The sequence below is a fragment of the Odocoileus virginianus genome, chromosome 30, assembly GCF_023699985.2.
Source record: "Odocoileus virginianus isolate 20LAN1187 ecotype Illinois chromosome 30, Ovbor_1.2, whole genome shotgun sequence".
Lineage (NCBI taxonomy): Eukaryota > Metazoa > Chordata > Mammalia > Artiodactyla > Cervidae > Odocoileus > Odocoileus virginianus.
Genome location: NC_069703.1, coordinates 30,515,140 through 30,654,989, shown reverse-complemented (window position 1 = coordinate 30,654,989; position 139,850 = coordinate 30,515,140). Strand labels below are relative to the sequence as shown.

Genomic DNA, 139,850 nt, shown 5'->3' with positions numbered 1-139,850 from the left:
ATTTAACCGTTCATTCATTTCTTCCTTCATTCCTCCCTTTGTTCATTCATTCTTTCACTGAGTGATTCACGCAGTGATTGATAGCGTGGATTCTGAAACCGATCTACCTGGATTCAAATTCAAGCTCTGCCAATTATTATGTGAACTCAGCAAGTTACTTAACTTTTCGGTGCCTCTGTTTCCTCATCTGTAATATGGACACAAGAGAAGTACCTGGCTCTTGTGGGTGGGTTTCATGTTAAAGGTCTTAAACCAGTGGCTGGCACTGACAAAGTGCATCTCACGTGTGTGCTGTTACTGTCTGTTCCGTCGCCGTTCACCAGGAGAGGACTCTGTGGCAGGCGCTGGGCTGGCAGCCACTCGGGTTTCAGATCTGGAGGGCAGTCCCCTACCTCGAGAAAGTCATAAAGGGATAAGCGGGCAGCTGCAGAGTCACACGGTGGGTGTTGCAGTGTTGTGTAGGCAAGCCCAGGCTGCTATGGGAACAGGGGAGGGGCAGCCCATCTGGGTGGGTCGGGCTCGCGAGGGGGTGTGTACCCAGGAAGGCTTCCTGGCAGAGATGTCACTTGATCTGAGTCTTGAGATACAGGTATATGTTAGTCAGGAAGTGAAGAGGGTGGGGTGGTGGGAAATTCTGCCGGAGGAAACAGCTGGTGCAAAGACTTGGAGGGGAGAATATGGATATTTAGGGAACAGACGTGATTTGCTGTGACTTGCTGGGCTGTGGGTAGGTGGTCTATGAAGCCAGAGGAACAATAAAGCTTTGACTACACTGGATATTCCAGAACTGCTAAAAAGTTAATATTTTATCAGCTAGGCCAGTGTCCCCAACTTTTAAGATCATGCTCTAAAATACACACACACAAAAGGTCCATTATATGGAGATTTATTTATGAATAAATCATATACATATACACACAAATGTACCATGTATATTATAAGACACAAAAATACAAGCAATTAATTTTTTTTTTTTGCTACTGAATTGTGTGAATCCTTCATACGTTTTGGATATCAGCCTCTTATCAGGTATATGATTTGCAAAAATTTTCTTGCATTTGGCAGGTTTCCTTCTCATTTTGTGGATGATTTCATTTGCTAAGCAAAAGCTTGTTAGTTTGAAGTAGCCCCAACATGTTTATTTTTGCTTTTGTGGTCTTTGCTTTCAGGGCCAAATCGTCACCAAGACTGATGCCAAGACGCTCACCCCCATATGTTCTTCTAGCAGTTTTATGGCTTTAGGTCTTACAGTCAAGTCTTTTTTTCGCCTTGTGAATAATTATTTAATACAGTTTAATTGGTCATGGTATTTTGAAAAGAACTGCGAGCAAAGATCATCTTAAAACCTCTGTTTTATCTTTGGCTGTGCTGGGGCCCCGTGGCTGCGTGTGCGCTTTCTCCGCTCGTGGCTCACAGGGGCTGCTCCTTGAGCTGCGCGGGCCCCCCCTGTTGCGGAGCGCGGGCTCCAGCCTGTGGGCTCGGTAGCTGTGGCTCACGGGCTCAGCTGCCCTATAGCATGTGCGATCTTCCCAGACCGGGGATCGAACCCATGTCTCCTGCATTGGCCGGTGGATTCTTAGCCACTGGACCACCTAGGAAGTCCAAAGGTCACTTTTTAAGGTAGCTAACTTAAAAAAAATCTAAGCAACCTGAGGATCATGTAGTAAAACACGTGAAGTGAAAACCAGAACTTGGAACCGTTCATTCTGTGTTGGAATCTATAATCCAGTTTGAATTAATTTTTGTGTAAGACGGTGGTCCTGTTCCATTCGTTTGTATGTGGTTATTCAGTTTCCCCAACAGAAATAAAATTAATACATATAAACAGAAATCCTGGTACTCTCTCTCCTTTGCACTCCATGGCTTTTCTTGTGTCTCTCCTGAAACGCATCTCCCTTCTCCCACTTTCAAGCTCACTACTCTATACCGTCAGAGAAGGCAATGGCACCCCACTCCAGTCCTCTCGCCTGGAGAATCCCATGGACGGAGGAGCCTGGTGGGCTGCAGTCCATGGGGTCGTGAAGAGTCGAACACAACTGAGCGACTTCCCTTTCACTTTTCACTTTCATGCATTGGAGAAGGAAATGGCAACCCACTCCAGTGTTCTTGCCTGGAGAATCCCAGGGACGGGGGAGCCTGGTGGGCTGCCATCTATGGGGTTGCACAGAGTCGGACACGACTGAAGCGACTCAGCAGCAGCAGCAGGACTCTATACTGTGGGGTGCATCAAAAGCTGGTACATGGAAGAGATGTGGATTCTTACCTTTAAAAGCTCCTTTTGACATCGACACATGCTGGAATCCTTGCAGTCATTAAAATGAAGATGAAGTTGTATATTACTAACATTGCAAGCTGTTACTATATTAAAATAATTTATTAAAGAAAAGAAAGTGAATTCGCTCAGTTTTGTCCAACTCTTTGGGGCTCCATGGACTCTAGCCTGCCAGGTTCCTCCGTCCGTGGGATTTTCCGGGCAAGGATACTGGAGTGGGGAGCCGTTTCCTTCTCCAGGGGATTTTCCCAACCCAGGGATCAAACCGAGGTGAATTGCACTGCAGGCAGGCCCTTCACCATCTGAACCACCGGGGAAGTCTTAAAATAATACATTGCAGAGCTGCAGTCCCACTGTGCCCAGGACTGAGTCTCTCCCCAGGCCTGAGTCTTTCCCCAGGACTGAGTCTCTCCCCAGGACTGAGTCTTTCCCCAGGACTGAGTCTCTCCCCAGGCCTGAGTCTCTCCCCAGGACTGAGTCTCTCCCCAGGACTGAGTCTTTCCCCAGGACTGAGTCTCTCCCCAGGACTGAGTCTTTCCCCAGGACTGAGTCTTTCCCCAGGCCTGAGTCTCTCCCCAGGACTGAGTCTCTCCCCAGGACTGAGTCTCTCCCCAGGACTGAGTCTCTCCCCAGGCCTGAGTCTTTCCCCAGGCCTGAGTCTTTCCCCAGGACTGAGTCTTTCCCCAGGACTGAGTCTCTCCCCAGGCCTGAGTCTTTCCCCAGGACTGAGTCTTTCCCCAGGACTGAGTCTTTCTTTCCCCAGGACTGAGTCTTTCCCTGGGTGCAGGACCTTCAGTGCGAGAAGGGAGACTGTCCTGAGCAAACCGGCTTACCCTGATAGCACACCTAGTACCATCCTACTGTGGAAGGAATATAAACAAATGTTTAGAAAACAGTTGGAAGGTAGCTCATCCAAAATATTTGCAATGCTTAGTATTGAGTGGTAGTGCTGGGAAATTACAATTTGCCTTTACTTCTTTTTATTAAGTGATGTATTTTGAGTTTTGCTTACCTGTATTAGATATTTTCTGTTGAGAAATATGCATTATTATGTGACTTAAAGAAAGAAATTGGCTGCACTGGGTCTTTTTTGTGGTCCACAGGTTGAGTTGATCCACAGCATGTGGGATCTTAGTTCTCTGACCATGATCCAACCCACATTCCCTGCGTTGGAGGATGAATTCTCAACCACTGGATCACCAGGGAAGTCCCCTCTTGTGTGACTTTTAAAACTTGAAGCACACGAAAGTTAAGATTCCACTGGCAAGCAGGGCAGAGCAGAATAAGGCAGAAGGCCTGGGACGAGTTAGAGGCAGTGAGAGAGTAAGGCGAGAAGTGAGACGGCTTGGACTTGGCATTGGCGATGAGGGGGAGAAAAAATACAGTTCAAGTGATTAACGGGAGAAAAAGACTCAGGAGGACTCTGACTAATTAACTGTGGGGACTGAAGAAAAGGCCGGAGTTTCGACTACCCGCGGATTTCTGAGTGGTCCATTGACTAAACGGGTAATTCAAGAGAAACAGAAGGAGGGATGAAGATGGGAGCTCAGGCGGCCAGTGCTGCTCTGTTGGCTGATAGTGGACATACTGACAAGCTACGGACACCCAGGAGGAAGTGTAGGATGGGGCTCATCCCAGGAGCTCAGGGCACTAGCTAGTTACAGGCCTGTTTCTTGACTCGTCATTATCACCAGCAACCTCCCTTTGAAAAGTTGTCCAGACCTTCAGCGACATGCTTTACTGGCCTGGAAGTCTCTTCCGACACATGGCCTGACTTGAAAGGAGTTAAGTTTTAAAATACACTGCAGTAATCCACTGCTATCACTTGTAAGCAGCCAAAGATGACTCATTTGCATTATATGGAAAGTTTCTCTTCTCTTTTAGTAAAAGAGCAAAACCAAGAAAAACCTTGTGCGTCCCTTTATCTTTATTCCCCCTCCAGCCTCAGTGTAGTGATTTCATCTCTTAAATGTATCGATATTTACCGTAGGGCCTGGTATTGGTGTATCTTGGATTTGCTCTTGAAACCAATGTGTATTCCATTGTTGGGTGGAGTGTTGTACAAATGTAAATTAGGTCACATCGTTTGACAGTGCCGTTCAGGTCTCCTGTAGCCTTGCTGACTTTCTGTCTACTTGTTCTGTCCATTATAAGAGCATTGAGATTCCCAGCTCTCACTGTGGGTTTGTCTGTCTCTCCTTCTGGTTTTCGTTTCATGTATTTTTGAAGCTCTGTTATGAGGCACGTGTATATTTAGGAGTAATATATTCTCTTGATAGTTGACCCACTTCTCATTCATTAATCTCTGGTAAAACTCCTGTTCTGAAGGCATCTTTGTCTGAGTTTAGGTGACTTACGTTTAATGTGAGTGTCAGTATAATTGAGTTTAAATCTACTGTTCTGCTATGTGCTTTCTATTTTTCCCATCTCTTTTTTGTCCCTTAATTTCCTTCCCCTTGCCTGGTTTCTTTGGATTATGTATCTTTTATAATCCATTTTATTTTCATTCTTTCTTTTCCTTTTTTTGGTTACACTGCACAGCTTATGGATCTCAGCTCCCCAGCCAGGGAGAGAACCAGGGCCATGGCAGTGAAAGCCTGGAATCCTAAGCACTAGGCCACCAGGGAAATCCCTATTTTCTTTTTCAGTGGCTGCTTTGGGGTTAATTATATGCATCTTTAACTAATCACATAACACTTGAGTACTTTGCATATTTATTAGTCAGCGTTCAAACAGAGAAACAAAACCACTGGGAGTGATATATAGCAAGGGGTTTATTGTAGAAATTTGATCTTATGCAATGATAGGGAGCTGGCTAAACAGTTTCTAAAAGGCTGGTTTCTTTGTGTCTGGTGCTGGTGTATAACTGAATGTGAAGGGAAAGAAATTGGGAGCGGGAGACGGACTTGAAGTGGGGGTAGGGTGGGGGAGCAGGAACGAAGCAGCACCCACACGTCCTCTGTCACTGTTTCCAAGAGGCCATCTCCCGTGATGTGTATGACCTAGAGGAGAAACGGGTTTCTCATCTTGAAGCTGCAGCACACCCGGGCCAGCGGTCGGAGAAACTGCAGGATGATCCAGCAGGAGCTGGAGGGGCTGTGGGCTCAGCTGCCGTCTCGTGATGACAAGGTGACCCAGCAGTTCAGTTACAGTGTGTGCGATCTGCACCTGGTGTCTCTGCGCCAATGTTTAGAGTGACAAAAAAAAGAAAAAAAAGCGAGTGGTTACAGCTTCACTGTACCTACCAGATGTTGTCTAAAATGTCTCTAGTGACCCATGCTGACTTGAAACTACAGGGAAAGAAACTCTGGGAATACAGTTCCAGCTTAGCTGAGTTGACACAATGCACATCCACTAAAGCAGAGAAAGTAAGACGTTGTCTTTAACAGTACATTTCCACTCCCGTTCTGTCCCTTGGGTGCTACTGTTGCCATACATTTCACTTTTATGTATTGCAAACCCCACTGTACACTGTTATTATTTTGTCTACCTTTCAAAGAAGTCAGCAGATGAGAAGTCACATGTGGATCGTCTCTCTGGTCCTTACCCCTTAGTCTAGTTCAGGTCTCCATCCAGAATAACTGCCTGCCACTCGAAGGGCTTCCTTTACTATTTCTTGTAGGGCAGGTCTGCTGGTGACACATTCTCTCCGCTTTTGTTTTTCTTTTGTGAAGAAGTTATTTCCCTTTCATTGTTTATGGGTATTGTTGCTGGCCATAAAATTTTAGGTTGACAGGTTTTTTTCTTTTTCTTTCAGTGCTTTGGAGAGTTTCCATTGTCTCCTGCTTACACAGTTTCTGATGAGAATTCTTTAAATTCTCATCATTGCTTCTCTGTATGTGACCTGTCCTTTTTTCTTTGTTTACTTTTAAAATTGTCTTGTTATCACTTGTTTTCAGCAATTTGACTATGATGTATCTTGGTGTGGGGTTTTTATGTTAATCCTGACTGGAGTTTGTTGACATTCTTGAATCTCTGGGTTTATAATTTTTCTCAAATTTATAAAGTTTCCAGCCATCATTCCTTCAAATGTATTCTTTCTGTCTGTTTTTTTCTCTCTTTCTCTGTCTTTCTCTCTCCTCTCCTTTCCTTCTTGGACTTCAATTACACTTATGTTAAATCATTTGATGTCAGATCACAGATCACTAAGCTCTGTTAATTTTTTTCACATCTATTTTTCTCCCTGGTCTTCAGTTTAGGTAGATTATATTGCTGTATTGAACATTTGGGTTAATTATCTTTTCTTCTGCAGTGGTGATCTCATTTGATAAAATTCTCATTTTACATAGCTTATTTTTCATTTTAGAAGTTCTACTTGATTCTTTTTTGTATCTTCCATCCCTCTACTTGTTATGATTATATTTTTCTTTAAATATTTGTAATTATAATAACTGTTTAACATCTTTGTGTCTAGTTCCATCATCTCCATCATTTCTGTGCCCATTTTTATTGATTGATTTTTCTTCTATCTATGGGTCACAGTTTCCTGCTTTGGGGCATATCCAGCAGTTTCTGACTGGATGCTGGACATTATGACTGTTACATAGCTGAGTGTCTCAATTTTGTTGTCTCCTTTTAAATAAAGTTGGGCTTTGTCGTAACTTGCAGCTAGGTTACTTGCGCACTATCTTTACCCCTTTGAAGCCTGTTTTCAGACTTCGCTGTGGCTGGTCTGGACTGGCCTTCCCTCCAGGGATGGCTTAGCCCGTGGCTAACGCGTGACTTCTGCAAAGTTTCCACTGAATGTTTGAAGTCTTTACTGAGTTTTCACCACTCTGGCTGGTCGCAACTCAAATGTTTTCTGACCTCTGTGAGCTCTGGGAGTTGTTCCACTTGCGAATTCCAGTTTGTCTTTGCTCTGTCTCAGAGAATCTTACTCCAGTACTCAACAACAACTCTAGAAGGTCCCATGCAGATTTCGGGAGCTCATCTTTTGCACAGCTTCCTCCTTTCTGGGACTTTGCCATACAACTTCTAGCTGTGTCCCTGGACACCAACCCCCAAACGCTCAGTTCAGCAAGATTAGCATATTCTTCCTGGGATCCCTCTCCTTGGACTATGCATGGTCTGGAGTACGACTCCAGGCAGAAAACCAGGAGAGTCAGCCGCCTCCCCCCACCCCCATTAGAGTTATCTCTCTGATCTCATGGATCACACTCTGCCACACTTGCTTTCCATTGCTTGAAAGCAATTGTTTCATATATTTTGATCGGTTCTCTAGCCATTTAGGGTGGCAAGGCAAGCATAATATTTGTTAGTGTATCATAGTCAGATGCAGAAGTCAGGAACTGACATAAGGAAAAGCTCTCTAAAAGGCCCCTGTTAGATGTTACCCCTCTCTCATAAAGCCTTCCTAGGTTTCTGCCTCTTCTGTGTTTATTGCTATCACATTCTGCCTTGACTTGTAATCAAAAATACATGTGACTGTCTCAGTGGACTATGAGGGCCTCAAAGGTGGGCACAGGGTCTTTATTATCTTAGCAACTTCTCTGAGCCTAGCATGTGATGGGGAAGTGAGACAGGATTACCTTGTGTGGCTTGACAATGAACTGAGGTGACTCTGATGAGGCAATGGGCACCCCAGTCTGAAAACCTAGGAGGACCGGCTCTCTCCCCTGCGTGATCACCACTAGGCATCCTCCCAGGTAAAATCATGAGGGTGCACAATTCTCCCTTATTAGGCAGGGGACTGAGAGATTGGTTAAGAGAGTCCAAGCCTGCCCAGACTTGCCAAACACATCATCCTGACCTTGGAGCTCACAAAGCCTCAGATCTTGACACAACAAAAGGGCTTGACCATAGGTGTCCTGACAGCGTCGGATGATCCCCCAGAATGAGGCCAGACCAATTCCCAGGGAGGCAAGTCCAGGCCGAGTGTCCAGGAGCTCAGGCTGCGGCTGCGCTTGCCCACCTTTCCTGGGCAAGGAGCCGGGATGGGAAGCAGCAAGGTCTGGGTCCTAGATCTGTGACTGTGATCAGTGAACTCAGTTTCCACATCTGCAGAATGAAGCCTCAGAGCGCACGGCCTTTTCCTGCCCTGAAGAGTGGATGCTGGGTCTTCCCTGGTGCCTCAGTGGTGGAGTCCGCCGGACAATGCAGGAGACATGGGTTCGATTCTTGGGCTGAGAAGATCTCATAAGCCATGGATCAACTTAGCCCATGTATCACGATTACTGAGCCTGCGCTCAAGAACGCAGGGGCTGCAACTACCGAGCCCGCCTCCCACAGCTGCTGCGGCCCTAGTGCCCAGAGTGCGTGCTCCTCAGTAAGAGAAGCCCCAGCAACCAGGAAGCCCTGCACTGCGGCTAGAGAGGAGCCCTCTCCCCCAACCCCACTGCCTGCCACAACTAGACAAAAAGCCCGTGCAACCATGAAGACCCAGCACAGCCTAAGTAAATAAATTTTAAAAAAATGTTTTCTTTTTTAAAGAACTGGGTTCTGGCAACTGATGGGTTGAGGTCCTAGAAGTCTCTGGTTCCCCAAGGTGGTGATTCTGGGCTTCCAATAATCGATGACTCTGGGACATTGGCTTTTGGTGGTTCTGTGATCAGAACAACTTGTAGCTCTAGAATAATCTGTGATGCTCCGGCCCTACCCTTCCACGGTGTCGATTCTATGACTCTCTGTTTTGTGGCTCTGTGACCCTGGGGCCTCCCCGGCATGGATCTTCATCGGCAGACGCGGCCCTGGTGCGCTAGGACCCAGCTTTCTGTCTGCTTGAGAACTCGAACCTGCTCCTCACTCATTGTTCCCAGAGTCACTAACTAACTCCTAGTGATTCACTCACAGGAGCTAGGGAGAAACAGAGGTGCAGGGAACGCCACCCGGCTGCCCTGGGACCGAAAGGGCTGATTGTCTGCCCGCCTGAGAGGGGCCTTGTGCTTGGCTGTCTGGTGAGGGCCTGGCAGGGCCGGGCAGGGCACCTCCGCACCGTGCCCAGACCAGAGAGAGGTCTGCCCTCCCAGCCCATCACCTGGCACCGGCGTCCCCACTGGTGCGCCTGTGTCCCAGCAGAAGGGGTGAGCAGGAGGGCAGGCGGGGGTCCACTGCTGGTTCCTGGGGGCACCTGAGCCTGCGCTTGAGTCTGTCTGGCCGTCCCTGGGTGGGGCCCCTGGGTCTCTGCCTGATTTCCCGTCCAAGCCCGTCTGGGGCTGCCGTGCAGCTCTCAGAAGTCCTCTGGCCTGGTTATCTGGCCAAGACCTCTGAGGACATCTGGTGGAATGTCTGTTTCCATTTCACGTCCCTCTAAATGAGGGTCCACATGCTGCTCCCTGACCATCGACCTGTGGATGGGGGACACACCCTCGATAACCCTTCATCTCATCCCTGACCCGTGGCTGCTCTAAGGTCAGATCCTGACCCACGGGCACAGGCTGGAGAAGGACTGAGGTGTCTGACGTGACCCCCGCGCTGTTCCTTGTTCCCGGGTGAAGCCTCACGTGCCGTCTCTGGGCTTCGAGCGAGCTCCTTAACCTTTAAAACGGGAGTGTGATGCCGCCCTCATGGTGGCTGTGGAGAGAAAGCCATGGGCATGCGCGGGCCAAGTGCTCTGGGGACCAAGTCCTGGTTACTGTTGTGCTTCCCTGGAGCCTTAGCTGGTGAAGAATCCACCCTCAAATGCAGGAGACCCGGGTTCAATCCCTGGGTTGGGAAGATCCCCTGGAGGAGGGCATCGCTACCCGCTCCAGTGTTCTTGCCTGGAGAATCCCATGGACAGAGGAGCCTGGTGGGCTACCGTCCACGGGGTCGCAAAGAGTCAGACACGACTGAGTGACTAAGCGCATTGCTTGCAGACAGCAGGGTTAGTTCTCCAGCCTCTGGGGAGAGCGTCCTGTGGGCCTGACGCTCACGGAGGGAGCACAGACGCACACACACACGTGGATGGAGGTAGGACAGACTGAGGCCCGGGAGGTGACTGCCGCTGCAGGATTTACTTACAAAGGTGCTCTTAAATTTTCTGGCTAGAAAGCTCTCATGTTTCCCTTTCCTGAGAGGCCAGTCAGAGGCAAATCCAGCGGGGATGAGCCTGAGAGCATGTCTTCCGTTCCACCGATGACCTGGGGCCTGCTCACGCCCTCGCTTGCTGGCCCGCAGGGTCTGGCAGGAAAGGGTGGGCTTCTGCGCAGCTGCCATTCTGGCTTGAGTCCTTGTTTGACCTCTAGGGTCAAATACTCACTGTTAGTTGCCAAAAATGGTTCTCTTTTTACATGTTATTATGTGGGGTTACACACACACACACACACACACCCCTTGTCTCCCTCTCCCTGAAACTGATGAGCAGGGTGAAGGCCAGTTCTGCAGGGGCCTCCCAGAACCCCCTGTTTCGCTGACACTCCTGGCGGTCTTGCTGGTTCCCTTGACAGCACGTACATTGCTTTTTTGACCTTTATCATACAGTCAGGACTACACATTTTCTGTTTTAGAGTTTTGTAACTTTGTGGCATTTTAGATAATGTGTTTGTACTCTGTTATGGAGAGTGAAAGGACTGTGTTGAATAAACCTAGGATTAGAGTGCAAAAATGAAATAACAATGCCATTTGGAGCAACATGAATGGACCTAGAGATTATCGTATTAAGTGAAGCGAGTCAGACAAAGACAAATATCATACATATGATGTCACTGATATATGTGGAATCTAAAGAAAATGATAGGAATGAACTTATTTACAAAACAGAAACCGACTCACAGAGTTTGAAGCCAGACATACGGTTACCAAAAGGGAAACGTTGGGGGAAGGGATAAGTTAGGAGTTTGGCATTAACAGATACACTTCTGTATATAAAATCCGCCATCAACACTGACTTACTGTACTCAGCCCTCTATAACCACCTACATGGGCAGAATCTGAAAAGAACGGATGTGTGTATATGTAAGACTGAATCACAGCCATACTCCTGAAACCAACACGTTATAAACCGGCCATTGCTGTTTGATCGTTCAGTCATGTCCAGCTCTTCTGAGACCCCATGCACACAGGCTCCTCTGTCCATGGGATTTCCCAGGCAAGGATACTGGAGGGGGTTGCCATTTCCTCCTCCAGAGGATCTTTCTGACCCAGGGATTGAACCTGTGTCTCCTACATTGCAGGCAGATTCTCTACCACTGAGCCACCAGGGAAGCCAAAATCAATAATACTCCAAAACAAAATAAAAATTAATTTTTAAAAATAGAATAAAATAAGGGAAGTGATGGTGATTCCCCTGGCCAGGGTTGCTGGGAGGCCTGAGTGTAATCAGGTGTAGCCCCAAGTGAGCTGCTTTATAGACGGCAGCTCTAGGGCTCAGCTGAAGGTCACGGGCTTCACATGATCTGTTTAAATCTCACCTTAGCCACTCGTTGGCTGAGAGGCCTTGGGCCAACCACTTGGCCTTTTCTGCCTCAGTTTCCTCTTCTGTCAAATGGGGCTGACACGGACACAGTGAGGATTAAATTTTTCAAAACATAGGTCATGTCGCACAAGGCCTGGCACACGGTTGGCCTCAGTCAATGGAGCCAGCAGCATTATTAAATATTGCTCCTAATAACCTGAGGACCCAGCCTGCCTGGACTTCATTCATGAACGTCTCAGGGAAACACGTGTACCTGGGGCGCGTGCAACATGGCCTTGGGGAAAGACCCTGGCCCCAGAGCAGACTGCACGCACGGCGGAGCTTGGGATTTCTTTTAAGGATGGAGCGAGCCTCCCGCACCCCTTGCCCAGTTGGCCCCACCGGAATGTCTGGATTCCTAAGTCATTGGTGGAGAGGCACCCCTCCTCGCCCCTGGAGTCTTCTGGGACGGGTTTGGTCTCTGTTTTGGTGCCTTGTTGTGGGGTTTCCATGGGGCTGTCTGAGCTTGGCGATTGCCTTGGTCTTGGCTGCAACACCCCTGGTACCAAAGCTGGTTCATCTTGCGGGGTGAGGAGGAGAGAGAAGGAGGGTGCAGCCAGCTCTGGGTCAAGGATGGAAAAACCTGTAACGGATCAGCGTGGCTGGCCCAGGTGAGCAAGAGGAGAGGCCAGGCCAGGACACTGTCCTGAGAGCCTCACCTGCCTGGCTCTGAGGCCAGCTTTCTGCTTCTGCTCTGTCCTAGAACCAAGGTCCAGCTTCCCAAAGGGACTGGGAGGGAATACGGACCCGGTACCAATCAACAACCTCAGATTTGCAGATGATACCGCTGCAATGGCAGGACTAAAGAGCCTCTTGATGAGGGTGACAGAGAAGAGTGAAAAAGTTGGGTTAAAACTCAATATTAAAAAAACCAAGATCCTGGCACCCAGTCCCATCACTTCATGGCAAATAGAAGCAGAAAATGTGGAAGCAGTGAGAGATTTTCTTTTCTTGGACTCCAAAATCACTGTGGATTGTAACTACAGTCATAAAATTAAAAGAGACTTGCTCCTTGGAAGGAAAGCTCTGACAAACCTAGACAGCATATTAAAAAGCAGAGATATCATTTTGAAGACAGAGATCCATATAGTCAAAGCTAACATTTTTCCAGAAGTCATGTATAAATATGAGAGTTGGACTGTAAAGAAGGCTGAGCACTGAAGAACTGATGCTTTTGAATTGTGATGCTGGAGAAAGCTCTTGAGAGTCCCTTGGACTGCAAGGAGATCTAACCAGTCCATCCTAAAGAAAATCAACCCTGAATATTCATTGGAAGGACTGACACTGAAGCTGAAACTCCAATACTTTGGCCACCTGATGCAAAGAACTGACTCATTGGAAAAGACCCTGATGCTGGGAAAGATTGAAGGCAAAAGAAGAAGGGAGTGCAAGAGGATGAGATGGTTAGATAACATCACTGACTCAATGAACATGAATTTGAGCAAACTCTGGGAGATGGTGGTGGACAGAGGAGTTTGGCTGCTGCAGTCCGCGGGGTTGCAAAGGGTAGGACACGACTTAGCAACTGAACAACCACCATCTAGACTCCAAAAACATGCATTTATTCCTTTATTCATTCACTCAAGGTTTCATTGAAATTCATCTATTACACATCAGGCCCTTCTCTGGCATTTGGGAAAACAGTGGTTGACGTGCCCTCAAGCAGCCAACAATCTGGAGGACCTGGTCAAATGACAATGCAAGTGAAACACCAGTGTTGTGAAAACTTCTGTGTGTTTGTGGCATAGACCCTTTAAAGAATCTGATGCAAAGAACCTTCTCTCAGAAGATGTAATAAGCACACGCGTATGAAATTTGATCTAGAGTTTAGGATGTTCACAGGTTCCCCTGACACCCAATCTAGAACCTAAATCAAGAGATTCTGAGTCATAATGGGAAAGAGCTGAGCGGACCAAGAAGGAAGCTGTTGAAGGGCAAAGCGAAGGAATGTTTCTTGGTCTAGGAATGCAGGAAAGACTTCCTGAAGGAATTCACAATGACTGACTCAACAAGCATTTATTGAACACCTACAAAATGCCATCCATTCATGATATAACAATGAACAACAGAAGCAAGATTCTTACTCTTTTGGAGATCCCGGTCTAGTGGGGACAGACAAAGATATAAACAAATAGGTAAACACAATGTCTGGAGGTGATGGGGAGCCTGCTTTAAGGGCAAGTGCCAGTGAGAAGGAACAGTTTATGGAAGGGCTCTAAGGTGGGCATGAAAATGCAGTGCTTGAAGAATGCTTGAAAAAAGCATTCTTTTTGGACATATCCCTTGTCCATGCTGAAGCTAAGCAAGTGGGATGAGATAGAGAGACAGGCAAGAGACAGATGACACAGGCCTTGTGGTCCTGGGTAGGAATTAGAATTTTACTGTGAGGGGAACGGGAAACCATTTTTCTCTTGAAGTTTAAAATTTTAAATCTTCGTAAATGGAAGCAGGCAGTCTCTTTATGCCTTCCCTGATGGCTCAGTGGTAAAGAATCCACCTGCCAGTGCAGGAGATGTGGGTTCAGTCCCTGGGTTGGGGAAGATCCCCTGGCTGAGGAAATGGCAACCCACTCCAGTATTCTTGCCTGGAGAATCCCAAGGATGGAGGAGTCTGGCGGGTTACAGTCCATGGGGTCACAAAGAGTTGGATACAACTGAGCGACTGAGCAAATGGAAACACACAAAGTCGTTTTATGGCTGGCTTTTTTCATCCAACAATGCTTGAGAGATGTTGAATGAACTTAGCTAATTTGTTTTCAGTGCTATATAGAATTATTTGGGCACATGAATATCATATTTTATTTATTCATTCTCTTATTGATAGACATTTAGGTTTCATCCTGTTTTTTTACTATTTCAATTGATTCTGAAATGTGGGAATTAATGGGTTTGTGCATTTCCAACATTATAAGAAGTTGCCAGATGGCTCTTTAAAGTTGGCATCCTAATTTATATTCCCATAAACAGCATCTGAAAGTTCCCACATCTTTATATCCTTGCCAACTGTTGATATTTTCAGCCTTTTAAAATTTTGACAGTGTTTTGGGTGTAAAATGGTAACTCACTTTAATTTGTGTTTCCAGGATTACTAGTGAGGTTAAACATGTAATTTTGTATTTATTAGCTCTTGGAGTTTCTTGTGAATTGTCTTTTCATATCCCTTGTCCATTTTTTGGACAAGGCTCTCTTTTTAAAATTTCTTTGTTTATATATTCGAGTTATTAATCCATTGTCTTTCATAAATGTTGCAAATGTCTTTTCCCATGCTGCTTGATGGAGGGTTTTAAGAAGAGGAGTGATGTGATCTGATTTACATTTTTAAAAGATCGCTCCGGCTACGGGGTGAAGAAGGGGAAATGAGGGTGATGGGTATGAGCGGATACAGGAAAACTGGTGAAGAGGTCATCACAATACTGGTCCAGGGACGGAGGAGGGTGACCTGGACGAGGGTGGTAGGAGAGGAAATGCAGAAAAGTGGGCAGTTCCAGAGTACATTTTGGGGGTAGAGCTGACAGGACTTGGTGCTAGATGGGGTGCAGGATGAGAAGAAAGATAGGAATCAGAATGATTCTTAGGTTTTTTTAGCAACAGAGTAGGTGATGGTGCCATTGACGGTGGTGGAGAATGGCAGGTGGAAAAACAGGTTTAGGCTGAGAGCTGGGGAATAAACGTTTCTGTTTTCAACACATTAATCTTGAGGCAATCTGTAGATATCTAAGTGTAAATCAGGTAGGTAGTTGGATTTATTAGTCTAGACTTCAGGGCAAATAGCCAGGGCTAGGGATAAATATTTGGGAGTCAGCAACACATTGATGAAATTTAAAGCCACAAGACTGGATAAGATGGAAATGACAAGAGATCCCTGGTGGTTCAGATGGTAAAGAATCTGCCTACAATGAGACAGGGGTTAGATCCCTGGGTCAGGAAGATCCCCTGAAGAAGGCAATGGCAAACGACTCCAGTACTCTTGCCTGGGAAATCCCATGGACAGAGGAGCCTGGTGGTAGGCTATAGTCTAAGGGTCACAAAGAATCAGACATGACTGACCAATTAATACTCACACACATGGCCAACATTTGGAGGTTGAGCAGAAGTGGAGAATCAATAAAGGAGAGTTGCCCAGAATATAAACTCCGTGGGGCAGGGCTTTGTTCTGTTGACTGCCTAGTACCTAGCATAGGGCTTAGCAAGAAGTAGGTTCTGAGTAAATATTTGTTGAAGGAGCACATGAAAGAATAAAGGAACGAATGAAGAGACTGAGAAGGAGTGGTCAGTGACATAGGAGGAGGAGGAGAATAAGATATCACAGAAGCCAAGAGAAAAGTTTCAAGAAGATGGGAACAGTCAGCTGTGTGGAATGTGGTCAAAGTTGCATAAGAGGTAGACAGAGAAGTGACTACTGGGTTTGGCAACACAGAGGTCATCAGTGACCTTGATAAGAGCAGCTGAGACTCGAAAGATGAGGGGTTTGCCAGAGCCCAGGAGGTAGGGGGTGGAGTGGGGTGGAGACAGAGAGAGGAGCGCTCCCAAGCAGTGGGAAAGGCAGGGATGTGAAGATGCAGGAAGACAAGTGGGACTGGTTCATGTCACTACAAGTTATTCCAGCTGATGAAAGGGTGAGAGAGTGGCCAGCAGAGAAGAGGCTGAAAGTATGAGAAGGCAGGGTTTGGGAAAAGGTTGAGGACAGACTCAACTAAAGAGCCTCCTGATGAAAGTGAAAGAGGAGAGTGAAAGAGTTGGCTTAAAGCTCTACATTCAGAAAACTAAGATCTTGTCATCCAGTCCCATCACTTCATGGCAAATAGATGGGGAAACAGTGGAAACAGTCGCTGACTTTATTTTCTTGGGCTCCAAAATCACTGCAGATGGTGACTGCAGCCATGAAATTAAAAGACACTTATTCCTTGGCAGGAAAGCTATGACCAACCTAGACAGCATATTAAAAAGCAGAGACATTACTTTACCAACAAATGTCCATCTAATCAGGGCTATGGTTTTTCCAGTAGTCATGTATGGATGGAGAGTTGGACTATAAAGAAAGTTAAGCACCAAAGGGTTGATCCTTTTGAACTATGGTGTTGGAGAAGACTCTTGAGAGTCCCTTGAACTCCAAGGAGATCCAACCAGTCCATCCTAAAGGAGACCAGTCCTGGGTGTTCATTGGAAGGACTGATGTTGAAGCTGAAATTCCAATTCTTTGGCCACCTGATGTGAAGAGTTAACTCACTGGAAAAGACTCTGATGCTGGGAAAGAATGAGGGCAGGATGAGACGGGGAGGACAGAGGATGAGATGGTTGGATGGCATCACTGACTCAATGGACAAGAGTTTGAGTAAGCTCCAGGAGTTGGCGATGGACAGGGAGGCCTGGCATGCTGCAGTCCAAGGGGTCGCAAAGAGTTGGACACGACTGAGTGACTGAACTTAACTGAACTGAGGACACCATCCCGTGGTTTTATTTTATTTTTTAAACTTTATTATTTACTTATTTTATTTCATTTCATTTTGGGCTGCATAGAGTCTTCCTTATGCATGGGCTACTCTAGCTGTGGTGTGTGGGCTTCTCATTGCGGTGGGGTATCTTGTCCTGGAGCACTGGCTCTGAGAGGCTGGGTCTCAGTAGTTGGGGCTGGCAGCTCTAGAGCCTGGGTTCAATAGATGCAGTGCAAGGGTTCAGTAGACCCACAGCAAGTGGAATCTTCCCCGACTGAACCCATGTACCCTTCTCTGGTAGGCAGACGCCCAACCAGGGGACCACCAGGGGAGTCCCTAGCCCAGCGGTTTTAGAAGACAGTCACTTGAGCCTGAGTTAAAGGGAATCATCAATTGTCTAGGTGGTATTCATGATTCCAGGGTCAGAATTACAATTCAAAATGCTTTAAGCAAAAAGGAATTGTTTTTTCCCAGGGATAGATCCTGATTTGCGATGTAAGACTTGGCCTCTCTCCGGTCCTCCTTTCTTTGTGCCGGCTTCCTTGTCAGGCAGGCTGGTCTCTCCTGAGGGACAGGAGGGCTGCCTTCAGGCCTAGGCTTCCATCTTCCTCCCTCTGCAATCCCAGGGAGGATGCCAGACTTGCTGTTAGTCTTGCAATCAAACAGGCGTCTCATTGGTGCTGCCTGGTGGTCATGTGTCACATCTGAGCCAATCACTGTAGTCAAAGGGAGGGTGCTCTTTTCTGATTGGCTAGGCCTGGTCATATGCCCATCCCTATAAGCGGAGGATGGAGATGAGTCTGGAGGAGGCAGTTTTGTTTTGGAAAGTCGAGATACCAACCCAAGAAGCGATAAGGACTACGATGCTGAAGCAGCAAACCTAAAATTCAGTAATTACCCAGCCCGGAAGTGTGTTGCGTTGTCGAATGTCAGAATATTTTTAAAAAGGAAGTACTTTTAGAGATTGCCTAATCCAGTGTTGTCCAGTAAAAGGAGGCTCTGAGCCGCAGATACATCTTTAAAGTTTTCTAGTGCCCACATTAAAAATGGAACCGAGGATCAGGTGAAATTAACTTCAGTCATGTCTTTTACTTAAGTCATTAGCTCATCCTGTTATATTATCAATGCAAAAAGTGTTAATGAGATACTTTGCGTTATTCATACTAAGTCTTCAAAATCTGTATTTTACACTTATAACACCTCTTCGAATGCTAAAATTTCTTCAGAAACATTTCACCTGTGTTTAGATTTTTATCGAACTTACAATGAAGGTGGGACTTTAGCTTCAACTCTAGATGTGAACCTGACTAGAGACATTATTTATAATTCGTCCACTTAAGATAACATCTGTACTCAAAAAGCCTGATGAATTTTTTTAAAGTTTTATTTTTCGGGTAAACAAAAATTCTAAAAACTGTATGTGAGAAACAAAACCTGAAATTCTTTTGTTCCAAATGGTTCTAATTCTCCAATGACTGATTGTGTATCAGTTTTAAAATTCATGTTAATTAAAAACAAATAAAATCTTAAATTCGGTGTCTCAGTATCACTAGCCATATTTCAAGCGATCAGCTGCCATGTTGGACAGCCAGCCACCCTAATCCGATAAGCTCGCCTGATGGAGGGGACATGAGGTCCAGGGAGGGAGTCGTTTGGCCAAGGGTACTGAGCTGAGTGGGATCAGGGCCATGGTCTGCTGACGCTGTCAGGGGCGTCTCACTCCTCTTCACCAAATGCCCTCTTTGGAGCAGGCCTTGAACACTGAAGCAACAACTTAGAAGTGGGTTTAGAAAGAGAAGCTCTTCCTTGTTCCCACTTCTCAGCAGTGAGAGTCCCAGACTGCAGAAGGCACAGCCTCCGCTAGTAAGAGTTCAAATACTTGCTCAGACTGTAACTTTTTTTTTCTAATTAAAAAAAAATTATTTATTTAGGCCGTGCCAGGTCTTAGTTGCGACACACAGGATCTTTAGCTGTGGCGGGTGACCTCTTAACTGTGGCATGTGGGATCTAGTTCCCTGACCAGGGGTCACCCCAAGCCCCCTGCATTGGGAGTGAGGAGTCTCAGCCTCCGGACCACCAGGGATGTCCTCAGACTGCAAACTTCTAAGTGTTCCTTTAGCTTATGTTCACCTTGTCTGTGGCCACCACCACCATCAAATGTAAGTGTCTGTGGAATGCCATACATGATGCTAGCATGTGTTTACTGAGCACCCACTGTGTTCCAAGCGCAGCGCCCAGCCTCAGGAACACCGAGATGATGCTGGCCCAGCTCCTGCCCTCAGGGAGCTCACCCTCTCGTCCCGGGAGGACAGAGTGGTAAACTCATCATTTTGGCTGCCCACAGGGTAGTCCAGGCAGCACTTGTGGGAATAGGCACGTTGCCTGCCTCTTGTACAGAAACACCAGCAAACAGCCTCCGGCACTGGTTGAGTCCTCGGGAAAATTCGCAGGGAGATTGCACCTGGCACCGCTGGGTGTTGGGCCTCAGCCTGCGGGTGTGGGGGTGTTTGGGGACCAGCCCAAAGTCTAGGAGGGGTTGTTTTGGTTGTTAACGATTAGAACTGAGAGGGGCTATTGTTAGGTGGTGTCTCAGCTTGCTGGTGTGTGGTGTTGGCTCGGTCCCATAGGGTGGGTGTTACCATCAATTAGCATCGCTTCATTGATGAGAACATCACTTCATCTCTCTGCTGATCACTCACAGCAGCATCCTTCTCTCTTTGTCTCTCTCTCTCTCAGACACACACACACATGCTACATAATTTAATTTGCAGAGCCCAGTGCACAATGAAAGTGCAGGGTCCCTTGTTCAAAAATGATGAATTTCAAGCTGTCGAGATTAAAGCAGAGCATTAACCCAGAAGTGAGTTTCCACAGGGGGAGGGTTGGCTGCCGGGGCTTGTGACCTGTGCAGTCACCTGGGCTTCACACCCACAGGGTCCCTGCTCTTGGCATTGGGCTTGTGCCTTCCCTTCCCCTCACCTGCTGTGAATGAAATCAAAAGTGCATCAATCAGAGCCAAGATTTGAGGTCTGCTATCTCCTGTCATCTGCCGACACCTGGATGAAGACAGTGATGTCCTGTCTGCCTTATAGATGAGAGGAGGGTCTGGTACTGAAACCCAGAACTCAGCTGAGCCCAAGGCTTGGGCTCACTTTCCCTGAAGACCCACCTCTGAGAGGAATAAGCCATCTCATTCGTGGTGTCCTTCCTGGTTTTTTCCTTAATATTCTTTTCCTCTGAAGGAAATGGGGAACCTGGTAGAATAATGGAATCACCAAATTCCTCTAGCCGTGTGTGTGTGTGTGGGGGGTCACTCTTCCCTTCATTGAGTCCCCACCATGGGGACCCATGGTGTCCCCACCTGGACTGAATCGCTAAGGATTCCCAGGGGTGTGTGTCTCTGATTCGCCTCCTGCAGCTGTCTCTGTCTCTCTAGCCCCACCTGGACTCAGAAGCAACTCATCTTCCTTTAACTTCTTCCCAAGGTGCCACTCATCTGAGCAGCACAGGCTTTTACTGAGATTAGGGGTCACAGAAGAGTGGACAGCCAGAAGGTACCATCAGATGCTCATCCTCTTAGCCATCTCCAGGCCCCCTTCACCTCCCAGGGCTCCTTCCTGATCAAGGTTTCCCTTGAGCACCTCCTGACTTCTCCCTTTTCCTCCCCAGCTCCTAGGATGCCTCCCCTTCCCCTTTCTTGCGTATCCATCCATCCATGCATTCTATCCTCATCAAGCCATCTATTAACAGTATGTGCCAGGCACCGTATTTGGTGCTGAGATTCAGGACAAAAACGGTGGACAAGACTCTGCCCCCACGGACTCCCAGTCTGGTGGGGAGATGGACCTGAAATACCGGAAACAAGGACACGGATGAGCTTCTGCATTCTGGTGGGGATGGGTCCCGTGAAAGCAAAAGGTGGAAAATGAGAACAAGATGGGGAAGACCCATTTTAGACCACATGGCATTTCAGCTGAAGTCTGTAAGGTGAATGGGGGGTCAGCATGGGAAGAGTGTCCCTGATAGAGGGAGCAAGGTGGACAGGGGCCCTGGAGTCCCTGGGGGAAGTTGGGGGTTTTGTGGAGAAGAAGGGCACCCCGGGAGTCTGATCAGTAGTGAGCAAGGGGGAGAGCCGAGAAGGAGTCGGCGGGGGGAGGCAGAGGGTGCAGGGTTCTGCAGCCCTGGAAAAGGCCTGGGGTGTAACTCCCAGTTCAGCGTGAAGCGATCGGAAGCCGCTGAGCCTGAGAGTGACGGGATCTGAGTTACGTTTCAGGAAAGCTTCATCCGGCTGTTGGGTGGAAAATGAACAGGATTGAAAGGACAAGAGTGGAAGGGGGGACAACGGCAGGCAGCTTCAGGGTTTATGTGAAGGATGAGGATGCCTGGGTCTCGAATGGTGGTGGTGGTGACAAAGTCAGAAGAGGCAGACAGAGCTGACATTTATTCTGGAGGTAGACCAACAGTCCATGTGTGGTGCTTGGTGATGGGAAATGATTCCTGCATTTCTGGGACCTCCCCTCTCATCTACAGCCCACTCGCACTCCTTGTCCAGCCTTCAGACATGTGACTCCAGCCACTCCGGGTACTGAGTGCAGAGCTCTGTTCCTGGGTGTTTGAGGTGAGGGAAACTGGCTGCTGGAGCCTTTGGCGGACAGTAAAGAGCCAGTCAAGTATCAGATGGTGGAGGTTAAACAGGATGACCTTGGATAATCCTATTTTCTTCCTTATTATTGAAAGAAGACACAAAAAATTAAAAAGATTGGTGATGAGGTCATGTATTGGCAAGGAGCAGGTATCTTAAATACCTCTAGAGGGAAAATCCACAGGCAAATCTTATTTTTGGAGTGTACTTTAGGGTTACCTATTTAAATTTAAAATGTGCATGACTATAGCTTTGGTTCCTTAGAAATCTCCTCTAGAGAGATGAGTATGTACCTGCACATACGTCAGCTTGGGTGAGGATTTTCAAGGCACCAGTGTTTGTATATCAGAGACTGTAAACAGCCTATATATCCATCAGTTATGGATAGGTAGACAAACTGTGATCCACCCACGGAGATGCTATGCAGCGGTTAAAATAACTGAGATAGAGCTCCTTATATCAACGTGAAAAAATCTCCTAGGTCTGTGAGTAAGTGAAAAAACAAAGCAAGTTACAAGTCAGTACAGTGCATATATTATAACATCAAATATGTGAAAGTAAAGACCTGAAAGAATGCTGCCTATTTCTAAATGTGTTGAATACACATACGCCTGTGCAAAATGCATAGGAAAAGGATTCAAAGGAAGGATACTAAGCTCCTCACGTGGTCACTGATGGAAGAGGGCGGTCCCTGGGGCAGGTGGTGGTTAGAGATCTGCTGACTTTACATGTTTCGTTTGAAGATGTCACCCTGAATTCCATATTTGCGCATTACTAGTATAATTAAAAGGTTAAAACTAATCTATATTCATTGCAAACTCTCTGAAAGTACAGCTATGCAAATGCAGGATAAAATACCTATATTACCTCCCAAAGATAGCCATTATTAAGATCTTAACTACACATGCTTCTCATCTTTTCTATATTTTCCTATGCTTCAAAAATAAAAATATTAGCTATTAAACAGACTGTTTTATGACATGTTTTTTAATACTATATTTTGAGTGTCTCTCCATGTCATGAAATATTCTCTCAAGCCAAATTTCTTTTTTTACTTTTTACATATTTTTATTTTCACTAATTAATACCAAAGTATAGCTGATTTACAATGTTGTGTTAGTTTCAGGTATTAAGTGATTTAGTATACATACATATATACCTATTTTTTTAGATTCTTTTCCCTTATAGGTTATTACAAAATGTTGATGATCATTTCCTGTTCTCTACAGTAGGTCCTTGCTGGTTATCTATTTTATGTGCAGTAGTGTGTATATGTTAACCTCAAACTCCTGATTTATCCCTCCCCCACTTTTCCCTTGTGAGTTGTTTTCCCTCCATGAGTTGCTTTTCAATGTTTGTGGGTCTGTTACTATTTTCTATAAAAATTTATTTGTATCCCTTTTTTTAGATTCTATACGTAAATGATATCATATGATATTTGTCTTTCTCTGTCAAACCAAGTTTTTTTTTAATGGGTGTATTTAATGGTCTGTGCTGTTTGTATTTACCACCATGTGTTTAAATCCCTACATAGCTCATTTATATTCTTTCTTTGTTATCTACAACCTTGTAAGTGCATCTTAATTCAGCTGTCCAGTTGTTTATTTAGGATCATTTTATTCGGAAACTATGTGGGATGAAGCTATTTTAAAGCCTTAGATTCACAGTGCCCAGTCGCCTTCCATAAATGGGAACCCACTGCAGGCTGCCCAAGGCAGGGTGTTCCCGACAGGTCCCCTTTGCCTCGAGGCTTTTCAAGAGCAGCTTCTTATCCAGAGAGCATCAGCGGCGTTTCCCTCATGGGAACCTCCAGGGACAGAGGAGATGCGTCTGACCCAGGTTGGTCTTCAGAGGAAGAGCTGCCCAGATGACCTTCTGAAGTCCCTTCCGGAACTGATCTGTGGCTCCAGGAACAAGAAGACAAAGCCTAAGCAGAAGACTACACTTCAGGCATCGCGTCTGTAGTTGGTTCCTGGAGAAGTTTCTCTGAACGTGTAGACCACCCGAAGCCACGAGGAGGAGACGCAGCGTCCTCTCCCGGGCGTGGAGCGGCTCTTGGTGTTGCCTCTACGGTGGCCCCTGGCCTCTGATGATCGTCCTTCTCTTCCTTTGGGAGAGTAAGAGGGAGGGAATGCTGTCTGAGCGGGGGTGGGCGAGGGGAGGGACAGACCGTGCAGCCTGCGTCAAGGTTAGCTCTGACGTGTGGCTGGGAGGGCCCAGGCCCCTGGGAGCATCTTCAAAGACCCTGCCCTCGGAGAGCCCGGTTCAGGAGTCGGGTTCCCCTGAGGCCCACAGAGACAGGCTTCCGGCACGAATGCGCTTCACTTCCAAGGGTAGCCCCCGCTAAAGGCATGCTGTTGTTTAGTCGCTAAGTTGTGTCCGACTCTGCAACCACGTGGACTGTGCCCGCCCGGCTCCTCTGTCCGTGAAATTCTCCAGGCAAGCATGCTGGACTGGGCTGTCATTTCCTTCTCCAGGGGCTCTTCCCGGACCAGGGATTGAACCCTCATCTCCTGCATTGGCAGGTGGGTTCTTTACCACTGAGTGACCTGGGAAGCCCCAGAAGCTGTGTATGCCTCCCCAAATAAGATGCTTGGCATTTTGAAGGGGCGAGGAGGAAGGGCTCTCCAGTGAGCCCCAAAGAGGACCAGTTAGACTCTGAGTTTTCCCGAGGGCTGGTGCAGCCTTGACCATGAGCTATGGCGTCTGCCCTTGGCTCCAAGGACAGGCTTGGGGAAGGTGCCTCAGCAAATCCTTGATTTTCCATCCTTTATACGACCTTTGCAATTCACTTTTCTCAGGGCGGTGCGCACACACAGTATAGGAAATAAGCATCAGACTTCCCTGGTGGTCCAGTGGTTGAGAACCTGCCTGCCGATGCAGGGGACGCCGGTTCAATCACTAGACTGGGAAGATTTCACATGTTGTGCATCAACTGACCTGAGCACCACAACTACCGGTACACACACACCCCAGAATCCACGCTCGGCAGAGGGAGCAGCCCCGGATCAGTGTAACGAGAGAAAGTCCTCACGCAGCAGTGAAGACCCAGTGCAGCCGTAAAGAAAGGATCATCCACGTGGCCCAGTCCTGGCATGAGCAACAACCACCAGGTCTGCAAGCCCCTACTGCTTCTCTCTTGGTCCCTGCTTGGTTTTCCGCAAACACTAAGTGTATTAAGAAATGCAGCAAGGGGATTCCCTGGCAGTCCAGTGGTTAGGACTCAGAGCGTTCACTGCCATAAAATACACACAATGAAATGATAGTGTCATTACTGACTCTCTCACCCCTCCCCCGATTCTATCACCCTGAGCCGCACAGATCTCTCAAATACACTCCTTTCCTCCTGTTCCCATGACCACTGTCCCCCACCAAACCCTCATTACTGCAATAAGAGTGAACACTTACACAGACCTTACTATCACGGGCTAGGCATCGTTCTTCAGCATTTTAACACTTGTGATTTTGCTTGATACTCACAAGGCCCCAGAGAGGCAAAACCTCGTGGCCAGGCTCCCCTCTCCAGTCTCTCTCTCTGGATTCCACCCCATCCTCATGGTTACCAGAGATTATGGGTGCCTGTGTGCGGTAGTTGCATTTCCTGTTTTATTTTTTTACATTTTTGTTTGTTTGTTTTGGTTGTGTTGTTTGGCATGCAGCATCTCAGTTGCGTGATCAAACCCATGTTCCCTGCAGTAGAAGCGAGGAGCCCTAACCAATGGACTTCCAGGGAATGCCCTGCACTCCCTTTTTAAAATTAAGGACATTCAGCCATGTAAATCGAATCCCTTATGTTTATACAGTGGAAGTGACAAATAGATTCAAGGGATTAGATCTGATAGACAGAGTGCCTGAAGAACTATGGACAGAGGTTGGTGACACTGTACAGGAGGCAGTGATTAAGACCATCCCCAAGAAAAAGAAATGCAAAAAGGCAAAATGGTTGTCTGAGGAGACCTCATAAATAGCTGAGAAAAGATGAGAAGCTAAAGGCAAAGGAGAAAAGGAAAGATATACCCATTTGGATGCAGAGTTCCAAAGAATAGCAAGGAGAGATAAGAAAGCCTTCCTCAGTGATCAATGCAAAGAAATAGAGGAAAACAATAGAATGGGAAAGACTAGAGATCTCTTCAAGAAAATTAGAGATACCAAGGGAACATTTCATACAGAGATGGGTACAATAAAGGACAGAAACATTATGGATCTAAGAGAAGCAAAAGATACTAAGAAGAGGTGGCAAGAATACACAGAATAAAGAAGATCTTCATGACCCAGATAACCACGATGGTGTGACCACTCACCTAGAGCCAAACATCCTGGAATGTGAAGTCAAGTGGGCCTTAGGAAGCATCACTACGAACAAAGCTAGTGGAGGTGATGCAATTCCAGTTGAGCTATTTTCAAATCCTGAAAGATGATGCTGTGAAAGTGCTGCACTCAATATGCCAGCAAATTTGGAAAACTCAGCAGTGGCCACAGGACTGGGAAAGCTCAGTTTTCATTCCAATCCCAAAGAAAGGCAATGCCAAAGAATGTTCAAACTACTGCACAATTGCACTCATCTCACACGCTAGTAAAGTAATGCTCAAAATTCTCCAAGCCAGGCTTCAGCAATACGTGAACCTTGAACTTCCAGATGTTCAAGCTGGTTTAGAAAAGACAGAGGAACCAGAGATCAAATTGCCAACATCTGTTAGATCACTGAAAAAGCAAGAGAGTTCCAGAAAAACATCTACTTCTGCTTTATTGATTATGCCAAAGACTTTGACTGTGTGGATCACAATAAACTGTGGAAAATTCTGAAAGAGATGGGAATACCAGGCCACCTTTTACCTGCCTCCTGAGAAATCTGTATGCAGGTTAAGAAGCAACAGTTAGAACCAGACATGGAACAACAGCCTGGTTCCATATAGGGAAAGGAATATGTCAAGGCTGTATATTGTCACCCTGCTCATTTAACTTATATGCAGAGAACATAATGCGAAACGCTGGGCTGGAGGAAGCACAGCTGGAATCAAGATTGCTGGGAGAAATATCAATAACCTCAGATACGCAGATGACACCACCCTTAGGGCAGAAAGTGAAGAGGAATTAAAGAGCCTGTTGATGAAAATGAAAGAAGAGAGTGAAAAAGTTGGCTTAAAGCTCAACATTCAGAAAACTAAGATTATGGCATCTGGTCCCATCACTTCATGGCAAATAGGTGGGGAAACAATGGAAACAGTGAGAGACTGTTTTTGGGCTCAAAAATCATTGCAGATGGTGACTGCAGGCTTGAAATTAAAAGACGTTTGCTTCTTGGAAGCAAACCCAGATAGCATATTAGAAAGCAGAGACATTATTTTGCCAACAAAGGTCCGTCTAGTCAAAGCTATGGTTTTTCCAGTAGTCATGTATGGATGTGAGAGTTGGACTGTAAAGAAAGCTGAGCACCGAAGAATTGATGCTTTTGAACTGTGGTGTTGGAGAAGACTCTTGAGAGCCCTTTGGACTGCAAGGAGATCCAACCAGTCCATCCTAAAGGAAATCAGTCCTGAATATTCATTGGAAGGACTGATGCTGAAGCTGAAACTCCAATACTTTGGCCACCTCATGCAATTTGAAAAGACCCTGATGCTGGGAGGGATTGGGGGCAGGAGGAGAGGGAGACAACAGAGCATGAGATGGTTGGATGGCATCACCGACTCAATGGACGTGAGTTTGGGTAAACTCTGGGAGTTAATGTTGGACAGGGAGGCCTGGCGTGCTGCAGTCCATGGTGTCGCAAAGAGTCGGACGTGACTGAGCAACTGAATTGAACTGAGCCATGTAACATATATAAATTAAATAATAATAATAAATGCATATATACCCACCATCCAACTTAGGAGAGCTGACATTATTAACTCCTGAAGCTTCTCCATGTCTCTCCTTGATCTCTGCCTCTTCCTCTCATCCGGAGGCAATAACTAACCTGAGTTTTGGATTTATCATTTCTTTGCTCCTTTCTTTATAGTTTTCTCACAGATGGTTGCAGTCCTAAGAAACATATTGTCTAATTCTGCATGCCTTTGAACTTTGGAGAAATAGAATTGGACTGTCTGCATTTTCCTGCAGCACGCATGTTTTTGATCTACATTTTGTTTATGAAACTCATTTGTATGGTTGAGTAGAGCTGTCGTGCATGCATTTTCACTCCCGTAATGCGCTCTACTGTAGAAATAAACCACAGGTCACGTCTCCATTCTTCTTTTGGTGGACATAGGGCTGCTGCCATTAATATTTATTGCTCCCCCTGATGCACATGTGTAAGAGTTTCTAGGTGAGGCACACGGAATAGAAATGCTGGGTTGGAAGATACGCACATCTGAACTTGACCAGACAACGCCAAGTTTCTCTATAAAGTGGTTGCATGATTTAACACTCCCAAAGCAGTGTACAGAGCTTGCATTGTTCCACAACCCTGACAACACTTGGTGGTGTCAGACTTGGATGTAGGTGCCAACCGGGTGGGTGTAAATCAGCATATTATGGAGGCTTTAGGTTTGCATTTCCCTGATTCATAATGAGATTGAATTGGCAACACTTGTCTCCTTGTCTGTGTGATGCTAGGTTACACTTCTAGTCTTTTTCTGCTGTGTCATCTTTTTCTTATTGATTCTTTAGGAGCTTTTCATATATTCTGATCTTGATCTTTTGTAAAGTATATGCATTTCAACTAGTCATTTCCCAATCTGTGGCTTACCTTTTCGCTTTCTAAATGGTGTGTCTTGGTCAACAGAAATTCTTGTTCTTAACATAGTGGAACTTACTGTTGTGGTCTGTGCTTTTTGTGAGCTTTTAAAGAAGTCCTTTCCTCCCCTGAGAACACAGTATCCTCTACTTTCTTCTAAAATTTTGCCTTGCATGTTTAGGTCTTTAGCCAAAGGAATTGATTTTATATAAATAGGGATCTGATTTCAGTTTTTTCCTTTCGGATAAGCAACCGTTCTAGCTCTATGTTTTGAACAGTTCATCTTCTGCATTATTTTTGAAAACCATGTCTTCTCGAGATCACATTTCCATTATGCTTGAGTCTGTTTCTGACTCGATAGTCTGATCCATGGCCTATGTGTCTGTCTCTGAGCCAAAGCCACCTACTGCAGTGACTAGGGCTTTCAAACGAGTCTTAAAGATCACCCTATCCCGTGTGCACTGATGCCTGGGAGGCCACGCCCAGTCCTGCTAATTCTTCAGGAATGTCTCAGCGCCTTTCGGCCCTTTGTCCTTCTCTATAAATTATAGAAAGAGATTGTCCTGTGTCATGAGCACCTGGTTGGGAGTTCATTTGAAACTGCATTGAATGATAAATTAATTTCTGCAGCTGTTATATTTTATTTAATTAACATTGGTTTATACTTCCCTGCATGGTTGTCCTTTTTCCCATTGTTCTATTTTACATTTCCAACCTTACGTCTGGAATCATTTTCCTTCAACCTGCTGTACATTTTTTAAAGTTCCCTCGGTGAAAGTTCTTTAAAATTTTTAATTGGTGTATAGTTGAGTTACTATGTTGTGTTAGTTTCAGATATACAGAAAAGTGAATCAGTTATACATATATATTTTCAGATTCTTTTCCCATATAAATTATTAGAGTATTGAGTAGAGTTCCCTGTGCTGTACAGTGCATCCGTGTTAGTTATTTATTTTATATATAGTAGTATATGTGCTGGGGCTTCCCAGGTAGCGCTAGTGGTAAAGAACCTGCCTGCCAATGCGGGAGATGCAGGTTTGACCCCTGGGTCAGAAAGATCTCCTGGACGTAGGATACCACAGCCTACCCCGATATGCCTGCATGGGGGATCCCGTGAACAGAGGAGCCTGGCAGGCTACAGTCCAGAGGACTGCAGAGTCGGCCGTGACTGAAGTGACTTAGCACGGCATAGCCCAGGACAGCTCATTGTGTATGTTAATCTCAGTCTTCTAATTTATCACGTCCCCTGACTTTTCCCTTTTGGTAACCATGAATTTGATTTTGAGATCTGTGAGTCTATTTCTGTTTTGTAAATAAGTTCATTTGTATCATTTTTTATTAGATTCCACAAGTGATATGATATTTGTCTTTCTCTGTCTGACTTACTCTTGATGAAAGTTGATTGGTGGTCAAGACACCCAATTTATTTGCTTGAAGATTTTGTCTTTGTTCTTGAAAGATAGTTTTGCTGGGTATACAATCTCAGGGACAGTTATTTTCACTATAGGACAATTATTTGACCCTTTGAAAACTTTATTTCACTGTCTTCTGGCTATAGTTGTTAATACTGAAAAGTTAGTTGTTCAAGCATCCGTGTTTCTTGGTTTATCATCTGTTGTTTCCCCTTCTGACTGTATTTTCTCTTTGATCATGTTATTCTGCAGGTGCATTATATTATACGTACATGTGGATTTAAACTTTGATCTTTCTTTAAGTTTACTGTGTTTCATGTATTACAATACATATGATTCACGTATTTCATCAATTGTAAAAACTTCATAGCTGTTATCTTTTCAGCTAAGTTTCTCTCCCCTTGTATGAGTGTTCTCTGGCTGCTGTTAACAAATGACCACAAACTTGGTGACTTAAAACAACAGGCATTTATTCTTTCACAGTTCTGGAGACCAAAAGTCCTAACTAATGTGATGGGGCTGAAACCAGGGTGTCAGCGGGGCCTTGCTTTCTCTGGAGGCTGTGGGTAGGGGGGTACCTTCCTTGTCTCTTACAGGTTCTGGTGGCTGCCAACCCTCTTGGCTTGTAGCAGCATCACTCCAGTCTTCAAGGGCGGTGTCTTCAAACCTCTCTCTGTTTTGTCTTCCTGTAGACTTCTCTGTGTGTTGTCAAATCTCCCTCTGCCTCCCTCTCATAAGAATACAAGTGACTGCATTTAGGGACTCAGGATAATCTATGCTAATCCCCCTGTCCTCTGACTCTTTATCACATCTGCAAAGACCACCCCCCCAACCTTTTTCATGTATGGTAACCTTTACAAGTTCCAGGCATCAGGACGTGGGCATCTTTTGCAGAGCTGTTTTTCAGCCTTCTTCATTGAACTGCAAAGAGATGGGTGTTACACCCTCTCGTTTTGTCCTCCTTCTTTAGTTTTCTTTTTCCTGTAGTTTATAATTTTATCTCTCTGTTCCACATTCTAGATAAGTTTCTTCAAATATATCTTTAGTTTTCCCAATTATCTGTTCAGTTCTATATGATCTTCTATTTCATCCAGCCATTGATTTTTAAATTTCACTTGATATATTTTTCATTCCTAGAAGTTCTTTTTGGTTCTTTTTCAAATGTCCATGGTCATTTTTATAATCTCCCACTCCATGTTCAGTTTGATTCTTCTTTGAATTGATTCAGTTCTTTAAACAGAATGTGGCTAGAGAAACATCCAAAACTCTTTTGAGAAATTGTACCATGAAAATGATCAGAGAAATGGGCCTGTTGCTGGAAGGGATGCAGGGTCAAAAAAAAGAAAGAAAACTGTAGAGAAATTACTTTATGGTGAGATAGAGATTCGTATGGTGATGAGAACGACCCAGCAGACAGGGGCCAGCTGATGGGGTGATGTCCTTGTATGGGGGAGAACAGACAGGTCCCTTGCACGGAAGGAAGAGAGGGACTCAGGTGCAGACTGGAGCGTTCACTTAACACCACAGTGGGAGTGCGGAGCAGCGTCACCTAGACTGGAATGAAGCGATGGACGGATGTGAGCTATCTCTTCTGGTTGCTTCTGCTTCCTTAGTGTATCAGAAGGAAGGCCATTAGCTGAGGAGGAGGATGGGGGAGAGGTGTCTGAGCTTTGAGAGAGAGGAGGTGTGAAATGCTCTTCTAGGAGAGCAGGAGAGTGAACGGGCTGGGAAGTGGGATGGGATGGGCCGGCAGCCACAGAATGCCCCGTGGAGAGTCGCGGGCTGAACTTGGTGACACCGATCACCAGCTGGTATTTTCCTAAAGCGCAGATTTGACCAAGGCCATCCCCATCTTAAAACCCTTATTCACTCCGACTGGTCTAAATTCCCCTGTATGGGAAGGTCCTCCGTGACCCCAGCTTCACCAGATCCCGGTTATGAACTTCACACCAGCAAGCTGAGCTGCCTGCAGTTCCGCAGATTTCGCGCCTCTCTGTCACGGCTGTTACTGTTCCTGCCGCCCGGAACCCCCTTCCTGCCTCGGCCCTCCGGCGGGGAGCCTGTCCGTCTGTTTCCCTCTGCCTCCCGGCCCTCACCCCGCAATTCCTCATGCGGACTTTTCTCATCTGTTACGGCTCCTATAAAATGTCACTGGCGGCACTTGCCCGGTGGTCCAGGGGTTAAGAATCTGCCCGCCGACGCAGGGGACCTGGGTTCAGTCCCTGCTCTGGGAAGATCCTACATGCTGTGGGGCAGCTAAGCCCGCGTGCCATAGAGCCTCTGCCCACAGCAAGAGAAGCCGCCGTGATGAGGAGCTTGAGCGCTGCGACGAGAGAGGAGCAGGCCCTGCTCACCGCAGCTAGACGGGAGCCCTCAGGCAGCAATGCAGACCCAGCGCAGCCAGAAATGAATTAAAAAACCTTCACTGGCTCTCAATCATGATTCTGCCTCATCCACCCTATCAAGGGCACAGACCATACCCTGTCTTCTCTGGGCCCCTGGTGGCCTGCTCTGAGCAGGGCCCAGACGCTGTCTGCTGAGAGGACTGACTGAGGCGGCTTCTGGAGGAGAGCTGGGTCAGGCCGGCGGGGCTGGGAACCAGCGCGCCATCAGTGGGGTCACTGGACCGTGGAGAAAAAACCAGATCAGGGGCCAGGAGGCTGAGCCAAGGCCTGAGGTCAGGAGAAAGCAGGCCAGGCTCCCAAGTGCAGGGCGGAGAGGGAGGCGGATGGAGAGGCTGCGGGAGTTGGGGGGAGAGGGCGGGGTGCAGCCGCGTGGCCCGGGACACGCGTCCTCCAACACTGAGGGTCTGCAGGAGTGACGCTGCTGGTACCCGCTCCTGGTGCTGCGGAGGGGCGCAGGCTGCTGGGGAGGCGCATCACAGACTTTTCTTTCTGGGCATCACAGACTTCTAAAGGTAGAGAGATGCCCCCCGTCCCCCCCAGTCCCCCATTCAAAAGAGCCATTCAACTCCTCAGAAGCTCCAAACATGCCCACAGGGAATAAGGTCGAATGGGAATCTGCAGGTGGCCCGCGGTGGTTCCAAGGGCAGCACTTAGGGGTCAGGCTCCCAGGCCCCCCACAAGCTGTGGCGCTACGGGCTAGCTGCTCTGCCTCTTTGAGCCTCCCTCCTTCAATGTGTAAAAGGGGAATGATGAAGAAGACACATAACCCAATTAAAAAGTGGCAAAGGAATTTGAATAGATATATGTCCAAAGAAGATAGGCAAATGGCCAATAAGCAAATGAAAAAAGCTGGTCTACATCCTTAGTCGTTAAGGAAATGCAGGTCACAACCACAGTGAGACACGATTTACACCCACTAGACAATATGAGTGTCAACAAGGGTGTGCGGAGATGGAATCTGCATGTACGGCTGGTGGGAAAGTGAGCCGGTGCAGTTGCTTTGGAAAAGCAATTTCTCAAAATGGGAAACATAGAGTTAGCATATGACCTAGTGATTCCACCCTTAGTTATCCACTTCAGAAAAATGAAAACCTGTATCCACCCAAAACTCACACGTGAATGTTCATAGCAGTGTTATTCATAATGGTCCCAAATGGAAACAATTCAAATGTCCATCATCTGGTGGATGGAGAAACAAAACCTGATATTTCCATTCCATAGAATACAAAAAAGATTGAAATAGTGAAACCTCTACTAAATGAATGAACTCAAAAGCATGCTAAATGAAAGAAGCCAGCCTCAAACGACTGCATGTTGTATGATTCCATTTACATGAAATGTCCAGAATAGACAAATCTATGCAGACATAAAATAGTTTCAAGAATGCCTGGGGCTGGTGGGGGTACTGGCTGTAGGGAAATGGAGAGTGACTGTAAATGGACAGCATTCTAACGTGAGATTGTGGTGATGGTGGCCTGACTCTGTAAAATATTGAATTACATTGAATTACTCCCTATGGATGGGTGAATCTTGTGGTATGTAAATTACATCTCAGTTCAGTTCAGTTGCTCAGTTGTGGCCAACTCTTTGTGACCCCATGGACTGCAGCACGCCAGGCCTCCCTGTCCATCATCAGCTCCCAGAGTTTATTCAAACTCAAGTCCATTGAGTCGGTGATGCCATCCAACAATCTCATCCTCTGTCATCCCCTTTTCCGCCCGCCTTCAATCTTTCCCAGCATCAGGGTCTTTTCCAATGAGTCAGTTCTTCGCATTAGGTGGCCAAAGTATTGGAATTTCAGCTTCAACATCAGTCCTTCCAGTGAATATTCAGGACTGATCTCCTTTAGGATGGACTGGTTGGATCTCCTTGCAGTCCAAGAGACTCTCAAGAGTCTTCTCCAACACCACAGTTCAAAAGCATCAATTCTTTGCCGCTCAGCTTTCTTTATAGTCCAACTCTCATGTCCATACATGACTACTGGAAAAACTATAGCTTTGACTAGACGGACATTTGTTGGCAAAGTAATGTCTCTGCTTTTTAATATGCTGTCTAGGTTGGTCATAACTTTTCTTCCAAGGAGCAAGCGTCTTTTAATTTCATGGTTGCAGTCACCATCTGCAGTGATATTTGAGCCCCCCCAAGAAAAGTCTCTTACTGTTTCCATTGTTTCCCCATCTATTTGCTATGAAGTGATGGGACCGGATGCCACGATCTTAGTTTTTTTGAATGTTGAGTTTTAAGCCAACATTTTCACTGTCCTCTTTCACTTTCATCAAGAGGCTCTTTAGTGCCTCTTCACTTTCTGCTCTAAGGGTGGTGTCATCTGCATATCGGAGGTTATTGATATTTCTCCTGGCAATCTTGATTGCAGCTTGTGTTTCATCCAGCCCAGCGTTTCTCACGAGGTACTCTGCATAAAAGTTAAATAAGCAGGTTGACAATATACAGCCTTGACATATTCCTTTCCCAATTTGGAACCAGTCTGTTGTTCCATGTCCAGTTCTAACTGTTGCTTCCTGACCTGCATACAGGTTTCTCAAGAGGCAGGTCAGGTGATCTGGTATTCCCATCTCTTTCAGAATTTTCCACAGTTTATTGTGATCCACACAGTCAAAGGCTTTGGCATAATCAATAAAGCAGAAGTAGATGCTTTTCTGGAACTCTCTCGCTTTTTCAATGATCCAACAGATGTTGGTAATTTGATATCTGGTTCCTCTGCGTTTTCTAAATCCAGCTTGAACATCTGGAATTTCATGGTTCACATACTGTTGAAGCCTTGCTTGGAGAACTTAGAGCATTACTTTGCTAGCGTGTGAATGAGTGCAATTGTGCGGTAGTTTGAACATTCTTTGGCATTGCCTTTCTTTGGGATTGGAATGAAAACGGACCTTTTCCAGTCATGTGGCCACTGCTGAGTTTTCCAAATTTGCTGGCATATTGAGTGCAGCACTTTCACAGCATCATCTTTCAGGATTTGAAAATAGCTCAACTGGAATTCCATCACCTCCACTAGCTTTGTTCATAGTGATACTTCCTAAAGCCCACTTGACTTCACATTCCAGGATATCTGGCTCTAGGTGAGTAATCACACCATCATGGTTTTCTGGGTCATTAAGATCAGTCAAGCAGCTGACCCACCTCCTTTGCATTTAGATTTATGGGACTCTGGTTTGGGGAAGGCTTTGGTTTGCTCTGCCTGCTGCCATCTTGGCCCTGAGCCCAGCTGTTAAGGGGAGCATCTAGGTGTGTCTTTGGCAAGGCAGTTTTTTTTTTTAACTGATTTATGGGGTTGGGGGTCCACTCTTGGGAGAGGGCCTGAGGGCTGGACTGGGAACAAGGACGCTGGTGTGGCCTTCTTTGAGGTCTTAGTGACTCAGGAACAAGGCAGGCGTCTTGCTCTTTTTCCCGGCTCATAAACCAAGTTTATGGGGTATTCTCTTCGGATTTGCAATGGGCTGGAAGGGTGGCTGTGGGGACAGCTCTCGGGGTGGCCCTGGGGAGCCTGGGACCTGCAGCCCTGGACTTGTGCTGGGGACCCCCATGAGAAAGTAGGCTTGTACTTGGGCAGGCTGAGTGCCACCGTGGGGCCTGTTTGCTTTGTTCGGAGGGCAGTAGGGGTGGGGGTGGGGCTGAGGAGGAGGGAGGAGGAGGGAAATTATGTTTCCTGAGTATCTCACCCCAATCTGCTGAACTGGGCACAGGGGAGTCACGGAGACAAGAGCCATTTCCCAGCTCTTGCAGAACCCCCAGCACTTGGAGGGCAGAGGAACAAAGAAAGTGACCATCAGAATCACGGTGCAGTAATAACAGGAGAGGTTGGGACTTCCCTGGTGGTCCAGGGGTTAAGACTCTGTGCTCCCAATTCCGGGGCCCGGGTTCAATCCCTGCTCAGGGAACTAGATCCCACATGCCATGGTGAAGACTGAAAATCCTGTGTGCCTCAACTGAGACCTGGTGAGCCAAATTAAAAAAAAAAGAAGTTAGGAAAAGAAATCTAACAACAGAATGGAGCCTCTCTGTAGGTAAGGGCTTCCCAGGTCTTATCTCATTCAAGCCTCACAGTGATACCAGGTGCAACCTTCTGTTACTGCCCGCATTTCATAGGCAAAGCAGCTGAGGCAGAGCCAGGCTCAGTCACTGGGGCAATGACAGAGAACTAGAGCTGAGAAGAGCCAGACTGGACCCCAGACTGTCCAGAGCCAACAGGCTAAACTTCCCCTCCTACTGCCTCACGAGGGCTTGGGGGCATGGAGGAGCCCAGGGGAGGGCAGGGTCTGCTTTGTTGGGGAGGGAGTGGGGTATGCCGCAGTCTCCATACTGATGCCTGGTTGGGACTTTGAAGGATGCGTAGGAGTTTGGTGCGGAAGGGGCAGGGAGGACATTCCAGCAGAAGGAACAGCCGGTGCATAGGCAGGGAGGTTTGGGGAGTTACAGGTGGCTCAGTCCTGTAGGAGCATAAAGCGGAAGTGGGGGGAGGTGAGGCGGCCACAGACAAGGCGCAAGGAGAGGAAGGCCTGTCTTGCTCTGCTAAATTATTAGGGCTCTGTACATGACACCGTCCCCGCCCTCCAGGGCGTTTCCTGAGCTGTGGAGATGAGCCATGTCATCAAGAAATGATGATGGGAACTTCTCTGGCAGTCCAGTGATTAAGAATCTGTGCGTCCAATGCCGGAGGTACAGATTCGACCCCTGGTTGGGGAACTAAGATCCCATATGCTGTGCAATGAGGCAAAAAAGAAAAAAATGATGAAAAATCCACCGACATGCAGGTACCAGTGTGGGGAGGGCAGGGGAGGGAGGTCTGCCCTGGGTCCAGGAGGGATGGGCCATAGCAGAGACTTCCTGGAGAAGGGGCTATCTTGCTGGAGTTAATAGGAAGAAGTGGTGTTTGAACAAAGGTGTAGAGGTTTAAAAGAAAGTACTAGGTGTATTTGAGGGACATGAAGAAAATGAAGGGGTGGCAAGAAAGATCAGCAAAGCATACGTGATATTCAACCCTACCCACCAAATGCCTTTGGAGTCCGACCTTGGTTCACATTCTGACTTTCTGCTGACTGGCTGCGTGACCTTGTGCAAGTCACTAAACCTCTCTGAGCCACAGTTTCCTTCTTACCTGTAAACTGGGTGGAAACAAGTGATGATAACCTCCTAGAGTTCTGATGAGGGATTGACTCACTCTGGTATCATTACAAGATCTTGGCCATGTCAGCCAACCGCCTTAACCAGGGGTCAGAAAACTTTTTCTGTAAAGGATCAAATAATAAATATTTTAAACATTGTGGGCTATTTCGTCTCTGTTACATATACTTAACTCTGCCACTGTGGAAGCAGAGCGGCCGTCGGCAAAACGTAAATCGATAAACGTGGATGTGAGCCAATCCAGCTTTGTTTCTGGACCCCGAAATCTGAATGGCGCATATTTGCCAGGTATCACAAAATATTCTTCACGCTTTTATTCTCCACTCCCTTCCCCCAGACTGGGCTCCCTGTGCTATAGAGCAGCTTCTACATTTATTAAAAACATTTTTAGTTCATGAACCATACAAAGACAGGCAGTGCAACAGATTTGGCATGCAGGCCACAGTTTGCTGACCTCTGACCCGGATTATTATTTCTTTAATATTTTCTTTAGTATCATTGACATATATACACTAATAGATAGCTGGTGGGTGGCTGCTAAATAAGACAGGGAGCCCAGTCTGGGGCTCTGTGATGACCTAGAGGGGTGGAGTTGGGAGGGGGGAAGGGAAGGGATATATATATATATTTATATATTTATATAATTATGACTGATTTAGAGTTGTTGTGTGGCATAAAACAACACAGCATTGTAAAGCAATTCTCCTCTAACTAAAAAAATATTTTCTTGGGATTCACCTAGTATTACTTAAATAAATTTATTTGAAAAGGAAAATTTACATCCCTTAATAGAAGATGACAGTGAAAATAACCTAGAAAAGCAAACTGGCATCATTAAATTTTCACCAGGTCCAGCCCAAGGGTTCAAGCCTGGGGTCTGTTCTGTCTGTATTAAAGAGACATGGAGAGGTCCCAGGGACAAATGGAACAAGACAGACTTTCTCTCCGTCAAATTCAAAGAAAAAAATGTGGAAAAAGAATGAATAAGAGGTTATCTCACTGTTTAATGCTGCATCCTGTACGGCCTAACATCCTCTTGTGGGAGGCGGCATTGGAAGTCCCATCACTGCGCCTGGCCCTGGTCACGGAGCCCACTCATGGCGTGTGCTGAGTTCTAATCACGGGAAGCAAAACGCTGCCTCTGACCTGCTGTGAGCCAACCTCTACAAGGGTTTTGAAATCACCTAATGACAAGTTGATGGCCTGTGCAGGGAATTATTACTGTTAATAAAATACTAATCACAGTAATGGGGATGCATTTGGGCTGATGAGACCTAAGTGCCCGAAGGCCGCCAAGCATCTTTGAAAAGCATCATTAAAATAATAATTAAAATTGCAGCAAGAGTGAGTCAAGGCCACGAAGGCAACTGAGGCCCCGTGGAAGAGGCCGCAGAGAAAGTCTTGGGATCCCACCTGCCCTGCTCCAGGCAGAGGCTTGCAGGAGGCTCATGAAGCCGAGATAAACAGTTGGAAATTTGTTGGAGGTGCTGAGGCCCCTGATGAGATGATGACTTTTAAAGATTAATTAATTAGTTGTGGCGCTCGATCTTTGCTGCTGTGCTCGGGCTTTCTCCAGTTACGGCGAGCAGGGGCTGCTCTTTGTTGCCACGCGTGGGCTGCTCATTTTGGGGGCTTCCCTTGTTGCAGAGAACAGGCTCTAGGGCGCCTGGGCTCCCGTCATTGTGGCACGTGGCCCACAATGCGGGCTCAGCAGCCGTGGTGCCCCATGGCATGTAGGATCTTCCTGGACCAGGGACTGAACTCATTGTCCACGGCACTGGCAGGCGGATTCCTAACCGCTGGACCACCGGGGAAGTCCCAGGATGATGACTTCTGACGCGGGGCCTCTCGTCGGGGGTTCCTGGACCTTGCTGGCCTCATCTGAGTAATGCAGATAATGACACCTTATGTATAGGAGGAGGGGGCTGGACAGTAGGAGCCCTGGCGGTCCTCGTCCGTCCCCTGCGGCCAGCTCCTCTCTGCTGGAGACAGATCCTGGGGCCCTGGTCATTTCACCGGCCAGGTGCGCTCCAGCTGGGAGGAAACACGTAACTCAGGGGTTGCAAACTTGCTCCCTGGGGGCCAAATCCGGCGCTTAGATGTGTTTTTTCTCACCGGTAAAGTTAAAAGTTAGAGAACAACCTTTGGCACTTATTACATATTATGAGGTAACAATAGCAGACAGAAGCATATAAAGTACATACCTTTACAGTTCAGTGAGCTGTCACACGGCAAACAACTCAAGCGCTGGCCAGACCCAGAGCAAGAACACGGCAGGGGCCCTGGACGCCCTTGGGTTTAAAAAATTAAAAAATTTTTTAAATGACTATGTGATACTGTTTTTTTCTGACACCAAATTGTGTCTCCCATACCAACTGTACAATTCTTCAACACCAACTAAGCATCCCCCAATTCAATTCAGTACTGACACTAGAATTAGCACAGACTCCACAAGTTCAGGGTACAGACCGCACAAGACTGCCCGCATTTCAGAGAACAATCACAAGTTCCAGGGGCCACCTGTACTTCTCCCCAACCAGGTATAAGTCCGGGTTTAAATCCATAGCCTCCTCCTTAGGGTGGAAGTCACACGTCTGTGGGGTGGGATCGTGAGGGGAGTGGGACCCGCTCGAATCCTGGGGCAGAAGCTTTGTATTGTGGGAGCATCATGGATCTGGGGGTCAGATAAGCCTGAGTTTCAACCTTTAGGCCACCACTCTGGACAAGTGCAGTCTTCCGGGCCTTAGGTTCCCGCTCGATAACTTGGGCACAATGACTGCCACCTCACAGGGTCACTGTTAGGACTGAGCTAGTGCTGAGTAGAAGCTCCATGAATGGTTCGTCACTGCATCCAGCCTAAGCAGAGGGGTTGCAAGAAACCAGGGGTGTCCTGTCTCTGCCTCCTTCAAAACCGAGTTCAAGGCCACCTCCTTCAGGAAGCCTCCCCAGGTTCCCAGCGGCCCCACTGTCCTTGTCTTTGCTATCGAATTCCCCAGGACTTTGGTTTATGGACAACATCCCCTCCTGCCTCTGCGGCTCCTGCCAGCCTCCGGGAGCACTCTGCACCTTGTCATTCATCACTTCTGGCGTTCTGTGGGCATCGCTGGTCCGCGGAGCCTTCTTGGGGGCAGGGTTCTGGGAGAGAGTAGACAGTAGGGTCTACGGGGTCCTGCAGACCTGCTCCCACCCCACGCCTGCTCCGGGGCTCCGCAGAGGGCATGCCTTGCTAGTGGCGGACTTTGGTCTGTCTCTTGTCCCTTCTTGGCAAGGAAATATATGGGGATGACTTTTCTTTTGCCACAGAATATAACTGAGGGTTGCATACCTGTCTCGTTTAACAGCCCCCAAGGTTTTTTTTTCCCCTGATGGTAAAAAAAAAAAGCAAAACTATGTATAGTTTTATTTTGGTAAACTATACATAACATAAGATTTACCATTTGAACCATTTTAAGTGTACAGTTCAGTGGTATTTAATTCATTCACAGTACTGTGCACCTATTACCACTAACCGTTTCCAGACTTTGTCATCATCCCAAACCGATACCCTGGCCCCGTTAAATACTAACTCCCTGCCCCCCTCACTCTAGTTCCTGGTGATCGCCCTTCCACTTTCTGTCTCTGTAGCCTGTTCTAGATGCCTTACATAAGTGGAATCATGCAATGTTTATCCTTTCGTGTCTGGCTTATTTCACTTGGCATAGTGTCTTCTAGATTCATCCATGTGATAGCATGTGTCAGAATTTCCCTTCTTTTTATGGCTGAGTAATAGCCCATTGGATGTCTTTACCACATTTTGTTTATTCATTCATCCGTAGACACACACTTTGGTTGTTTCCAGGTTTTGGCTACTGTGAATAACATTGCTCTGAGCGCTGGTGGACAGGATGTCTTTTAGTCCCTGCTTTCAATTCCTGAGTACATGTTCCTAGGAACGGAACTGCTGGTAGTTCTGTTTAACTTCTTGAGAAGATGCTAAACTGTTTTCCATCATGTCTGCACCTTTTACATTCTCAAGAGCGGTGCACGAGGGTTCCAAATTCTCTACATTCTGGTCAACACTTGTTATTTCCAGCCCCCCCCCCTTTTGGGTGATAGCCATCCTCGTGAGTATGAAGTGGTTTCTCATGTGGTGGTAACACTATAATTTTAAGGGTAGCTCTTATAGCCCCACTTTTACAGTGAGGGAAACTGAGGCTCAGAGAAAAATAACTTGACGTCACACACTTGTGTAATAGGGAAGGCCCTTCGGATTCTATTACAAGTTAATCACTAAACGGATGTTACCCATAAGCTTAAATTATACATAATGACCCATCTCTGGGAACCCTGCCTCCCAGGTAATGACATTAAGCTAAAATACCTTTGTTTAGCTCGCAGAGAGCGTTTGACCAGGCCCATCTGTGAAAGACTCTGGCAGCTGACCGGGACCAGGAAATCTTTGACTTTACTCCCATCCCTTTTATGTAAAGTAGGCCTGAATTCTAACTCGGGCAAGATGGTTCTTTGGGGCCGAGTCTACCGCCTTCGCGGTCTGCTGGCTTCCTGAATGAAGCCGCTATTCCTTGCCCCAGTAACTCGTCTCTCGGTTTATTGGTTTGTCTTGTGGTGGGCAGTGCCAGCTTGGACTTGGCAACACGTGGCGCTGGGATTCAAACGGGGCTGGGAGGTGACTATCCCCAGCACCCCACTCGAATTCCTTGAGGGTAAGGACTGTGTCTTCCTGTTCCTTTGGAAACACCAAGAAGGAAGAGAACTCTAGCCTAGAACTACCGAATCTGGGAGCAGCTGAGCGGTCCCGCGAGACTGTCTCCTCCGAGCCCCCCACCACCATTTTTTAGCTGTGAAGCCTGAGGCTCTGAGAGGGGTGACTGACGCTTGAGTGAGCAGCAGGACGCAGACAGGGGTCACCGGCCCTGGACCCCACAGCTCTGCCACTCGAGGTTACCTCTCCAGCTGCTCGCCACCCTCTCATCTGAGCCGTGGCATGGCTGGGCCCCGGGGGCAGGCCTGGACTCCAGGTCAGGGGACCAAAGTCCAGGTCACAGGGGGTGAACTCTGCCTCCCCAAAGCCTCCTCCAAACTAGACGTCAACCCTGCCTGTGAGCCGGGGGGGCCTGACTTTCCCCTGACAGGTGAGGATGGTGGCTAACTTCGAATGGGACCCCCGGAGGAGGGCTGAGGTCTGGGGACTGCTGACCACCGGCCAGACAAGCTCTTTCCCCCAGACAACCTCGGTGGTCGTCTCCAAAGGAGGCCAGAAGGTCCTGAGGATGGATTCCAACCCAGTGGCAGAGGCTTTTCTCGGCTGCATGGGAGGTGGGCAACCAGGGAGTACAGGGAGGGGTCTGTCCATCCACTGAATCAGGGGGCGTGCAAGTCACAGGGACAGTCCTGGCTGGACCACACATTTGTTGTGTGATGTTCGCAAGTCAGTTGAGATTCCTGGGCCTCTGTTTCCTCATCTGTGAAATGGGGGTGTGAGCATGTGCTCATAGCATCACATGAGGGTCAGATGATCGGCTGTGTGAATAAAGCAGAGGCGGTAAGCGCCTGATCCATAACAATCGCTCAGCAAGGCGAGCTACAGCTAATCACCACTTTCTGCCTCATCTTGAGCTACTAGCACTGGGCTGGGTGAGGAGCTAAGTGTCAGGGTTATGTCCGAAGTGACCTTTCCTCCAGTTTAGGCTCTTCTGGAAGAGGCTCTTTCCCTTCCCTCTGAGGCCCCTCTGACCCCTGGGTCTCCATCTCTCATTGTTACTTATGACACCGTCACCTTCATCTTTCCAAAGGTTGGCAGACAGAAACCAGTGGCGTTACTGTTCCTCCCAGGGATGTTTACATTTCAAGGCGGGGGCGGGGAGGGGGGCTCCCTCACCAGCAAGGATCAGGCTCTGTTGGCTTCAGAAGTCTTTGCAGTGCAAAATAATATGAATAACCATACTGACCATTCATTAAGCACCTACCATGTGCCAGACATTGGTCTGAATCCCTTATACACCTTCCCTTCCTTAATTGTCCTAACAAAAGCCTGAGGTTGGGACCCCATTTTATAAATGAAGAAAGTAAGGCACAGAGACCATTAGTAACTTGCCCAACTATCACACGGTAAGTGGCAGAGAAGGGACGCAAACCCAGGCAACCTGACTCCAGAGTCCACTGCGGCCTCTCTTTCACCAAGCACTCAGTATGCATCAGGCATGTGTTCCAGACGCTTTATATGCATGACTGTCTCTGGTGTCTCCACGTGGCAATATGCTGGGTTTCTCTTTTGACCCTCACACCAGCCCTATGAAGTATATTACCCCACAGTTTAAAGGTGAGACAGCGGAGACCTGGAGAGAGAATTGCTTTCTGTCACCTCTTCTGCTGTATCTGCTCTGTCCTGATCATCCCCGCCCCAGTGCCCTGGGGATGGTGGGGGTGTGAGGAGAGGGAGAGCAGGCCTTAGCTTTGGGAACAGAATTTCAGGTTCCCACCTGCCCTACTGCTAGCTTCACAGTTCTGGGAAAATCCCAGAGCCTTGTAAGCCTGGATATTCTCATGAGTACAATGGCGAAGTTGCGCCCATCTAAAGGGCTGTTGTGAGCCTGAAATAGAAGATGCTCTGGGCAGAAGGCACATAGTAGGTGCTCAGTAAATTGTTTCATTGCCCCTAAAGCTACATGTTTTCCTTTGTGTCCTTATAACACTATGCCAGCTGCCTCTCTTAGTCCCACTTACTAGAGGTAAACTCATGTCTAGTTATTCAAGGACCTGGGGCTGGAAAGTTCTTGAAGTCAAAGGCCACATCCCATGCATCTTTAGATCTCCCACTTCGCCCAGTGCTTTTTATTTTACACAACAGTGTTGTGTTTTTTTCCCCAAAGTGAAAATAGCTTTTCTGTTTTTCTCCTTTTAAAAGCATGTGCTGTGCTAAGTCATGGTCGACTCTTTGTGACCCTATTGCCTGTAGCCTGCCAGGCTCCTCTGTCCAGGCGATTTTTCAGGCCAGGATATTGCAGTGGGTTGCCATTTCCTCCTCCGAGGGATCTTCCCGACCTAGGGATCAAACCCCTGTCTCTTATGTCTCCTGCATTGGCAAGCAATTTCTTTACCACTTTGCACCACCCGAGACACCCCCTTTTAAATGTAATAAGGGCTCATTTTAAAATGCAGGTAGAATTTGACTGGCTTTGTCAAATGACATGAGGTTTAAATGAGATAATGGTGTTGTATGTTGTTTTTACCACTGTGACTTGCAACTGTTCTTATATGTGTTACATGTGTGTGTGTGTGTGTGTGTGTGTGTGTGTGTGTGTGTGTATATCTCAGTTTAGTTCAGTTCAGTCACTCAGTCGTGTCCAACTCTTGGTGATCCCATGGACTGCAGCACGCCAAGCTTCCCTGACCATCACTAACTCCCAGCGTTTACTCAAACTCATGTTCATTGAGTCGGTGATGCCATCCAACCATCTCATCCTCTGTCCTCCCCTTCTCCTGCCTTCAATCTTTCCCAGCATCAGGGTCTTTTCAAATGAGTTCTTCGCATCAGGTGGCCAAAATACTGGAGTTTCAGCTACAGCATCAGTCCTTCCAATGAATATTCAGGACTGATTTCCTTTAGGATGGATTGGTTGGATCTCCTTGCTGTCCAAGGGATTCTCAAGAGTCTTTTCCAACACCACAGTTCAAAAGCATCAATTCTTCAGCCCTCAGCTTTCTTTATAGTCCAACTCTCACATCTACACATCTCACATCTATACTACTGGAAAAACCATAGCTTTGACTAGACAGAAAAGTAATGTCTCTGGTTTTTAATATGCTGTCTAAGTTGGTCATAACTTTTCTTCCAAGGAGCAAGTGTCTTTTCATTTCATGGTTGCAGTCACCATCTGCAGTGATTTTGGAGCCCTCCAAAAATAAAGTCTGTCACTATTTCTATTGTTTCCCCATCTATTTGCAATGAAGTGATCAGACCAGATGTCATGATCTTAGTTTTCTGAATGTTGAATTTTAAGCCAACTTTTTCACTCTCCTCTTTCACTTTCATCAAGAGGCTCTTTAGTTCTTTATATATACATACATGCTATTATTCAGAAAACATTGAAAGGCATATAAAAAACAAAAACCCTCAGCTGACCTCTGGGATGTCCTTACAGATTTTTTTTCTAGGTATATACATACAGACAGAGCCACAAACCAAAGATGAATATTTTAAAAGTGGGATTTTATAGTTTTATTCATTTTTAATTGAAGTATAGTTGATGTACAGTATTACATAAGTTACAGATGTACAACATAGTGATTCACAATTTTTAAAGTTTATCATTCCTACACAATATTGGCTATGTTCCCTGGCTGTACAATGTATCCTTATAACATAATAGTCTGTACCTACGGCTCCCCCACCTGCGTCTTGTCTCTCCTCTCTTCTTTCTCCCACTGGTAACCACTACTTTGTTCTCTGTATCTGTGAATCTGTTTATTTTTTGTTACATTCCCTAGTTTGTTTTAGTTTTTAGATCCCATGTATAAATGATATGGTTTTACAGTGGTGCCTTTTCCCTTCAGTGATAACTGGAGGACCTCCTTCGTGCCAATAAAGATGTGTGTGTTATCCCCAGGATTGCTTGAGTATGACTGCTTATGGACATGTCATGACTTAAGCATTCGATCCCCAGTTGCTGGACATGGAGGTGACGCCTCTCATCTGAGCTATGCTGGAAGGTGCCGGGCAGGTTTGGACCAAGGAATCCTCTGGCTGGCTGAAGTCTCTGCAGTTACAAAATAGCCATCGGGGAAGTCACCAAGGCTGACGTGGTGACTTCTGCGGCGAGTCATTTCAAACTTGCGTTCAGGACAATTAGGGAGCCGGTCCTGCCATCAGGGTCTGGGATGGGTTCAGACGCATTCCTCCTTTTCATGGCCCTGGAAGGGGCAGGCCTCCGGGAAGAAGGGCTTTGACTCACTCCTTGCTGGCAGTCGCCTCCCGCGAGGCGGCCCCACGACTGGGACGTCTGTTTCAGCACAAACAGGACCACAAGGCCACAGAGGACCTGCCTGCCTTCCTCTGAGTGCTTTCCCTGGCAAGTGAAAAGCTGTTTGCAAACCAGAAATCGGAGGTGGGTTATGTGGGAATTTACCCAGCTCATCTCCGAATGGGAGCAAAGCAAGCCAGTGGAGGAGACAGGAGGGTCCCCACCGGGTGAAGACACCCCTGTCCTGCCCCACCTTGCTTCTGGGACTCCCAGGGCCTCCCTGGGAACAACCCACACACCCTGCAGCTGCAGGGTCCTTGCTCATCCTGAGCTTGGTGTGGACATTGCAGTATCTGGGCAGGATCCAGTTTAAGGTTTCAGACCTAAGATCGCCACGCTATGGAATGGGGGAAAGAATCTAGCTTCTCCTCTCCAAGCCTCAGTTTCTCCATCTATTAAAGGGGAATGAGAGTCTTTCCCCAGATTGATGAGGTTTGGAGAGAATGAGGTGATCCACGTGAAATGATGCCTGGCCCATAGACTATTTCTACTGGGACAGATCTGAGAAGGACAATATGAGGAATGAGCGAAATGCCGGGCATGGAGCAGAGAGAAGTACCTGTTGGTTCTTGGGGTCAGAGGCCTATCTCTTCAGGCAGAGATGGGAGTGTTGCATCGTGAAACCAGACACTTTGTAGAGCTTTCTGACAATGAGGACAAGGAAGCCTCGGAGGTCATCTCTGAGAGAGGGCTACAGGCTTTCGAGTGACTGCAAAGAACCACCCACCTCTGTCAGGCTCCCTTCCAGGAACGTTATTACGTGTTTCATTTAGCCCCGACCACAACCTCATGGGGCTCCCCCAAATGGCTCGGTGGGTAAAGAATCTACCTGCAATGCAGGAGCTGCAGGAGATGGGGGTTTGATCCCTGGATTCAAAAGATCCCCTGGAGGAGGAAATGGCAACCCAGTTCAATAGCCTCGCTTGGAAAATTCCCGTGGATGGAGGAGCCTGGTGGGTTACAGTCCGTAGCGTTGCAGAGTCGGACAGGCTGAGGGCGCGACTCGCAGCACAGCCTGAGGGGCAGAGGCCTCTGAGCTGTTTTACAGACAGAGACACTGCGGCTCAGAGGGTCCCGCGGCACACGCCCAGCAAGGAGCCATCTCACTAAGCTCGGGGCTTGAAACTGATTAGGGCCCCTCAAAGAGAGGGGCCCTGCCTCCCCGGGGCTGGACTTCCAGCTGTGCTGGCAGAGGGCGAGAGGCCTGGGGCTGGGGTGACAGGGCCTGGCGTCTCCCTTCCAAGGAGGCAGATGGTCTCCTTCCCTCCCTTGGGGAGCCCTCACTTCCTGACATGCGGGAGACAAGGAATTAGTGCAGATGCTCTGGACAAATGGATCTACAATGGGGAAGAGCAACAAGCGGTCCCTGCCCACCCTGGTTTCGAGGGTGCAGAGTGGTTCTAGGGGAAGTGTTACCCTTCAAATAAAAAAGCACCGGTTATGCTAAATAGGATTATGGAAGTGGAGTTGATTTACAAGGTTGTGTTAGTCTCAGGTATACAGAAAAGTGATTTTTTGATATATTTTTTCAGATTATTTTCTATTATAGGTTATTACAAGATATTGAATATAGTTCCCTATGTTCTACAGTAAATCTTAGTTGTTTATCTCTGACTATACTAAATATTGGACTTCCCTGGTCAACCCTGATTATCCATTGGAAGGACTGGTGCTGAAGCTGAAGTGCCAATGACTCATTGGAAAAGACCCTGATGCTGGGAAAGATTGAGGGGAGGAGGAGGGGGTGACGGAGGATGAGATGGTTGGATGGCATGATCAACACAATGGATATGAGTTTGAGCAAACCCTGGGAGATAGCGAAGGACAGGGAAGCCTGGTGTGCTGCAGTTCATGGGGTCACAAAGAGGCAGACACGACTTAGCGACTGAATAATGGCAACTGGCGGCTCAGCATAGAGAACCCACCTGCCAATGCAGAAGACTCGAGAGATGGGGTTCAATCTCTGTGTCGGGAAGATCCCTTGGAGAAGGAAATGGCAACCCACTCCAGTATCCCTGTCTGGGAAATCCCATGGATGGAGGAGCCTGGCGAGCTACAGTCCATGGGGTTGCAAAGATTTGGACACGGCTTAGTGACCAAACAACAACAATAAAATCAGCTGGGATCTGGAGCAATCTGAACTCTCATAGATGTTGGGAAAGATTGAAGGCCGGAGGAGAAGGGGACGACAGAGGATGAGACGGTTGGATGGCATCACCAACTCAATAGACATGAGTTTGAGTAAGCTCAGGGAGTTGGTGATGGACAAGGAGGCCTGGCATGCTGCAGTTCATGGGGTCGCAAAGAGTCGGACATGACTGAGCGACTGAACTGAACTGAACTGAACTGAATTCTTGTATGCTGTTGGGGGTATACATTTATATGGCCAACTTGGAAAACTGTCTGACTATATCTACTAACTTTAAAACATACACAAACACAGCAATCCTATCCCTCAGTTTCTACTCAAGAAGAACAAATGCTTATGTTCGCCTAGAGACAGAGATGAGAAGGCTATTAGCAGCTTTACTTCAAATAGCCCCAAACTAGAAAACACCCAAATGTCCATCTGTGGTAGAATGGACAAATACATTGTGACATGTTCATTGCACGTAATATGACCCAGCAAAGAAGAACAAAGTGCTGCCGCACTCAACTACGCGGATGGATCTCCTACAGATAAGATTGAGCGAAAGAAGTAAAAAAACATGCTGTCCGATTCTGTTGTCCATGAGGCTAGAAAGGAATCCACGGCGAGAAACATCAGAGCCCAGTCGCCTTTGGGAGGTGTCACTGGAAGGGGTCACCAGGGAGATTTCTGTTTGTGGGAAACGAGCTGGGTGTGGAGCACTCTGGGGTGAGCATGTGTAGACGTTCACCGAGCTGCACACATATTTGTTGAATGTACATCATCCCTTAATGCAAAGTCAAAACAAGACAGCAAACGAAGAAGTACTGCCAAAGCCAGGATCTGGAGGATAAGTGAGAGCTAACCAGCGAGAAGGGGACCGGTGTCCCTGGAGGTGGGACCAGCATGTGTAAAGACCCAGAGAGGGGAGGGCACGGTGTTGCTTCTCATGGCAGCTCTGGGCTCAACTGACAATGCCCTTGCCCGTCACTTCTCCATGCCCGGCTCTACTCACTTGAAGGCCAACACTGTGGAACAGGATGGTAGAAATCACTTCAAGGGCTCACTTCTCAGATCTCAGATCAATGTTTGAATGTTCCATCTTTGGGTGGTCGAGGAAGAGGCTCGAGCTGGAGCAGAATGGATGGGACTTGGAGTTCAAAGTTGGGTTCAGAGTTCAACTGTGCTGTGAATTGTGTGTTTTGGGACAGGCTGTTCACCCTCTAAGCCTCAGGCTCCCTGTAAGAAGGGTCTTTAACATGCAGAGGTTTAGTGACCGAGTCGGGGTAAAGAAGATATTGGGCTTCCCAGGTCGTAAAGAATCCACCTGCCAACACAGGAGACATAGAGATATGAGCTCGACCCCTGGGTCAGGAAGATCCCATGGAGGAGGGCACGGCAGCCCACTCCAGTACTGCTTGCCTGGAGGAGCCTGGCAGGCTACAGTCCACGTGGTTGTAAAGAATAGGAAACAAATGAAGCAGCTTGGCACGCATGCAAAGAAGATGTTTAACAGATGTAGTCATTTGGAAATGACGGAAGAAGGCCTAAAAGCAAGGGCCTGTCCAAATTTGTGGCCCCCCCCTAGAATGACCCAGCATGGCCCTGGTTAGGCTTCTGCAACTCTCAGCCTTTACTTCCTGTCCCAAGACTCCCCCCACCAAAACGGTGCCTGGCAGGGGGTTGAGGAATGTTGATTCATGATAACTGGCACTTAAAACATGCCAGGCACTTCTCTCAGCTCTGTGGACTTGTTTCATCCTCGCGGTAACCCCATAAACTACTACCATCTCATTTTACAGAGGGAGAAACTGAGGCACAGAGCAGGTGAGTAACTTGTCCACAGCCACACAGTAAATTGATAGAGCCTGGCCCTGCATCCCCTGCTCGTAACCACACTGCCATACCGCCCGGCCTGCATGAGAGAGGCCCCGAGAAGGTACTAGAAGCAGCCGGGGTTCTGCTGACCAAGAAGAAGACTGTCTGGGCAGCCAGTGGGACACTCTGGCGCCCTGACGTCAGTGAAACCCACGCCCTTTTCGAGGAAGGCAAACCCACCCAGAATAATTGTTGAGCCAACAGGTAGCTTAAGCCGCCTATAAGCCTGGAAGTGCCCAGGAGGGACGAGGCTGGGCAGCGTGCCGTCGCTGCTGGGATGGGTGAGAGTCACCGTTTCTGCCAGCTCTTTTTTTCTGGCTGTTGTTATTGTCATTATTATTTGTGGGGAGGAGAGATGGGCCTTCTCAAGAATCTGCCTGTGCCTTTTAAGGGATTAATTTTCACCTGGAGCATCATGTCGGACTAATAACCACTCCCTTTCCTCTGTGCCGTCATGTTTTAATGCTGTCTTTCATTTCGCCATGAAGACACCTGATGGGAATGTTCTAGAAACTTCAGCCTGGGGGTGGGAATGGGGGACGCAAGGGAGAGGGCAGTTCATTCTTCCTGGCAGCAGAACTGGGCTCCGATGATGGGGAGGGCCACTGGGTGTGGGATGATGGGAGAGGCTTATTTTTTGCCCTGCTTCTTGAGACATTTATGGGCTTTTCACACTGGCATAAGCAAAAAGAATGAAAAAGAAATAATGGTGATAATAGCTAACATTTTACTGAGCATTTACTACATGCTGACTTTATATGCATTAAATCATTTAACCCTTAACCACCCTCCCAGGTAGATATTCTTTTTTTTTTTTTTAAGTCTTTATTGAATTTCTGTTATAATATTGTTCACTTGATGTTTTGTTTTTGTGGCTCAAGGCATGTGGGATCTTAACTCCCTTACCAGGGATTGAACCTGCACCCCCTGCATTGGAAGGCAAAGTCTTAACCTCTGGACCACCAGGAAAGTTCCCGGGGTAGATATTTTTATTAGTACCATTTCCAGATGAGGAACTGATGTGCAGAAAAGTAAATAAGGTAATGCAAAATTCAAACTACCAAATTTTAGAAGAGGTTGGCAATAGAAAGGAAGGTCCTACAGATGCTATAATGTGAATTTGAAAAACATGATACTTGGTGAAAGAAGCCAGGCACGAGGGATCACATATTGTATGATTCCATTTATAGGAAATGTCCATAAAAGGTAAATCTATAGAAACGGAAAGACAATTAGTGGTTGCCTGGGGCAGGAGTTGGAAACAGTAACAGTAAACTGCATGAGAGATCTTACTGGGAGAGATGACATCTAAAACTGATTTACAGTGGTAGTTGTGCAATTTGGCTAATGTACTAAAAACCATTGAAATAGGTAGATTACATGATATGTTAAAAAATGCCTCAATAAAGTTATCAGACAAAGAAATGTAATTAAAACGTGAAAACTTGATATTTATTGAATACCTCTTAGGTACTTCACAAGGATTTTTTCCAGTGCCAACAGCTCATTCAGTTGTTTACCTAAACTCATCTTTGTTGAGCACCTATTATGTGCCAAGCATCATGTTGGGATATGGAGGTACAGTGCTGAATTTGACCTACTATTGGCGTAAGATCCTTGACCTGATGGAAGGTATGGACTTGCAACTGTTGGGAGTGAGGCGCTTGTCTGTCTCCACAAGCTCCCCAGGGTTTCTGGAGCTCTTGCATTGTTCACGGCTCTTTCCCCAGAATTTGCGCAAAGTCTGTGTTGAAGCAGGAGGTCAGTAAATGACCTTGGAATGTTTGGGTCTCTCCAGGCCCAGAACAGAGTTAGGTGCCCCCACTCTACCCAGCCCCTCCAGGAGGGCTTCACATCCTGATTCCAGGGCAATGCAGTTAGCAGGACAGATCTGTCTGAGAAAAGATGGCAGGGAACTACTCCTCAGGTGTGGCTTCTTGACCCTTTCTGTGAGTTAAGGCCCTTTGGGCATCTGCGGAAGCCTGTGAATCTATCTCATAATAATTTTAAAAATATTGCATTCAGACACCAGTGACAATTTTACTAAAATATAACTATCAAAATACTAAAAAAAATTTGTGATATAGTAACATGTTTATTAATACATTAAGTAAGATTTAGTGGTGAGTTGAATATGATCTTAAGAGTGTGGTAGCTTAAATGATATTTGAGATATATAAAAACTGAAGGTGATGTGAAAATACCTGTGATTTCTATTAGTAATAATATCACAGGGACTTCTTGTTGCCTGCATTCATGACCAAGGGAAATACTAAATACCATTCACGGAAAGAGTTGGCCATGACTGAGACTGAACTGAACTGATTCAGGTACTAGTGAAAATAAAAATGTACATTTTGTCTATGTCATGGACTCTGCAGAATTCTCTCCTTAGCAATCCCCACCCCACCCTGGGGAATCCGTGAACTCCTGCTGTAAGGCAAAGGGCTTTGATTCTTTAGGTTAGACAAACAAGAAAATCACCAAGAGAGGAGAGAACAAATACTGAAGAGCGGTGATCACATCTGGTTGGGTGAGGCAGAGAAAGATTTTAAGACAGGTGAGTTTCTGCTGGGGGTGTTGAAAAGGTGAGCCTATTTTTGGAAGGGAGCAAGGAACTGGGGTTGAGGGAAGGAAACCTGGGGAGGGTTTGCTCTTGTGACTGAATCAAAAATAGCCAACTAACATCACAGCCACGACCTCACCCCAGAGCATTCCCGGGTCTCCTTTATGTCTCTTCTGTCTCTGAGAACACAAAGCCTTTGTCCCTCTGAGAAAGGGTACCTGCCCTCAAGCTTACACACAAAGAGAGGGAACACACACACTAAGTTAATCAGACAAAAATTTAATTGCAATTCAAAAAATGGAGCCAAAAGAATGTGGCACATGCCACATATCTGGTTAAATGCACACAGTGCCAGCCGCAGGCGGATGTGGAGGTCACCTCCCCCTGAGGTTTGTGGTGAGAAGCGACTGGGGAAATGGACAAGAGGCCAGAAGCACTGGGTAGGCAGGTTAGAGTATGTGTTTAGGGGTGGGTCACTGCTCCTCTGGTCTCAGTGACCTCTGTAATATCGGGATAACAAGTATGCACCTGATATACACTTAGCATTCAATAATGGGAACTATTATCAGTATTCAAAAAATAATCAGAGATGTTTGCAAACTGGTTTAAGAGACACCAGGTTTCCCTGGTGGCTCAGTGGTAAAGCATCTGCCTGCAATGCAGGAGACCAGGTTTGATCCCTGGGACGGGAAGATCCCCTGGAGAAGGGAAGGGCAACCCATTCCAGTATCCTTGCCTGCAGAACCCCATGGACAGAGGAGCCTGGCAGGCTACAGTCCATGGGGTCGCAAAGAGTCGGACACTACTGAGCGACCAACACCTTAAGAGACACCAGGAGACTGGAAAACTTGTCTTTCTAGGGTGGTAAATCTGAAAACAGATTTGAATGAATGAATGAATGCATCTTTGGGTCTGCGCCGCACCCTAGATCTGTTCTGCACTCAAGTTGCCCCCCCACGCGGTTGATGAAATGGACGCCCACTCTGGGGCCAGCTGCATCTCAGCCTGTGCGATGGTGTGGAGGTGATCATTCTGGGCTGGGGAGTGGTAGCAGCCCAAGCTGAGCTTGCAGGTGTCACATGCCGGAGGATCTCAGCTCAGTTTTCCTACGCAGAACCCCAGCATCCGCGGGCGCACCTTTGGGCCCGAGGACCAGCCGGCTCGGCATAGCCCAGGCCGATCTCAGGACGAGAGGCTGGGGCAAGCGGTGGAGGAGCCCTCCTGGGTCCACTGCGTGGGCGACGTGCCGGCGCAAGAGCGGCCTCATCCGGGGAAGGTCGATCGAGGCCGCGCCACGCTGGACTGGGGGGGGGGGAGGGGGTGCGGATGCTCTGGTCCCCAGCCCTTCCAGACTAAAGTCCCCCTCACTCCGCGGGAATCGGGGACCGCAGGAGCTGGGGTGGCTGGAAGAAAAGGGTAGCCTCCTTGGCAAAGACCGCGGGGGAGGAGACTCCCTGGCGGGGGAAGAGAGCGCTGCCGAGGCCGCCGGTCCCTTTAAGAGGCCGGGCTGGCTCTGCGGCGATCCCACCTGACCGCCAGCCTGGTGCAGTTCTGTGGGCCGTGTCCCCGGGCAAAGGATCGGAGCCGGGCCGGGCCACAGGACCCGGCGCAGGGGAGGGAGGGGTCCGGTCCAGAGCTGGGCGGGGCCTCCGGCTCCGGGAGCGCCGCAGAGGAAGGCGCGGTGGGCGGGGCTAGATGAGGGGCGGGGCATCCGGCTCCGGGAAGCGCCGCAGTGGAAGGCGCGGTAGGCTGGGCGATGCCTGGGGGCGGGGCCTCCGGCTCCGGGAGCGCCGCAGTGGTGGGCGGGGCGGGGCCTGGGGCGGGGCCTTCGGCTCCGGGAGGGCCACAGAGGAAGGCGCGGTGGGCGGGGCGCGGCCGGGGGCGGGGCCTATGTCTGCAGTGGGCGGGGCCCGCCGCAGAGGGGCAGTGCCCGCGGAGAGTCCTCCGAGCGCGGCTGCCGCGGTGCCTCCACAGCGTCTCCGACAGCCCCCGGCGCCTGGACTTGCGACCCTCGCCGCCCCGTGCGAGCCGCCGCGGCCTCCACTGCGGCCCGAGTCCCTTCACTCGCCGCGGCGCCCACACCCGGGGGCGGCCCGGCTCGCCGTCACCGCGGAGGCCGCTTCTGGCGCGCATCTGGAACCGCCCGGCCGGCCGCGCTGGATCCCGCGCCCGCCCTGGCCCGGCCGCGCCGGGAGCCCTGCCCGGAGCTGGAGCCGCACCTGGAGCCGCGGGCCCTGGGCCCTGAGCCGCGCGGTCGGCGCATGGTGAACTCGCTGCTGTTCGGGGAGATGGCCTTGGCCTTCGGCTGCCCGCCGGGTGGCGGCGGCGGCGGGCCCGGGGGCTGCCCCGGCGGGGGCGGAGGCGGCGGCGGGGCCGGGCCCGGGCCGTCGCCGGTGACGGCGGCGCTGCGGGACGACCTGGGCTCCAACATCCACCTCCTCAAGGGGCTTAACGTGCGCTTCCGCTGCTTCCTGGCCAAGGTGCACGAACTGGAGCGGCGCAACCGGCTGCTGGAGAAGCAACTGGAGCAGCAGCAGAGCGAGCGCGAGCGGCGGCTGCGCTACAAGACCTTCTCCCGCGAGCAGGCCGTGCAGACCGGGCCGGAGCTGCTGCGGCCGCCGGCGCCCGGCGGCGGGCCGGGCAGCGGCGCGGTGGCCGGCGCCAACGCCAACCAAGCCGCGGCCCTGGGCGGCCTGCCCCCCGGTGGCGGCTCGCACCCGCAGTACTACGGCCGCCTGCCCGGGACCATCTGGAGCTACACGCAGGTGCGGCGCACGGGCGGCGGCGGCGTGGAGACCGTGCAGGGCCCCGGAGTGTCGTGGGTGCACCCCGACGGCGTGGGCGTGCAGATTGACACCATCACGCCCGAGATCCGCGCGCTCTACAACGTGCTCGCCAAGGTGAAGCGGGAGCGCGACGAGTACAAGCGGAGGTGAGTGGGACCCCGCCCTGCCGCCCCGCGCTCCCGGCCGGGGGTCGGGGGTCGTTCCGTTCCGGAGGGGCCGGGGTACGGGGTGGGCGGCCCGCTGGTCCTAACAGGTGAGGCTGGAAGCTGTTTGCAGATTTGGAAAACTCGGTTTTCTAGTTCCGTGGGGGACACCTCCGCTCTGTCACTGGACCAGGCACATTGTTTTCTAGGTGACATAATGACCGTAGGTGTTTTATGTGATGTCACCTAATCCTCATGGCAACACAAAGTGTGGGGCATTCTTACCCTCATTTTGTAGATGAGAAAACCGAGGCACGGATGCAAGTGACTTGCCTAAGGTGGCTTGGCTAATAGGTGGTGAAGCTGGGATGTGAGATACTCCTGGCCAGTCTGTCTTCCATCTTAGGTGTTTTCCCCAGGGATGTACAAAGTGGGCTCCCCTCTGTCAATGGGTGAAAAGAAACAACTCTTAAGTAATCCACTAACTTTCTGTTTTTCCTTAAATTAAAAAAAGATCAAGTGTTTCAGAGTGCTTGGGTCTGTCCACTGAGGCCAGTGTCTGCTGTCTTGCTCCAGCTCTGTCATGTCCAGTTGGCTGGACTGGATAACCAGACCTACATAAGACAGGACACAAGTTTTAGAAACACCTCCCTTCACCTCTCTTCTCCCTACCCCCAATTCTCATGTTTTTTTTGGACCCCCAATAAACTCAGCCCTAAAGACTGAGTTATCTGCACAAGCAAAGATAACCTTAGGCTGGAAGACTGGACACTGAATGGACCCAGACCACCAGATCTGGCTGGAGTGCGGCACAGACTGCCTGCTGAACCGGCTAGCACATTTCTGCCCAGCCCAGATTCCCAGCTGGGAAATTGACATTGCCTCCTGCCTGCAACCTGGCTGACAGTTTTACCTAATCGGCCTTCTGATAAGAGGAGAGGGGTTTGTCTGTAGCATCTCAGGCTTGGAAGGGAGCAGGGCCCTCTGCTGTCCCAGGCATAGGCAACTCTGTCTTGGGAACTGTGGCTCTGACCCCCAGGGCTTGGAGGGTCAGAAGGGCTGAGAAGCATCTTTCCTTCCACTCCTGTGTCCTAGTGCTTACAAGAGAGCTGGCCATGGGGTTCATCCCTTTTCTTCTCACCTGGGCGGGCTGGCCACTGGGCAGGATTCAAGTGCCACCTCCAGCACCTGCCAGTGAGAGCCTCTGGCTGAACTGAGTGGTCCTTGAACTACCAGGGAGCCTGTTTACTTATCAGAGAAATGGGAATGATAAAATCCACCCACAGCTGTACAAGGGGCGAGTAGGCTGGTGATGCTTTTTGAAAGGCATGAAGTAATCAGATTGACGTTATTAAAGTTGAGAGACTCTTTGTCAAGCTGTGAGGGGGCAGTTGCCCAGAGTCTTGGGTCTCCCATGCAGGGCCTGGCTTCCTGGGGAAATGTCTTGGACCCCATGGGGAGACAAGCTACTCTCCTGGGCTGGTTGTCTCTCTGCAGGACTCGAGGATGGCCTGGTGCCTCGCCATGGGGAGGCTACCTCTCTGCCCTGTGTGGGCAGCTTTGCTGGGGTGCGGCAGGGGAACAGGCGCTTGCTCTTGATGGTGAAACTGGGAGGGCCCTTTGGTCTGCCACTGTTGGTGGTGTCGTCATGCCCCAGGCTTGCGGGGTGTTTGTTTTATTGTGTGTGTGTGTGCCTTTCGGACCTGGCTACTAAGGAGATGGAAACACCATGTCCAGTCCTAGAGGGAGATGGATTGGCATTGAGCAATGCCCAGTTGAAGCTGCACCCAGGGTGTGGGGTGTGATGTCAGCTTCTGGTGCTGCCCTGGAATGACATGGGCGCTGCTGAGACAGGTGGAGGCTGAGTGTGTCTCTCTTCCCGCCCTTGTAGGGGGCGTATGCACCTTCTCTTCCATTTTTTTTGGTGAATTGGGGAAATGCATCTTTTCTGAGGTTGATTCAGGGCTCAAGTCGGATTTTTGCCAAAGCACGTCTGCCTCCTCCTTTGAGCGAGCCTCGGTTTCCCTGTCTGTAAAGATGAGAAGAGGGTGGGCTAGAACTCTAGTCCCTGAAGCCCCAGGCTGTCTTAGAGATGCCTTAGGCATTCCTTGAATGTTAAATAAAAATTCATATTTAAAAAAATGTCAAATGGTCATGAAAATATGCTCACTCAATTTTGAGTTCTTACAGTTAACTCTCGGAAGTCTACCTAACACTAATTTGTTAAAAAATGTCAAATGGTCATGAAAATATGCTCACTCACTTTTGAGTTCTTACTGTTAACTCTTGGAAGTCGACGTAACACTGATTTGTTGGTTCAGAGTCAAGTTAGAGCCACCCCCGCCTTCTCTTGGTCAGAATATTCGGAAGAATATTCTGAGATCACAAAGCAAAGTGCTGAAAGCTGGTCCCATTTGCAGCTGCTAATCTGTGTGAGTCAGGGCTTCCCTGAGGCTCTGCCGCCCAACCAGAGAGAGAATTAAACCCGAGGTGACTGTCAACCGTAATCCCAGCTCTGAGTGTTAGCAGACCGAAATGGGCTCATCAACCTCAAGGCCTGGTAACTGTTTCTCACTGAGCCGACAGTACAGATTTATACAAATAGTGTTCTGTATTTATTTGTTTCTTTATTTGGGTTTCTCATAAGAATTTTCTTTTGGGCAGAGGGCAGGCATGTGATCAACTTTTTTGAAAAGTGTTAAGAACAACTGGACTAGATGATCTCAAAGAGTCTTCCCAGCCTTGACAATATGTAAATCTGAGTTTGAACTCCCAGCTCACTTCTGATCTCTTGTTCATAAGAGAATGAGACCAAGGTGTTTACCTGGGCTGTTGGCTACCGAAGGCTTCAGATCCTTCCAGGATGTCTAGCATGGGGTCGTAAGAGGTGACCAAAGGAAAGAGCCTGTCCTGGGGAAGGAAAGTTTCCAGAGTTTCCCCTGCCCACCTAGAGGAACTCGCAGCCTTGGAGGTGCTCTCTGCCTCTCCAAAGGGCAACCTGGATTGTGTAGCTCGGTGTTTTCCAAGCTGAGAAATTTTGGGGTTCTACCTCCATGAACTGCAGCCATAGTCATGTATCATCATCTATATTATTATTTTTGTAAAATATTTTAAACAGCTTTGTTGTTGTTGTTCAGTTGCTAAGTTGTTTCTGACTCTTTGTGACCCCATGGACTGCAGCATGCCAGGATTCCCTGGCCTTCACCATCTCCCAGAGTTTGCTTAGATTCATGTCCATTGAGTGGGTGATGCCATCCAACCATCTCATCCTCTGTCGCCCCCTTCTCCTCCCACCTTCAATCTTTCACAGCATCAGGGTCTTTTCCAATGAGTTGGCTCTTCATATCAGGTGGCCAGAGTATTGGAACTCCAGCTTCAGCATCGGTCCTTCTAATGAATATTCAGAATTGATTTCTTTTAGGATTGACTAGTTTGATCTCCTTGCTATCCAAGGGACTCTCAAGAGTCTTCTCCAGCACCACAGTTCGAAAGTGTTAATTCTTCATTGCTCAGCCTTCGTTATGGTTCAGCTCTCACATCCATACATGACTACTGGAAAAACCAAAGCTTTGACTATATGGACCTTTGTCAGCAAAGTGATGTCTCTGCTTTTTAATATGCTGTCTAGATTTGTCATAGCTTTTCTTCCAAGGAGCAAGCGTCTTTTAATTTCATGGCTGCAGTCACCGTCTGCAGTGATTTTGGACCCCAGGAAAATAAAATCTGCCATTGCTTCCACTTTCCCCCCTTCTATTTGCCATGAAGTGATGGGACCAGAGATGCTGTGATCTTAGTTTTTTGAACATTAAATTTTCAGCCAGCTTTATTGAGGTATAATTTGCATATCACAAAATTCTCCCATTTTACACATACAGTTCAGTGATTTTTAGTCAACCCATTGAGCTGTGCAACTATCAGCACAATCCAGTTTTAGAACACTCGCATCATCTCAAGAAGATCTTTCTTGCACCTCTGCAGCGAATCCCCACTTCTCCTCCAGACCAGGCACCCACCGATCTGCTCTCTGTTTCTGTAGACTTTTCACATAAGTGGGGTCAGGCGGTGCGTCGGCTTTGTGCCTGGCTTCTTTCACTCAGATGATGATTGTGGGATTCACCCACACTGCAGCTTAGACCAGCAGTGCGTCCCTTTATGACGCTGAATAATATTCCAACGTGTGTGTAGAGCACAGTTTACCCACACACATAGTCAATAAAATGTAAATTTAAAAAGTCACCTTTTGTGTACCCCCGCATACCATCTCGTGTGCGTCAGTGGTGCAGGATCCGTGTTTTGGAAACGCCTGCCCAAACCAGAGCCCCTGGCCTGGGACGCCTGGGCTCACCCTGTTCACTCCTGCTTTGCTTTCCCCTGGGCCCAGTCAGCTCCGAGCTCTTTACCACGAGGGAAGTGTGGTCACTGAAACCGTAGCCGACAAGGTTGTCAAGCGTTGATTTGGAAACCAAAACAAACATTGGTACCCCGTCACACGCAGTGTCACCGAAATATCCTGTTCTGAATTTGCAGGCTGGGGGCCTTTCCCTGGGAGATTCCTGCCGAGTCTAGCTGAGCTTTAGACAGGCAGAGGGTTTTCAGAATGGGCGTCCTAGGGACCCAGACTCCAGGTCTGCCCCTGCTGTGAGGCACTGTGTAGCCTCGGGCCAGTCGCTGCTCCTATACCCACCAGGCTTCCTGTAGGCGATCCCTCCCAGCTTGCTCTGCGTTTCTGTCTGAGACTTGGAGGGGTCCAGGTCGGGGCTGCTCTTTCTGCCTCCTGGGGTAGCAGAGTGGCCTTCCTCTGACCCGGACGCCCCCTCTTTGGCCCCGGCCCAGCATGGCTGGACCCGGCTGGTTTTGTTCCCAGCCTTGCACGCTGCTGAGTGTCTGTGCCCCTGACTCCAGTCTGCCTGGAAGTCTTGGTTTGTTTTCACTGGAGCTCTGTTTGAGGTCCTGGACCACGGTGATGCTTCAGCCTGGTGGTTTTCAGGTGGGCTCTTTGGAGCCCTGGGATCTGGAGCAGGGCGCTGTGAGGAGATCTGGGGAACAGTTGGGGGCAGAGCAGAGGATTTCACCCCCATCAACCACAGCAGCTCCATTTTCATGGCTCTCAAATTGATATTCTGAGGGAGATTCGTTTGGAAACCAAGGGTTTTACAGTTTAGCAGAAAAGAAAGAAATCGCTGATTCAGCGGAATACTTTCTTTTTTATTTTTTTTATTTTTTAGAGACAGGGAAACTGAGGCCCAGAGGGAGCTGACCCACAAAGACAGGCAGAACGCCCGTCTGTCATGGAAAGTTTTGCTTCCTGCCCCGAGCCGATGCCTGCACTATTTGCCTTCTGTCGGGGCTTGGCAGAATGCTCTCCACCTTTTTATGTGTCTGCCTTTAAGCATTTTTTAAAAAGCCACTTTCGGGGATGGGAGGGACTTTTGCAACCGCTATTTCTGATCTTGAGCCGGAAGGGGCTGGGCTGTCAGCCTGAATGAAGAGCTCCAGAAAGGGGCTGGTGGGGGGCGGGGGTGGCCGCTGGACTGTCCCTGTCTCTCTGCCATCACGCCCCGGGAGGCCCTCGGGCAGGAGGGTGCTGGTCCCCGAGTGCCCCCAAAGCCACAAGACTGCCCCGGAAAGCTGGTCAGAGGGCTTCTTTCTCTGCACTTCCATTGTTTCTGAAGCCGCTGCGGATACAGCTTCTTTATTTCTGATTGTCCCGGTGGGGGAGGGGGGCAGCTTAGGCTGGAGGAAGTGTGGATCGAATCCCAGCTCTCCCAGCCTCTGGGTGACTGTGGGCAGTTGCTTGGCCTCTCTGAGCTGCCTGGCCCACTGCTATCTGTGAAAGAGGGAGACTCACTCCCCTAGGGGTCGGAAGGGGGTAAGTCAGCTCCTGGGTTAAGCACACAAGGCTCCCGGGACATCCCCCATCCAAGAGCGCCCCCCACCCCACCCCCGCCGAGATATCTGTTCCTTTCATTTTACAAGGGTTTCTCGGCAAGGCGCTGGACGCCGGGCACAACCATTTCAGGACACGTTGTCTCTCTCTGTCCCCTGGAAGGCGCCAGAGACGGGGCTGCGGGCGGAGGGAGAAAGGGCTGATTCTTTGTCCAGCATCTAGGGAGGCTGTGCTTCCTTCTCTTCTGGGTTGATTTGTGTCTACGGAAATCTCCGGCCACCCCCTGCCCTTTCCCGCAGCCTCCTTTAAAAGAAACACACAGATCCCGCTCCATTTAGCTCCTTCGCCTTCCAGCATCTCTTGGTTTGGCTGGCAGGCTCTCTGGGGATAAATTTGGGAAGGATTTTCAGAGCCTTACGCTAGAAGGAAGGGAATGAGGTCCCAGAAAAGTAAAGGAAGGAGGAAGCAGGGAGACAGCTGACGCTGAAGATTCCTTCTCCCAGGAATTCGAGGCGGGGCTTTTTTCTTGGCCACCGGATGCGGGGCCCCTGAGGTCCCCCCCCCCACGTGCGCACGCACATGCGCCGTCAGGCTCTCTCTCTAAGCCCGTGCCTGCATGCCCACACGTGTCAGGGTTTGAAGGACACAGAAGGGTAGACCCAGAGCTTGCACATGTCCTTTGCTGCCAGGAGATGCGTGGACTTCCAGGGGAATTGATCTGAACTGTGCCATGAGTCAGTGAGAGCGGAGGCCGTGGACGTCGCCCGTGGAGCCTGGCTTTTGATCCCATCGATGTACTACGGCCGGGCGCTCGGGTGACTCCCCAGGGCGCAGATGGCTGCGGGCGCACGGCAGGGAGGGAGGCAGCCCTGCTGTTCCCGGGCTCTCCGCTGACCTTCCGTCGGGCAGAGCACCCTCTGCCCTGAACTGTGGTTGCCTGGGACGTGTCTGCCCTTCCACCGACTGGAAGCTCTGTGGGGGCCGGCTCCGGGCCTGCCCTCTTCATCTTGCACACACAGTCTGGCCGGAGTCCACGCTGAGCCTGTGTTTGTGTGGTGAGGAGGTCCTGTGCCTGGCTGCCGCGTGCTGGTAGGCCCCAGTGGGTCTGCGTGGACACAGGTGACCGACGCACGTGGACTCTATATCCGGCAGATGTGCAGCTTGTGGAGCAAACGGTCAGGACCTGGAGTCAGGAGACCAGGACTCCAGGTCCTGACACATCATTTCAAGAAGTTTGAATGAATGAAAAACCGTCTTCTGATGCCACATGCTAGGCCCCCAGCGCAGGAGTTTAAAACTAGGCTATCCGTTTGCCTCCCTCATCTGGAGGGAGCCTCAGTTTCCTCATCTGGAAAAGGGGGTTGCTGAAATCTGTGTCCTGACACGTAGGACCATCCACGGGCTCACGTGGTCACGGCACGTTGTAGACCATGAGGTTCCAAGAGCTACATGGCCAGATTTCACAGGGCGGAAGGGCGGGTGCCCCAGTGGGTGGGTAGTGCCAGCTTTGTGAGGTGGGCCGAAGTCAAGAACCAGGCTGGGCCCTGGGGAGAGGGTGGTCCCTGACCTTGCTGGCCGCGTCTGGGGGTGGTGCAGTCTTTGGGCGTGGCTGGCCATGGGGTGCTCAGAAGATTCTAGGCCAGAAAGGAGGCTGGTGAAGGTTGCTGATGCTGCTACCTGCCTGCCAGGGCGGCACCCTCCCATCCCCAGTGGGCACCCACGCTTGGCGTCCTGGGCAGGATGTGGTTTTTTACTCTAGCTCCTGGTACAAGAGTAGTTGTCATTCAGTACTAAACCTGGCAAATGCCTCTGGTTCCCTCTGGGGCTGTGGCCTGGCTGAGCCCCCCAGGGTGTGGCAGGGGGCCGCTAGAGCTGCCCAGGGGTCCAGGGGGCACCCTGGGCATGGTCCTGGCTAGCCTGTGCTGTGGGCTAAGCTTCCCGTTGCCCAGCTGGCAGTGGGGACCATGGAAAGACTGGTGTCTCTGAAACTTTCCTACAGTGACCTGGACTCTGTGCATGCTGTTTCGTCTCTTGTACCTTGATGAGTTGCTCTGTAAAATGGGGATAAAGTTTCTTATGGGTTCTGCTTCCCAGGGTTGATATAAAAATCAGTTGAAACTGTGGGATGTGGAAACATTGGCCAAAAGGTTTAAAATAAATCATAATGAGTTAATCGCCATCATTGACTGAGTTCCTACTAAGTGCTAAGCTTTGTGATGATTCTTTAAATAAGCGAGATTTATTTATTAGAGCCATCCCAAGAAGTGGGAATTGATTATTGTTAATTTTGCGGATCAGAGGCTCAGAAGGGTGAAGACGTCTGCCCCAGATCTCAAAGGAGGGCAGCCTGGGTCTCCAGACCCCAAGTTCAGGCCCCTCCCCGGGGAAGATGCCGCCTGCAGGCTGGTGAAGCTGGCAACGGGTGGCGGAGGCGGGGGGAGGCAGGCTGTGGTGCGGGTCTCCCCGGCGCCTGACACAATATTGCCACGGCGGGTGGCAGAACAGGAGGTGGCTGCCACGCAGGGAAGACTTCCTGCTGTGACTTTAGAGTAATTATTTTCTTGCGAAGCCAATGAATCACTGCCAGGGGCAAGCAGATGAGCCTCCCAGGCGGCCTTGGAGAGCGGTCCAGCCCCGCTGCTCGCTGCTCGCTGAGGACAGGCTCTGGGTAGGGGAGAGTTCCTGGTTGGCATATCTAGGTGGGTGGGGAAGGAGGGAGGGAGAGTGAGCCGGGAACACGAATCGTTACCTGCCGAGCACTTTCCCGGTGATCTGATGTAAACCTTGTGGCCACCCTCCACAGGATCAGAGAGGAAATTTCACTTGCCGAGCCAGGGCAGGGTGTGGGGCTGACACTCTGAGTTCATGTTCCTTTTGTCATGCCCAGCACCTGAGGGCCCCCCGGGCAGTGGTCAGGCCCCCCTCTCCCCCCGCCTGATGACTAGCGGGAAAGAGCAGCGGGCATTCCGGCAGCCGGAGGGAAGCCGGCCTCTGCCCTGGGCTCAGGTCTGACTTCTGCTTTCGGTGGGTGCTGTGAACTTTGCCAGGAAATGGGGAACTTGTTACAGTCATCCCGTGTCTCTTGGGGAAGATGAGACTGCTGGGATTGGGTGTCCGAGAAGCCGGAGTTCTGTTCTCTGGACAGTGGCTGGCCACCCATCTTGTGCCAGGCCCTGTGCTGGGCACTGGGTGAAGCATGCACAGCCCCTGCCCTCAGGAGCCCGGGGTCTGGGGAACCAGGCAAATGGGACAATACCATGTGACAAATCCCTGCCCCGATAGTGCCCATGCAGACTGCGGGCATAGTAAACAGCAATTAATTAGTTAAAAAATATTTCTATACCGTTTACATGTTGCCAGGTGCTATTCAAAGCAGTTTAATTCGTAGAACCTCACAATAGCCCTATGAGTTGCATACTATCAGTGGCCTATTTTAGAGATGCTGAAACTGAGACCCTGAGGGCCAAGACAGGAAGCAGCAAGTCAAGATTCAAACCCAGGAAGTCAGGCTCCAGACCCAACCTCTTACCGTTTGTGGTACCCAGGAAGGGGCATATCAATTGTAGGCAGCTTTCCTGCTCTGAGCCTCAGTTTTCCCTGCTGTGAAATGGGGGTAATAAACCTGGCTTCATGAGGCTGTTGGGCAGATTAAACCAAGTGATGCCTGTGGCAGCATTTTACAGATTGTCACGTGCAGTGCCTGTGCTGACTGTTCTCGGAGGCCCTGGGCCCAAACCCACACTGCTGCCGCTTCTCCAGCTTCCCGGGCAGCCAGGGCCCCTGGAAGTTCCATGAAAGGGCTTGTCCTCCCCTGTGCCTTCCTAGCGCATCTTCCCTAGGTCGCAAGTCAAGCTGGGATGGGGTGCCGGACAAAACCTTTGACACGAAACAGCTCGGAGCGGAGCCTTTGTGCGTGACTTGGAGGTCAGGGAGCGAGGAGTCTAAGATAAGTCTAAGTCCTATCAGCCCCGTGACCTTGAGGGAGACCTTGGTTTCCTATCTGCACAATGGGGACCACTAGTCCTGTTGCAGGAGTGGCGAGAGAAAGGGAAGGAGGTGACAGCGCTCCGACGCGGCAGCTGTCATGACGACTCTCAGCAAGGCTGGGGGCTCTGGAGAGGAGTGGGGGCACTCGGGGGGCACTGGGGCCCTGGCCTGGGCCGCGCCGGGCGGGGGCTGTCTCGGAGCTGGCTCCAGGATGCTTGCTCAGTGCTCTCTGGCCTGCGTGCTCCGACTGTGGAATGTGCTCCTGCACACAGCCCCCCGCTCGCCTGCTGCTGAATGGAGAGACACCCCCGCAGTGGAGACACTGCCTTCCACCCTCTTAATTGGCCACTTTTATTGCTTGGGTTATTTAGGAAGCTTCCTGGCTCGCTGCCACCAGCTGGCCGTCTGGGGGAGGGGAAGAGCTGCTGGTCTAAGTGGACCTTGTGAGATTCCCCGGCAGACAGGCTCCTCGCGGGGCAGGGTCAGGACATCTTCCCAGGACCCGCGGGCACCCCCCCGATTTGCCCTGGCCAGCTATAGTTATGGGTGGAAGGCCATCCGGGGAAGGGGAGGAGAATGAGACTGGAATCAATTTGGGGAAAGTGCATTGCAAAGCCGGAATGCTGGTCCAGGGAGGACCCTGGTAGGACTCTGTAGTGCCTAAAACCCGGGGATTCTGGAAGGCAGCTGAGCCAGCTTAAGGCCAGTCAAGGAGGGCTTCCTGGAGGAGATAGCAGCTGAGTTATGTTCAGAAGGTTGAGTAAGAGTGGAAGGGGGGAACAGGGTGCTGCAGGTGGTGAGAACAGTTTCTGCAGAGGCCAGGAGCTGAGAGGGCCTGGCTGGTGGCTCCCAGGCAGCCGGTGTGAGTCGGGATACCGCTAGGCCTGCCTGCTCTTTCCCTCCCCCTTCCACTCCTCCCTCCCTGCTCAGGGCCTTCTGGGCTCTCTTTGTTCTGTTTTGCTGTCTCTCATCCTCTCTCCCTCTCTTCTCTTCCTTGTTTTGGTCTCTCACCCCTGCCCCCTCTCCCGCGGGAGTCAGGGGAGGGCTGTGAGGGGCACTGCCCCCACCCCTGCCCGATGCCATGCCTGGGTGGGGGCTCTTTGCCTCCTGCGAGGCTTCATGAATCCGTATGTCTGTGAGCATGGGGCTGGGAGCCTGCATCTCTCCCCTGTGGACATGGAGCACCCTGGGGTCAGGACCCCATCTCTGTTTGCCCCCACCCCTTGCACTATGAGGCTAGGGTCTTGACATCATGGTGGGGGGGCGGGCAGAAGAGGTTGGTGAGAGAGAGAGCTGCTGGGTTAGAGGTCAATGCCATCCTGGGGGCCTCAGCTTCCTCCGCCTAGGATTAGGCGGTTCTAGACGAGGTTTGGGGCTGCGGGGACTAGGCGGCTCACCATAACTCTCCTAGCTGACCGCCTCCCGCACACATTCCTCCTACCTCCTGGTGGGCCCAGAGGGTTTGCGGCTGTCTCTGAGATCATCTAGTCCCTTCCCCTGCTTCCAGGAGACGTCGTTCTCCTGTCATCCCAGATAACTGGATGTGCCTGCTGTCTTTGAAGACCTTCTGCAAGTTCATCTCTCAGTGTTGTAGCTTTTTCTCTCTACTCCCGCTTAAATACCCATGGCCATTTTACAGATGGGAAAACTGAGGCCCGGAGAAGGAGAGCAGCTCTCCTGAGGTCACATAGCATAGTAGGGGCTAGAACCTGGCTCCCCTAAACAGGGTTCCTTTGAAAGCCTTGGGCTAGGGGATCCTTCTGGAGCCTGCTGGTCCTTTAAGGAGGGGTTTGGAAAGCTCCCAGAGGTTAGAGAGCTTAGAGTGAAGAGGTCTTGGGGCCTGTCGAGGTGGCGCCCACAGAGACTAAATGAACTCTGCCCCTTGGCCAGACAGCTGGGTCCCCAGCACTCCAGAGCTGCAACAGAGACGTCCGAGGTCGTCTTGGGTTCGTCTCCTTGTAACAGGGCGCACCTCCCTGAACTCGGCCTGATGCTGGTGTCCTGGGATGTGGACTGACCTGCCGACCCTGTCTGCCAGCTGTGGGCTCAGCTGTGCGTTTTTCTGTGCCTCGGTTTCCTCTGGTATAAAATGGGATGGTGAGACCCACAGCATTGTTGGTGAGCCTGGCCCAGTGAGGGCCATTCCCATCCCCTCTTCTCTGGGGTGAGCCCTGGAGTTGGAGGTTGAGGACTTTGCCCATAGTGAGGAATTTGGTAAACTATAAAGGCTGATCCCCCAGTCCCCATAAAAACCATGCTTCTTGAGTCCCCAGGCTGCGGCTGTGCCTGACAAGTAGTATGTTTATAAAATGTTCTATGGAAAATCTTAATATTACATTGCAACTGGTTTTACACTTTCCTTTAAATAAAAATACTGACATTTACAACATTAGGACTCATTCATGTTGGGAGACAGGCTGACACTCACCAAGCTACAGACAAGCCAGGATTAACCTGATGCTGAGTTCAGGGGATCCCTAATTTATAGGTTGTTCCTTTCTGGGTCTTAAGGCATAATACATCCATTGTTTTTCTTGTCGTTCACTCGTTAAGTCATGTCTGACTCCTTGTGACCCCATGGACTGCAGCATACCAGGCTTCCCTGTCCTTCACTATCTCCTGGAGTTTGCTCAGTGGTGGCATCCAACCATCTCCTCTGTCGTCCCCTCCTCCTCCCACCTTCAATCTTTCCCAGCATCAGGGCCTTTTCCAGTGAGTTGGCTCTATCAGGCGACCAAAGTATTGGAGCTTCAGCTTTAGCATCAGTCCTTCCGATGAATGTTCAGGGTTGATCCATGGGGATTTAAAAAGAAATGATTTGTTCCCTCTTCCTTGGTTGTCCTGTCAGCCTGCGATCAGGGCTTTCACTTGGGTGGGAGCTCTGCTCCTGGCGTGGGACTGCTGGGTTTCGCATCACCGCCCCGGGCCTCAGTTTTCTCATCTGTAAAGTGGGGCTGACAGCCCTGGCCCATGGTCGTAATGAGGCTTCAGTGAGATGGGGCGCACCGGGGGCCGAGTGTGGTTCAGGCCCCTGAGCTGCCTTGGCTCCGGGCCGCTGTCTCAGCCCGGCCCTGCCTCCCCAGCCCCCAGGCCCGCACAAGGAGTGCAGACTCGTCCCTCCTGCTTCCAGCTGCAGAGCGGCCTTTGTGTTCAGAGCACTTCCCTTCCCCAGCCCAGCCCTTGACTGGCCAGGAGGTCACATCCCCTGTCCTCCCCAGCAGGCTGTCGGCAGAGGGTCACTGTGGGGCAAGACCTGGCCCTCGAGGCTGCAGCCAGCACGGTGTGTGGCCTGGACCCTGTGGCCCCCTGGGGCCTTGTTGGATGTGGTCTTGCCACCTCTGTCCCTGCCTCCCAAGTCCCAGCACCCTCGATGCGGAGGCGGCCTCAGGAGGTCTCAGCCCTGTCCTGACGTCTCGTTGTGTGGAGGGGCAGAGCTAGAACTCGAACCTGAACCTGGTGGACTGTTCTAGGATACGTCCCGCCTCTGACTCCCGGACTCAGTCTCCCAGGCTGAGGAATGGGTACACGTTCCTGGTCCCGGCCCTTGGCCTGAGATACAGGGGGCTGGGGGTCTTGCACCGCAGGGGTCCCTGGGGCAGCTGTTCCTTCCTTAAGCCACGGGAAGGTGGCTCCCAGGTTCTCGTGAGCCCCCAGGCTCTCTCTGCAAGGGCTTGTGGGTGAAGCCCTCACTCCCAGACCGTGGCAGAGGGGTGATGTTGAAGGCTGTCCTGGCACTGGCTTCCCAGGGTTGACGTCAAGGCAGCCGGTTTAGGGTTTCGTCTCCTAGACAAAGGCCGCTTTGTAGCTTCTGCTGGGCTTAAGTCCTGGCCATCACCCGCCCCCAAGGTGGGAAATGAGGTGGAAGGGATCACAGGGCCCAAGCAGAGATGTCCTGGGAGGCTTGGCCCGTCCTCACCTCCTCCTAGAAGGAAGCCAGGATCTTGGAACCCCGTAAGATTCCCCTCACGGTGCCCAGCGAGCATCCCGTGTGGCTGATACAGTTTAAAACTTCACAGCCATTTTTTTTTTTTTTTTTTTTTTACTGCACAAGATTCTTAAACTTCACAAGACTCCTGAAGGGTAGATGTGGTTGTGCCCGCTGTATAGATGGGGAAACTGAGTCTCCGCAGATGAAGTGACTTGTCGCTTGCCATGGCCAGAAAAGGGGCAGAACTGGCGTGTGAACTTGGGTCTTAGAGGATTGTCACTGGGCTTCCATCACTGTCCAGCGTCATTCCAGACCCAGCTTTGGGTGGGTGCTTCAGGAGGTGGAGGCGCCCCGGGGGGATACTGGAGCAGACAAGTCTCATGGCTTTTGGGAACAAGAGCCTCCATTCTCAGGATTCAGAGTTGGGTCACAGTGCTTGGAGCCTGTTGCATATTTAAGTATGTGTATGTAGCTGTGTGCACCTCTGTGTACAAATTAGAGAAGAGGGGTTGGATGCTGGGAGGTCTGTATCCTGGGAAGGTGGTTCCAGGGAGGCCTTGAGGGCAAGAGTAAGGAATTGTAACAACAGACGCCAAAGACCTTCTGCTCTTCTTTTTCAGGAACTCCTCCACTTAATCATCCATCCATCCACCTTTCCATCCATCCTCCCATCCATCCATCCTTCCATTTACTCATCCATCCATCCATCATCTATCTATTTATCCATCCATCCATCCATTTATCCATTCATCCATCATCTATCTCTCTATTCATCAATCCATCCACCCTTCCATTCATCCATCCATCGTCTGTCTCTATTCATCCATCCATCCATCCATCCATCCATCCATCCATTTATCCATCTATCCATCATATCTCTATTCATCCATCCATCCATCCATCCATCCATCCATTTATCCATCCATTTACCCATCCAGCTATCCATCATCTCTCTATTTATTCATCCATCCATCCACCCTTCCATCCATCCATCCAACCATCATCTCTCTCTCTATTTATTCATCCATCCATCCATCCATCCATCCATCCGTCATCTGTTTCTATTTATTCATCCATCCATCCATCCATCCATCCATCCATCCATCCGTCATCTGTTTCTATTTATTCATCCATCCATCCATCCATTTATCCATCCATCCATGCATCCATCCATTTACCCATCCATCCATCCGTCATCTGTCTCTCTATTCATCCATCCATCCCTTCTTCCCTCCATCCATCCGTCCCCCTCTCTATTTATCCATCCCTCATCCATCCATCCACCATTTTTAGAGTGCTTGTACTTGGCCCTATGTTTGGCTCCTGGGGATGATGGCAGACTCCTATCCCTAGGGAGTTCGCCAAATGACGGTTAAATCAGAGCTGCAAGAGTCCTTAGCGATGTTTGATTTCTCCCCCGACGTGCACTTTTCAGAGGGGTAGTCACTTGCTGAAGGTTATACTCAGTGTTGGTGGCAGACCTGGGACTCAGAGCCACGTCTGTGGACCCCAGGCCCATGTTCTTGCGTCTCTGCTGGGCTGGCAGGCGGCTCCACTCCTGGCGGGCAGCCCTCTGGCCCTGTCCTTGCCTCCTCGGTCGTTCTGATGCGTTCGTGGGCTTTTCTCAAGTCCTCCGCAACCTCTGTCCTGAGATGCTGGTTGGACCGGCACGCAGGCCCCAGGCCGCAGCTGGACCCTGGCTGTGCCGTGCCCTGAGATGGCTCCATTGTTCACCTGGAGCAGCAGCTTGGCTGGGCACCCAAGTGCAGAGCCCTGAGGCCCTGCTTTGCTGTGGAGACTGGCTTGCTGTCTGCAGAGGGTCGCTAGCGGTCATCTGTTCCTCTCTTGTCTTGAGGGTAGGACCTCTGCAAATCCCATCAGAGATTTTACTGCCTGGGAAGGACATTCCAGAGCCTTCCCCTCGAGGCATCTTCTATAATCACATCCTTGTATCCTCTTCCGTTGGGAAATACTTCCTGGTCTCTGGCCCTGATCCCGTGTGCTGCATTTCCCCTTGTTTACCCTTCTGTCTAGTAGGGGGTTGGGTGGGGCACTGCCTGGTGAAGACCCTCCCCGCCTTCTGCAGGCTGCATCAGTCCCCCTCTGAATCCCAGAAGCTTCCCTTCTTCCTGCCTGAAGTCCTCTTGACTCATGCCTGCGCTCTGGTCGTGGTTGGGACATGCTCTTCCTGGAGAAATGATCTGACTGGTCCCTCTAGGATTCCACGAGTTCCTGGGGGTGGGGAGGGGAGGAGGCACATTCCTTCTCCTGGAGTCATCGCGCCCTCTGAGCGGAAAGTGGCCCTGGAGCCCAGGGATCTCCCGGGCCCACCTTTCCTGATGGGAAGACTGAGGCGCAGAGAGGTCGAGCAGTGTGTCTGCCGCCGTTCATTCAGACAGCTAGGCTTGGGGCTCCTCCTTCGCAGGCCAGTTCTGTTTATGGGTGATTGTCTCGGGGAGTGGGTTTTTCTGCCTGATAAAGGTAGCTGACGGCCTTCGGATCTGACAGTCTCTGCCCAGATGGGCATCCTGGAAGCAAGGCAGCTGGCTCCATGGGGCTCCCCAGCCAGGATCCAGCACCCTCCTGCCCGCCCTCTGGATTGGCAGCCTCCTGGCGGGCCGGGCCTGCCTCTGAGCCGAGCGGTGGGACCTCCTCCACTCCCATCTGCTCTGCTGCTCCCTTTCTCTCCAGCCTCTCTGACTCCCGTTTAGCGAGCATCTCCCTGGGAGGCCCCTCACCTCCAAGGGTAGAGGGCAGGAGGCCTGACTGTTATGGACAGTGATTAGGGGTCGGGGGACACTGAGTCCTGTGGCCGGGGCAGGAAGGGGTTAAGAGCCCTGCCTGCTGGGGCAGGACTCCCAGCTGGTGTCCTGGCCCCTTAAAGCAGCCAGGCCATCTGGCTTGGCAGACGTCACACCAAGATCCATCTGTCCCAAGGCCAAGTCACCAGGAGGAGGCTGCCTGCTGCCTTTGTGGGCCTGCTGGGGTGGGCGTGGACCGGCCGTCTGTCCCTGGGAGGCCGGCAGGTTGGGAAAGGGCCCACCCCTGGCAGGCTGCCCGGAGGGGGTGGCTGGCGGAGAGAGAGCCTGAGCACCCAGGGGTGGTCAGAGCTTCCTTGTGCAAATGGGTCCCGGGACCGTCTGGGATGCAGGCAGAGCGGGACACACACCCAGGCCTGCTTGCTGCTGCCCGCGGGGCTCCAGCCCACAAGCTCATTCATTCATCTAGTGCGTAAACAGGGGTTGAGGGCCTGCATGTGCTGGCTACTTGGATACCAAGCACCCCAGCCCCAGTACTGGGGAGAAGGACCCAGAGAATGAAGCCTCTGAGGGGCAGAATGGTGCATCGCAGTCAAGCCGAGAACCCTGGACTCTGAAACAACAACCCCCCCACCCCCTACCCCCATCCCCAGCAGCTGGAATTGAGGTCTGCCTGCTAAGGTGAAAAGTAACATGAGATGCTTGGTGTTCATGATCTTGTGTATCTTCACAACCCAGTGAGGTAGGTACTGTTATTACCCCATTTTATAGATGAGGAAACTGAGGTTCCAAGAAGCAGAGTCACTTTTACCAGGCCACCCGCTGGGGTGTGGCTGAGTCTCTCTGTTGACATCAGGGTTGAGATAAGGGGCCGCAGTGTGGCTGTGTGAGGGGTCTCCTCCCCTGCCACCCCAAGGCTCCTGCTTCCCATCCCTCCACCTTGGACCGTCTCCTTTTTGGCTTCTTGTCGAGTCCAGGCATCGTGTGGCTGGAGCACCAAGTCTGGGGGGAACAGAAGCCCCAGATGGGTTTGAGTTGAGAAGGGAATCTCTGCTGGTCCCTGGGCAGGGCTGGGATTGGTGACCCTCTGCCTCCCCCTGGGCTGAGCACCAGGCAGGATTTGGGCAGCGTGGGGGACTGGAGGCTCCTTAGCCCTGCCCATCTGAGGGTCCTGGGGGTGGGCCAGGCCTAGGAGACCCTCGCTCCGGGGGCCACTCTGTCAGGACCTGGCAGGGCCCGGGGTGGGGGCCTCTGTGCTTCGCTCTGACAGTTTGGAGGGGGTGCCATTGGGGTCCATTCGGACCCCTGAGGGGGCTTCCCACTGGTGTAACGAATCCACCTGTCAATGCAGGAGACACAAGAGATGCGGGTTCAATCCCTGGGTCTGGAAGATCCCCTGGAGAAGGGCATGGCAACCCCCTCCAGTAGTCTTGCCTGGAGAATCCCATGGACAGAGGAGCCTGGTGGGCCACAGTCCAGGGGGTCGCGAAGAGTCGGCCATGACCGAGCGCTCACACTCATTCACTGACCCCTGGGAGACTGAGGTCCCACTCCCTGACCTTCTCCTTCTCATCACGAGGCCATGAGGCCCAGGGAAGGGCACCTGGGCCCTGGGGTCAGAGAGACCCGTGTTCCCCCGCAGCATCTGCGGCTCCGTACAGAGGCGGGTGCGTCTGGTGGTTTTGCGTCTGGGCTCTGGAGCCAGACTGCCTGGACCACTTCTGAGCTCTGTGACCTTGCCCACGTGGCTTCACTCCCCTGTGCCTCAGTTTCCTCATCTGTAAAATGGGCCTGCTTAGTAGCATCTACCTCATAATGTAGGATTAAATGAGTTGTGAGTGCCTGTCACATCCTAACACTTCATGTTGTTAACTATTACGATTATGAGACCTGGATAAGTCACCTTACCTCTCTGAGCCTCAGTGTCCCCATCGGCAGAATGGGGATGAGGAAGCTAGCAGCTCCTATTAGGTGCTCTGCTGGGGTGTTACTGTCGCAGAAGCGTCTCTGCTCTTTTTGACCTCTCTCTCTCCTCTGAGGGGTGTACCCCAGCCCTGTGGATGGGTGGGAGGAATGCTCTGTGTGTATCTATGTGTCTGTGTGTGTGTGTATCTGTGTGTCTGTGTGTGTGTATCTGTGTGTTTGCGTGTGTGTGTGTTGGGGGAGCCCCAGTGTCCTGCCCACTGGTTCACATCAAGTTGAATGTCAGGGGGACTTCCCTCGTGGTCCAGTGGTTAAGACTCCATGCTTCTCCTGCAAGGGGTTCAGTCTCTGTCCGGATTGCTGAGATCCCTCATGCTGAGCAGGGCAGTCAAAAAAAAAAAAAAACCAGTTGAATGTCAGGCTGCGTGGTGGCTGGTGGCTGGTGTAAGGTCAGGCGTCCGTCCCCTTGAGCTGTGTGTGGTCACTAGTCCCGCTCGGCGCGGGGGACCTGGTCTCATGCCTGCCCGCTGGTGCCCCCGGCCTCCCCGGGCAGCCGTGGCAAGGACACCGGGCCGCAGGAGGCCAGGCGGTGGGCCGCGCTCCGTCCGCCACGCGCCAGCCTCCTGTGTGCCTGTGGTTGGTTCCCGGTCCTCATCGCTCTCCCTTCCTCTCTCCCTGGGGACTGCTCGGGGCTGTCCTCCCGGCCTCAGCGGCGCTTGGCAGGAAGTGCAGGTTCTGGGTTCCAGCACCCCGCCACTGCCTGGCTGCGTGACCTGGGGCACACCGCTTCACTCCTCTGAGCTGCAGGCTCCTCATGCGCAAAGGCCTGGGCTTCTGTACGTTCCCATCCTGAGGTGCTGGGGACCCGTGTTCTGCGTTGCTTTTTTTTATTACACCTGGAGCCTGTTTATTCTTGCCAGCCCTCATTTAATCCCAGAGGGGTCATTCCTTCCCGTTTCACAGAAGGGCACGCTGAGGCCCGGAGCGGCAACTTGCTCAAGGCTGCAGGGCCTTGGTGCGAACCCAGAACAGGGTGTGTGCCAACTCCTGCCTCCTGGGCTCTGCCTGGCTGCCCGCCCCTCGCTGGTCCGAGTGTGCTGGGCGTGGCGTGAGTAGTGATGTGGGCCTGGACCATGGCCTTGAGTTGCAGACCCGTGGGCCATGCGTTTACCTACAGGGCGGCATGGGCCCTCGACATAAACAACAGAGAGGCCCAAAGTGCACATTAGGTTTCCAAAATAGCCTTGGGAGTTGCTGCTTTTCCTCCAAGCTATAAACACGTCCTTGGGTGGGGCTCCCCTAGCCTCCCGGTCACAGACCCCCGGGGCCTCCCGCTCCTGGTCTGGGTGCCTGGGTCCCCTCCTGGACCCTGGACTTGAACAAGAGATGGAGTCCCCGAGGCGGAGAGCTGCTGACCCTAGGGGTGGGGGTTGGGTGGGTGTCCGCCCTGCCAGGCCCAGGCAGACAGGCTGAGTCCGAGGGATGGAGGGCTGTGAGTGCTGACCTGCCACCGTCTGCCCTGTGAGAGGTGGGCCTGGCATCTGGGGGAGAGCAGGAGAGCTGGCGGGGACTGCAGAGTCGTGTGGGGAAACTGAGGCTGGGGTTGGGGAGTGGCAGGGCGGTCGTGTCCAGGACCCCACAGTGAGTAGGTACTGCACCGACTCCAGAGTGGGCCTCTTAGGGAAGGCCCTGCAGGTGACCTTTCCAGGGACCCTTTATCCAGCGAACATTTGTCTGGTGCCTACTGTGTGCCAGGCTCCAAGCTGCACTCTGGGGTTGCAGGGGGGAGCCAGAGTCTCGTCTTGCAAAGGCTGAGTTAAGTAGGGGAAACCAACAGGTGGACAGACAACCTCAGTAGCGAGTGACCAGGGTCTCTGAAACACAGACAAGGGGCACTTGATCCTGACCAAGGAGCCAAGGAAGGCTTCCTGGAGGAGGGGGTATACAGGCTGAGTCCTGAAGTTGGCAAATGACGAAGCGGGCATGTAGAGGGAGGCTTCCCGGCAGAGTACACGGGTACAGGCAAAGGTTTCGCGGTGTGACGCGGCATGGCATGCCTGGGGCCGGAGGCGCTGGGGGCATGTCTTCCCCACCCTCGCGTGTGGCCACTTGCTCCCGGGGCTCATCACACACACTGTGGGAACGTCTGCCCTTTTGGAAGAGAGGTAACGGGGCCTGTTTCTCAGACAAGCCTGATCGCCTGGCCCTGGCTCCTTGGTGAAGGCAGAGTACCACCCCAGTGAGGGTGAGGAAGGACAGTATCTATGATGGGGTCTTCCTCCATCCAATGGAGGGGCAACCTTTGGACTGTTTGACTAATCGGGAAACTGAGGCACAGAACAGTCTTGCTGCTGAGCTGGGGTGAGGACCCAGCTTTTTCTTTGGCTCCGTGGGCAGCGGATGAGCCCCGTGAGAGAATAGCCTTGTCATACCCAGCACTTTTGAGGGGCAGAGAAGTCTTTTCTACACTGGAACCCTTGACCCAGCAACCCACTTCATGGAGATAACTGGACAAATATGCAAATCTTGGTACCAAGATGCAGGACCCAGGAGATTCACGGTCACCTACTATATTACCTGCTGGGAAGGGTGCTTGCCATATGTTAAGTGGGGGAAGCACACGTATCTTGGTTTTTTTGTCTGTTGCTTTGTTTGTTGGCTTACCTTTTTTTTTTTTTTTTTTTTTTCTGTTTCTTGTGTAATCACTGTAAAATACTGGGGCAATTTAAAACAAAGGGAAAACGAGTGGGTATTTTTGTCTTAATGACTTTGATTTTCTTGACTAGTTGACGTGTTACATGATTGAAAGTTTAAAAGATACAGGAGAAGAAATTCAGATGCCTGCTACAACAGAGATGAACCTTGAGGACATTGTGCTAAGGGCAATGAGCCAGTCTCGATAATACAAATACCGTATGATTCCACTTATGTGAAGGACCTAGGGCAATCAGATTCCTGGAGACGGGAAGTAGAATGGTGGTTGCCAGGGTCTCGGGGAGGGGGACCGGGGAGTTATTGTTTAATGGGGGCAGAATTCTGGTTTTGCGAGACGAAGAGTTCTGGAGGGGTGTGGGGGTGATGGCTCCACTGCAGTGGGATGTGCCTAGTGCCACTGAACTGCTCACTTAGCAGTGGTTAAGATGGCTCCCCTGGTGGCTCAGTGGTAAAGAGTCCGCCTGCCAATACAGGAGACATGGGTTTGATCCCTAGTCCGGGAAGACCCCCCTGCCTCAAGGCAGCTAAGCCCGTGCTCCACAGGAGAAGCCACCACAGTGAGCAGGCCGAGCACCGCAGCTGCAGAACGGTCCCCACTCACCGCAGCGGGGGAACGGTCCCACTCACCGCAGCGGGAGAACGGTCCCCACTCACCGCAGCTGCATAACGGTCCCCACTCACCGCAGCTGCAGAACGGTCCCCACTCACCGCAGCTGCAGAACGGTCCCCACTCACCGCAGCGGGAGAACGGTCCCCACTCACCGCAGCTGCAGAACGGTCCCCACTCACCGCAGCTGGAGAACGGTCCCCACTCACCGCAGCTGCAGAACGGTCCCCACTCACCGCAGCTGCAGAACGGTCCCCACTCACCGCAGCTGCAGAACGGTCCCCACTCACCGCAGCTGCAGAACGGTCCCCACTCACCGCAGCGGGGGAACGGTCCCCACTCACCGCAGCGGGGGATCGGTCCCACTCACCGCAGCGGGGGAACGGCCCCCACTCACCGCAGCGGGGGAACGGTCCCCACTCACCGCAGCGGGGGAACGGTCCCCACTCACCGCGGCGGGGGAACGGTCCCCACTCACCGCAGCGGGAGAAAAGCCCACGCCACACAAGACCCAGAGCAGCCTAAAGAAAGAGAAAATTTTAAAAATGGTTGGGATGGTAAATTTTCTGAGTATTTTACTCTGATTAAAGGAAAAGGTACAGAAGGGGACAGGGACAAGTCTCCCTGCCACCCATGTCCCCAGCCGCAAGCCTCTGTCTCCTTGGAGACCACTGGTGTTTTTGGTGTGGTGGTGGAGCCTTGCCTTCCTCCCTCCTGCCCTGGGTACCAATGGGCAGGGGCTGCCCAGATGGGGCCCCTTCACTCACACGCAGAGTGAAGATGCCTCTCCAAGAGCCCGGGGTGCGCACCCTCTTCTGTCCTCACTCTCAGGGCATGAGGCAGCGGTGCCCAGATCTTCCGGCCCTTGGTGGGTTGTGGGGGACTGAGGACCCACGCCTGGGAGACGGGGCCGAGGTCCCGCCTGGGGGGAGCCCCGAGACTCATTGCTCCTCTTGCAGGGGGAGGAGAGTCCTTTTAATTCAGTCCTGTGCTCCTAAGTGGGCACTTGGGAAGTGTTTGTTGAATCTGTCGTGGGGAAAAGGAGATGGAATCTAAGCCGACAGCCGGAGGGGTTGGGCTGCAGCAGACGGGGAGGCTGCTGCGCTGGGCTTCCCAGAAGCACCCACCCCTGCTTGCCAGGGCATCCTTGGTGCCTGTCGCGTGCCAGCCCCAGGGTGTGGCACTACCTTGGGCATAGGGGCAGTGAGACGTCCTTCTGAGATGGGGCAAGCCTCTAAAGGCTTGTTTGACGGTGTCACCAGGCATCAAGCGTGGGGAGTCTGGCTTGGTGCCTGGGGGTCCTGCCTATTGTCCGGGGCCCTGGCCACCCCCGCCCCGCAGACCTGCCATCCTGGGTTGAGCCAGCCGTTCTGCACGGCGGGAGAGACAGCGTGGAGCCCACATTCCGCGGTTCATCAGTGTCCATCCACTGAGCGTTGACTGGGAGCTGAGCTTGGGCCGAGCGCGTAGCGGATGCTGACTCATTTAATGTACCAGCCCCGCGAGGCAGGTGCTCCCGCTAGCCCCTGCCTAAAGATGGGAACCGGGCACACGGCAGGACTGGGGCTTTGCTGCAGCCGGCTCTGGGGGCGGGATGGGCGGCAGGCTGTGGGCAGGTCTGTCCTGGCCGGTGGAGGTGGAACCCTAGGGCCTTTCTCCTCCCTGGGGCCCAGGAAGTGAGTCAACAGGCTAAGCGGCCGGCTTCCAAGCAGTGGCCGTGACCACTGCACACCAGTGCAGACCCCTGCAGGGTCATTTGGCAGTGTTTCCCGAGCAGTGTTCTGGGGGACACGGAAGGGAGTGGGGTTTATAGAACCAGCGGAACATTCTTACCACTGCCAGACTGCTCAGGCGTGGGAGTCAGATGGACCTGGGCCTGGCCTGGAGCAAGGCAGTTCCCCCGGGCCTCAGTTTACTCACCTGTAAAGTGAGAAGGGTAACGCCTGCCTCACAGAGCTAGGGTGGGAGTAAAGTGACTAGTCTAGCACCAAGTAAGCATTTTACAGTGAAAGCCAGTCCTCTGTTTCTTCAGGAGAGCAGAGTCTGATGAGACAGACAGAGAAGTGAACACTTACAACACCCCAGATGTTGTGAGGAAGGCACGTGCCAGGGGTGGAGACACTTAGATGGGTGTAGCGACTCATTCTGGGGCAGTCCTGAGGGGCTCCCTGGAGGAGGTGATGAAGGTGTTGCAAGGCTGGAAGAGGTTGGAAGTGGCGTCCCAGAGACTTGATGCTGGCCTGCGCTTTGGGATGCAGATTCCTCCTCCCCAGGAGATGCTCACTGAGCCACTTCTCGTAGCAGCCTGCTTGGTTTGGGGGAGGGGGTCAGTGCCACTTTGCGTGGTTTGTAGGCAGAGGCGCTGGAAGGAGGGCACTGCCCCCCAGCCCCCAGCTGTGGGGTGACGGGCATCCGCAGAGCTGCCAGGTCTCCAAAGGGGCTTTCGATAAACGGCACCAAAGCGGGAGTGAGGCTGGCCACCTGGGTAGACGTGGACGCCGGGTCACTGGAGTGGAAGGCTGGTGTAAACAGCTGGAGCCTGGGATGGACGTGGGGGCACGTGAGCAGGGGCGTCTGGGCCTGGGAGAAGGACCTCCAGTGTCTGCCGGGGTGACCCCACGAGACCAGGGCACCCCTCATGCCTTAGCCTTGCCTGCTGACATGGTGGACCTTGTCAGGACAGACCTCTAAGCCTGAGCAGTGCCCGTTCTTTCCTGGGGCTCATCGAGGGGCGAGGAGGGCAGAAGCAGGACGCTGGCTGGGTTTTGCCGACCGCAGAAGCAGCGGTGTCAGCATCTGGCTCTATTCCCTCGGCCGGCCCCGGCCCCCACCACGTGCCCCCGGCCTCCAGCCAGGTGATGTCGGCATCTAGCTCATTCTCCCCATCGCATCCATGTGATGATTCCAGCAGCATAGAGGCTGTGGGGTCCCCAGTCCTGGGCTCAGTTCCGGCCTTGTCACTTGCAGTGTGGCCTGGGCCCATGCTCCCAGTCTTTCTGACCACCGGCAGCTGGAAGGTCACGAGGGTGAGGCTGCTGACTGCACCTGTCATCACGGGTCGGTTGACTCGTTGCAAACAGCCCTGCGAGGTGGGTGGTCTTAGAAAAGCTCAGAGAACGTTGGCAGCCTGTGCCAGGTCACAGAGGGGCAAGGTGTGTGTATAGCTGGGCTTTGACCCCGGGACCTCTGACTGCAGAACGGCTGGGCCCCCGTCTCCACCACACACACTGGTTTGAACCCAAAGGCTGATGTCGCAGCTGGCTTTGACTCTGTGGTTCATCAGATAGTTTTCCTGATGGCTTGGGATGTCTGTCTGTCCAGGCACTGTGGAAACTGTTTCCTGGCCTGACTGGGGGAGCCCTTTGAGCTTACCCAGTCTGACACCACGGCATTAAGAACAGGAAGGTGAGGCTAGAGAAGGAGAAGGGACTTGCCTGAGATCACACAGTAAATCTGGGCAGAGACAGGGCCAGATACACTGGGACTTTCCTGGGGGTCCAGGGGCTGAGTCCACGCTCCCGATGCAGGGGGCCTGGGTTCGATCCCTGGCCGGGAACTAGATCTCACGCGCTGCAACTCAGAGTTCACATGCCACAACTAAGGATCCTGCATGCTGCAACTAAGACCCGGTGCAACCAAATAAATGTTCTTTTTTTAGAGAGAAAGGACCTGGTACGGGTAGCTTGCACTGACACTGGCTGCCTCGTTGCCCGAGGCGGTGTGGGCCTGGGGGCTGCGGTCCAGTGACAGACTTACCAGTCTCTTCCTCCCCGCTCTCTCAAGGCCTGGTGACTCCCTGTGGAGCGCCCCGGAGGCCTGCCAGCTGCCCAGTAAAGGATAGCCGTGTCCCCAGAACAGGCAGAGAGAGTGGGAATCACTCCACGCAGCTCGGCCCTGCCGTCCGTTGGCTGGGCTTGCTTTCACCGCCTGGCTGGGAAAACTCACTTGCCAGCCCCTCTCAGTAGCTGGTAGATCCGCAGAGGGTCGGGGCAGGGTGGAGTCGTGTCCCTGATTGGGTGGTCTGGGCCTTGCATACCCACCTTTCGCTGCTTCTCCCAGATGGGCCGGGCTGGGCCATGCCAGTGGTGAGAATGGCCCTTGTCCAGAAGGGCGCCTGTGAACCTTCATTTGAGCGCTTTTACCATCCATGAAGCCTGCAAGGTAAGGCTACTGCCGCCTTTCACAGAGGAGGAAACAGGCTTCTAGCTAGGGATCAGCGGGCCCTCTGGGGGCCCTGCAGGGGCAGGCGGCCTTCTCCGTTTGCTGCCTTCTCAGAGGGCCTGGTGGAGATGCATGTCATCTTTGATTCTGTCGGGGCTGAGCAACTCATGGCACGCACTCCAGAACCCATCATGGAACGAATGAGTGGACCAAGGCTGAATCAACGCACAGGAAGAGAAACAAATATCGTGTATTAGCGCACATATGTGGACTCTAGAAACATGGTATAAATGGTAAGGCAGAAATAGACAAACAGATACCGAAGGGGAAAAGGGGAGAGGAGGAATTGGGAGATGGGCATTCGTGTGCATGTGCTCAGTGCTCACTCGGTCGTGCTTAGCTCTTTTGTGACCCCACGGACTGTAGCCCGCCAGGCTCCACTGTCCATGGGATTCTCCAGGCAGGAATGCTGCAGTGGAGTTGCCATTTCCTCCTCCAGGGGATCTTTCCCACCCAGGGATGGAACCCGCCTCTCCCGGATTCTTTATCCCTGAGCCACCAGGGGAGCCCATACATGACTGACACTATGAATGAACCAGATAACTGAGGAGAAGGTGGTGTGTAGTGCAGGGAACTCTACTTAACGCACTGGGGTGGCCTGGATGGGAAGGAGGTCTGAGACGGAGGGGCCCTGTGTGTACAGACAGCTGATTCCCTCTGCCGTGCAGGAGACGCTCACGCGATGTGGTAGAGCAGCTCTTCTCCAATAAAAACTAATTCTAAAAACACATGCTGCCATCCCACTCCTGGCTTGCTGGTCACTGGTGCTGAGGGCAGGGGCCGCTGGCTCGATGCCATCACCCCGGGTGACTGGGTGGCGGCCGTGTCCCTGAGGCCATCTCCTCTTTCTGGCTCTAAGGAAGGGCCACATCCAGGGTGTGCGGGTCTTATCTAGAGGGACTCAGAGATCGTATTATAGACCAGAGGCCCTGGCGGAGGAAAGGCTTGCTGGGTTCGTGCAGTGAATTAGCGACAGAGCTGGACTTGAGCTAGGGTCTCCTGCCCACTCTAGCCCAGAACCCTGTCCTCTATAGGGTGCTTCCCAGCGGACCTGAGACCCCCACCCACCCTGAGTAGCCTCGCACAGACCGCTCTGTTGGGAAGCCCTGGAGACAGCTGCTGTTTCAGGTTGAGAGCAAGTGCATGCGTGTGCGTTATGTGTCTGTGTGTGCTCACGCACGGGTGCGCGGTGCCAGCTTGCTGGGAAGAGGCGCACACTTGATAACGTGGCTGCCCCACCCAGCCTATCACCAGCTCCCAGCCTGTGCTCCGGCCTGCTTGGGCCATTACCGCCCGCCTGTAATGGAATCGGCTGCCCTGGTTAAGTGTTCACATTAAATTAATACCTCCTCCGCGGAGACAATCAGTTGGCATTTAATTTGTGTTTCCTTGTGAGCAGCAGAGTGCAGCTGGGCAGCTGGGCCTCTGATGGGCACGTCTGGGAGGCGTCCCTTCCCCCAGATCAGGGGCTGGATGCGGGCGGGAGCACCGGAGTCCACGGGGAAGGGGATGGTGAGCGTGGGGCGGCAGGGCTGGGAGGTGCCCATGCCAGCAGGGCTTGGGGGCCAGGGGCCTGTCCACGCACAGGCTGGGGCCCGGCCCCTCCGGTTCCTGGAGAGAGAAGGTGCGGTCAACCGACAAGAGCAGGGAGTCGGGGCCGCGGAGGCCCACGTGCTCCTGCGCTGGGCTGCCCACCCCGCTCCCGCCGCCCTCTTGCTCGTCTCTTTCTTTCTCTGTCTCCGCCATGAACTGTTTGTGGTCTTGGACAAGGAGGGTGGCGTGGAAGGCGGAAGTTGATCCGGTTGTGAATTTCTAGTTCTCTAGGGGGCTCAGTAGATGTCAGTGGGTAGGGGCCTGCTGAGCACCTGCTCTGATCTGTAGCCCACTGGCTTCAGCAAGACTGCATTTGAGGAAGGGTCGCCCTGATCCGCCTGGTCCTCCAGCTCAGATGTTAGTCTAGATGAGGAGCTGGCAGTCAGGGTCCCGGCTTCACGGCGAGGCTGGGGCAAGGCACGCCCACACGGGGAGGGCAGGGGCGCCACTCTCTGCGTCTGTGGGCGGGTGGGCAGGCGGGCAGCATGGCTCCGGCAGGCCCCTGGCCAGAGTCGCATGGCAGCCTGCACCCAGCTGCTCTGGGGGGCGCACCCTGTGCGCCGGGTGCAAACTGCCCTCCGCCCATCTGCCCACTGCCGGAGGCAGGGCCCACGCTTGGCCCCTAATGAAGTTTTCCACCCATGGCTCCGGCCCAGCCTCACCTGAGCTTGCTTCCCATCACCTGAGTGAGCTGGCTTGGGTGTGCCGACGGCGGCTCGCCCTCCCTGGCAAGGTGTGGACCATTCCTGTGGCCCCTCCCAGCTCCCCGGAGGCCTGGCCGCTGGAGGCAGCCGTGGGATCCTGCAGTCGGAGTTGAGCCTTGGAGCGTCTGCGGTGTGCTTGCTGTGTGCCAGGGGAGGGGCTGGGCGTGTGCACCCACACCCGTGGACCCCGTGTTGTTCTCACAGCCACAGAGGGGCTGCCGCGCTTCCCGCCCAGAGAGGGTGACTGACTTGCCCAGCAGCAGGGGCAGCATGCTACCCTGGTCTCCCGCCACCCCCCGCCCTGGGGTCTCCAGGACTTTCTCCCCAGAGGCCCCGTGAACTGTCTGCGGGGACTGAAATGGTTTTCCGGGGGCTGCACCCGCTTTCCTCCGGAGCTGGAGCCCCGGAGCCTCTGTGGCCGACAGGAAGTGAAGCAGCTGTGAGTCAGTCTCACTGCCAGTGACTTCAGCTCAGCCTTCCGCCCCCCGAAGCCAGGCTTTGTGGCCCCTTTCCTGCGGGTCTGAGTGTCACCCCACGCCCGTGGGGGCGGGGAGACCCTGGCCCTGTTGTTGGCTGGGGGTGGGGGCAGGGGGCTGGCCCCGCAGCGCCTCCCCTCCCCCCAGCAGCCTGCCCAGACTTCCCATCCATCACGTGGTCCAGCGGTGGCTCCTCAGGAATGCAGGGCGACCACATCTGGCTGGGTCTGGGGGCGGCGGCCGCCTCCGCTCCTTCTGCTAAGACGGTGGCCGAGCCCGTGTGGACCCCGGGGAGGCATCTCTTCCCCCTGCCCGCCACACCCCTGACCTCCCTGCTCTCCTGCCTGGGCCTGGAGCTGCGGGGAGTGGGGCAAACACATTTTCTCCTTCTCCTGGCCCGCTTCTGGCCTGGCCAGCCTGGCCAGCCCGCCCCGTGGCGGGGCCTCTCCCAGGGGAGGCTCTGGAGCCAAGTGGATGGTGGGAGCTGAGTGGTGAGGCCCCCAGGCTGGGGCTCAGACTGAGGACGCCGTCCAAGGGGCCCCAGCTGGGGAGGGTGCTTGCCACCTGGGTCATCCATCCATTCATTCAGCAAATCCATTCAACAACTGTCTGACTCCTCACAAGTGAGGCTGGAGTTAGGGCAGGGAGCATAGTCATCATGAACGGCTGGGGAGGGGCCAGACCCCCACTTTAGACCCAACTCCTGCAGCGCCCCTCTGTGCCCCCTTCCCCACCTGGAACCCGCGTCTCCCCGTGTCCTCTCTGGGCCCCGACAGGCCAGGCGCAGGGTGCCCGGGACCTCTGGAGGTGGGTGCTGAGGAGCTGGCCGTGCTGTCTGCACGCAGTGTACATCTGTGGGCTCGCCGGTAACGAGTCCGGAGTGTAGGAGCAGAATGGCTCTTCTTGAGCGTCCCCAGGGCGTGCTGGGCTCACACTCCATCTCCTTTATAGATGGGGAGACTGAGGCTCCGAGCGGTAGAAGCAGATGCCGGGATTCAGACTCAAGCCCTTCGGCCGGGGCAGGGGAGGGCGGCCCGCTGTCCATGCCCTGGGCAACCCTGCACCTCACCTTCCTTATCTGTGTACTCAGAGGTGTGGTCTAGGTGGACTCTGGTCCTTTTCAGCCTTTGTTTCTGGAAGTTCTCTGAGTCTCTTGTTTCTAGAATAGCACCCTGCCCCTACCCCAGCCCCTGGCCCACTGTGTGATTCTGGGGGAGGGGCCTCATGCTTCTGGACTCTAGTGTTTTCCTCAGTCCCATGGAGATGATCTAACCCGGCCTAGAGGTTCCTGTGAGGCTGAAGGCAGGCTCTGTGAAGCGCCTGAGGGTTGTGCCGGGCATACTGTCGGCGCCCCGTCCGTGGGGGCCGCCCAGTCACAGCAGCATCAGCACCACCGTTGCCCATCCTTCCTGCTTCGTGAGCATCCACAGTGTAGGACACTATAAGAGCCGTGGCTGGAGGGCGTCCACAGGTGGGGCCAGAGTGAGAGGATGCTGGGGCCAGAGACGGTCCCCATGGGCTGGTGGGAGCATGAGCCAGATCTGGGCCTGAGCACGCCGTGGCATGGAGGAGACAGAGGCTGGTCTGCTGCCGTCCCTGGCATCGTGGGCTGGCTCCGTGGATGAGATGCCGCTGCAAAGCGGCCCCAAGGCCGATGGCATCCTGCGGCCTGCCAGGTCAAGCCTGGGCTCAAGGAGGGAAAACCAGGGGAGTGGCTGCCTTGGTTTGGAGGAGAGATGACATGTGAGACAGGCCTGGGAGAATGGATTGATTTCAGGAGGCTCAAGTGGCGGAAGGGAAAAGGGAATCGGGTTACCTCTGATGCTGTCTCCTCTGTCTGTAAAATAGGGACCATGCTTAGGACAGTATTAAGTGATAGTTTATCTTTTGAGTATATGAAGGTCCGGCATGGTGTTCACCACCCAGAAACTGACCAATAAGTGTCCCTCTCTCCACTCCCTTCAAGAGAAAAAAGACTGGAAATTTTATGAGCTGATGGGTCAGGGTGGGCAGGGATGGATCCAAGTGGTTCAGGCTGTCCTGGCCCTGGCTAGAGTTGCCTGGGTGCGCTGGGCCTTCATTTTCCCACCTGTAAAATGGGGAGGTGGTTTCTCTGCAGCTTCACAGCCCACTGTGTGCTCAGCAGCCTTCCGACCCAGGGAGGTGTGTCCCCTCTTGGTGGCAGCCGGCTTCTCCCTGGCTTCTTGCTGGCCTGTCTTTGCTTATGTTGGTCCCGATGCCTGAAACTCCCCTCCTGCTGAAACCAAGCTCCTGTGGGCAGATCCAGGTCAGGCAGGGGGGGGGGACGGGCCTGGGAAGCAGGTGTTGGAATGTCCTAGAGCCCACAACATGGTTGGCCAGTTTCTGGCTCAGCTTCGTGCTCCCTCCCCCTCAGCTGAGTTGCCGTGAATGCAGGGCATCTGGGGCTCCTTAAGAAACATCACTCATCCATCCTCTCACCTCAGTCAGCCAGAGCAGCTGAAGGGCAGAGCGTTTCTGCACTGTCAATGTGGAAGCGGGCACGGCCAAGCTTTCCCGCCGAGGGCCGGGAGGGGAGGTCAGCGTGGGCAGCGGGCTCAGCTGTCAAGCCAGCTGCTGTCAACACACAGGGGTCCTTCCTGGGTCTCCTGGGGGAGTGGCACCGGCCGGCCACCCATCCAGCTCTAGAAATGAAAGGCCAGTGAAATCATTTGTGCAAGCTCACCTGGGGTGCAGCTTAGCGAGGCGAGGGGGCCACCAGAGCGCCTTCCGCTGGGGAGCTCATGAGAAACAAGCCCCACCCCAGACCCGCTGAACCGGCTCTGCACATGAGCGCGGTCCCTGTGTGACATGCACGCTCGTCCCAGTTGGAAACTGGAGGCTTGAGAGCGTGGGCTTGACTCGAGTCCCATCCCTGCTGACTGTGTGGCCTTAGACAGGTCACACCTCTCTGAACCTCAGCTCTCTCATCTGCAAAATGGGTTTGGGAAAAACGTCTTTACAGGAGAGGGTTAAGAAGTCAGATGAAGGCCAGTGAGATGTGTCCAAGGCACTGGGCCCAGCTCAGGGGACTTGAGTGGTGCTCGCCAACCAGTGGCTGCTGCGACCGCGATTCTGTGTCTGAGGATCCAAAGACGTGGCTTGTGTTCTCGCTCTGGGGTGACCTGAGACAAATTGCTGGGCCTCACTTTTCCTGTCTGTTCAATGGGTCTGTTGACCCCCTGCCCCAGCTTCCTCATGAGAAGGTTGCTTCCAGGAAAAGGAAAAGTGAGAGGGGGCTGGCCTCACAAAAGGAGAGGAGGCTCCTCTGAGAAGCTGGTGTGTGTGGGTGAGATGCCCCCCGGTGCCCGCGTCTCATCCCTCGCCCCCCCCCACCGCTCATCTTGCTGTTGCTAGCGAGGCTGGCCTTGGGGGCCGGGCTGCGGCCAGCGCCCTCCCTTGGCCCTGCTCTGCTCAGCAGCTTTGGAAGCCCGTCCCCTGCCCCCCTCGGGGCAGCGTGGCCAGGAGGGATGATTCAGCTCGGTCCTGTATTCTGGGCCCCAGCCTCCCTTGAGAGCAGCCCTGGACGCCCTGTGTGCCTCGGCGAGCTGGGCGCAGCCTTGGGCTTCTCCCCACCTGGGGTTCTTCTTCCCCAGCTGTTCCCTGGACTCGCGGCCCCGCCCACGACATGCTAGGTGACCTTGGGCAGGTTCCTTTCACACACAGGGCCTCCGTGTCTACGCCACGGGAGTGTTCCGTGTGGCGATCCTGCCTGGGTCAGACTCTTAGATTCTCTCCCTGCCCCTCCTTGGGTCCCTCTGTATCTCTCGTCCACACCAGGACGCCCACCCCAGCCCCACTGCCCACGGGGTTCTGAATTCTGCCGCCCACGGCTGATTGAGGCCTGACCGCCGCCGCCGGGGGCTGGTGAACACCAAAGAGAGGGAGGAGCATGTGTGTCCTCTGGGAGCCCTGCCCGGGGCCGTCTGTGTCTCGTGTGGGAAAGAGGAGGAATTTTCCTCTGTGTGTGCAAACAGCATCCGTTTTCTCTTGTTTCCAAAAGGCAGTGACGTAACCCCCTCTCCAGCCATCCCTCCCCTCCGGCCTAGTTTTAGCTGGCCCCGGCAGCATCCTCAAGGCCTCCAGACCTGCCCGCTCTGAAGCCATGTAGGGAGGCAGCCCCGGGGTGAAGAGAGAGAGAAGCCCCCGGTCTGGCTGTCCCGCGGTGGAGAAGGGCCCAGCCCTCTGGGGCAGCAGGACCATCTGGGTGGGGAGGGGGTCAGGGCTCCCACAGGCCCACGGTCCACAGGGAGCCCAGGGTCACTAGATCCCGATCTGGAGCCCCCAGCCTGAGTCTGAGTCCTGGCCCCGCCAGTCCTCGCCCTCACTTAGGCATGAAACATGCTTGTGTCTGACTCTGCGACCCCATGGACTATAGCCCATCAGGCTCTTCTGGCCATGGGGTTTCTCCAGGCACGAATACTGGAGTGGGTTGCCATGCCTTCCTCCAGGGCATCTTCCCAACCCAGAGGTTGAACCCAGGTCTCCCTCACTGCAGGCCGATTCTTTACCATCTGAGCTGCCAGTGAAGCTCAGGCATTAAATAAGTGAGACTTACATCTCTTTTTTGTTTTAATGTAATAAACCAGACCTGGGTTTGAAGTCCAACCCCATCACCTAACTAGCCTGAACGTGGTGTTGGCTGTAGCCTGGCACCTGAGAACAGCCTCAATACCGCGTCTCGCAGGAACGCAAGGAGCAGCGGCTCTTGTGCATCAGTTTACACTGTGTGTGCACAGGGCCGGGTTGGGGGGGTGGTCCGTCCCGCCGCCGTCTCACGGTGGGCCTGTGCTCATGCCTGGAGCCTCGTCCCCTGACATCGTGCATCAGCCCGCCGCCCCCAGGCTGGGAGCTCGGGGACACAGGCAGGGCTGGCGTCCCTGCTGCACCTTCCTCAGCCAGCGCGGGCGCAACCCTGGGTGGGTGCTGGCATTGTGCCTGGGGGTGGACTGTCCGGGGGAGGCCGCCCTCTGACCGCCTGTCCCTCTTGGCTGTTGCAGATGGGAGGAGGAGCTCGCCAAGCGCGTGAACCTGCAGACCATGGTGGACACGCTGCAGGAGGTAAGAGGTCCCGACCGGGAGAGGCTGGGAGGCAAGCCCCGCGGTGGAGGGCCGAGGCTGGGGGCCCGTTCCCAGCTCAGCCTCTCCTCCATGGAGCCAGGGCCTCGCCCACCTCCCCCGCTTCGGGGCTGGGAGGCGCCCCCGGCTCACAGTTGCAGAAAGCCTGGGCTCAGGAGTCCCATCTCTGTCTCAGCCACGCAGGCCTGTGCTCGGGGCCTCGGGCCTCGGCAAGGATGGCGGGCTTCCTGCCAGGTGGGCTCCCAGCCCCGGCGGGCGCTCCGTGGCGGGGTGAGGGCGGCCTCTGGCTTTTCTGGCTTGGCGGCTCTGTGTTCCGGGCCCTGCTTCACACGGGCTGACGGTGCAGCCGGGGCGGCAGACTAGACCTTCTCAGCTCTGTTTTCCTCTCAACCAAATGGGCACAGGAGCGGCAACCCCGTGAGAAGCCGCGGACGGCTCTTTTTAACACCGAAAAAAATCACCTTCTGATAGTTAAAGCATTGATCATCTACATAAATAAATAACCAGAGAAAAAAGAAAGAAAATAAGCATTGATCTTCTAAGGAAGTTAGGGAGGGATTAAAATAATGTCAAGGAGACATTAAAAGACATCAATGTCGAGGAGTGGTTAAAATAACGTGTAGAAGGAAAAGGATGAATGTTCCCCCCCCCTGCCCCGCCCCACCCCTGCTTTCTTTTGTGAGAAAAGGACTTTTTACTTCACAAATGTAACGTGTTCATGGTGCAACATTCGGAAAGTTCAGAAGAGCGCAGAGGAGAAAATGAAACTTCCCTCTGGCTCTCCCTGCCCATGTTGCTGAATTGCTGGTGGCCCTCTGGTCTTCTCTGTGCGCAGGCCTGGATGCGCACGCTCCGTGAGGCTGACGCGCGGACGGTGCCGCTGCTCACATTTGACACACATTGACCTGCTATTCTGACCCTCTGGAGTCACTTTTGTATCCACTTTTTCTCTCACTGTCTGCCATGGATTTTTCCATCCAATGAACAGTTCTTGGAAAAGAATTGTTTTAGGCTGAGGGGTGAAGTGAGGGCTGAGCAGGAGCCAGGCTGGGTCAAGGTCTTGGCTCCCCGCTCCTGGGGCACAAAGGCACCCGGCTTGGTTGGATGTCAGGCATCCATCCGGGGCTCTAAACCCAGGTGTCCGGCCTCTCCCCCCCCCATCGGGGGGCCCACCCAGCCCCCCGTGACCACTTCCCGATCTCCGTCCCCCGTAGGCAGCGCAGGAGGCAGAAGCCATCCAGGAGGAGATGAACGAGAAGATTGAGCGTCTCAAGGCCGAGCTGGTGGTGTTTAAGGGGCTCATGAGTGACGTAAGTGCCTCCGGCCGCCACCCCCCAGGTGTCATGACCCCCCTCCCCCCCCCACCCATCATGCAGAACGCTTCATTCACTCCGAGGCTCCAGAGCTCGGCTTCTAGTTAGAGTCCTGGCTGGCTGCGTTTGACCCGTGAGGATGACGGATGCATCAGAGATCAGGCTCCCCTCCCCTTCCCCCGCCACCTCCGCTTCCCGTGGTCTGAGTAGAGATGCATTAATCAGCTGCTTAACCCATCCGCCCGCTCCGGGCTCCTCTGACGGCCTGTGTGCGTTCCCTCCGACTGCGCCGGCTCACCAGTGTGCAGGCAGGGGGTGGGGGCGGCCGGGGGCCTCCATGTCTGGGCGCAGTGGGGGCCGATGGCAGGCTGAGGGGGACCCTGGGTCTGGTCTGCACCAGCCCGAGAGGCCACCTGGGCCAGCGGCCTCCCGGAGGTTGCTCTGTTGAGTTGGGACTGGCCGGCGTGTTCGTCCTTGGGACAGTCGGAGCCCCTCTGAGTCACCGTGGGCGGGGGGGGGGTCAGGGCAGCTGTTGGCAGAGCAGCAAGGACCTCCTTCCTGCTGGGGACCCAGTTTCCTGCCACCTTCAAGCCGCGGGCAGTATGTAGAGAAAGACTGCAGGAGGGGGACAGAGCCCAGGACAGATGCCTCCATCAGCCATGGCTTCTGGCCCTGGGCGGTGTGAGGCTGGGCGGCTGGAAGAGGCCAGGAGGCTTCCTTTACCGGGGTTTGGGGGACCCCCACCCATCTGAGGTAGCCCCCGCCGTCAGCCTGGGAGGAATCTTTGCCGGGGACAGGTGGGGCAGGCCTGCTGCGGGAGCAGGGCGGCCTTTCAGCGGTGGGACGTGTCTTTTTCCCTTGTTCCGACAAAACAAACACTGACGCCGTGTCTGCTGAGAGGATGCCTCCCGGCCCTTAGGGAGACAGGCAAACACAGTCTCCCTCAGTCCCCACGGCGCCCACATCCCCCTGCCCCTTGCCCCAAACCCGAGCCACTGGCCTGACCCTTCACGCCCAGCAAAGGCTGCAGGACCCCTCTCGGACTGCGGGGACCTCCTGCCCAGCACCCAGGAGTCTCCCCACCCCTCTGTCCAGCTAGAGCCTGGGGGTGCCTCCCCCATCCCCCGCTCACGTAACCCCCTGCTGTCCTCCCTGCAGCCCATGACAGACCTGGACACAAAGATCCAAGAAAAGGCCATGAAGGTGGACATGGACATCTGCCGCCGGATCGATATCACGGCCAAGCTGTGCGATGTCGCACAGCAGCGGAACTCGGAAGACGTGTCCAAGATCTTCCAGGTGATGAGGGCCGCCCCGCTCACCAGCCAGCACTGCCCGCCGCCCGCCCCGGCCACCCTGCCCTGGGCCCCTCACACCCTGCCCATGTCCCTCCCCAACCTACCCCCACGTAGCCTTTGCCCAGCGCTCCAGCCTCCCAGGAGAGTGTAGAATCAGGGACCGCACAGACTCAGGCACGTGTGACTCCATCATCCAGGCTGACCGCTTCATCCTACGTCCGAGGACACCACTCACCCTGGGGGTAGGGGGGCGACGTGACGGGCTCCCTGAAGAACGTGGCAGAGCTGGGACGAGGACTCAGGTCTCTAGACCCTCCAGGGCTCAGTCCGTCTGCCTACCTTGGGCCCCCTGCCCTGCTTCCTGCCTCTCCTGGGAGCAGGAGCCGGGGACCAGGGCCGTGGTCGGGGAGCCCTGGCCAGACTTTGGGAGCCCTAGGCAAACTGGCCTGAGCCCTAGCCCTCGAGCCTCAGAATTCAGAAGGGGAACTGTTGACCTGTCGATTCTTCCTTCATTCCCACATTGAGACTCATTCAGTACCCTCTTCCCTACCCCCAGCAAGCACGCGTCTGTGTCCAGAGTGAAGGCGATGGGTTAGCACTGGCGAGTGGCCCCCAGGGAGGGCTTGGGGGCCGGTCCAGCTGCCCAAAGGGCGTCTGTCATTCTCCAAAGGCTGCTTCTTGAGTTTGGGGTTGTGGTTTGGCTTTTGCTTGAGCCCAGGGCAGAACAGCGTGTTGCTGGCTCTAAGTGTGTGACTCTGGATGTAGTGGGGTGAGGTCTGGGCTCGCCTGGGCGCCTTTTTGCTGCCCCTCTGTGGGGAAGCAAGGGCCCGAGCCTTTGTCTGGTTTGTCGCATCTTTTCTGCTTGGAGTGGAGGAAGCTCGTTGAACCCGGGGCTGCCTACCTGTTGCCTTTGCATGGGAGCAGGAGGGCTCTGGGAAGCACGGAGCCATCTGACCTGCGTGAGGGCTGCTCCATCTCTCCAGGGAGCTCTGAGACATCCGGCCGGCCGCGTCTCCAGGCCTCCCAGGGCAGGGAAGGGGCCAGGCCGTCTGTTCCTCTGTCCCGCATGCCTCCCCGCCTCACGCTTCCTGCTAACGCCACCTGCTTCTTAGAGGGCCTGCATCCTTCCCGGCAGTGGCCGCCCCAGCCACGCTCCATCGTCCCTCGGGACACCGCCTCCCTTCCCAGTCCACCCCACCCTCCATTCTGGCAGAACCGCCCAGTGACCCTTGACCTTTCTCTTCCCGGGCCAGGTGGTCCCCAAAAAGAAAGAGCGTAAGGTGGCTTCCGACGACGACATCTCCGAGCAGGATGGGGAGGTGAACCGGTTCTCGGACGACGAGGTCGGCTCCATGAACATCACAGACGAGATGAAGCGCATGTTTAACCAGCTGTGAGTATCCTTGCCGCCTTGGCACCCGGGGCCCCTCTTTCCCCAGATTGCTGGGGCGAGGGGCGCAAACCCGTGCCCTGGGCTGGCTGACAAGTAGCCTCCAGATGTTTTGTTGGTCAGCGTGGTGTTCTGCGAGAATCTGGATTCATTTTCAACATTTAGTATTTGGGGAGTTTCCCATTTTCAGAAAAGGCCAAGCTGGTGATAGTGCTCATTTCTCTTGTTTAGTTGCTAAGTTGCGTCCGACTCTTTGCGACCCCATAGACTGTAGCCCACCAGGCTTCTCTGTCCGTGGGATTTTTCAGGCAAGAATACTGCAGTGGGTTGCCATTGCCCTCTCCAGGGGATCTTCCCGACCCAGGGGTTGAACCCACGTCTCCTACTTGAGCCACTGGGGAAGCCAAATAGTGGTCATATTTGTGGACAATTGTTCGTTTTTCTTAATTGCGATATAACTGACATTGTAAGTTTATTTTAGTTTCAGATATGCAACACTGTGATTCAGTATTTGTATATATTGTGAAATGCTCACCACAATAAGCCTAACATTCATCACCATACCAAGTAAAAAAAATTTTTTTTTCCCTTGGGTTAAACGGTGGCCTGGGTTAGTGGCAGAGTCTGGGCTCTGGTGTGGTCAGTGGTGGGCTGGAGCCAGTTTGTACCAGCTTGTGAAAGGTGATGTCTGCCCACTCCAGGTTCAGCAGTGGCATGCTAATAGCTTAAAATTTGCACGATGGGAAACTGTCACATGCTACCAATCTGGGCGGGGCTTCCCTGGTGGCTCAAGAATCCGCCTGCCAATGCAGGAGACGCAAGTTAGATCCCTGGATTGGAAGCTCCCCTGGAGAAGGAAATGGCAACCCACTCCAGTATTCTTGCCTGGGAAATCCCATGGTCAGAGGAGCTGGACGGGCTGCAGTCCACAGAGTCACAGAAGAGCCGGATGTGACTTGGTGAGGAAAGAACATGAAGTGCCAGCGCCTGGGCACCCCCTCTGGCCTCTGCAGGTGGCTGGTTTACCGGAGACTAGCGGGGTTCGGGTGTCTAGGGCAGGGACCCATCGTAGCCCTGGTCTGTCCAATCTACACTTGCGGTCCTGACCCACCTCTGGTTCGCATCCACGTGGTGTCCTGGGCGGGGTGGGGAGGGGAGCGGCTGCAGGCGCGGGCTGATCCAGCTCAGGGCCGTGGTCAGATGGCAGGCTGGGGCTGTCTCTGAGTCTACTTCCCCCCGCCCCATGGGCCTGCCCTCTTCCCAGAGGTCCCCTGCTTTTAGTCCCCTGAGCCCTGGCCCAGCTCTCCATCCTTCCCACCCCCGTCTCCCCCCACTCCCAGGTCTCTGAGACTCATGGCCAAGCATGCTTTCCGGCCCGGTATCCCTCCCCTGGGTGTCCCAACAGCAGGGCTGGACTTGAGCGCTTGACTCCGATGAGCCATCACCACCCTCACGGCGCCCCTCCAGGAGGGCCTGTCCTGTCGCTGGTTCCCTAGCCATCATACTCGTTTCAGAAACCAGGGGCCCAGGCCTCTCCAGACCCTTCCTGCCGCGCTTGGGGCTGGCCCAGGGGCGTCGAGTCCAACGCTCACTCCGCCCAGCCCTTCATCACAGATGAGGAAACAGCTCAGAGGGGACAGGCGAGTCAGGATAGAGCCTGGACCTCGGGCCAGTGCTGTCTGTGTCCTCAGAGAGATTTCCCTCTCTCTGTCTCTCCTGCCCCGCCATCCCCACCCCGGTGACTCGGCAGGAGGAAGACAGGAGTCGGACCCGGGCGGGATGGGTTTGCGTGACACGTCCCTGTGCTTCCTGTTCCCTTGAAACAAAACTGAGATGGCTCTGTGTTTGCGGAGAAAGGGAGTTGCTGTTTTGAGGGTAACAAGGAGACTCCTAGACTTTTGATTCATCTTTCAACACCCCCTCCCCACCTTCTCATGGGCTTCCCAGGTGGCACAAGTGGTCAAGAACCTGCCTGCCAATGCAGGAGACGTAAGAGATGCGGGTTCGATCCCTGGGTCAGGAAGATCCCCTGGAGGAGGGCGCGGCAACCCACTCCAGTGCTTTTGCCTGGAGCACCCCCATGGACAGAGCAGTCGGACGTGACTGAAGCTACTTAGCATGCAAACATGCACCCCTCCCGTCTCATGTTCTCATCTTTCACTGATGAGAGGGGCTTTGGAAGAGAACCTGAGGTCAGGTCTAGGTTTTCTGAAGGTTGCGGTGGGCATTCTTGAGTGTCCAGCTGGGTTTATGCCCCAGAGACCCTGGCTGGGCTCATTTGGTTGAATTAAAGGGCTTCTTTGAAGGAACTGTTTTCCCAGGCTTTCATCAAGTCACCAGGAATCCGCAATCTGCCCAGAAAGCAGGCAGGGCCGGGTTGGCGGGTTGGGGGTGGTGGTGGAGTGAGCCAGAAGGCTGTGCTCCTGGGTGTATGAGTTTTCTTTGCCATGCTGCAAAAATGGGCACCTGAGTGTTGACAGGTCTGAACTGGGTTTAGTATTAAACCGATCAGTTAGATTGATCTGGGTGTCAAGCTGCCTAAGTTAAAGCAAAACAAAATTCTCTGATGACCCCTCCACCTTAGCAGTTCTCACCAAAGCCACGCAGACCACACCCTGGGCCAGGCCCTGGCCCCCTCCCACCGACCTCTCCGCTGCCTCTGGGCTGAGACCCAAGCCAGAAGCTGCCACCGGCCAGCTCCTCTGAAGTCTTTGAATAACTGCGCCCGAGTCAGGGCTGTTTGTTTCGATCAAAATCAATTGCTTGGGCTTCAGATCCCAGAGAAGGGGAGGAATGTGCTCCTTTCTCTGCACTGTGGCCACGCCTCTTCCTTGATCCCGCCCCCCACATCTGGGGGGACGGGGGCGCGTCTTCTGAGCCCTTCCTCTTGTCCAGCTTCCTGTCCTTTCTCCTCCTCCGTTACTCAGCCAGGGTTTCCCTCTGGGCCCAGCCGCCAGGAAGGAAGTGAAATCAGCAGTCCAGTATGCGATGAGGTGATGGGTCGACCCTTGACCCGGGGGCTTGCCCGGAGCTGTCTGGTCAAGGGGCGGGCAGTGCCTCGGGGCAGCCGGGTCCCAGCCCTGGTTGCCGGATGCCGGGAGCCACCTACAGGCTCCTGTAGGAACTGCTTTTTGGTGGGGAACCGGGCTCGAGGGGACGCTCTGGACAGCGCTTTTCCGGAGACTCGGGCTCTGCCCAGTGGCCCCAGATGGTTGGGAGCAGTGCACTATAGGATCTAGAAGGTAGTTGAAGGAGTGAAATCCCTTTGAGCCTCAATTTCCTTACCTGTGAACTGGGACTGACAGTCATACTGACCTCATAGGACTGCTGTGAGGATGGAATGAATCGCACTTTAATATATGCCTAGTCATCAGTCCTGTGATTGTGTTTTGATGGGGGAGGGAAAAGCCACAGAAAACAGATAGATCTGGCTTTCAGCCCTAGTTTATTCTTTCTGAGGGGCAGTTTCCTCATCTGTAAAATGGTAATAATAATACCCACCTTTCTAAGTTGCAGAGAAGATTATATGAATCATCTTGGGCATCATAGGGGCTCCAGAAACGAGTTGTTAAATGAGTGGAAACCATTCACAAGATGCTATCTTTAAGTCTTCATTAATGAAAGACTGGCATCTTTAGGAATACACATTTTAACTTGTATCCATCATACATAAATGCGTTGTGCATTTGAAGAGCTGCGCTCCATGGAGAAGGCGCGAGTCCCCTCTGGCCGCTGCTCTTGTGCTCTTGGACAGGCACCTGGCAGACCCCTTCTCGGGCCCCTGGAGCCTGGCTGCTCACTCATGCCCGCCCGTGCACCCACAGGCGGGAGACCTTTGACTTCGACGATGACTGTGACAGCCTGACTTGGGAGGAGAATGAAGACACTCTGCTTCTCTGGGAGGACTTCACCAACTGCAACCCAAGCCTCGACTTGCAGGGCGAGGTGAGCCAGCAGGCGGGCGCCAGGGACCCCTCGTTTCCGTGCTCCCTTGTCCTTCATTCTTTCCCAGCAGCCCCCACCGCTTGGTTAAGTTGTCCGCTCTGTTCCGTTTCTCCAGCAAGAGGAAAACCTGGGCAACTTGATCCACGAGACCGAATCCTTCTTCAAGACGAGAGACAAGGAGTACCAGGAGACGATCGGCCAGATAGAGGTGGGGTACCCGCTTGTTCATGTCCCCCAGTCGTGACCCCCGAGGCCCCCAGGGATTTAAGTGCCCGTGTGGACAGGGGCTGGGATAGCAACACAGGATTGGGAGTCAGGAGGACCCACTGATTCTCCTGGCCTGGTGCTGGGCAAGTCACCCCTCTCTTGGGTAGGGCCTCAGTTTCCTAACCTGTAAAATGGGAGTGGTGATACCTGTCTGCCCCAGAGAGGTTTTTTCTTAAGTTATTTGACTGACATGATGATCTCAAATTAATGGGAACTGACACTTGAATGATATCAAGTGACACTGGGCCCTGAGCCCTTTAAAAATATACCTTCCTTAGTATTCTCACACCCTGTGTATGTACCCGGGGGGACCTGGGTGCCTCCACCCTGTGCAGTGGGTGCTGTGAGCCCACTTTACAGAGGAGGAGATGAGGTGAAAGAGACCAAGTGACTTGCCCGAGGTTTCCCAGCCAGGAAGTGGCCTGCAAGCCCGGTTCTCCCTGCTCCAGAGCCTGTGTGTGTCTGCTTGGCCACACCTGTCTGTGAGAGTCAGTCATCATCAGGCTGGAGAAAGGGAAGCCCGGCTCCTCCCCCAGGGATGGAGCACTCGGTTGAGGAGAAGGGTCAGAAACACGAGCACCCGTTTCTAACGCAGTCTGCATGAAGGAGTGCCAAGGCCAGAGTTGCTAGGGCTACCCCAGTGGTTGCTGAGCGACCATTCACCTTCCACCAAAAGCGATTCTAGGGACTGGTAAGCAGAAAGCAGAGGACAGGGGGAGGGCCCTGCGGGTGTGGTGCCCTGGATGGCCCCAGTGCCACGGCGCTGAGGGTGTGAGGTCGCCGTGAGGCTGGCTGTGAGGATGACAGGGCCTGCCTTCTCCCGTGTTGGCTCTTCTCAGCTGGAGCTGGCCACGGCCAAGAGTGACATGAACCGACACCTGCACGAATACATGGAGATGTGCAGCATGAAGCGGGGCCTGGACGTGCAGATGGAGACGTGCCGCCGGCTCATCAAAGGCTCCGCAGACAGGTGCCCGCCCGCGCGCGTCCCCCCTGTGCCCGTGCCCGTCCTCCCTGCAGACGCGCCCGTCCTCCCCCGTGCCCGCGTCCGTCCTCCCCGTGCCTGCGCCCGTCCTCCCCGTGCCCGTCCTCCCTGCGGACGCGCCCGTCCTCCCCGCGCCCGTTTCCGTCCTCCCTGCGCCCGCGTGTGTCCTCCCTGCGGACACAGTGCCGGTGTCCTGGTGTGTGTGGGGCGGGCGGGGGGGTTATTGGGCTGCAACGTGCAGCCTGGAGATTTCATCTGCCAACCCATCTGTCCATCTGTCCGTGCCTCCAATGACCATTGGCCACGTGCTGTGTGCCTTACACATCTAATCTCATGTGGCTCGCACAGCCACCCTGTCCCCACTGTTGTGGGACTATAGAGGGCCACTTTGAGAAGGCTTGCTCTGTGCAAGACCCTGGGGACACAGGGGTGGACAGGTCACAGCCCCTGCCCTCCAGGAGCCCACGGCCCGCTCCCTGCTGAGCTGGTGGGTGGAGCGGGTGGGCGGGGCTCACGTGGGTCCCTAGAAAGCAATTTTCCTTCCTTTCCCATCTTCTAACCCAAGGCCACCTGAGTGTCCCCAGGACACCAACAGCATCAGGCCTCTTTACTTGCCAGCACAGACAGCTCCTGCCCTTAGGGAACACGCAGCTTTTCGGGGGCGTGCGTGTACGCCTGTGCAGTTGCTCGGTCGTGTCTGACTCTTTGTGACCCCATGGACTGTAGCCCACCAGGCTCCTCTGTCCATGGGATTCTCCAGGCAAGAACACTGGAGTGGGTTTCCATTTCCTTTTCCAGGGGATGGATCTTCCTGACCCAGGGATGGAACCCACATCTTTCGCATTGGCAGGTGGCTTCTTTACCACTGAACCACCTGGGGAGCTCAGGGGAGGCAGACATGCTAATGATAAAATGACAAATACAGTGCTTGGCCCGGAGCACAAATATGTTAATTATAATCGTTTCTCTCATTATGACCGTGTTCTTGCACGCTGTTGTTTGAGCCGTAAGAGACGGAGAAGCAGGGGGAAGCTGTGTGTGTGTGTGTGTGTGTGTGTGTGTGTGATGTTACCTTCAGCTCACTGAGCTGTGTGTGTGTGTGTGCTGTGTGTGTGTTTGTGTGTGTGTGTGGTGTGTGTCTGTGTGTGTGCTGTGTGTGTGTGTGCTGTGTGTGCTCTGTGTGTGTGTGTGTGTGTGTGTGCTGTGTGTGTGTGTGTGCTCTGTGTGTGTGTGTGTGTGCTGTGTGTGTGTGTGCGTGCGCTCTGTGTGTGTGTTTGTGTGTGTTTGTGGTGTGTGTCTGTGTGTGTGTGTGCTCTGTGTTTGTGTGTGTGTGTGGTGTGTGTCTGTGTGTGTGCTCTGTGTGTGTGCTGTGTGTGTGTGTGTGTGTGTGTGCTCTGTGTGTGTGTACTGTGTGTGCTCTGTGTGTGTGTGGTGTGTGTGTGTGTGTGTGTGTGTGCTCTGTGTGTGTGTGTGCTCTGTGTGTGTCTGTGTGTGTGCTCTGTGTGTGTGTGCTCTGTGTGTGTCTGTGTGTGTGCTCTGTGTGTGTCTGTGTGTGTGCTCTGTGTGTGTGTGCTCTGTGTGTGTGTGTGCTCTGTGTGTGTGTGTGTGTGGTGTGTGTGTGTGTGTGTGCTGTGTGTGTGTGTGCTGTGTGTGTGTGTGTGTGTGTGTGTGTGTGTGTGTGTGTGTGTGTGTGTGTGTGCTGTGTGTGTGTGTGTGTGTGTGTGTGTGTGTGTGTGTGTGTGTGCTGTGTGTGTGTGTGCTGTGTGTGTGTGTGCGTGCGCTCTGTGTGTGTGTTTGTGTGTGTTTGTGGTGTGTGTCTGTGTGTGTGTGTGTGCTCTGTGTGTGTGTGGTGTGTGTCTGTGTGTGTGTGCTGTGTGTGTGTGTGTGTGTGGTGTGTGTCTGTGTGTGTGCTCTGTGTGTGTGTGCTGTGTGTGTGTGTGTGTGTGTGTGTGTGCTCTGTGTGTGTGTACTGTGTGTGCTCTGTGTGTGTGTGTGGTGTGTGTGTGTGTGTGTGTGCTCTGTGTGTCTGTGTGTGTGTGTGTGTGTGTCTGTGTGTGTGTACTGTGTGTGCTCTGTGTGTGTGCTCTGTGTGTGTGTGTGCTCTGTGTGTGTGTGTGCTCTGTGTGCGTGTGTGTGTGTGCTCTGTGTGTGTGTGTGGTGTGTGTGTGTGTGTGTGCTCTGTGTGTGTGTGTGCTCTGTGTGTGTGTGCTCTTTGTGTGTGTGTGTGTCTGTGTGTGTGTGTGTGTGTGTGTCTGTGTGTGTGTGCTGTTTGTGTGTGCTCTGTGTGTGTGTGTGTGTGCTCTGTGTGTGTGCTGTGTGTGTGTGTGTGTGTGTGTGCTGTGTGTGTGTGTGTGTGTGCTGTGTGTGTGTGCATGCTCTGTGTGTGTGTTTTGTGTGTGTGTGTGTGTGTTTTGTGTGTGTGTGTGTGCGTGCATGCTCTGTGTGTGTGTGCTCTGTGTGTGTGTGTGTGTGTGTGTGCTCTGTGTGTGTGTGTGTTTGTGTGCTGTGTGTGTGTGTGTGTGTGTGTGTGTGTGTGTGTGTGTGTGTGATGTTACCCTCAGCTCACTGGTTCCCAGAACCCACTGCTGCTGCTCCCGTTGTTTGGGTGGAGGACGTGCACGTAGGCAGGGTAGAGAGCTTGCACCAGGCCCCACAGCTCAGCAGTGGTAAGCTGAGAATTGGAACCCAGTGCTGTTAACCGCTGTTCTATGTGGCCTCCCTTTGGGCTCTGAGTTAATTGCCCAGATGGTGGGCGTGTAGAAACTGAACTGGACCTATGGTTCCTGCTCCCATGGAGCGCTTAGCATCAGGAAAGCTAAAGAGGCGGGTGCAGGGCGTCGCACGAGGTCTTGAGAGCCTTGTCTAACTCCTGAGCTTCAAAGACTCTAAGGAAAGCAGAGGGTGGGTCTCGGCGAGGAGCCCCTGTGGAGGCAAGGTTTTCCAGGAGGGGGTGCTCCATCCTTCCTGCTGTCTGCCCCAGGCTGCCCTCTGAAGTCTCCTGTTCTGCCCTTCCAGGAATTCACCATCCCCAAGCTCCGTGGCCAGCAGCGACTCAGGAAGTACAGACGAGATCCAGGACGACTTTGAGCGGGAGGCGGACGTGGAGCCCATGGTCAGCTGATGACTGAGGCACGCCCCGCCCCAGCCCGCGCCTGGTGGTCTGGGCGATGGGGCCTCTGCACCCTCTCCCCACGGGGCCAGGAAGTGGGGCTCCCAGCCCTGACCACGCAGACTTCCGACGCCCTCCCTTCTCTGGAGGCCCCAGGGACCGCTGCTTCCTTCCTTCCTTTCTCCGCCCACCACCGACCAGTGCCCCTCTCCATCCACCCACCCAAGGAATGGTGCTGTCAATTTCTATTGTTCTCCACATGACAAGTGCAGACTTCTGTCCGGACGATGCAGTGCTAACTGTGCCTTTTCCCTTCAGCTGAGCCACTTTGAGCTCCAAAGAATTATTCCTAGCAGGTGTTTTATACAGAACCCTAAGGTGAGGGCGGGGGTGGGGGACCCCCGGTGTGGCCAATGCCTTTTTCTACCCTGCCACCTGCTCCTCTGATTGGCCATGAGCGCTGCCTCCCCTCCCCTGCTGGAGTTAGCTTGGGATGGTCGGCCTCCCCCCCAGGAAGGCGCCATTTGCCTTCACATTTCCAGGCCTGGCTGGGGACTTCCCGAGGGCGGCGTTGCATTTACTGAAGGGGAGAGGATAGAAGGAGGGAGGGAAGGACAAATTTTTCTTTGTTTTTGGATCGAGTGGCAAAGCAGAGGGAGAAGGCACTGTCGGGGAAGGTGGAGCCTCACTGTGTTTAAACTACTATGCAAAACAACAAAACAAAACAAAAAAAAGCAGCTTGCCTTATACCTTTGTGGGAGGCGGGCCCGCTCCCAACTAGCTCCCGGGTTTTCCTGGAGCTGGGAAGGAGGCAGAAGCTAGGGTGATCTCTCTCTCTCTCTCTCTCTCTCTCTCACTCGCAGCCTCTGCGGGTGAGCACGGACTTGGGAGGGGGTTTGGTCAAGGTTGGTAGCGAGGCGGGGGTTCCGAGGACCTCAGCCACCTGACTGCTTGCTTTCTTGGGACTTCTGTGGGGTGGGGAGGTGGGCCAGGGGCAGGGGGTGGGGGGTGGGAATGTCTTTTTTTGCCCTGATGTTTTGTTTTGTTTTTTTTTCCCCCAGCCAACAATAAGGGGTTATAGATCTGAAATTTCTCTGTGAGAAATTTCTCTGTGAGCAAGTCTGGAGGGGGTCAGGCCTGGTATCCACTGCCTCCTCCGGGGAACTGAGTCAGTACCGCCTGCCAGCATCTTGGTTCTCTGCTGTGCCCCAGCTGTCTGGCCACTGTCTGGCCACCGGCGGGCACTGGAAAGGGAAGTGGAGGGAGGCAGTGGGGACTGCTGGCAGAGAGGAGGTGGCCGGAGTGGGAGCTCACGTGAGAGCCATGCTCATGGACATACGTTCACCTCTAGAGTAATTCACTGATTGATTGATCCGTTGGAAAGTTAACCTGAGCCAGTATCTCTCCAGACTTTAGTGGACCTGAGTCAGAGGGCATCATGTGGAGGCCGCCCTCAAATCTCAGCTGGGAGCCTGCAGAGTAGGCTTTTTTTTTTAGTATCTTTTTGGACCCATACTACCAATCCCCTGGTATGACTGGGGATTTTGTTTTTTGTTGGCTCAGGAGCTCCCCCTGGAGGTCAGAGGTGCAAAATGTGCCCAAGGCCCAGAGCTCCTTCCTACCCCACGGCCTGTGTCTGCAGGCAGAGGGGTTCCCAGTAGATCCGGCCCCCTGCCTTTCCTCTCCAGAGTACCAGTGATCTGTAAGGGCCTCCTCTCTCCTCTGTTTCCCCACCTGTTTTGCAATCTTAAAATCATTGTATATAATATTCATATAAATATATATATATATATATGGAGAGAGAGGAGAGTGTTAGTGATGGTGTGTAATTTTTATTTATCAGAACTTGGTGGCCTTTATTGTGAGTTTTTTCCTTTTTTTTTGCTTTGTTTTGTTTTCATGGGGGAACCTCCTGCTGGTTCCCTGTAAAAGTCTGGCTGAACGTCTTCCATTCCCAGCATCTCTTAGCCAGATAGTCCCTTGTTAGGTATGTGAAGGGACGAGGTTTCGGAGGAGAGATCACCCACTTCCTCTCCTTCTCACTGACCCTTGTTCTAAAGGTTACAGGGTTCAAACATATCAGATTATTATTGTTGTTATTGTTATTGTTGTTTTATTTTTATTTTAACCAAAGGTTATCAGAGCCAGTTGGGCTTGGACCTCAGCTGCTGAAAAGATTTTCCGTTTCTGGGAGAGTGGGAAACCAGCCACCCCCCGCCCCCCCGGGCCTCCTCTGCCCAGGGTGAGGGAGGCATCGAATGCCATGGGCAGGTGGACAGAATGGAAGCCTGCCTCAGGGTGGTGGGAGGGTGACAGACCTATCTTTAGAATTAAGACAGTAAGGCAACAATATAAGTGTTTAGGGGGTAACTAAGGTTACCGTGGTGATTGCTGTCCAGTAGTATTATTTTTCCTTCCCCCCTTGTATACATAGGATATTTGTCTTTGGGGACTAGGGTACTCTGAATTTATCTAGGAAGTATGGAAGTGGCAGGGGCCAGGGTCAGATGCTGGCCAGGAAGACCCGACCTGCTGGTTCTCAGTAGCTGCTCTCCCTGGGGAGCGAGGATTTGGGGCTGGTGGATGGGAGGACAGCGAGTTTTAGTGACCTGCCTCCCGGGTGTGGTCCTGGGCTTTGGCCTGGCTGCCTCCCTCCCCACCAGGTTCTTTTTTGAGTTAGTTGCCAGTGGGCCCCGCTTGCCCCCTTTGCCATGGGCTCACAGCTTGCCAAGAAAGACCCCAACGCTTGCTGGGGCAGCACCAGGTCCAGTTGGGAACAACTGGTCCGTCCTTTGTAAAGATGTAAATACTTAATTTTGGTTTTCTATTTCTTAGCCCAGTGTCATATTGACATTGGTATTTCAGAATTGTTCTCAGATGGGTTCTCCTGTGCTGCCCTCTTTTGCTCTCCTATTTTGGGGGGTTTTATAAAGAGAGGGTTGGGGAGGGGCAGGGAGAGTAGCTTCCTTTGGGCTCCCTGATTGTGGAACACACACACATTCTGAGATTCTGAACAGGGAAAAAAAATGATTGACAAGTAAACACATTTTGTTTCCTTGTGGCAATATGTCTAGAGGTCTCTGGCCTGTCCATCATGGACTTAACTCCTTGGATGTAGCTCAGATGACCTTTGGAGAATCAAACCACTTTGGCTTGGGATGGGGGAGAGGGTGTGGGGCAGGGGGTCATATAAGGTGTAACTTAAGCTAAATGTAATCTATTTATAAAGCAAGAGACTCTCATCTATTTTTATGAAAGGAAAGGTTTTTTTAAAATCTAGGGTAGGCAGTTATGGTAGCCCAGCATTTTTCTGTGGACAAGATGCATGTTGCTGCTGGATTTAATATAATCAGTACCCCTCACCTTTTCTCCGCATCCTCACCACCTGCTCATTCATACCCATGGGCAGCTTCAGCAGGGCAAAGGTCACCCTTCACCCCATTTCTCTGTCCCTTGATACCCCAGCTCCTTGGCCATTGGAAGGCCAGGGGGGCGGGCACTTGTGGTAGTTGGCGGGCAGTGGGGAATTCAGAATGGAGTAGGGTGGTGGGAGGGAAAAGGGGACGCTGGGTGGGGGACAAGCTCTGCCTCAGAGGGTGGGCTCTGGTTACTTGCTCCAATTCTGGTCTGCCAAGATCCATTGCCAAGTCAACTGTATTTGGGAGAGAGCTGAGAAATGAGTGGAAGATTTCCAGGCTCGGGGTGGGCTGTGTGTTAGTCTCGGGCAAATCCCTCACCATTCCCCCTGCCAAGCCCTCAAAGCATTGAGGTAAAGGTACCCTCCGCCCATAGACTCCTTCGTGGACATTTTCGCATCTACCTTATTGTTAGCCCCATCTGGGGAGACTATCCCGAAGTCCCATCCCACCCCACTGTTGCTGTTTGTCTGCCAGCTGGGTCTAGCGTCAAGGGGAAGGGGGGTTTATACTCATTGAAAGACTACTGACCCTACCGGAAACCAACCTGTTTACTGTATTGTAAATATCATGCCCTTTATATCCTGTATATTGGCTTCTTTTAAATAAAGTGAAATGTCTTAGAATTGATGCTTTTTTTTTTAATTAAGGATAAAGTGGTGATGGGGGAGGGGCAAGAGGCCACGGGCCACATAAACACTAAAAGTCATCAACCAATTAGTGATCAAATACGGAAATTCTACATCACCTCACATCTCACAATAAAATCTTTGGAAGTAGTTAAAGCAGGAATTATTATACATATTTCATAGACGGGGAAGAGAGCCAGAGAGATCACAGACTGAAGAACTAGCATAGCCTGGTTTGGAACTGAGGGCCTATTAATCATATTACCCTCTGAATCTGCAAGTTTTCCATTCTCCGATGGAGCAAGCTAACTGTCTTGTGCCATCTTATGTAAGTGACTGGTATCCGTGGATTTTGGTATCTGCAGGGGCTCTGGGAACCAATCTCCCACCAGAGGAGGACTGAAGTTTCCTTTCCCACTCCCCACTCTTTTGTTTATATTCTCCAAAGTGCCTTAAAGAGTGTGGCCTCCCAGATAAAGAGGAGTAATAATGAAATAATGAGGAAGTTCTAAGGTGGGTATTATTACCCCCACTTCACAGACACAGAACTGAGGCCCAAGAAAGTAAGATATTTCGTCAACTTCACAGGGAGAAACCACGATCAGCATCGGAACTCTGACTGCTAAGCAGGTTCTCGGTACACACCGCTGGAGAAAATACTGATACATTAGAACAGAGCGTTGGGAAAGTTGTTAACAGTACTTCAGGAATAGAACGGGCCCCTAAGAGTCCATCCTCAGAACTTCAGAATCTGAGTTGTTAATATTAAGTTCATGTGTTTGTGCAAACAACTTCCCAGAGAGAAGATTCAAATTTTTGTCTGGGGCGCCAAAATAAAGCAGAGGAATAAAACGGATTCTGCGTCCAGAGCTCTGAAGGGAAGTCCGAGCGCAGACTGGCTCGGGTTTTATCTTACACTGATCGTAATCTGCAAGGAAGTAGACCGATTTGTCCAAGCGCTATGCCTTAGGAAGCTGGGTGGCTCCGCTCCAGGTTGGGAGTGGAGGGCGGCTGCGTCCTTACCAGGAGGCTAGAACCAGGCTGCAGACCCCGAGGTGAGGCAGGGGGCCGGCCACGACGAGGCCCTCTGCAGGATGGAAGAGTCTGGCAGCCTCCGGCCAAGGGCAGCGAGAGAGTCCGAGAAGGGCCTCCAGCGGCACCTGACCCACAGACCCCGGTCCTTCCGTCCCGCCTCACAGGTGCCCCGTCCCCGCTTTCTCATTGGCTGCTTCTGCCCCTCTAATCCCGGCCTAAGCAGGTTGCAACTTGACCGCCCCTCTGATTGGTCCCGGGGCTTTCATGGCTCACTCTGATTGGTGGATGGAGCTCACGCCCTCCTGCCCTCGCCCCGGAGGGCGATCGGGTCATACCATAAAGGGAGAAGGGGGGAAACGCGTACGCTTCGGGGCTTCGCTCTTGGGCTGCTTTTCCCTGCGTCACATGATAGCGTCCTTCGTCAGGTCCTCGCGGGAGAATTCTTCTATTAGCAGGAGGCAAACACAGAGGCGTTTAGGCCGGACCCGACTTGGAGGGCGGCCGAGGCGGCAGTTCCCCCCCCCCAGCCCGCTGAGGTGGTGCGTTCCAGGCGGGGCGGTGCAGTCCGGTGGCTCCAAGCGGGGCCGGTCCAGCGAGCGGCCGCGCGGGGATCCGGGATGATGCTGCGTTCGGCCGCGCTCTGCCGCGCCCTGCTGGCCCGCCGGGGGAGGGCGGCCGGGTGAGTGAGCGCCGGGCAGGCCAAGGGGCGCCTGCTGGCCCGGGGTCCCCGGGAGTCGCTGCGCGCCCCCCCCCCCCCCCCCCCCCCGCCCCCGAACCGGGCTCCCTCCGGGCCGGACCCCCAAGCTGAGCTCCACACCCGCCCCCGCACCGGGCTCCACCCCTGTCTCCCAACTGGGTTCCTTCCGCGCCGGACGTCCGAACCGGGCTCCCTCCGGGCCGGACCCCAGAACCGGGCTCCCTCCGGGCGAGACCCCCGAACCGGGCTCCCTCCGGGCCAGACCCCCTCCGGGTTTCCCAGAGGCTCCCCTCCACCGGGGGTCGCCTCCTCTGATGCCGCCCGGCACCCACCTCCTCCTGCGATGTCTCCGTCTCCCAAAGGTCTTTAAGCTAAGGGGTCCTGCCCACCGGCGGGTGGGGTGGGGTGGTCCCCCACGCTAGGAAAGGAGCCGCTTGATCACCTCGTCTTTCTCCGGATGGATAAAGACATTTGCTCGCCGTGGGAGTACAGCCTCCTCCTCTGAGGGCACCTCTATTTTTTTTCTTTAAATGCACATTTCGCCTCTCTCCTCCCCACCCTTGGTTTCACATTCAGGACCCTCCCTGGGGTTCCCTCTCTCCTCTGGACTGGCATTTCTGTTTCTCTCTTTTCTCCTTTCCCTTTTTTCAAGTTAAGTGTTGGTCAGAAAAATGGAGAGTACGTGTAACATGCCAAACCTGTGTTGCACACTTAGTCTACGTGCCTTATTGTGATGATTCGTAAGTTACAACACATGAAGTGCTTTGAAGGGTGCCTGGCAGGAGGCAGTGCCTGTTGCTATTAATCATGATTGTCATTATCACCGATTTTTAAACTTCACCAGTGGGTAGCTGTTATTCCAAAATTCAGACGAAGACACAGGTGTAGTGGTCTGAGTGGAGCTGCCCTGCAAACCCAGATTTGCAGACCCCTCCAGCCTGGAGTGGGATTCCTGGATCCTCACCCTCTCAGTGACAAATGTCCTCAGAGCCCTTTTCTGCACTCCTGGGCTTGGTGGAGGAGGTTAGTAGGACACAGATCCTGCCCCAGAGGGGCTCACGGTTGGTGAGGCTGCACTCCTATGGACCCATGTGTCTGTCCACCTCCCTTTCAGAGCTGGGCGGCTCTGGCCCCAGTTTGGGTTTTGTTTGCCTAACCTCTCGGACCGATCAGTTACATCCCCCCTGCTAAGCTATGCCTTTCCCGAGTTAATCAGTGGCCCAAGGAATGGTACCGGCTGCCCTGGGCGCGGATGTGTTTCAGGGCAGCTGTGTGTGCTCTGGGGGTGGGTGGTGGGATAGGGAAGAGGACAAGGACAAAGACTCTTTCTCCAAACTGAGGCTGGGGGCCCTGCTCACTGCATCCTCAGCGTGGTCTCATTTGCAGGCCTTTCCCTGCATTCTGAGACCACCCCTCTCAGACCCTGATGGAAGCCACATAGATCCACGTGTTTACTGGGTATCTACCGTGTGCACGTGGTATGCTAGCCACTGTAGCAAGGGGTGCCCAGGATGGGAGGCTTCCAAGAGTTTTCAGTTTAATGTAAGAAAGCCTTAAAAAAACAAACCAAAAAGCCCTCTAATGTCTGGTATAAAAACACCTCTATTCTGGGGGAGGTGGGGGCTGGGGGGGGCACAGTGGACGGAAAGCTCATAACAGCAGTAGTTATCAAGCAATCAAGTACCATAGGCCTGGCCTTGTGCAGATAAGCCCTGTATTATTACCGTTTTACTGATGGGAAACTTATCTGCCTGTTAAAAATGTTGAGACTAAGGGCTTCCCTGGAGGCTCAGCAGTTAAAGAATCTGTCTGCCAAAACAGGAGATGCGGGTTCAATCCTTTTGTGGGGGAAGTGGCAACCCATTCTAGTATTCTTGCCCGGGAAATCCCAGGGACAGAAGAGCCTGGTGGGCTTACAGTCCATGGGGGTCAAAAAGAGTTGGAAATGACTCAGTAACTAAACAACACCAATAAAATTACCCTCTGTCTGACTCCAGGCTCATGCCTCCTGAGTGGAGAAAAAGCATTTTGCAACCAGATCTGCTGGCTCAGGTTACCTCTTTGGATATAGCAGCTGGCTCGATGCCCCAAGACAGGGTTTCCCAACCTCAGCAGTATTAACATTTGAGTCTGATAATCCTTTGCTGTGGGGGCTGCCTGTGTATTGTAGAATGTTTAGCAGCATCCCTGGCATCTACTCACTGGATGCCATAGCATCCCCCAGTCATGACAACAAGAAAAGTCTCCAGGCATTGCCAGATGTCACCTGAGTGGCACAGTCACTCCTGGTTGAGAACCATGGTTCTAGAACAGTTTTGGTGTTTGGCCACTTGTTTAATTATTTGACAGATACCTAGCATATACCGGTGGTATGCCATGTCTGCATTTATGGAGAAGCAGTTTTAGAATATTTTTAGTGATAACTCTCAGTGTCCTATACATGAAATTCTAGTGCTGACAAAAACCATCTCTTGGAAAACTGGGATGGGTGATATTCTGTAGTGTTTCCCTTTTTGCCTGGAGTGCCAGGAATCTCAACCAAGTTTTAAACATACTTTGTTTTTTTTTGAAGTGATTTGTTCAGTCGCCTAGTCGTGTCCAACTCTTTGCAACCCCATTGACTGCAGCATGCCAGGCCCGTGTCAGGGTCTTTTCCAATGTGTCAGCTCCTCGCATCAGGTGGCCAAAATATTGGAGCTTCAGCTTCAGCATCAGTCTTTCCAATGAACGTTCAGGTCTGATTTCCTTTAGGATTGACTGGTTTGATCTCCTTGCAGTCCAAGGGACTTTTGAAGTGGTGGTCACTTATTATTGTTATTTTAAATATTTATTTATTTATTTGGCTGCATCGGGTCTTAGTTGTGTCATGCGGGACCTTTCATTGCAGCCCATGGACTCTCTTGTGGTGTGCTGGCTTGGTTGCTCTGTGGCATGTGGGATCTTAGTTACCTGACCAGGCATTGAACCTTTGACCCCTAGATTGCAAGGCAGATTCTTAACCACTGGACCACCAGGGAAGTCCCTAAACACACTCTTGACTGTGCATTTTCTTTGTATTTAATTAGTATGAGTCCACTGTAGAAAGAAGCAAAAAAGGTGAGGAGGGCCACTTGGCAGCTCACCACTCGGAGGTAACCACGCTGTTACTGCGACGACTAGCCTTTTCATGGTCCAGGAGTATATATGCTTTAGAAAAACAACATAAAAAGGGGCTCCTCTGCAGATCCTTTTTGGTAGCTTGCTTTTTCAGTTGAGACCTACCTCCCTTAATATATGTCCCCAGGCCCTAGGGCTGTGACTGGCACCCGGTGAGCCCTCAGCAAACATTTGGTGAATGAAAGAATGACCACGTGATTCCTTCCTTGTCAACAGAAGTTTATCACGGCCAGTCTGGGAGATGATCGCAATGAGCAGCTGGCCTTTACGGATGGGCCAGGGATGGTCACTCAGGTCTACTCTGTACCTTTGGGGCAGGTGGTTTTACTTAGCTGCTCAGCAGCCTGTGATGTGGGTGTGTGCCTAGTCGCTCAGTTGTATCCAACTCCTGGAGACCCCATGGACTGTAGCCCACCAGGCTCTTCTGCCTGTGGGGCTTCTCCAGGCAAGAACGCTGGAGTGGGCTGCCGTGCCCTCTTCCAGGGATCTTCCCGACCCAGGGATCGAACCCAGGTCTCCTATAGTGCAGGCAGATTCTTCACCAGAGACGCCCAAGAATACCGGAGTGGGCTTCCCGCTCCAACCCAGGGGTCGAACCTGCATCGACGGCAGAGGAGTCTTGACCCCGGAGCCACCGGGGAAGCGCTCCAGGCGCCTGAGTGAGGAAGCCTGGGTGCAGATCCTGCCTTGTCACTCGTGAGCTGTGACCACCAGCCGTTACTCTCTGAACCTCAGCTTCCTCCCCCACCCCTTCCACCCGTCCAAAGGGATGCAGTAATAGTTTGCAGGGTAATACCTCTGTAGGGTCATCACTTAGCACCACACGAGGCATGCCATAAATGCTTCAGAAAAGTTCCCTGAGGTTTTCCAGGGCGGCTTATCCTGAGCTTCAGGCTCTGCACTTTCTCTCTGGTCTCCTCCACCCGAAGTCCCTTATCTCAGTGATTAGGAGGATTGGTCTTATCAGGTCTCAGATAACAGCCCAGAAGCTGAAGGAAGGAAGGGCGCTTTCCTTTCTAGTCCTCTGCTTGGCCTTGGCTGCCCCGACCCCAGCTCCTGGGGACCCGCCTCCAGGAGGCCAGTCCTGGGGGCCTGGTGTCCACCCATGTGCTTGTTGTTTTGGGGGTGTTCCTTAGATGCTCGCCGTGGTCTGGGCAGTGGGGGCACAGACAGTCCGAGCTGTGTGATGAGGGCTGTCATCTGTGAGGTGATCTGATAGTTTGGGCAAGGCTAGTATCCCCTGCAGAGGGGGGGAGGGGAGGGGAGGGAAGACCAGGATGGCCGGACTGCTGCTGACGAGGTGGGAGGGGGTGGGGGCGATGGGAAACGAGCCTGGAGGCCTCAGTAAGGATTCCGATTCTTTATTGTAGGAGAGAGAAGCCACTGAGTAGTTTTGAGCTGAGCCCTTAGCCTTTACCTCTCTGCGTTGATGACATTTTCATGTTAAAGCTATGAAAACTGGTAGCTGCTGCCTTTTGAGCTTCTGTCCTGGGTGGGACATGGGCTGGTTTGGGCTTCCCTGGCGGCTCAGCTGGTGAAGAATCTGCCTGCAATACGGGAGACCTGGGTTTGATCCCTGGGTTGGGAAGATCCCCTGGAGAAGGGAAAGGCTACCCACTCCACTACTCTTGCCTGGAGAATTCTTTGGGCTGTATAGTCCATGGGTGACTTTGACTTTCACAGCCTTTTTTCACCTTTTGAACTTCTGCTCTGGGTGGGACAGGGGCTGTTTATTCTGGTGGTTTCGAGAGGAGTTTGGAGTCAGTGGAGCCGGCGTGGCTATTGCAGTTGTGCAGGCGGAAGCCCATGGTGCCTTGGACCAGGGTGGAGACCTGGGGGCGACCTGGGAGCCCTGGCCCCTCTGCTTCCCGGCAGTTTTCCCCTTTGTGCATTTCAGAGCTCAACGTTCCCCGTTGCAGGAGGTGTTTTGGTCTTGCAGCCTTTTTAGCTCAGATCCTAAAAGAATGGGTGGGTCATCCCATGCAGAGGGTGGGTCAGAGTAGCTGGGGTCTCAGACCTAGCCCGTGAAGTCACCAGGTGAGAAACGGCACCCCAGGTGGTTAGGGGAAACTGAGTCAAATCCCGACTCTGCCTTACGTTTCTTTCCTGAAGCAGGAGGGCTGAGAGCTGCTCTAAGAAGGTCGGGATGGACTCGCCTTTGCATCCCAGAGCCAGGCACCTGCCAGGTGTGATGAACACGTGGGTGGGTGAAACCTTTGACCTCATCTGAGCTATCTCTGCATTCTTGCCTTGTGGGGAAGATGTATGCTGATTGCATGAATGAATAAGTGAGGAATACAGTCTTGCCTGGAAGGGCCTTGCAGATCATTGTAAAAGCCCTGAGTTCTCCAAGTGCTTCATTCTGCCTTCCCCTGAACCAGTGGAAGGGTGCTCATGTTATCCCAAAGGGCCCATGAGCCAAGAAAAAAAAAAAAAGGCTTGCCAGGCATCCCTAGATTATTTTTGGCTTAGTTGACTCAGGCTCTCAGGCTGCTCTTTGAACTAGTATCTGCTCCCTGCGTTACACTCAGACAGATGGACAGTTCGACGGACAGTGGGGCCAGGGGCTGGACACTGCAAACAGCCAGCCAGCCATGGGGGCATGTGATCCTGAGGTCACAGTGGACCTCTGCCCTGGGGAAGACTCACCCTGCTTCTGGTGTTGCCTGGGGCATGGGAGCGGAGATGGAACCACTGGGCTTCCTGTGTCCTGCTGAGCTTCTGCCCCGGGTGGGACATGGGGCTACATTCATTCCAGCAGTGTTTGCTGAGCCCCTGGCCCAGCCCCTGCTCCTTGGGAGTGTCTGGGAACCAGTTTGCCTTAGAAAGCCTGGCCTGGTGGAGTCAACCTTTACAGTTTCTTAGGAAAACCTAAGAGCAAAAAGAGTAAATAAGGCTTGTCATCCTCACAGTACCCTGCAAGGAACATGGTGTCACCCATTCTTCGGATGAGAAAACAAAGGCCTGAGGCATTTTTATAGTGTAGTGTGATCCTGTAGTGAGGTCTCCAGCAGGTGTGGGGGTTCGTCCAGGATGTCTGCTTCCGGAGCCTGTGCTTTCACACCCGCCAGGCCCTGGGCTCCAGAGAGGGCTTGGGCGGCCCACCTCCTGGTGCCCAGCCGAGAGCACGGCGGCGCTCTCCTGGCTTGAAGAGGACAAGGTGATATCTGACTCACTGCTGCTACTGAGTGCCCGGTGGCTCAGACAGTGAAGAATCTGCCTGCAGTTCAGGAGACCTGGGTTCGAGACCTGGGTCGGAAAGATCCCCTAGAGAAGGGAATGGCTACCCACTCCAGTATCCTTGCCTGGAGAATCCCATGGACAGAGGAGCCTGGTAGGCTGCAGTCCACGGGGTCACAAAGAGTCAGACACAGCTGAGTGACTTACACCCATGCACTCCTGCTAAGGCCCAGGGAGGCGTCTGGAACCTTCCAGATGGTGGAGGGTGGGGAAGGGGAAGACACTGCCCTCCTCTTTCCTGCCAGGATGTTGAGACCCGTGGCTACTGGAGTTTTCCAGCCTCTCCAGCCTTCCCCACCGCAGTAGTGGATTTCCATTAGTTGCGCAGGTCTGTAGCTCTGCCCTGTTCTCTCTTCAGACCTGTAGGGAACCCCAGGAGATGGAGGTCCCCCGTGGGCACCAGGCCTCACCGCTCACCAGAGGCCCAGCTGGCCCAGAATTGCATTTCTTCCTGTTTGGGGCAGGGTGGGGCCTGAGGAATTCGAGCTTCTTGGGTGTGGTGGGTGCAGCTGGGGCTCACAGGGAGAGGGAGGAGAAAGCCCCAGGGCTCATGGCGGGGGTCCTAGGAGACCAGCCCTGCCCCCGCCCGCCCTCTACTGCACAGGCCCCTTCCTGCTCTTCCTGACTTGTCCTCCCTGCAGGGCCTTTGCCCTTGGTCTTCCCCCTGCCTGGAACACTCTTCCCAGCTCTTCTCAGACCTCCTCCAGGCCTCCGGCCGAGGCCACCTCCTCCATGAGGCCCTCCCGGACCACCCTGCTGAAGCAGCCCCGCCCTCCTCCTTCCTTAGTTATTTTCTTGTCCTTTCAGTCGCGGGCTTCCCCGGTGGCTCAGACGGTAAAGAATCTGCCCACAACGTGGGAGACCTGGGTTTGATCTCTGGATCTAGCAGATTCCCTGGAGAAGGGAACGGCTACCCACTCCAGTATTCTTGCCTGGAGAATCCCATGGACAGAGGAGCCTGGTGGGCTGCAGTCCACGGGGTCACAAAGGGTCAGACACGGCTGAGCGACTAACACTTTCACTTTTCCAGTCACAGTTGTGTTTCTTCTTTTTTTTAATTTTTATTTTTACTTTGGCTGCACCCTGAGGTGGCACGTGGAGTCTTAGTTCCCCAGCCCAGGACTGAAGCCGCGCCCTCTGCTGTGGGAGCTTAGAGTGTTAGCCACTGGACCGCCAGGGAAGCCGGTGTGTTCCCTTCTTGCCCGTGTCCTGCACGGGAGGCTGGCTGCGTGCAGTCAGAGGGTCACTGTCTCGGTCACTGCTGTCCCTCCAGAGACGAGCAAGATGCCTCGCAGCCTGGTGGGATCAGCAGGGACCTGCCCATACAGCCTGGTGTGATGTCCTTCCTCCTGGCCTCCTAGGCTGGGTCTTTGAGCCCCAGAGCCCTTCTCAGTGAGGAAGGAAAAAAAAAGTGCCAGACCTTCTTGGTCAGACTGTTTGGTTCTCTCACGCGTTAAGCACCTGGCCTCAGACGCTGTCCCGGGGGCTGTGATGAGGTGGGCAGGCCAGGCTGCTTCAGACTGCCCAACAGAGGTCTCGGTGCCCCCCTGATACCAGGCAGCCCCCGCCTGCCCAGGAAGGAACTTCTACCTTTCACCCCACGGTGGAGTTGCCGCACTTGCTGACCAGAGCCAGCCCCCGCGTCCTTAGCCCTCCCCAGATCAGCCGCTGTCACCCCGGTCCTGCAGCGGGCTCCCCCTCGCACCCCACCCCGGAGGCGTGCGGTCCTGCCCGTGTGCGTGACTGGGAACCGACCGCTCCATCTGCAGGCGTGTTCCTCCTGGGCTCTGCCCGCGGCGCGTTGACACCAGAGGGAGACAGAGCTGGGTTTTTCTGTGCTCAAATCTAGGTTTCTCTTGATCTTGGCCTTGAACGAGTTCTTTTCCATTTAGGACCTAAGTTACTGTATTCCTGTTACAGGCCACCGGCGAGGCCCTTCCGGTGCCACCATGACTATGGAATCTGACGTTCCCCGTGTGTCCTCGGGGCCTGTGTCAGCAGCACTCCTGTCCTTGCTTACAGCTGGGGAAGCTCAGGCCTGGAGGGGGAGGCCTAGGGCTGAGGTTCCTCCAGCTCGGGAATGACTGACTCTTTTTTTTCTTTTTTGAAAAATTTTAAGGCTGCATTTATCACAACTTTTTTCATTTAAGTGTATGTTATTTTGTATAACGTTTTGTATACATATTTTGTATATATTTTTCATTTGAGTATATGTGATATAAAATGGTATTTTTTATATACCATTTTTATATACCATTTTCACCAATATATATATATACACACATTCTTTGATATCCTTTTCCATTATGATTCATCAGAGGATACTAAGTGTAGTTTCCCGTGCTCTACAGTAGGACCTTGTTTATCCATTCTACGTGTAATAGCTTGGACTTACCTGGTGGCTCAGTGGTAGAGAATCCCCCTGCCTATGCAGGAGATGCGGGTTCGATCCGTGGGTGGGGAAGATCGCCTGGAGGAGGAGGTGGCACCCCACTCCAGTATTCTTGTCTGGAAAACTCCATGGCTAGAGGAGGCTGGTGGGCTGCGGTCCATGGGGCCCCAAAGAGCCGGACATGGCTGAGCATGCACACACATGCAACAGCTTCCATCTGCTAACCCCAGCCTCCCTCCTCAGCCTCCCCCAGTCCCCTGGCCTCCAGCCCACGAACGGAATGACTGACCCACCTGTCCCTCTTACCCACCTTGGGACCCCCAAACACATGAGTGACGGCGCCACTGGTGGTCACTGATCAGTGAGGTCGTGGGGTCAAGGGTGAGTAGGGTCTCCAGAACGAGGAGCTCTTGGCATTCAGTCCCCGGGAATCAGACCCTGAACGCCCAGAGCAGCCCTCCCCGTGGCTGCAGGCCGTGCTCGGGGCACCGCTCCAAGTTCACGGCCCGCCTCTTGGGTGTTCTTGCCCAGCCAGAGCTCAGGTCCTGGTGCCACGGAGTTCTCGACTGGTTCCCGTTCGGATGAGACTGAGCTGTGGAATGTGCTGACTTTTCTACTTAGAGAAAGGAGTAACTTGGGTCTGTTGGGGAGAAAGTCCGCCTCGTGGGGATATAGAGGGAGACCAAGGCTCTTTATGTGAAAAACACCAAGGCGTGGTTCTGCACCTCTGAGTTTCAACTTCAAGCAACCGCGTGAGTTTCCGTGGTTGTTCTCATTTAGGAGATGGAGACATAGGCTCAGAGGAGGCAGGTCAGATGTCTGAGGACTCACAGGAACAGGACCTGGGCTTGAACTTTGGTTTTGGACTCCAAGGCCGGTTCTCATCCCCCGGTTCTATAATGGGGTTTGGATTTCAAGGTTATGGGCCAGCCCAGGTCCCCCCGTCGGGGATGGGGGTGCCGGGGCTGGCGCTGCTGACCTGCGCGCCTCTGTTCCCCGCCAGGCTGTGTTGGAAGCACGTCTCCTCCCTCCACGTGGCCAACGAGCCTGTCTTGGCGTTCACGCGGGGCAGTCCCGAGCGAGATGCGCTGCAGAAGGTAACGGGGGGCAGGGAGGGGCACCCAGGAGTGCCTGGAGGGCTGCGTGCAGGCGGCCTTCAGCAGCTCCCACGAGAACTCTCTGTACCCTCTCTTGCCCCTGCCCCCAGCCCCGGGGGCAGCCAGGAGTCTGGGCAGAGCCAGGCACTGGGGACGGGGGTACCTGGGAGTGGCAGCGTGGCCACCTGGGCCTCTTTGGGGTCCCAGGTCAGGGTCATAAGTCTGCAGATAGTTTGTGCTTGGAAACATTCTCCGGGGAATCCCCTGGCCTCATGGTCAGGACTGTGCTTTCACTGCTGAGGGTGTGGGTTCTGTCCCTGGTTGGGAACTAAGATTCCACCAGCCACACAGCACAGCCAAAAAATTTCTCCCACTAACTGCCAGGGTTTTAAAATTGTGAGATTTCATGTATATTTCAGACGCAGTTTTTAAAATCTCTTCTCTAATGGGACCAGCTGGCAACACTGGCCTTGGATTCTCGCAGGCCAGGAGGTGACGGGGCGGGGGCCGATCCGGAGGACGTGTCTCTGCCCGTGCCCCCCTTCTCTCCGGGGCCACTTTGCAGACCCTACCTCAGGGTTTCCGTGGGCAGCGGGAGGGAAGGAAGGGCTCACATGGCCTCTCGTCCTCTCCCCAGGCCCTGAAGGAGCTGAAGGGCCAGACGGAGGCCATCCCATGCGTGGTGGGGGACGAGGAGGTGTGGACCTCAGATGTGCGGTACCAGGTGTCGGTAAGTCCAGCGGGCCCGCCGGGCTCGGCCGTTCCCCTGAATCCCGGGGCTCGTAAACACACGCCTTGGGGTCTCTGCCTCCAAAGGGGCTTCGAGTCCACCGCGAGCTTTTGAATTCCGTGGACCGGTGTAAAACTTCCAAAGGCAACCTTGGCTGCCGGCCTCACGCCTGCCAAGGGGAGGTTAGAAACAGCAAGTGCCCCCAGCTTCGCCATCGCTTTAAAAAGCTGACCCAGTAACCACCTAGAGAGTGGGAGGCAAGGACAGAGTCAGATCAAAGCAGATCCTGCCCTTCACAGACACACACTACTCTATGCACAACAGACACACGCTACTCTACATACAACAGACACACGCCACTGTATACACCACAGACACACGCTACTATATATACAACACATAAGCAACAAGGATTCACTGTACAACACGGAACAATATTCAGTATCTTGTAATAAACTGTAATGGAAAATAATCTGAAAAAGCATATATATATTCAGTTATATATATGTCTGTTTAACTGAATCACTTTGCTGTACCCCTGAAACGGCATAATTCTCCCAAAGAAAGGCAGTCACCAAAACCCTAGTCTGGTTTTGGGAACCAGTGGTCTAGCTGACGATGCGCTCAGCAGAGGTGAGCTCCCAGGCTGTGGGCAATGCCAAGTGTCGCCTCCTCCTGGAAGCCCTCCCGTTGGAGCCCAGGCTCCATCCACAGACACATCTGTGAGGCCCTGTCCCCCGTGCGCACGCTCCTCCTGCAGTCTCCCTGCCACTCCCCTTGGAGGCTGGAAGAGCAGGCGGTTAGCCACCCGTTTTGCAGATCGGGAGAAGCTCAGGCATCAGTGGCCCCCCTGGGGTGGCACAGTTAGACCTGGAACAGGGATGATGGACCCAGGTTTCCCAGAACCGTATCCCCTTGATTTTGACTCACTTTTTATTAAAATTTTTTGGCCATGCCTGTACAGCATGCGGGATCTTATTTCCCCAACCAGGAATCAAGCCCATGTCCCCTGCAGTGAAAGGCAGAGTCTTAACCAGTGGGCTGCCATCGCAACCCCTTGATTGAAGTGAATTCATTCACACCGACTGTTTCTGAAGGGGCTTTAGAAGCAGCCTGCTAATTAACGTAAGCCAGCAAGATAGTCTTCGTGCTCTGACCTGCTGGTCACAAAATTGTGAGGCCTTGGGCGCTTGCTGGAGATGGCCACAAACTTACTTTTAGGCCTCCTGGTTCGCAGGGGAGAGGAGACTGCATCACTGCCCCTAGCCAGAATGTTCCTGAAATACATCCCACCTATGCAGTCGGAGGAACGCAGACAACTCCTGGGGCTGGGCCCGGGGAGGAAGTTCTCCCGGAGGTGTAAGAAGGACACAGTGGTGTGGCGAGCAGCGTCCCACGAGCGTCCTCATCTCCCGCACAGGTGTTCTGTGGGGCTGCTTCTCGCACACTGGCGCCTGGGCATGACATCAAAGCCCGCGCCCGAGGATGCCCAGAGGTCACCCTGCAGGCCCCACCTCCACTGCCAGGCTGGGCTTTCCATCTGGAGCTCCGGCTGCAAGTCAGCCGCTGGGAGCTTCCTTTCTGAAACCCAGTGACGGGGCCATTTCATGTATAAATTCAAACGTCCGGCTTCTGTTGGGAGCAGGAAGGTGTGGCCACACCAGCAGTCTCCCTGTGAGCCCCGTGCGGGCCTGGCCGCCAGTGCCCCAGACCCCGCTGCCCCCAGCTCTGTCCACTCAGCCCTCTCGCCTCTCTGGCCCTTGCAGACCTCTCAGAGCCCCGGCTGGAGCCGGAGCGGGTCTGCGTGTCCCTCCGGCACCCTCCTTCAGCCTTCCTCTCAGCGGGGATTTTGCTAGAAGCGGGGCGGCGGTAAGACAGCCTGCTCTTCCTAACAAGTTCCTGGGCTTGACAGTTAAGAAATGGCATCCACACTTGTGCCCCCAACTGTCCGTCTGTTCAAGGGCGCGAGTGACATTCCCTGGTGACAGCTGGGATCTTGCCCAGGATCCATGGCTGAATGGAAGTCTGCAATCACCTAAGGGTGAATCCCTGGGTCGACTTCAACTGCAGGCAGAGGCCCCATTCCATCCTTTTTTACCCCTTGTCATGGCAGGGACAGTTTTAGCCCAGAAAAGCTTAAAGCAAATAGCCGCCTTGGCCACGCACAAAAGTGGAATGTGTGTGTATGTGAGCACACCTGTATATGCGTCCTGATGTGATGGATACACATGGAGTTTCCAGCCTTGTGCGGTGCAGCCAGTCACAAAATAAGTGCCACAGCAGGTAAACGAAGTGCCTTCCTCCTTGGCATTGTTAGCTAGAAACCTGCTTAAAGTTGGAAGACAATTTCCAGAAGGGTGACTTTAGCTCTTTCTAGGGGGGTACTTATGGGGCTTCCCTGGTGGCTCAGATTAGGTAAAGAATCTGCCTGTAGGGCGAGAGACCCAGATTCGATCTCTGGGTTGGGAAGATCCCCTGGAAGAGGAAATGGCAACCCACTCCAGTGTTCTTGCCTGGAGAATCCCATGGACAGAGGAGCCTGGTGGACTTCAGTCCATGGGGTCACGAAGAGTCAGGAGGTACTTATAAATCATGATAATAAAGCCCATCCATCCATCCACCCATTCATCCAGCCAAGCCGCCTCGGCCCCACACCTCGGGGGACTGGGTGCCGGGACACAGTGATGAACACGGGGGGCCGGGTACCGGGACACTGCGATGAACACGGGGGGCCGGGTGCCGGGATACAGTGATGAACACGGGGGACCGGGTGCCGGGACACTGCGATGAACACGGGGGGCCGGGTGCCGGGACACTGCGATGAACACGGGGGGCCGGGTGCCGGGACACTGCGATGAACACGGGGGGCCGGGTGCCGGGACACAGTGATGAACACGGGGGGCCGGGTGCCGGGACAGTGAGATGAACACGGTAGACGGGTCTGCCCTCACGGAGCCGACCTTGGGGAGAGTGAGGTTGGTGGACGTGTCAGCGAAGGAACAAATGAGACATTTCCAGATGGTGAGAGGAGCCATGGAAAGCGCAGGTGATGGGCTGGAGATGTGAAGGCCACTTACAGTGGGGTGGTCCACAGGCCTCTCTGAGGTGACACCTGAGCTGAACCCCAGGGATGAGGATGGGCCGGGGACTCACTGCCAGCCGAGGGGTCCCCGGTACAGTCAGGAGGAGGCCGGGGCAGCTGCAGAGCAGGGAGGAAGCTGGTGGGCCCGGAGCATTCCGGCGCGATTCTCGTTGGCTGTGGTTCAGAGCCTCTTCCGCGAGCCCAGGGAACGGACCACTGGAGAGGGTGAAGGAGGGTGAGAAAAAGCCCGTGGCTTATGAGAATGCTTTCTGATTTTAGGCTGGCAGAGGGGATAAGAGTGTGGGCTTGGCAGAAGTGAGTTAGGACAGAGATGTTTGGAGGGCCAGGTGCCCGTGAGCAGCCGGGGAGCTGGGATGGGAAGGTGGGTGGGGGGCTATGATGAGTCCACAGCAGGTGGGTATCCAGGGAGGCCAGGGAAGGTCTTGTGCAGGAATCGACGGAAACACTTGGAACAAAGCCCTGAGGATTCCACACGAGGCACAGTGGGCATCTGAGGGATGGGGGGTGGTTTGCCCAAGTTGATGAGCTCCTTATTTGCCCCCACACAACTGGAGAAGGCCTCCTGGGGATTGGAGCAGGGAGAGCGAGTGTGTGTGGACTCTGGCCTGGCAGGCAAGCCCCGAGCCCGCTCCGTCCCCACCTGCCCGGGAGGGCTCCTCCCTCGTGGACAGCAGCCTCGCCCTGCTCTCTCCTGCAGCCCTTTGACCACGGACACGAGGTGGCCAAGTTCTGCTACGCGGACAAGGTGAGTCCCTGGCGGCCTGCCTGGTTAGCTGACATCTGCTGCCGTGGGGATGAAGCTCAGTTACTGCTTCCCTCTCGGGCATGGAGGGGGGTGGTGGCTGGCACTGAGGGTGTCCCTGGCCAGGCCAGGTGTGCCAGGGCTCACGTGGGCCTAATGCGAGCTGCCTGGGCCAGGGCTGTGCATGCCCTTATTTGCGCGGGGGGGATTCTGGAAGGCTGAGCCCAGGAAATGGGAGGGCATCGCGGGGAGGAAGAGAGACAGAGACCTGGCATCAGGCAAGGCCAGCGAGAGGGCGCGGGGTCGAAGCTCTGGTGTCACGTGCTGATGAGGGCAGTTGGCAGCTGGGGTGCCAGCCGCAGGGGTGTGTCTCTGGCCACAGTTCTGGCCCGACAAGGACAAGGTCAGGTCCTGACCTCAAGGGCTGCAGGCCCCGAACAGCGGGTTTGGGAGTGTCAGGCTCCGGGAGCCGGGGAGCCCACAAGGGGAAATGGAGTGCGTCCTTGGCATGCAGACCCACCTGGTAGGCCCCTCGGGCTCCTCCTGACGGGAGGCAGGCAGGCTCTGAGCCTGGGGTGGCCCAGCTGGCTGTGGGACCCGGCGTCTGCTGCTGTCGGGGGGAGGGAGGCAGGGGTCCTCCCTGGGGGGAGTGACCTCCAGATCGCTCCTCTGGGACCCTTCCTGCCACGGGAGGAAGCCTCCAACCTCTCCCCTCTTCATCAGGCGCTGCTCCACAGAGCCATCGAGGCCGCCTTGGCTGCCAGGAAGGAGTGGGACCTGAAGCCTGTGGCCGACCGGGCGCAAGTCTTCCTGAGGGCGGCCGACCTGCTGAGCGGGCCACGCAGGGCCGAGGTCTTGGCCAAGACCATGGTGGGGCAGGTGAGGCGCCCACGGTGCAATGGGGGCTGTGGGGGTCACACCTCGTCCAGTTCAGCAGACATTGCTATGTGGTCACCAGGCCCAGGAGAGAGGACAGCTCAGGTCAGTTCAGTCACTGTCGTGTCTGATTCTTTGTGACCCCATGGACTGCAGCACGCCAGGCCTCCCTGTCCATCACCAACTCCCAGAGCTTACTCAAGCTCATGTCCATTGAGTCGGTGATGCTATCCAGCCATCTCATCCTCTGTCGTCCCCTTCACCTCCTGCCTTCAATCTTTCCCAGCATCAGGGTCTTTTCCAGTGAGTCAGTTCTTTACGTCAGATGGCCAAAGTATTGGAATTTCAGCTTCAACATCAGTCCTTCCAATGAATATTCAGGACTGATCTCCTTTAGGATGGACTGCTTGGATCTCCTTGCAGTCCAAGGAACTCTCAAGAGTCTTCTCCAACACCACAGTTCAAAAGCATCAATTCTTTGGTGCTCAGCTTTCTCTATAGTCCAACTCTCACATCCATACATGACTACTGGAAAAACCACAGCCTTGACAGACCCATGTATATTATTGGCCAGGTGACTTGGACTGCGCTCACATGCCCTCCTCTGTAAGTAGCCCCTCGCGTCCGTCTGTCTCTGCCCTGGGCCAGGCCCTTGTCACGCTTTGCCGGGACTGACAATGGCCCACACGGTCCTCCAGGCTCCGTCAGGCCCCTGCAACCCTCACTGCAGTCTCTGACACCCCCAGCAGGTCACTCCAGGCCTATGAACCACCGAACTCTCGCTGTATGGCTGGGAATCATGTCCCAAGTCCTGAGCCTGGCTTCCGGGGCCCTTCCATCCCCACCTCTGTCCAGCTGGCTAGCTGCTCTGTCCTTCCCTGCCAGGCCATTCCGCCCACGATGTCACCAGTCTGGACCTAGCCAGGCTCCTGGACACCACAGGCATCCCGACCCCAGTCTCTGGCCCAGGTCCCCCGGCTAGAATGCTCCCTGTCTTCCCCGCCCTGTGAACGTTTTTTATATTTTTATTGGCTGTGCTGGGTCTTTGTTGCTTCATGGGCTTTTTCTCCAACTGTGGTGGGTGGGGGCTACTCTCTAGTTGTGGGATGCAGGCTTCCCATTGCAGTGGCTTCTCTTGTTCTGCACAGGCTCTAGGGCCGTGAGCTCAGTAGTTGGGGCGCCTGGGCTCCAGAGCACAGGCTTAGTCGTTGTGGCTCACGGGCTTAGTCGTTGTGGCTCACGGGCTTAGTTGCTCCGCGGCATGTGGGATCTTCCCGGACCAGGGATCGAACCCATGTCTCCTGCGCTGGCAGGAGGATTCTTTCCCCCTGAGCCGCCAGGGGAGGATCCCCAGCTTTCTGAACTCTTTAACAGCCAGCGTCTAGCCCGGGCACACCTCCACTGGGAGACGCCTAGGGCCTCACCAGTCCCAAGGACTGGGCCTGCCTTTGTGCCCCTCCCGACATGCTGTTCCTTCCTTAGTTACCGCTCAGGTCGCACGGGGGTGCGGTGATGACTTCGGAAGGGCTTGCTGCCCTTAGCAATCACATGTTAACGTTTTCTGCCTTTCTGGGTCTTGCTCTGTGTCTGCGTGGAGTCACGGAAGCGCCTGATGAGCGCTTTTGGAGTGAATGCTTATTGAGCTGGCAGGTAGCAGCAAGAGCACAGACTGCGGAGGAGCCCAGGGAGACGGTTCCTGTCCACAGTAGGGATCTTGGCCCCGCCCACAGCCCCGGCCCCGCCCACAGCCCCGCCCGGTCGCCAGCCTGTAATGAGAGCGCCCTCTGCTGCACGGAGCCACTATGACACCCCCACTACCAGCCCGGTGTCTCCTGATTGAGCCGAGCCCCCCTGGGTGGGTGTTCAGTCTCCAGAGGGTCCCAGGGGAGCCACGCCTGGGCAGGAAGAGGCCTCTTTATTTGGCCTAAGACCTAGGACCTCAGATATGCAGATGACACCACCCTCATGGCAGAAAGTGAAGAACGAAAGAGCCTCTTGATGAAAGTGAAAGAGGAGAGTGAAAAATTTGGCTTAAAGCTCAACATTCAGAAAACTAAGATCATGGCATCCGGTCCCATCACCCCATGGCAAATTGATGGGGAAACAGTGAAAAAAGTGGCTGACTTTATTTTTTGGGGCTCCAAAATTACTGCAGATGGTGATTGCAGCCGTGAAATTAAAGGACGCTTACTCCTTGGAAGAAAAGTTATGACCAACCTAGACAGCATATTAAAAAGCAGAGACATTACTTTGCCAACAAAGTTCCGTCTAGTCAAGGCTATGGTTTTTCCACTAGTCATGTATGATGTGAGAGTTGGACTATAAAGAAAGCTGAGTGCCGATACTTTTGAACTGTGGTGTTGGATAAGACTCTTGAGAGTCTCTTGGACTGCAAGGAGATCCAACCAACCCATCCTAAAGATCAGTCCTGGGTGTTCATTGGAGGACTGATGTTGAAGCTGAAACTCCAATACTTTGCGTACCTGATGTGAAGAGCTGACTCATTTGAAAAGACCCTGATGCTGGGAAGGACTGAAGGCAGGAGGAGAAGGGGACGACAGAGGATGAAATGGTTGGATGGCATCACTGACTCAATGGACATGGGTTTGGGTAAACTCCGGGAGTTGGTGATGGACAGGGAGGCCTGGCGTGCTACGGTTCATGGGGTCGCAGAGTCGGAAACGACTGAGCGACTGAACTGAAGACCCAGGAGCTTGTAGGAAGCACAGTGGCCGCGTGGAGCAGGGGGCAAGGGGGCAGGCACAGAGAGGCAGGAAGGAGCAGTTCCCCTTCCCTGGTGGGGCGTCCCAGGCAGGGCGAGCCGCCGCCAAGCGACCGCGTGTGCAGGGCGGGGCTGCCCGATCCCGGAGAGCCCAGAGGCCTTCCCCACGGCTGGTGTTTGCAGTCCTCGGGCCGCCCGGTTCGTTCTCCCAAACACACATGTGCATCATGTGACTGTGGGCACAGGGTCCAGCGTGGGGAGAGGGCTCTCGGGATGCAGGTCCGCCACCACTGACCCCAGGGCCCTCCCGCCTCGCAGGGGAAGACGGTGATCCAGGCGGAGATCGACGCCGCGGCTGAGCTCATCGACTTCTTCCGCTTCAACGCCAAGTTTGCGGTGGAGCTGGAAGGCGAGCAGCCCCTCAGCGTGCCGCCCAGCACCAACAGCGTGCTGTACCGGGGGCTGGAGGTACCGCCTGGGGGTGGCGCGGGCGGGGAGCCGCGGGAAGCCCTGGGCCTGGCCTCACCGCCTCTTCTTCCCCAGGGCTTCGTGGCGGCCATCTCCCCCTTCAACTTCACAGCGATCGGCGGCAACCTGGCAGGGGCTCCCGCCTTGATGGTGAGATGTGGACAGCGGACTGGGGGGTGGCGGGACCGAGTCATCGCTTCCCTCTCAACAGTCAGGAGGCCACGTCGGAGCCCTGGGCCCCAGCCCTTGTGGGCAGAGGCACACAGTGGAGGCAGCTGGGGGCCATGGAGAGACTTCCAGGGTCAGAGGCTGATCTGAGTCCCCGCGTTGCACCACTCTTCCTGGGTGACCCCAGGCGAGCCCCTGCCCTCCTCTGAGGCCATTTCCTCATCGGCAAGATAGAAATAACAGAAAAGCTTACGTTACAGGGTTGGGAAGAGCAAGTAAGACTGTGTTATGACTCGTCTGAACACCAGGCAGGTCTGGCCCAGTGCAGGTTTAGTGTTATGCAGGGGCTGCTGATGATGATAATTAATGCTTGCTCTGTGCCCGGTGGCTTATTTGTCAGAGTTGCGTGGCTAATAGATGATGAAACAGGTAGAGGTTTGGGCTTGGTCTGTCCCGGCGGTCTTGAAGTCAGTGGGCCCCACTGCCGTGGTCAGGATGAAGGTGGCCGTGAGCTCCCGTGAGTTGATGGGGGAGCTGCAGCCCTGCCCGCGGGGGGCCTGGGTCACCCAGGGAGCAGCAGGAGGAGGGCTGAGTGGTCGGGGCGGCCGGGTGATCTGGGAGGTGCTCACGCACAGGCCCATCCTCGTGCGTCTGTGGTCAGACAGACCTGCACACACCCGGCGCCCACGTGCCCGCCTCCATCCAGAACACGTGCAGACAGAGCCCGTGCGTGCTGACCCAGCCTCGCCCCGTGGGCGCCCGGCGACTTGGAAACACCCAGGACAGACCTGCCCGAGGGGTGCTGGCAGGACCAGTTGGCACAGACGTCAGGAGGAAAGGAGCCTTGGCCAGAGCGTGGGAGCAGATGGGGCAGGGCGTCAGCTCACTCGTGAGGAGTTTGAGGGCCTGGTGCCCAGCCCCTGGGGGAGTGGGGCCGGGTAGGGGGCATCCTGGCCTGCAGGGGACCTCCCTGGCAGCTGCAGCTGAGGGACGGCTGCACCTTGGGGTAAGGTGGGGGTCGGGTCTGCTGGCCGCCCCCGGCCTTGTGAGTCATCCCCGTGCCTCCCGGGCAGGGCAACGTGGTCCTGTGGAAGCCCAGCGACACCGCCATGCTGGCAAGCTACGCCGTCTACCGCGTCCTCAGGGAGGCCGGGCTGCCCCCCAACATCATCCAGTTTGTGCCAGCCGACGGGCCCACCTTCGGGGACACCGTCACCAGCTCAGAGCACCTGTGCGGCATCAACTTCACAGGCAGTGTGCCGTAAGTCCCTGAGGAGGGCTGGGCAGGGTAGCCTGGGATGCTCCCCAGGCCTCCCGACCTCTGTCTGGGAACCGGGGCTGAACTCGGGCCAGGCGCTGACTGTACCCCACTTCCTCGCTGAGTGGCCCTTGGGTGAGCCCCTTCACCTCTCTGAGCCTCCATGCCTTCACCTGAATGTGCTGATTCCTACCTTGCAGAGTCATTGTGAGGGTCAGACTAGTTAGTGGACAGGAAGGAGTGTCACAGGCCAGAAGCAGCCTATAGGTATTTGGCTATACGGATTTTGATGCCACCCCTGTCCCTGGAAAGGACAAAGGGAAGCTTGGAATGAATTGGAGGAGAAGTCAGGAAGCTTCTTGGAGGAGATGGCGCCGAAGCAGAGGAGTAGGCCAGGCGGAGGTGGAGGAGAGCAGTCCAGGAGGGAGAACCGCGCCTGTGGAGGCGTAAGGCTGACAGGCTTGTGCTCTGGGAGGTGGACGCGGTCCCATGAGGCTGGAGTGTGCAGCTTGGGGCTGAGGGCCAGGGTGCGGGTAGCACGCGGTTTGATCGCAGCCGTGTGTTCGTGCGCTTGGCTGATGTTACCGAACCCCTGTGCCTGCCAGGCTCTTTTGACGCCAAGGCTGGGCAGTGAACACGTGGAGTGGTCAGGGTCCTACCTCTGGGGGGTTGTTTTGTTTTGACTGCACTGGGTCTTAGTTGAGTCATGCAGATCTAGTCCCTCTGGCCAGGCATCAAGCCCAGGCCCCCTGCATTGGGAGTGTAGAGTCTTAACCACTGGACCATCAGGGAAATGCCTCTTGAGGGATTAGACTTGTGACTGTAGGGCCCTGTGAGCCTGCAAAGGTGTTTGGACTTTATGCTGAAGGTGATAGGAGACATGGAAGGTTACCTGCAGGACAGTGAAAGTGACAGCGTTTGTTGCTCAGTAATGTCCAACTCACTGCAACCCCTTGGACTGTAGCCCGCCAGGCTCCTCCATCCATGGGATTCTCCAGGCAAGGATGCTGGAGCGGGTTGCCATTTCCTACTCCAGGGGATCTTCCCGACCCAGGGATGAAACCCAGGTCTCCCACATTGCAGGCAGATTCTTTAGAGGAAGTGGCGGCTTAATCAATCAGACTTCTGTTTCAAGCAGAGACAGATGGTCGCTCTCCAGTTGGACCTGGCCAGTGGCTCTGTGTTCTTTGAGTCCTAATAGAGATGGACAGTCTTGTACCACCGGGACAGTTTCATGTGAAAATCCAAATGGGGCCTCATTTATGAACCCATTCCCATGGGGCCTGCATTTCCGTGTGGTACCATTGGCTGGAGGCGGGTGGGTGGTCTCTGGTTCCCCACCATCCCAACAGGCCCTGGGTCTCTGCATGCCTGGACAACTGCTGCCCCTCTGGGACCTGCATGTGCAGCCTCTGACCAAGATGATGGCTCTGGCTGCCCTGAGCACAAGTCTCTTGTGGCTGGGAGCAGGAGACAGGTTAGGAGGATCCAGAGAGGGAGAGCAGACGCCTGAACCCGGGCAGAGAGGTGGCAGCCAGGAGAGATGGGCTGGTTCACGTGAGGAGGTAGCAGGGAGACTCGATCACCTGTCTGTGGGGTTGGGGGGTCAGTGAGAACGTCCAGACTCGAGGCTAGAGGTGGGCATTAGTCACCAAGGTGGGCACCCCAGGTGGCTGGGCACCCGGGAGCCTCGGGAAGAAGACGGACCAGAGGCTGGGCACCTTGAGTTTGAGGTCCCCGTGGGTCGTCTGGGCGGAGAGGTCGGGGTCTCTGCTCTGGGCCTCCCAGCTGTCCTGGGCTCACCCGCGGCGGCTTCTCCGCGCTCTGCCTGACCTCGCGCTCCCACCCGCCCCGTCCAAGGTTTGCTGGGTGGCGACGGCCGCGTTAGAATTGCTGAGGAGGGCGGTTTTCCAAAAGGCCCGCTCCGCCGGCCGCGGGCCCCACGGGTCCCTGCCTATTAGCGGGCGGAGCGGGCCTGGCCCCCATTTGCCATGCTCTGGTGAGCAGCGGGCGCCAAGGTGGGAAAGTCATAAATTAGTATCAGCTGCTGTGTCGCCAGCTCCCTGGTGATTAGCATTTTTATTGTTTTGTGGTGCTGAGGTTGGTCACACTCGGAGCCCGGCGAGGAGGCGGGGGCTTGAGCTGCCTCTCCCGGGACCCTCCCCGGTCCCCGGGGCTCGAGGCGCTCCCCGCCGACCCTGGTGCTGTCTCTGCCCCATCAGGCAGCCACGGCGTGCCCAGCACTGTCCTCAGCACTTGACTCACATCAGAGCCGTCCCAAAACGGCCCCGCCCAGCGGAATTGTTCTTTCCCGTTTCCAGAGTGGCATGAACTTGAGGCCCAGAGAGGTTACATGTTGGGCACAAGATCACACAGCTGTGTGCGCCTGGGTGGGGACTGGAACCCGCATGCCCTGGCCTGGAGCGTGGCCCCTCTCTGCACCGCCTTGCCGCCAAGCTTCCCCTTGCTCCCTCCTCCTGGGCCCTGAATGCAGCCCGTTGCCAGCTGCCACCTCCTACCTGGTGCCCCATCCTCCACCGCCGCCACCGTCAGCCCTGCCGGCCTCTGGTGGGGCTGCCGACCCTGCGCCCCAGCCTCTGGTCGGGTGGGCAGGGAGCAGGCCCCTCACCGCTCAGGCACCTGAGCCTGGCCCCAGCCTCCAGTCAGGCGGGCGGGGAGCAGGCGCCTCACCACTCAGGCACCTGAGCCTGGCGCCCTGATCCCTGCACTGTTCTCTGCTTTCAGCACCTTCAAACACCTGTGGAAGCAGGTGGCTCAGAACCTGGACCGGTTCCGAACCTTCCCACGCCTGGCCGGAGGTAAGGGCCCCCCTCCCCAGCCTTGGCCTTCGTGGGAGAGGAGGCGGCGGAGGGGCTGCCCCCAGAGCTGGGGGCCTCTGCAGGGGCGGAGCCCTCCAGCCTGGAACCCCCGCCCTGGCAGGGCCCGGGGGTTGTTCAGAGCACTTCCGGCTCAGAGCGCACATTTCTTACCCATTCCTCATGCAGCAAGGAAATTACTGTTTGTGCCGAGGCACTTTTTGGAGAGTGGGGATGCAAGGGTGATGAGAGCCGAAGACCCAGCCGTCACCAGCTTCTGTTCCAGCGGTGGGAGGCGGGCAGTAAACAGCGGGATAAATGACGGTCGTGGGGTGAGAAGGGCCGTGGCTCATTAAAGGAGAGCAAAGAGGTGACAGGCAGGGCCGCCCAGAGGCTGGGTGTGGCGGGCGACTGTGACTCCAGGGTGGGGAGCCTCTTCAAGGAGGGAACATTTGAGCGGAAACCTGAACAGTGAAGAGAAACGGGCCTCGCCGAGGTCTGGAGAGCAGACCGTCAGGGTGCGGACGCCGTCCAGCGGACCTTCCTGCGAGGATGGACATGGCTTCACCGTGCGGTCCCGTAGGGTAGCCACTCACCACGTGTGGCCGCGGGGCGCTGGAGACGTGACTTGCGTGACTGAGGAAGTGAAAGTTGTGTTTAGTTTTGATTAACTTGAATTTAAACGGCCGCACGGGGCTCCTGCGGCCCCTTGTTGCATCGCCCGGATCTAGGCTAAGGAGACGGTTAATGGAGAGACCTCGAGGTGGGAATGAGCTTGTGCGTGAAGAAACAAGGCCAGTGTAGCTGAGAAAAGGGGTGGGGCGGGGCAGGAGATGGGGCTGAGACGGGCCCGGGTGGGGCGGGGCAAGAGATGGGGCTGAGACGGGCACGGGTAGGTCTTGTTGAAATAATAATTTTCCCACAGTTTCGTGGCCAAGGACGTTTGGCGTGCACTGTGTTTAAAGCAAAATGGATTCCTTACCTGCAGGCCTTCTCAGAGCCTTTAATCTGCTGATGTGCATTACTCATCGTCAAGAGCCAGGGTTGATGTGTAGTGTTTCTGAAACTCTTTGGGGTACAGAACCCTGTTTTGACAGAGGCCCCAATGGGTCACAGTGCAGTAATGGCAGAGCTGGGGCCGGTGGTTTAGCCTTCTTGCTCCTGGAAGTGAAGTGGGACCCACAGGGAAACTGGACCCCAGTCCTGAGCTGGTGGGAGCTTTTTAAAGAATTTTTATTGAAGTATGGTTGATTTACAGTCTTGGGCTACAGTATTTACAAAATTGGGTTGATTTACAGAATTGGGTTAATTTCGGCTATACGGCAAGATGATCCAGTTATACATATGTATATCCTATTTCAAGTTCTTTTCCATGTGGCTTGTTACAGGATATTGAATATAGTTCCCTGTGCTAGGGACCTTGTTTTTTATCCATCCTATATGTAACAGTTTGCCTCTTAAGCTGGTGGGGCTTTGTTAGGGGTGTCAGGGCAGGTGACTCTGCTCAGGGCCAGCTGTAGCATCTCTAACTTCCAGCCTCTCAGCACACCCCAGTCCAGCCTTCATAAGCCCGGAAACAGAGTCTCCTGGGTCAGCTGTCCGTGGTTTTCCGTTCAGTCGCCTTCCCACCGTCTCCCTGAGGGAGAAAGACCGCTGCCTACTCCACCACTTCCCAACCTTGAGTACGCACCTTAGTCTCTACGTGCCTCAGTCTTCTTGTCTTTAAAATGGGATCATAATGGGAGGTTGCCGTGAGGCCTCGGTGAGAAGGGGCACGGAGTGCTTTGAACTGAGTCTGGCGGGTAGTGAGTGTTTTGTAACAAGAGCTGCTGTTGGCTGATGTTTAACTGAATGAAGAAACTGATAAGGCCCGGATAGTGGCGTGATTCCCTGGGCTTCCTCACACCACGGGGACCAGGGAGGGGTGTCCTCCTGCCACCGGGAGGAAAGAGGAGCCAGCCCTGACCGTGGACCCGGGTGGGGGTCAGGGGAAGGCTCAAAGGAAGCTGCGCCCGCTGCCAGGAGTGGCCAAGCTTAGGGGAGCCTTGGGTTCTGGCCCTTCCTCGGCCTTATTTATGTTGGGCAGCATTCCTACCCCCAGACTCAGTTTTCTCGTCTGTGAAGTGGGAAAGCTGGTCCCGACGCCCCCTGGTGCCCTTTGCCCGTGCCTGGGCCTCCGTCTTCCTGTCTGTAGAGTGGGAGGACAGGCCTGGCTGGTCAGTGTCCAGGGCGCGCGGCTTCTCACGGCCTCCTCCGCTCGTCCCAGGGGCTGGTCACGGGGCTCTGTGCGCAGGAGCAGGCCGTGTGTTGGGCCCCGGGGCTGGCCTGACGCGCGCCCCCTCCCTTCCCGCCCCGTAGAGTGCGGGGGCAAGAACTTCCACTTCGTGCACCGCTCGGCCGACGTGGACAGCGTGGTGAGCGGGACCCTGCGCTCGGCCTTCGAGTACGGCGGCCAGAAGTGCTCGGCCTGCTCCCGCCTCTATGTACCCCGCTCGCTGTGGCCGCAGATCAAAGGGCGGCTGCTGGAGGGGCTCCGTGGGATCAAAGTGGGCAACGTGAGTGGCCCAGCGGGGGTCTGATGGGATTGGCTGCCTGCCGGGGGCGCGGTGTGGGAGGGGGCGCTCCCCTGGTCTCGGCCCACAGCCACTCCTCTCTATCCGTGTCCCTTGCCTCCAGCCTGCAGAGGACTTTGGGACCTTCTTCTCTGCCGTGATTGATGCCAAGGTACGGGAGTTCCGGGGGGTGCCAGGCCTGGGCTGGGTGGGGGCGGGAAGAGTGACCCAGATCTGCTTCGAGCAGGGTAGTCTGAGAGCCACGCACACAGCCCCTGCCGCTCCCGCCAGCCCTGGAAGGAATAGAAGCCTCCCTCCCCAGAGAGGGGCTCGCCTCCTGCACACCCTGCCACCAGGCCCCCTTAAAGTGCCCGTGTTCACACACACTCTTACACATAGGCCCGCACGCATGCACACACACCCCTGAACACAGGTACACGCATAGCTGTGAACACATTCATGTAGACCTCTGTGGGGGTCATGCACATAGATCCACCCATGTAAACACACGCACACCCACACTCACATCTCCATACATAGACAAATCTGACGTGTGCACACATGGGTATTGTGTGCATGTATGCACACATGTGTGTAGGCACATGTGTGGGTCTGCATTGCAGAAACATATAATGCACAAGACTCACGGCCTTAAACCTAAAGACACGTTTATATATCTGTATGTATACATGATGTTTATATCTAGGTATACATGTTCTGGGACTTCCCTGGTGGCTCAGAGGGTAAAGCGTCTGCCTGCAATGCAGGAGACCCGGGTTCAATCCCTGGGTCAGGAAGATCTTGTGGAGAAGGAAATGGCAACCCACTCCAGTACTCTTGCCTGGAAAATCCCATGGACAGAGGAGCCTGCTAGACTGCAGTCCATGGGGTCACACAGAGTCGGACACGAGTGAGCGCCTTCCCTTTCTTTCTTTCTCTCTCTGTACGTGTTCTGACACGCACACACACATGAGCCTGGACATGCGCTCCTGTTTCTGCCCTGCTCGGCCAGGCCCTGTTTGCTGCTAGCCACCCCGTCCCCCAGCCCTGCCATTGCCCACTTCAGAATCTGGGGCAGCTGTGTTGGGGGCTTCTGCTGGGAACAGCCTCCAGCCGGCCCCTGACACCCCCCACCCCAATCCTGCAGTCCTTCGGCCGCATCCGCAAGTGGCTGGAGCACGCCCGCTCCTCGCCCAGCCTCACCATCCTGGCCGGGGGCCAGTGTGACGACTCTGTGGGCTACTTTGTGGAGCCCTGCATCATCGAGAGCAAGGACCCCCAGGACCCCATCATGAAGGAGGTGACGGCGGGAGGCGGGTGGGGCTGGGAGGAGGCAGCGTCTCCGCGTGCTTCCCGGGGCGTCGTCCCGTCTCACAGCTGAGGATGGCGCGGCCCTGCCGGGGGCCTGCCTCACCCCCGGGGAGAGCAGAGCCAGGCCCTGCGCTCAGGCCCCCAGACCCCAGATCCCTGACGCTGCTGGCTGGCCTGACGCCACGGCGCTGACCGCCTGCTGCCCGGAGGCCCCTACAGCGCTCTCAGCTTCTAATGTCTGTAGAGTCTTAAGTGGGGCAGGGAGCTGGTGGGGACGAGGTTTGCTGTATTGTTCCCATTGTACAGAGGAGACGCTGAGTTTCTGAGAAGTCAGGGCAGTTGCCCAGGATGACAGTGCAAGGGCAAGGGGTCTTCCCCCAGCCCCCGAGTGGTGTCGCGGGGCCGCTCCCTGGCCGGCTGCTGCCGGAAGTGTCCCCCTTCCCAGGGCCTGGAATCTTGGCTCTGGGGGTGGGTCTGGCTGGCAGGAAGGCCAGAGGGTCCTCCAGTCTTCTGCCGGGTGTGGTGGGGTGGGCGGGGCAGGACCTGTCCTGGAGAGAACCCAGCGAGAGGCAAGGCCTGGCCCAGGCTGCCGGGCTGAGAAGGGGGCCGGGGGTGGCGGAGGCCTCAGGGCGGGTCCAGGCGGGTCCGACCCTGGGGCTTCCCTCCAGGAGATCTTCGGTCCTGTGCTGGCCGCGTACGTCTACCCAGATGAGGACTACCAGGAGACGCTGCGGCTCGTGGACAGCACCAGCAGCTATGGCCTCACGGGGGCAGTGTTCGCCCAGGACAGGTGAGCGGCCGCGGCCTCGGCACTAGTCCTGACGTCCTGGTCCCTGGAGACGGCCCCCTCCCCGACGCGAATCCCTGCTCTCCTGCTCTCCGTGCCCCTCGCTCCGCCTGGCCGGCAGGTAGACAGAGGCCGCAGGCGCCTTGTTAAAGCCTTGATGCTAGGGCCACACTGTTGGCTGCTGAAGCCAGGTCTCCAGTGTTGGGGCCCAGCGGTCAGCGCCTGTGACCCGCCGCCCGGTCTGATGGGGCTCAGGATGGCAGGCAGAGCTTGGACCCGGGTGCTCCACTTGTCTGCCAGAGGCAGGATTCCCCGCTGGGCACCCTGACGCTGGACCTGAGGCTTTGTCCTGTCTTTTCTCCGTTGCACTGGTTGCCTCCCTGCGTCTGCCTCTAAGAGGGGAAGGCGGGGTTGGAACCTGAGGGGGCAGGCTGGGGCTCGGGGGTTCCCGAGCTGCCGAGGGCAGGGGCCCAGGGCTGGCGGCTGGCCCCGTGCTCACCAGGCGGCCCGTGTGAGCTGGGGAGGGCTGCTGGAGGATTGGCCCTGGGGCAGGGACGAGCCGGCCACCCTCTTACTGCGGCCCTGCCGTGTAGGGACGTTCTCCGGGAGGCCACAGCGCTGCTGAGGAATGCTGCTGGCAACTTCTACATCAACGACAAGTCCACCGGCTCGGTGGTGGGCCAGCAGCCCTTTGGGGGGGCCCGAGCCTCGGGTGAGTGGGTCCTCCTTTCTAGGAGGGGGCTGAGCTCCTGGGGGAGACCCTTGCTGCTTCATCTCGAGGATGTTAAGAGGCACGGAGGGCCAGGCCCCATGCTGACGCAGAGTCCTGCCCACCTCCCCCTTCCCATTTTACAGAGGGGAAAACTGAGGCCCAGGGAGGTGAAGTGATTGGCCCAAGGGCGCATGGCCAGGAAGTGGTGGAGCCGGGATGTGGGTCCCAGCATCCGCGTCTTGGCTTCCCGGGTGGCTCAGTGGTAAAGAATCCGCCTGCCAGTGCAGGAGACGGGGGTTTGATCCCTGGGCCGGGAAGATCCCCCAGAGGAGGACTCGGCAACTCGCTCGCGTTCTTGCCTGGGAAATCCTGTGGACGGAGGAGCCTGGCTCTTGGTCCATGCGATCAGAAAGAGGTGGACACGACTTAGCAACTAACCACGACTTGATGTATTCCAGGCCATTGCAGTCCAACCCCCTCCTGTCTACAAACGGGGAAACTGAGGCTTGGCGAGGGGCAGGGACTTGCCAGAGGTCCCGGTGCCTAGTGGCAGAGCCGGGGCCAGAACCTCAGCCTCTCAGCTCCCCGTCCAGCGCCCTCCACGGTGCTTTCCTGTCTCGGCCATGCCTTGCAGGGGCTGCGCAGGGACCTGGGGAGCCTGGGCATCCTGTCCACTTGCCGGCTCCTGCCCCCGCCGACCGCCGGCTGAGTGCCCTCTGCCCTGAGGTGCTCGGGGAGCCCCGGCTGCCGTGTAGGGGCTAGCTTAGCTGCTGGCTGCCCCGTTCATTCCGTCCGCTCCTCCCCACTCCTTCTCCCTTCTACGCAGAGCTGTTGTACCTTTTGGGGGACAAACAGCTGTCTTTCCACAGGGACTAACGACAAGCCGGGCGGCCCCCACTATGTCCTGCGGTGGACGTCGCCCCAGGTCATCAAGGAGACACACGGGCCTCTGGGGGACTGGCGCTACCCGTACATGCAGTGAGCCCCGCTCGGCACCTCTGCCGTCCACCTGTCCGTCCGTCCAGAAGACTGACAGTGCACTGACCACGCCCCGAGCTTCCACCCTGCTCCCCAGGGGGCGACCCTCTTTGTAGGCCTGAGTCTTGCCCCCTGCCCCACACCGGCCTGCTTCCTGGCCTGTCCCCCCCTTAGAGTCAGGTGTGGGCTCTGGGTTGAGGTCACGCTGTCGGGAGGAATAGGGCTGCCAGCTGTGCTCCCAAAGAGTGTCCTAGACATTCCCCCTCGTGGGTGTGACCTCGGCGCCTGACTGCTTCTACATCGGTCCCCTTCTCGCTCCTCTCCGCTGTGTCCCGGGTCTCAGGGGCCTGGGGAGGGGCGGTGGAGTAGCTCCTGGATCTGTGGGAGGAGGAGGCAGCTCTGGGCTCCCTGGCACGCCTCACCCACCGGGGCGCCTGGCTCCTCCGGGTCACCAGGGTTAGGGGGGACCAGGGTGGCCTGTGGGGCTGCCAGGTTGTGGTCACAGGTCGTGGGGGCACCAGCCGGCTTTGCCCTGCTTGGTTCGTGCTGCTCACTCGCCCTTTGCCCAGACGCACCAGTGCCGGCAGGTGCCCACCTGTGCTGGCAGATACCTGCGCCCAACCAGACGCCTTAGACCCTGTGTGCCTTGCTCCCAAGTGCCTGGACTCACCAGAGGCCCTCAGATTCCTGGCGGTCTCCAGGCGGTGGGACTGGGGGGCTTCTGCAGTCCACCTGCCAGGGCACCGTCCTTTCTGCCGGTCCTGTGAGGTTGGCAGACCTTGGGGGCCCTTCCTACCGCTTCCTCAGCTCTTGGATCCTGCCTCGAGAGCCTCTGTTGGCCTGGGGCTTTCTGCAGGAGCTCAGTGCCCACTGGCCCAGGTAGATGTTGCCCCTGCCATCCCCAGCGCCCCAAGACCTCACCTCAGGTCCCTGTCCGGCCTGGCTGAGGCTCACTTATAGAATCGTCCCTCCTTGGCATGTTCGTGGCTCTGTGTGGAGTGGCCCGTCGGAGTCCTGTTCCTTCATGCAGCTATCGGGGGGCACTCAGATGCATCCTGGGTGGTCAGGGAATTGCAAGTGGCGACTCTGGGGGCAGTTTCTAGGGGCCCTCCTCAGGCGCGGCTGGTGTGGGGCCCCCGTGGGACTGGAGTGGCCGCTCCCCGAGTGCACGGTCACACGCCATGGCCGCGGTCATGGGTGTTTCTCACAGGGGGGCCAGGACGGGCGGCGGGCAGGCCGGAGGTATTCCTGGTTCTACTAGCTCTGCGCTGGGAGGTGGTGGTGGGATTTGCCCTGACGCCGCCCAATAAAATGCCTCTTCCTGAGCTGGACTGGTGGCCTTTCTGGTGGGAGCGGTGGGGGCTGGTCACCTTCCCGTCCGCTGAGATTGCCAACGTTCACTAGGTGTCAGGGGCACCGTGCCCCTGATGTGATGGAAGGAAGGGTGAGCCCTGCTGGCAGGAAGTCCTACGTGAGTGGCGGGAACTCTGGGGCCAGAGGGCCTGGGTTGGGCAGTCGTCTCTGTCTCTTCATAGATGGAAATAACCACCACCCCCACACACACACACACAGTCTTGAGAATTCAATGAGTTAATTCACAGAAGTGCTCAGAGCAATGCCAGTTATAGAATTAATGATTCAGCAATGTTAACCTCTTTACCCATTGTTGTAACAACCACAATTAAGTGCTGTGATAGTTAAGGTCATGGGTCAGCTTGGCTGGCTCATGATGCCCAGGTGTCTATTTCAGCATTATTCTGGATGTTTCCATGGAGGTGTTGTTTGGATGAGATTAACAGGAGACTTAAGAGGCATGGGTTTGATCCCTGGGTCAGGAAGATCCCCTGGAGGAGACCATGGTAACCCCCTCCAGTGTTCTTGCCTGGAGAATCCCATGGATGGAGGAGCCTGGCGGGCTACAGTCCATGGGGTCACAGTCAAACACAACAGAAGTGACTTAGCACGCTTGTACAACATTTAAGTCTGTGGGCTTTGAGGAAAGCAGATTACTGTCCATAACGTGAGTGGGCCATATCCAATTAGGTGAAGGCCTGAACAGAACAAAGCCTGGCCTCCCCCTGCAGAGGCGCCCGTGAGCAGGAGGGAACTTGCCAGCAGCTGCCTTTGGACCCAGCCAGTAGTCCCTGCGTCTCTGGCTGCCCAGCCAGCACTGCACACTGTGGACTTTCCAGCCTCCATGATCCTGTGGGCTTGCTCCTTACAATAAAGCTTGCCCTGTGTCTCTGCACGTCTCCCTAGAGGTTCTGCTTTTCTTCAGAACCCTGACTCATACACGTGCCGAAGCCTTTGCATCAGTTTTCTTCACGCACAACCGTCTTATGAAGAAGTGCTGCCTTGCCCCCATTTTGCAGATGAGGACACAGGTGCGGAAAAGTGAAGGGACTTGGCAAGCTGTGGCATCCCCAGGCAGGAAACCCAGGTCTGTGTGCTTCCAAAGCCCACCCTTTCTCTTCCACCTGGATGTCCACACGGCTGCAGACGCCCCGAGCACAGTCCTAACGTCCCACCTCGACGCCCCCTACCTGTGCTGGGGCTTCTCCAGCCTCAGATGCGACACTTCCCCGGGAGCTGCAATCACATGGCAAGTGTTAGAACCACGTGCCAGGCCCCACGGGCGTCCCCAGTGGCTCAGCAGGTAAAGAGGAATCGCTCGCTGGCCAGGTGACGTGATGGGGCGCAACCATTGTCAGTTATCTTGAGCCCAAACTCCACCTGAATCAGCTGACTCAGAGGGGAGACCCGTGCATCCCCAGCTTGTCTTCACCCCTAGATAATGGAGACGGAGGTGTTCCTGAACCTCACAGACATCTGCCACCCCCGTCTCAGGCGCTGT

At 53.8% G+C, this 139,850-nt stretch overlaps 2 protein-coding genes, 1 long non-coding RNA gene and 1 other non-coding gene across 5 annotated transcripts in view; all 4 read left to right on the top strand.

Moving 5' to 3' along the window:
* The window catches only part of LOC139032144 (uncharacterized), a 12,264-nt gene extending 3,578 nt beyond the window's left edge, over positions 1 to 8,686 (top strand). Inside the window, exon 2 of the long non-coding RNA XR_011484668.1 lies at positions 8,276 to 8,686. This is a non-coding gene — a long non-coding RNA (uncharacterized lncRNA). The remainder of the gene's footprint in view (positions 1 to 8,275) is intronic.
* A 14,964-nt stretch (positions 8,687 to 23,650) lies between these two features.
* Positions 23,651 to 23,862, top strand: LOC139032315 (small nucleolar RNA U3). Its single transcript, XR_011484841.1, has one exon. It is a non-coding gene; the product is annotated as a small nucleolar RNA U3 (small nucleolar RNA).
* Positions 23,863 to 55,235: 31,373 nt separating this feature from the next.
* On the top strand, positions 55,236 to 102,377 carry IFFO2 (intermediate filament family orphan 2). Of its 2 annotated transcripts, XM_020899170.2 has the most exons (9): positions 55,236 to 55,910; positions 89,726 to 89,786; positions 91,019 to 91,114; positions 92,276 to 92,416; positions 93,669 to 93,808; positions 97,630 to 97,750; positions 97,866 to 97,958; positions 98,857 to 98,987; positions 102,018 to 102,377. In XM_020899170.2, the coding sequence occupies exons 1-9, from the start codon at positions 55,240 to 55,242 to the stop codon at positions 102,121 to 102,123; spliced, it is 1,560 nt and encodes a 519-aa protein (XP_020754829.2). In that variant the 5' UTR covers positions 55,236 to 55,239; the 3' UTR covers positions 102,124 to 102,377. The 2 variants fall into 2 exon arrangements, with proteins under 2 accessions (XP_020754829.2, XP_070314894.1); XM_070458793.1 differs by lacking the exon at positions 92,276 to 92,416.
* A 5,385-nt stretch (positions 102,378 to 107,762) lies between these two features.
* On the top strand, positions 107,763 to 138,321 carry ALDH4A1 (aldehyde dehydrogenase 4 family member A1). The gene is made up of 15 exons (XM_020899244.2): positions 107,763 to 107,870; positions 117,680 to 117,773; positions 118,411 to 118,503; positions 122,304 to 122,351; positions 123,072 to 123,227; positions 126,265 to 126,414; positions 126,490 to 126,564; positions 127,656 to 127,843; positions 130,586 to 130,659; positions 133,015 to 133,211; positions 133,333 to 133,380; positions 134,356 to 134,508; positions 135,188 to 135,309; positions 135,900 to 136,018; positions 136,888 to 138,321. The coding sequence occupies exons 1-15, from the start codon at positions 107,809 to 107,811 to the stop codon at positions 136,998 to 137,000; spliced, it is 1,692 nt and encodes a 563-aa protein (XP_020754903.1). The 5' UTR covers positions 107,763 to 107,808; the 3' UTR covers positions 137,001 to 138,321.
* Positions 138,322 to 139,850: the final 1,529 nt, after the last annotated feature.

What these genes read in the sequence shown, in the direction of transcription:
- IFFO2 (XM_020899170.2), top strand. Translation starts at nt 55,240, where the DNA reads ATGGTGAACTCGCTGCTGTTCGGGGAGATGGCCTTGGCCTTCGGCTGC. An exon ending in TTAAGGGGCTCATGAGTGAC is followed by an intron (nt 91,115 to 92,275) that starts GTAAGTGCCTCC and finishes TCCTCCCTGCAG; the next exon opens with CCCATGACAGACCTGGACAC. An exon ending in ATCAAAGGCTCCGCAGACAG is followed by an intron (nt 98,988 to 102,017) that starts GTGCCCGCCCGC and finishes CTGCCCTTCCAG; the next exon opens with GAATTCACCATCCCCAAGCT.
- ALDH4A1 (XM_020899244.2), top strand. Translation starts at nt 107,809, where the DNA reads ATGATGCTGCGTTCGGCCGCGCTCTGCCGCGCCCTGCTGGCCCGCCGG. An exon ending in TGCTGTACCGGGGGCTGGAG is followed by an intron (nt 126,415 to 126,489) that starts GTACCGCCTGGG and finishes CTTCTTCCCCAG; the next exon opens with GGCTTCGTGGCGGCCATCTC. An exon ending in TGGGGGGGCCCGAGCCTCGG is followed by an intron (nt 136,019 to 136,887) that starts GTGAGTGGGTCC and finishes GTCTTTCCACAG; the next exon opens with GGACTAACGACAAGCCGGGC.